Consider the following 144,179-nt stretch of genomic DNA (forward strand, 5'->3'; position numbering starts at 1 on the left):
GCACAAATGAGTGAACAGAATAATAATTCATGCTATATAACATGTTTAATGAACTGGCAACAGAGAAAGTTGGTCAAGGGAAGGTGGAAGAACTTAGTCTTGTAAGAATTGGAACTGAGTGGGGCTCCATAATCATTAGGCATCATTCCATGTGCCTAGGTTTAGAAATATACAAGATACTCCAAGTATCTTTCAGTCCTGATCAACCATGGCCATGATACAATGCCGCAGCCCGGCTGGCTGGGCAAAATAACCGGGGGGTGACGAATGACTTGTGTACGTTGATATAGCAGGAGTGGAAGCCGTTTATTGTAGGACAGGAGTGGTATTTATACATTTTACATAGCTTATCTAATTAGCATAAAATAGATACAGCAGTCAATAAGGAATCTCCACACTTAATGGCTTGCTTTTGTTACTTCATAAATCACTCCCTCTGGCATTTTGTTAGGCACCATGCAGACTTGTTTACAGACTCTAACATTTCTCTGGCAAAATGCCAGGTGCCATCTTGACTTGTTTACAGACCTTAACAATACAACACGTATGCTGAGTTACTCTCTGCACTAAGCAGTCATCTGCACAGGTTCCTGTGTGTGCATGGGAATCATTCCAATCTCGGATCCTTGTTGATCTTCAGATTCTTCCCCAATTTCTCAACTTTGGGCATTACCCAATCAGTTACACAGGGATACACTTAGCATACAGACAGTCCATCATTGACTAAGTCCAGTTTGGCTTGAACAGAAAAGTTGATTAAGTTAGTGTCAACCAGGAAGTGATAAGGTGGACCCGGTTGTGCATGATATTGGAAGAATAAGCAGGAAGGGTGTTGGGACACTTCTCTTTCCTTTAGCATGCTGGGCTTTCTTTTCTTGTAGGTTTTAATCTACCTTTCTCTTTAAGCCTCTGTTCTCTAAGACAAAGCAGTCCTTGCAAGGTCACATGTGTCCTTGCTTTCTTTTGTTTCTCCATATTCACATCACACACTTGTTTCTTTTGGCAGTGTTGGGGATTTTTATTTTTGTTTCTTTGGAGCTCTACCATGGAGTTACACCCTAGTATTAGGGAATTTAAAAAAGTTCTGAGGCCTGTGTCTCTCCCCCAAAAATTCTGATATAGTTGGCCTGGAGTGTGGTCTGTGTGAGAAGATTTTAAATATGTTAGGTTGCTGATTCCAGTGTGCAACTAAAAGTAGCAAAACTCCTTAATTTCCTTTCTGTGAATGAGGAAGCTGACTTCTAGAGAGCTCACCTTTCCTATTGCTATGCATGGGGTGGAAGAAATGACCAAAGACCTCAAGGTACCACCCCTCTCTCTTGGGCACTGAGGAGCAGCCCCTAGTTCATAGGTGTGGGGCAAGTGCATGGAGTACTGCATACATGGCATATATTAAGGGCATCTGAGTGGCAGACCACTCCCCTCGGTCTAGGTGCAGGATCAGCAGGCTTACCCCTTAGGCACAGCCCTGGGCCTGAGGCCATGTGTTGCAGTCCCTGCGCTTGCTCCATGGCCCACTCCTGGATTGGTCTCTGCAGGGACAATTAGTAGACATTGCATTGGTGGCTGCCTGTAATCTGCTTAGCTACTTCCTAAGTATATGCATGGTAACTGCACAATAAAATCAAACCTGCTTCCTGCTTGGTCTCCAGAGGTCTAGCGACTCTGCAGCCACACTCTCCTCTACCCTGTTCTGTGAGAGAGATCATGCACATAAGCACTGTGAAACCTTCTCACCTTCCAATTTTAGTACAAAATATTAAAAAATAGCCATTATAATTCTGTATATAAAATATCACCAAATTGCGTGTGTGAGTGTAAAAATAATATCATATTCTTCTTTGTCATTTTATTAAAGGAAATAATCTTACTTTTTATAATATTATATTTTCCCCTTTGGGACTTAATATAAATTATATATATATATACATATATATATATTTTTTTTCTTCTTTTGGTACCGGGGATCGAACTCAGGGGCACTTGACCACTGAGCCACATCACAAGCCCATTTTTATTTTTTATTTAGAAACAGGGTCTCACTGAGTTGCTTAGCACCTCACCATTGTTGAGGCTGGCTTTGAACTTGCAATCCTCCTGTCTCAGCCTCCCAAGCCAGTGGGATTACAGGTATGTACCATTGCACCTGGCTAATAATTTCATTTTTAATGAAAACAAAGTACCATCTGCAAACATTTTTGATTTAAGAATGAATTGACCTTTATTTGTCCAGAATATTTACTAGCAACCTAGAATACCAGCAGTTTGTTTTGTCCTAGGTGAGGGGGTCTTGTGTCATACACTATCCAAATATTTCTCTAGCCTAATTGAGCATGCCTAATGCTTACCACTCTTCTAGATACTTAATAACCATCAGGTTGACCCATTTGCAGAAAGTAGAAGGAGCATGATTATCTATTGCTGTATGATGATTATTCCAAAACCTAGCAGCTCAAAACAGCAAGTATTTTAATATCTCTTATGATTTTGAGGGGCAAATTGGGCTTACATAGGTGATTCCTCAGTGCCAAGAGACATCACTTGAAGTGACTCAGCAGTAATCAGATGGAAGTTTGGCTTTTTCTTAGAGAGCCTAATACAGCTTCATTCACATCTGGCCCCTGTACAGGCCAAGATTAGTAGCAACTGCAAACAGACATGTTACCAACATGTAATCTTTCTGGCATGCTGGCCTTAGGGTTTTAGGATGTTTTTCTTCTTCTTTAAAAAAATATGATATAGTTTGTCAATTTCTTCTTGTTTTTTTTTAATTGTATGGTAAAATATACATTTCATAAAATTTACTATTTCAGCCACTTTTATGTTTCAGTTCAGTGTCAATAATTACATCACACAATCATCTATTTCAAAACCTTTTCATTATTTAACCAGAAATTCTGTAACCATTAAGGAATTACTCCCCATTTTTGCCCTCCCCAGCTCTTGTTACCTCTAATCTCCTTTACACCTCCATGAATTCCCTATTGCAGGTACCTCATATAAGTGGAACTATAAAGTCTTCATCCTTTTGTGTCTGGCTTATCCCATCTAGCATAATGTCATCAAGGTTTATCCATGTTGTAGCATGTATCAGGACTTAATTCCTTTTTGTGGTTGAATAATATTCCATTATATGTATCTGTTATATTTTGTTTATTCACTCATCTGTTGATGAACACTTTGGTGTTTCCACTTTTTGGCTATTGGAGATAATGTTGCCCTGCTGTCATTACTCTGAGTGTATATTCCTAGGAGTAGAATTGTTGGTAATTCTAGGTTTAGCTTTTTTAAGAAACCCAAAAATGTTTTTCATAATGCCTGTATGATTTTACATTCCCACCAGCAATATGTGTTTCCCTACTGATTTGTAATGTTAAGTACCTTTTCATGTGCTTATTAGTATGATGCCTTCTTTAGAATTTAGAACCCGTTTCCTATTTCTTATTTGGATTTTGTTGTTGTTGCTATTGTTGTTGCAGTTGTATACATATTAAGCTGTATATTCAAATTTCCTACATGACAGTCCAGGGTTTTCAGAGAAAGGATTTCAGAAATTCAAGTGGAAATTGTAAGACCTCTTATGACTTTGCTTCTGAAGTCCCAGGACTTCACTATGCCATATTCTATATAGGTAATGTAGCTCATAAGGTCAACCTAGATTCTAGGGAAGGAGTAATAAAAAATTTGTGGCCATTTTTAATCTATCAAAGTATTAATATTAAAATTAACTGTTAGAGTCTGTAAACAAGTCTGGATGGCGCCTGGCAAAATGCCAGAGGGAGTGGTTTGTGAAGTAACGCCAGTGAGCCATTAAGTGTGGAGATTCCTTATTGGTTGACTGCTGTATCTAGTTTATGCTAATTAAGATAAGCTGTGTGGAATGTATAAATATCGCTCCTGTCCTACAATAAAGGGCTCCCTCGCCTGCTTTATCAATCTACACAAGTTTTTCGTCACCCCCCAGCTTATTTTGCCCAGCCAGCCAGGCTGCGGCAATTAACAAAAACAATTCAGTTGCTTGAATAGCAATAACAATAATAAGAAATACTGCTATAATTCTGGATTAACACAGCTTCTTTTAAGACTTTGCTGGCACATGCCTGTGATCCCAGTGACCCAGCAGGCTAAGGCAGGAGGAGGATTGCAAGTTCAAAGCTAGTGCCAGAAACTTACTGAGGCCCTAAGCAACTCAGCAAGACCCTGTCTCTAAATAAAAAAATAAAAAAGGCTGGAGATGTGACTCAGTGGTTAAATGCCCCTGGATTCAAACCCTGGTACCAAATAAATAAATAAATAAAAATAAAAAAGGCTTCACTATAACATTTGTACACATTTTAGAGCTTTTTAATTATGATGTAGAGATAAGCACAATTACATAATTTTTAAGAATCACCCAAGCAATCTACTTTATAATAATGGGGTGAGGAAGAAGGACTAGTTTTTAATCTTGGATCTATCATTAACTGCCTGAATGCCCTTGCTTGGGGATAAGCTATGTGTCATCTAATTTCTCTCTGATACAATATTAAGAAGAATGAGAGTGGGGGGATAGGGAAGAATGAAGGAACTTTGGTTTGTGTTGAGGGGAGTAAGGGGAGGGGTGGGGTTGTGGGGATGGGAAGGACAGTAAAAAGAGACAGACATTATTTCCCTATATGCATGTATGATTACACTATGGAGTGATCCTAAACCATGTACAACCAGAGGAATGAGAAGTTGTGTTCCATTTGTGTGCTGTATGTCAAAATGCATTCTATAGTAAAATAAATAAATTAATTTAAAAAATAATGATAATTGATCATTAAGGTAGGTAAGAAGAAAAGAGCTAAACTTTTAATCAAATTCTTAAGGACTGAATATGGGCTAGAGTGTCTGTTTACAATAAATGGGACCCGCAGACTTTTCCAAGGAATTTCAAGCTCTTATCCACCAGGTGATCACCAGATAGATCTAGGAAAAAGTAGAAGACATTTGAGAGCCTTCTTTGGGGATTCAGGCCTACAGGCAACGACCCTCCTGTGCTGTGCTAAAGGTAAAAAATTCACACATTCCCATTTTTCCTTGAGTTGGTTTGTTACTCTTGGAATTAACTCATTTAGTTGACTTCTGTCTCAGATTTCTGATGGTTTCAAGAAAAATAGTGATTTTTGTAGATAACCTGACTTTCAGAAAGTGTGCAGATTATGAGTAGATCTCAAGGAGATTTACTGAGTGATAAAAGCTGATCCTGTATGATTATATGTATATACAGTCTCAGAATAGTTGTAAAGATAAGAACAAGTTGTTAGGATTGGAGTGATGTTCTCTTGAAGTTTTCCAGATTAAAGCAGAAGTAGAACTCTATATAGTATTTTGTATGCCCTCTTCAGATGAAAATTTTGAAATATTCAAAAAAGTGTGTATATATATACACACAAAACTCAGGGCCTTGCACATGTTAGGCAAGCCCTCTACCACTGAGCTGTCTCTGGTCTGGCATCAAACATATTTTGTACATATTTTTTTGTTCTCTAATGTGAGTTTTTATTTGGAAAGTATTTCTACATGTGGACTTAATACATCAAAGCTTACACATAGTTTATATTTTGATAATATCAAGTTGTTTTTCAAACAGTTTGTACCAGTTAAATTCTTACTAACATTGTATAAGTGGCACCAAAAACCTTAGCCTAACTAAAAAAGCTGAGACTACTAACTCTACAGAAAAATATAAAGTAGTTCTATATCCAGTTGGATGCATTGAAAGACATTTTCTACACAAGAGTCTATTTGCCATTTCAAAAGAGCATTTCATAGGGAAGTAAACACTGGTCTTCAGTGGTTCTTTCAGTCTAGTATTTACAGCTAAAGTTGTTTGTTTTCAAATGCAATTCACCAAAATTAATGCTTAACAACAGGAACAGCATTTCTGGTTTCCATTAGCTTGTACATTAGTGACTGATGATTGGCTCTGATGACTGATTCTTGGGCAAAGAATGTGCTTAACTTTTGGCATTAAAGGAAAAGTGATTAAATGACATTCTATAGCTTCTTGGTTAAAAAATGAAAAACATCAGACAACATTTGCTTTGATTCACATCCTGGTTATTTTAAATTCTTGCATCTCATGCACAATTTTTTTTCATTCAATGAATTCATATATAAGTTTCTACAACATGTATGTATGTCCTGCTTGGTAGTAAGAGGATTTAAAAAAATTAGATGTCTATAAATATCTATAAATATTTATAAATATCAACTTCTATCTATCTATCTATCTATCTATCTATCTATCTATCTACCTACCTAACTATCTATTGCCACCTGATCATCTATTTATCATCCATTCACCTATTCAACCAAACACTTATTCATTTAATAAATATTTGTCTTTAACATTCACTCTGTTATAGGCATGCTGTGGACACTTGAAGTTGAATATAAGATGGTCCCTGTTCTCAATTCAATACATTCTAGTGGGACACAAACATGCTCAGATCCTACTGGGGAATTAGTAGACTTTCCAGGGGAGGTGGTGTTATAGATGTTTGAATGTATATAGGATGTTGACCATGCTTGGTCAAAATTTAGGTAGGCTTCTGAAGTTTCTCCTAGGCCCATGTGTGCACCTCCTTGTAAAATTCAGTTTTAGGAAAAGAACCCTGCTAAGGCAGTTTAGCCAGAATTCCCTATCCTCAATATCTGACCATCCTTGACATCTGCTCAGATTTCTCATCCTCTATCATCTCCCAGGTGATGTCCCATCATTCTGGTGGGTTCTCAGCAAGAATCCTGTTAGGTTGCCCTTACCCCTGAGATTTCCTATTAGTAATTTTATACTCACTGACCCCCTACATTGTTCCTTAATTATAAATTTTCTCATGTTTATGATGTATTCAGGGTTGAGCCCAATCTCTCTCCCATTGCAAGGTCCTGTTGCAGTGGTTCCTGCTGCAGTCCGGCTGCAGCAAAATAACCTGGGGGTGACGAACAACTTGTGTACATTGATACAGCAGGAGTGGGAGCCATTTATTGTAGGACAGGAGGGGTATATATACATTCCACACAGCTTATCTAATTAACATAAACTAGATACAGCAGCCAACCAATAAGGAATCTCCACACTTAATGGCTCGCTGGAGTTACTTCACAAACCACTCCCTCTCGCAAAATGCCAGGCGCCATCTTGACTTGTTTACAGACTCTAACAGGTTCCTGCACATAAAATGATGGACATAAATAAAGTCTTTCTTACCATGCTTTAACAAGTATCATTTAAAAATTGTTTCTTTTAATAGTCAATGGATGATCTAGGTTCTAAGAAGTTCATTCCAGACTGAGGGAGTATGCTTGGAAAAGGCACATGGGTGCAAAAGTGCACTGGAGAACAGGTTAGGGGATGGTGAATGATAATAGCAGATGCTGAAATAGAACTTATTTTTAAAAATGACTGCAGTTAATAATGAGAAGGGGGGCATCCTTATGGTAAGGGTTGTTGCAGAAGGCTTGTGGAAAAGGCAGAAGTACTTAAGTAAGACTTTGAAGACTGGGTAGTTGACAAGCAGACTGCTGATAGAAAAAATACCAAAGACAGAGAGAACAGCATGCACACAATTCTGGAGTTGGCCAGGAGCCCAGTATTGTTAGGAGGCCAAAGGAATGCAACTGTGTGAGGGACAAGTAGTATCCAGAATTCTATCACATTTTTTTATCACATTTTTCTACTTAAAGACTTTTCACACAGGCTAGTTTCCTTACCTAGAAATCCCTTTGCCAATAACAGAATGCTTTGGTGGCCATTAACAGAAAACTGAAGTTGAAAAAAACAGAGGGCAGCTCAGGTTTTGGTTCATAATGCCATCAGGGTTCTGTTTCACTGTGATTTTTCTGATTCTATCTTCTCCAGCAAGCTGGTTTTTCTCTTTGGTAGCAAGTTGGATGCTGCTGGCTTCCATGATGCAAGTCTTTATTTACATTCAAGAAGGAAAAAGTAACTCCTTCTCTATGTTTCAACAGAATCCCTGAGTTTCACTCTGGTTGACCCAGCTTGGGTCACATGCCCATTCATGAACCAGTTACTATAACTTGTAAAATTGTCATGTGCTGAATGGCTGAGGTCATTCTGTCTTTGAACCAGTTGCCACAGCAAGGACACTTACTTGGACTAATCAGGGCCAAATTTATGAGGTGAGGGCAGGCTGTATACCAGACAAACCTGTGGATATACTATGTATGTAAGGAATATCTGGGCAAAGAGGAGCAGAGGGAGACAAAGGCAAATGCTATTGCATTGTTCCACTTTGTGCCAAGTTAACATATTTTCTTTAATCCTCATCTTAGATGTCAGGTCTGCAGAGAGACTTTCCCAGATCTCCCAATTTAGATTTAAAAAGTCCCGTTTTAGCTCATGGCACTGTATAGTTTTCCTTCATAATGCTTATCACCTTTATACACTTAATTTTAGGATTATTTGTTAAATGTCTGGTTCCTGCACTAGACACTAAACTATGTGAGAGCAGAGTCCATCACATTTCCTTGCTGGCACATCATATGCATGCTATAAACATGTGGGAACGAATGAGTGGATTTGTCTTGAATCCACTCATTCGATAATAAGAATTCTAGGCTTGGGATGTAGCTTAGTGGTACAAACTACATCAAACACAAGGGTTTGATTCTTCAGTACCCCCTCCCCACCCCCCACACAAAACAATAAATTAGCCAGTTGCAGTGCTACATGCCTGCAATCGCTGGTGATTAAGAGTCTGAGGCAAGAGGATTGCAAGTTTGAGGACAGCCTGGGCAACTGAGGGAGATGTTGTCTCAAAATAAAAAGGGCTGTACTTGACTTTAAGGTAAAATGTGCTTAGGTTCAATATCCAGTACACCCCTCCCCACAAAAAATGAGAGAATTCTTAACTTTGACTAGCTTCAAAACTGATGTGGTACTGGGGAGGCAGGAGATTAAAAAAAAAAAAAAAAAAAGGAATACTAAGCTTGAGGCTATGTTATAATGTGACCCCAAACTGGTAAATCCAACAGAAAGATACTCCAGGAATTACATGGATTAAGAGATTCACCATTTTTGTAAATGATACTGTCAAATGCCAGTTCTGTGTAAAAAATCATGTCATTTGTAATGATATTCATCCCTGCTCTCCTATTTCAAGGTTATATCTTAGAGCAGAGCAAATTTTAAATGCACTTCACAGACCAGGACTATATTGCTCTTCTTCTAATAAATTACATGTACCAGAAATGCAACATCATGGAACCGAGGCAATAAAGAGGTTTTAATCTGGGCTAAAGAAATTATCATCAACTGACGGAACTCATGTCATTCAAAATTCACATTTTGACTCCTGATTATTTGAAATTTTATTTTCATATTGATTTTGGTTCAGTTTTCAAATAAATGAGTTCAGGAAAAATCAGGTTTCAGCATTTTAAAATATTCATGCCACTAAAATGTAGGTCTACTCCATCTCATCAAACCTCAGTATTCTAGTTAAAGGTGCTTGGAGAATCCATTTATAGAACATCAATTAAAATAGTTGAATTATTTTGTCAGCTTTAATATAATTTCTTTTTTTTTTCCCAGTGAGAAAAACTCTCATTATTTCATTGGTCCCAGATAGACAAAGAAGTTTTTTCTGAGCACTATTTATTTATTATCACTTTTTAACATAGACATATTTTTGTGCTATTGTACAAGACAAATCATTTTTTCAATTTTTATTAGAATATGTAAAATATTTTTATTTACTTTGATCTCATATTAGAGACTTTTATCTGTTATATCATTTTGTATTTACAGAGATTGAAAACTTTAATTCAGTAGTAGTGCTATAGAAATTCAAGATTTGAGTGATATTTGCTTTATCGGGAGTCTGTTATCAGCATTTGATAGGGAGGATGTGGGCTAATCTATTAAATGCAATAATTTCACCCTGTTAGGCAATCTTTGGCCATAACTACTTATTTGAGAAAATAATGAATCCAAAGGGCTCCTTTCTCCTTTTGCCCTTAATCATTATTTGTCCTTAGTCTTGGTTAAAATTTATAAGGTTCCCATTATTTGAAAAAATAAAGACAATATGTGCATTTAAAAAAATAAAAATCCTAGAACCTTACTTTATGAAAGGCTTCCCCTCCCCCCCCCCGCCGCCCCCAAGACATAGGTAAAGCAAGGAGGTAAATTTTTGTGTATTTTAAGAATTTTTTGGCTTTCTGTGTGGTGGTAGCCATCACATTTACACCTCAATTTTATTTTTTTTCCATAAAAAACTACAGATATATTTGAAATCATATCCTTCAGAAAACCAAAGAAAGAAATTCATGTTTCCTGAAAATGTTTTATTTTTAAGATGCTTTTGGCTGTTTCCCAATGCAAGTTGAGTTCTTTTTTTTTTTTTAAATTGTAGTGGTGTTTTTTTTTTTTCAATATCTTTATTTTATTTTAATGTGGTGCTGAGACTCGAACCCAGTGCCTCATGCATGCTAGGCGAGCACGCTACCACTTGAGCCACTTCCCAGCCCCAAGTTGGGTTCTTAATATCTTTAAGAAAACCAACTTAGCCTGGAGAGATAAAAGTTAACTTCACTTTAGGACTGTGAACCAGTCCTATGTTAGTGGTGACTTTGTGAAAATATGGGAATAACAAATTTGGTTTCTTCTATATTTTCACAACACAAAAATACTTCTGTGACTTTATATGTGTGTGGTGTTTCCCACAACACCACCTAAGATCACCCATCTAAAAATCCTTCAGTGGTAAAGACCAACTGGGTGTGTTCTAGTTCAGTTCAGTTCTGATGCTGTCCTCCTGGACACAGCATCAGTTCCCACAAGTTGAGGCCCCCAAGACTGCCCCCATCCCAATTTTAGATGCCAATCACAAGCTCAAGGTTGTAGGTTATTTTAGCTGTGCTTCTGACAGACTCTAAACTGAGATTCCCACAACCCCCTTCTTGCACCTAATTAATATGCTAGAGTGTCTCATTGAACTCCGGAAAATATATTTCCCAGCTTATTATAAAACATATTACAAATGATCAAATAAAGAGATGAATAAGGGAAGATGTAGGAAAAGGGGCACCAAGCTTGACTATGTAGGCATTATTGTTTAAATCATTGGCTGTTGGTGATTGACTTAACCTCACTCCCTTTCTAGGCTTCAGAGATTTGGGATTGGAGCTAAAAGTCCCAATTCTCTAAATTCTGCCTTAGTATTTCTGGTGACCACACCCTGAAGTCATGTGTCAACCATTAGTATACAGAAAGATATTTGTCAGTTTGAAGGTTCCAAGGATTTGGGGAGTTGTATTCCAGGAAGTGGGAACAGGACCAAACACATATTTCACAATATTACTTCATATAACTGCCTAATATCCATCCATCCCTTCTTTCCTTCCTTCCTTTCTTTTTTTTTTTTTTTTTGTTATGGTACTGAGGATTGAACCCGGGGTACTCTACTACTGAGGTACATCCCTAGCACCCCCACCCTTTTTTTGAGACAGGGTCTACTAAGTTGCCCAGGCTGGCCAAGAACTTGTGACTTCTTGCCTTTGCCTCTGGAGTAGCTGGGTTTATAGGAGTGCACCACCATACCTGGATTACTGCCCAATATTTTTGTGCCTCTGTTTTTCCATCCATAAAATGTGTTTTAGTAGGTGCTCAATGTTTGTTGAATGAGTGAGGGAATGGATGAATGAATAATAACCAATACTTACTGAGTGCTAACCATGTACTCAACATTGAAGTTCATTTTCTCATTTAAGCCCTATGAAGCAGATGTTATTATTAACTGTAATTTAAAGAGGAGAAACTTAAGTTTAATTAACTTGCCCCACATCATCAGCTAGCAGTGTGTGACATTTTAATCCAGGCTTTCTAACCTGTGCCATGTCTAAGTTCCCCCTGGCTTCCAGAAGAGAAAGTCAGCTAAAGGCAATTGGCAATATTCCAGCAGTCTTTTGCCTGGTGAACTTGAGTCTGTGCCTTGTGTAGTCATATCACGTGGAAAAGGAACTCAACAGGGCTGGAATCTCTCACCATGTGATCTCTAATCTTGGATGACAAAACTCTTATCTTTTGTGTATTGAAGAGTACATAACTAAGGTCCTTCTAAACCAAAGAGACAGAGTAATTGACCTCAAAGTATGTACTACCCTTTGACCCCTTTGGGGGTAAACGAGGGGCATGGAGCTAAGAATTACTGCTCTTGTTCAGAAATCTAACATTCTCAAAGAGAAATTTGAGTCCTGTGAAACAAATGGCCAATGGATGCTGCAGAGTGAGATGTCCATGCTCCACTGCTGTTAACTGAAGCCACAGATGGTATTATTATTAATATTTAGAATGTATATGCATGGACATTGAGATTGAGTTTATGTAACTCTGAAAAACTTTATTTCATTTAGCAAACAGGCAGTGCCACATAGTGACCTGGCTATGCGGCATTTGAAATGAGATTTTGGGTTTTTTTCTATGGTTTAGAAATGTTCCATATTTTGGAATAATACTTATTATATAGGGAACACATTCTAAGACATAAACGGAACATTTTTATAAAGCTGCAGAGTGACTCCAGTAACTCTGTGTCAAGGGTCAATTGTACGTCTCCAAAATGGAGCTGTGGCTATATGTGTGAAAAGCCAAGGGAAACTCCCAACCTATGGGTCCCATGTAAGAAGCAGTACAACTGAGTCAGAGTGTATCTTCACTAATCTACTTTCAAAATGCCTCTTTATTTTTATTTATTTATTTATTTTTTTAAAGAGAGAGGGAGAGAGAGCGAGAAAGAGAGAATTTTCTTAACATTTATTTTTTAGATTTCGGCAGACACAACATCTTTGTTTGTATATGGTGCTGAGGATCGAACCCGGGCCGCATGCATGCCAGGCGAGCTCGCCACCGCTTCAGCCACATCCCCAGCCCTAAAATGCCTCTTTAAAAACGCAGATTGGGCAAGAGGAGTAGAACAGAGAAGCTATCCCAAATGAGCAAAGAGGTTGAGATAGTTAGGGAGTAGAGAACTGGAAAGAAAATGGAGAAATTGCAATTTCTGAGTGTTTTCTTACCTAAGATCACCCATCTAAAAGTATTTAATGCATCATGAACTCTCACAAGTACTTATTGAAATACATAAGGTATTTTATGTCCTTTTGCCCCCTGCCCTTCAAAACAACAACAACAGCAACACAAATTGTATTAAGACTGGTGCAAGCCAGTAGGCAGCAAAAATATTCTTGTTAATTTTGGAAGCCAACAATATGTCATCTTACACAACAGAGTGCTGATTTACTGGTTCTCTGAACATATCCTGTGATGTCTGAGTATTGGATAATATAGTACCTTTCTGGCTTAACTGTGCATTTTCTTGCTTCCTTTGGTGTCTGTCAAAATAAATATTCTAATGTTGATGTATATAAATATTAAAAAACTTAATGGTTAATAATGGAAAAATTGAAGATGCATTAAATATTTTTAGAACTCCAAGCAAAGCATACATATAAGTTTTAAAAAATTTTCAATAGGGACCTCTAAAGTTTTTAGATTAGAGAGAAGTTTTTTTGTTTGTTTGTTTCCAATAGTGGGGATTGAACCCAGAGGCACTCTATTAAATGACCTACATCCCTAACCCTTTATTTATTTATTTTTTTATCTTGAGACAGAGTCTTGCTTAAGTTGCCCAGACTGGCCTTAAACCTGCAATTTTTCTGCTGTGGCCCCCCAAATAGGGATTATAGGCGTGTGCCACCATACCTGGCTGAGAGATGTTTTAAGATGGATTATAGGCATGTGCCAACATGCCTGGCTGAGAGATATGAAAAAATAGAGAGGATTAGCTCTGAAGAAATTTGTAAAACTGTTAAAAAACAATTAATGGCATTAAATTGTTAACTCATTAAATGGAGTGCCATAAACGTGTACCAATGAATGTTTATGGTGTCTTGGCAAATTACTTGTATTTACTGAGGAGTATTTTTCCTTGTGTAAAATATCTAAACTGTACTTTAACAATTTAAAATACATTTATAACATACATATTGAAAATACTATGTTCATGGAATCAAAATTTAAGACAATGTCTAAATGCTTAGTTATATGATGTTTATTAGGAAAAGTTGAAAAGATGATAATAAAATTGTGTGGTACACTTTAAGCCAATATTAATATTAATACACTCAAGAATGAGAACAAACAGAATTCTTCCTTATAATACCAGATAGGCAAAGATCATCTTTCTTCCTCTCTACTGGCTATCTTATTTCCTTGTTAAACTTAAAAGAAACTTTTTAAAGAATTTCAGGATATTGAAACATCTAGATTAATTGAATATTCTGAGTAACAACAAAAGAAATTGCCACACATATGAAACTTTTATTTCTGAGTTACATTTCAAAGAAATAGAATTATGATGATCTTAATATTAAGACTAAATCAAGTGCTTGCTTCGGCAACATATATACTAAAATTGGAATGATTCAGAGATTACCATAGCCCCCACACAAGGATGACATGCAAATTCATAAAGCATTCCATATTTAAAAAAAGAATAGCCTAAATGAAACATGATTTTACTGTTCTGTCATTCAGAAGGCACCTTCTTTGTACAGATTCTTAGGGCCTTCCACAGGAACCTAAGTTATCATTATCTATGACTACTAACAGTTCTAGTTATTTAGGTCTTATTAAAGAGAAGCTTATGGTATTGGCTTTGATTCTACTTTTGACTTCATATGCCTTCAGTGAAATAATTCAGAAATTCTCAAGGTCTTATTATAGTACCTAGTAGTTCCTTCTTTTGCCAAATATTTTCTCCAAAACTAAAAGTCACAATAACTTATGTCCTGTTTACTAATTTAATTCTGATTTAATACACTATATTAACTAAAATTATATTCATTTTAATATATAATAATACTACACATATTAAATGAGAACTAAAAGTTTCTACCTGATCTATCTGTATGTTTTGTTATCAGGTAAATCAATGTGAAATCACATTCATAATGCATATATTATATTTTGCTTTGAAGTTAAGAGTCAAATTTAATTGGAAGATGAGTGATGTGAGCACATCATTTTGAACTTTTCAGTTTTTGAAAATATGTATCATATATTACTGTTTTGAAAGAAAACAAATGATTAGCATTTTTTTAGGTTAGGGTAGAGGCAATATTATTCTATTAGTTTTACCACAGGTAAGATGGCTTATTTTAAAAAGTATCTTGCAGAGTTGAATTATAATTTTATTTAATTCTCTTTTATAGCTTTTTCCTGGTAACATAATTTGACTTTAAGTTATACTAAAATTTTATCTAAAAGAGATTAAAGTTGTAATCATCCATTTTATGAGAACATTATGACTAATATTACAGAACCCTGAAAAAAAATCATGTAATGTTTTGGAAAAGTACAAACATGTAAGAAATAAAAAACCAAAAACTTATGTTTAGGAAAATGCACTTAGAGACCAGTTTCACAGTGGTCCTATTAAGAGAGTTGACATTTCCCATATTGGAATACGTAGAAAACAGGTGCATGGCTGTAGGGAAGTTTATTTTCCAAGCTGACATAATAAAACCACAATGTATCCATTTATATTTTATTCATGAGAAGATACAGGACATGTATATTATTGTTAAGTTTAGGACAAAAGGAAAAACCAACAATTCAGTGGAATTATAAAGGCTAAATAATTTTAGATACTTGATTTTTGTACTAGGAGTTGCGATTTGGAAAATGATGACATTTTATTTTATTTATTTAAATTTTGCTGTTCGGGGGAATGAATCTAGGGCCTTGTACATGCTAAGCAAGTACTCTACTACCAAGCTATATGCCCAATCCTTTTTTGTTATTTTTATTTATTTATTTTTTGTGGTGCTGGGGATTGAACCCAGGGCCTTGTGCATGCAAGGCAACCAGTCTACTAACTGGGCTATGTCCCCAGCCCATGCCCAGTCCTTTCTACTTTTAATTTTGAGGTAGGGTCTCACTGAGTTGCCCAGCCTGGCTTCAGACTTGTCATTCTCCTGCCTCAGCTTTCTGAGCAGCTGATATTATAGGTGAGTGCCACAGTACTCAGCAACATCAATTGTTTGTATGGGTGGCTGGGCAGCCTAAGTAAGGGCAGTCCTGTAATTCTTACTTAGTTAGGTCTCTAAATTTATTAAAGATTTTTTGATAAAAATATTATACTGACTTCATCAATGAGATGACTTTGTAAGAAAACTTCCCGTATCTTCCTAGTAAGTCTGGCTTGCTTCTTAATGTTTAGTACATATATATCATTGAAGCAGTGTACTTTTTTATTGAGGTTTACCATGAGCAAACATGAAAAATTTTATAAAAACATCTTTATTTTTTAATTGATTTTTAAAAATAAATGACAGTGGAATGCATTACAATTCTTATTACACATATACAGCACAATTTTTCATATATCTGGTTTATAAAAACATCTTTAAATGCTCTGACATACTGTTCTTAATTCATTGTATTAAATAGTAGGCCACATATTTTTTGAGGGTTAGTTTTTCCTGTACATTGTTAATTCAGCTTTATTTTCTATACTTTATATTTTTGCAGACTGGATTCTAATATGTACAATGATGCTCCAGAATTTTAAAAATAACTTACATAATAAAGCATTTCCCACTTGTAGCTTCTTGCTGAGTTTTGTAGTAGCCATTGTCCTTACTTCACATAAGATCCCAATAAAGATCCTGATTTCATTCTTAAGCCTTTTTTGTGGAAAAGAACAGAATGCCAAGAATGCTGCTAATATGCCACTCATTTAAAAATAATTAAAATCAGAGTTTGTTCTCATAATAAAACCATCAGCAACATGGAAAAACTGCTTCTGATGAAGGCAGTACATGAAGTAGGGAAAACATCAGCTAAGGTCTAAGATATGTATTACCCTGATTTAAACATTACACAAGATAGACATATCAAAATACCATATGGTACTTCATAAATGTTTATAATTCTTATAATTTTATGTATCAGTTAAAACATAAATTTGAATTTAAAAAGTAAAAAGAAAAAAAATCATCTATAAAGGTGAAGTCTCAGACTGTGGGGGTAGTGTTTATTTCCTAGGCCTCTGATGTGGAGTTTTAAAAGTGAAAATAGAGCACAAACACCTTATTGTCATGTCTTATGGCCCAGAGTGTCAAATTGGCTTCCTAGGAAGTCATCAGAGTGTTTATTTGTGGGTTATGTTAGTTGTTATTCAGGCTATTAGTCCTTAATCAGCACCCTAAGAAGAATGGTTTTACTACATAGTTTGTCTTTATGTATTAGACTTATCTATGATTATTTTCAAACTATTGTAGATTCATTTTTTGAATCTAGAAAATATAGACTAAACCTTTTTACACTACAGGTAACCAGGGCATAGAAAGAGTGATAGGCTCTCTGCAGCTGTGGAACTGTGAGTGGGACTCTATCAGATACAAATGTTATCTTTTTTATTCTTTGTCTTATTTATAGGTATTATGCTTGTAAAATAGCAAAGTTGTTTTCTGTGATATTAATTTTTGGTGACTTACAACTAGTGAAGTAGGAAGAAATTTAGCAATAGTCCCACATGGAAACAATTCAGAATAGAATTTCTACATGGCAGACAGATTTTTAAAATATCAACAATTGGATAAAATAATATTAAACAATATGTAATTACTACTCAATACTTCCCTAGGTATAGCAATAGCCTACTCGGATTTAACAAGGATGCTTCTAGAAGAAAGTGATGTTAGTTTCTCTATGGGAACAATAAGATTCTGAAAAGTGTGGTATCTACTCTTCTTGCTGAAGAAAGAAGTCAAAGTAACCTGGTTGTTGGAATTTCATTCGCTCACTGAAAATACAGACACAATAATGTCAGTAAGACCATCATGGGCATCCTTGGTCTTTTTTCCCCTAGAAGAGAAAACAACTCCTTTTCCTTGTCAATTTCTCTGGAACTTCCAGTAGCTTTTTATTCTCTGCTTAAATATCTATCTTTTCTCTTAAGATAACCACCAGATTCAGCTAGCAATAAAACATGCCTCTCAAGACTCACAGAAAAGATGTATGGGTTCTATGGGTGGGTGTTTGATTTATAATTCAGATAGAATCTCTGGTGTGGACAATGATTGAAATAAGGTCTTCTGATAATGGCCCAGGATAGTTTTGACAGTCCCCTATCCCATACTTCACCAAAGAACTTGCTGAATTTCCTGAAGCTGGGACAGCAATTAGGTCCATAAAAATGAAGTTCATTAATGAAAACTAATTGAAAATTAATTCACCATGACTCCAGGGAAGTGCTTGCATTTAAAATGTTGTGTTGTTAGCAAGCGAGTCTCTAATCATCAGAGCATGGCAAAATACTTCAGAATGACACACAGGTTAATGAGGTGGTAAGGCATCGGAAAAACAAAGTCTTGTAACATTAAAATACCCACCATGCTTAAAATGCTGCCATGCCCCTCCTTTCTGGCTTCCCTTTCTGCCTCACTCTACCTTCTTATTTTATTATCATGAGTCAGAGCAGATGCCACATTATTATCCCATCCCTCAATAAATCTTTCCCAGAGAAGATTTTTTTTGCAATAATTCTCCAAGTTTTGATTACTAAATATGAACTTTGCAAATGCCAGTATATAAACATACACCTTAAGGATTTCTCTCTGTTTTTTTAAACATTTTATTGTAGAAAATTTCAAACACCCAAAGAGCTAATTCTATAGTGAAAGCTCTCCTACCCCCAAATTCAACAGCTATCTACTAGGAACTATTTAAATCACATTTCAGTAAAGTTGAAGGAACAAATATGTACTTAAGATACTTCCTTTCTCACATGATATTGCATCATGATCTTTCTCACCTAGCTAAAAAGTATTTACTAAAGTATCATACGTACAAGAGTGAACATAAAGAGATAGGATATTTATCCTTTGAAAAATCTTTCTGCAGCTCTTCTGAGAGCTCAGTTGGGTTCTTTTGAAGACTATATACATGCCAGTTTCTAGCTTTATGTTTATATTTGTGGATTTTAAATATTTTTTAGAGTTTCAAAGAATTTTTAAATTTTATGTTTTAAGATATACATTACAATAGAATGAATGTATTTTGGCATTTTATACATACATACATATTCTGATTAGAATCCTATTCCCGTGGTTGTACATGATGCAGGGTAACCCTGCTCTTGTATTCAAATATGAGTCTAGGAAAGTTATGTCTGAATAACTCTACAGTCCTTCCTATTCCCCTCCCCCTCTCTTCCTTTTATTCCTTTCTAATCCAATAGACTTCTATTCTTCCCCTCTTCACCCTCCCTGGATTTAAAAATTTTATCATTAAAATTTTACTGTGTTTTTGGTCACTTCAAGTGTGATTGTTCTCCAGGGAAACATTTGTTTTCATTTTCCTCTTAATACAATTCATAGTTATGCCTGATATTAAAGATGCTGGTAGGTTGATCTACAAAAAAAATCTGATGAATTACTATATTTACTCCCTATTTTATTATTTTTGAAAATGAGAAATTAAGAGAAGAATTTTGATGACATTTCTTTTTCTCTGAGTCAAGTTGCATTTGCTTAATCAATCGTTTTTACAAATTTCATCTCTTGACGTTTCCAAAGTTTATTATTCAAGTATTTTAACTTCAATCTCAACTAAAGAAAGAATAAATGCATTCTCTTTGCTATATTTTAAGGAAGGTTTAAAACATTTCTAAAAATCTTTTGTACTTTTGCCGCAGTCTGGCTGGGCACAAATCACGAGCCACTCACAGCTTTGTAGATTCAAACAGCAATTCTTTATTCCCGATCTCACACCGGCCTTCTACAAACACGCTCTGGGGAAATCCACCACTCCACTGGGCTTCTGTCTCCCAAATATATTCTGAATCCTGTGAGAACTCAAGGGGAACTCAGGCAGCAGGATATGCCCTATTCTAAACGGGGAACGCCCTAAACTCAGATTATCCTAAACCGGGAACACCCCAAACACGGATCCGCCCTGGTCCTAGAGCAAGGTCACCTTACATGCAATGTTGCTGCAAAATGTCCTATTTCCACGAGTCCTTCCACTAAAGAAACATGGGGGTATGCTGGCAAGGAAATTGTCATACCTACTTGGCTGATGGCTCCCAGCATACTTTCGTTTAAGGTATAGAGTTTGTTTATTTTGTGTTTCTAGGGATTGAATCTATAAGGATAGAGTTTAGATTTAACTTCATGGTAGAGCAAGGCTGTATTATAACCTCTTCTTTCTTCACATACTCCTTATATATATGAATTTAATCCTTTACTTCCTACAAGTCATTTAAGAAGAATTCTGGAGGTTTTGGTATCTTATTTTTTAAATTTCTTGTTTTTATGGAGTTCCATATTACATTATTCTGAATTTTTAACAAAATGATTAGGCAAATATCTATTAAGGATATTGTTATAGTATTTTGAAATAAGACATATAAAACACAAAAAAGAAAATCCTGCAGAGAGAAGAGTTAAACAGCTGATGAAAATACCTAGCACTGTCCCAGGTGTGTAGGAGATTGGTATTGGTTCTAAATTGTGCATTTTTGTTTATTACTAGGGATTGAACCTAGTGGTGCTTTACTGCTAAGTTCCCAGTTCTTTGACATAGGTCTCATTAAGTTGCGGAGCCTGACCTTGAATTTGGAACCTTCTGCCTCAGCCTTCTGAGTAGATGGGATTACAGGCATGCACCACTGCACTTGGCTGAGACTTTTCTTTTTTAATTTAGTTGTCATGGAAAGTTCTTGTGTAAAATGAATCAAAATGCATTCTACTGTCATATATACCTAATTAAAATTTTTAGAAAGTTTTTGGACACCCCCCCAAAATCTTGCTAATTTCTCATCACAATTCCTGTTGAGAAAGAGTATTATATTTTTATGATATATGTTGTATTTATATACTTTAAATGATATAACATGGAGTCATCTATATGAGAACAGTTTGTAAACTTATTGGCTTAAATTTTATTGATAAAGTGAAAAAATAATGCTATAATTTTCCAATTTTGTCATTTTCCTCTTAAATAAAATCATATTTTTCAACTTGTAATCAGATTTCAGAACTTATTCTAAATGATAACTCCAATCCTGAGATATTAGAAAATTGTATTAGTAATCCCACTTAAAAAAAAAAAAAAGTGCTTGTGTACTTCAACTTTTTCTTCTTTTGGTTGTGCTAGGGCTTGAATCCAAGGCCCCACCATGCTAGGCAAATACTCTACTGCCGAGCTACATCCCCCAGATCTGTATACTTTAATATTTAAAAGATTTGATATAATATTAATATCCATGATCTTGCAAATGTTAGAGACAATTCCCAAGAGTGAAATAGAGACATTAAAAAAAGACACCCAAGGAGGCTGCAGTTGTGGCTCCGTGGTAAAGTGCTTGTCTAGCATGGGTGTGGTGCTGGGTTCTATCCTCAGCACCACATAAAAATAAATAAAGTTTAAAAAAAATTTAAAAAGACACTCAAATTACTTCAATTTGTATTATGTGTATGAGAGTTACATGATTTGTTTGGTCATATATTTTCTTTCCTTGACTGAATTTATTCTATGTTAACAGTTATTTTATTTATTTATTATCAATTAATTTATATATATATATATATATATATATATATATATATATATATATATTATATATACTAATTAATTTTTAAACAGGAGTGTCGGGGGAGAGTACTGGGGCTTGAACCCAGGACTCTAACCACTGAGCCACATCCCAGCAACAGTTATTGATTTTAAGGAATATTGTGTGGTCTATTTTGTACTCCTTCCTTGTCCTGTTCTGGAATGTGCACATGTGCCATACTTAATAAAAAGCACAAAGTGATGAGTTAGCAGGAAGCAGGAACAGGAAAGGAAGTAGACGGCTGAACTGTAGAGATCCACTATAAGAGAGGAGACCAAGACTGAAGGCTAGCAGCACATAAAGTTGTCTTCTCCTTTACAGAAACACGAGCATGTATACAGCATGTGTGGCATCTGAGCTTTTGCCAAATGAAATACATGTACACAGCATTTTTTGAATTTCTGCATGAATCTTTATGTTGTAAAAGTCATACCCATTTTTGCATATCAAAGTCCTTGGCAGTTGCTCCTATAGGGAATTTTAGGATATGAGCAAAGCATTTGAATGACAGTATTAAAGAAAATATGGCTTTTCCTTTATTATTATTAATAAGTAGTCAATTAAATATCTCTAATTTTCCTTAGATAACTGACAATGGAACTTATAGTTGAGACTTGATCTCGTAAATTTTTTTTTTTACTAGTTAAAAATATGAAAAAAAATCCCTAGCTTAATTTGAGTTTGAGCATTTCAAAGCTGGTATTTGCAAACTCTGAAAAAAAGAGCTTTTCATTAATCCATGATTTTGGAAACAGTTACTCTTAACCCACAACCACATACAAATACAAAAATCCTAATGGGACTATTTTCTTACTAAGCCCGTAACAGTTTACATTCACCTAATGGCCTCGGGTTATGAGCAAACTACTCAATTAGAGAATTTAGGCTGGTTGCCCACATATTTTAGAGCAAATTATCCCTTCACAAATGCAGAACCCTCTATATAAAACGCCTAACCAGTATTTCCTGTAAAAAAATACTATTCCCTAAATTCCCACCTTGAACCCACTAAGAATTTCTCTTTTTGCTAGGGCAAAGATTTTATGGAAATATTTGTTTTTATATCACATACCTTACTGTTGGTCTTCCTGCTGGCTTGTGTTTTGACCTTAAAGTGGCTAAGAAAATATACTCAAAACACTTCTATATAAGACATTTCTTTTCTAAGTACTTTTGCTAAGTACTTCAGCTGTGAATCTTAAATTGGAAGGTGTAGAATCCTGCCAAATCTTTGATAACAGATCTTCTGCTTGGGGGGTTAAATGAATTTCATGGTTATCTTTAACACATACTATTTCTTCTTAGGCTTCTTTCATTTAAAAGGAGGCCAGTGCTTCCAATCTATAAACACCCATTAAAAGTTCTCCACCCTTTTATACTTGACTGCTGTTCTTAATTGTCTGCAGATGGGTGGATCACTGTATTTTTTTTTTTTATTTCAAAGGTAGAGATTTGCAAAATTTTAAATGGGCCTATTAAAAGTTCTAAATCAAGACTCAACATACATTAAAGAGATCCATGTGTAAATGGGAATAGAACTCAATGGGAAAGTGTCTTTTGCTAACATTTTCACCCTCATCTAGGAAAAAGTGTGTCTCGCTGCCAGTGTGTTAAACTTGGAGTCAACACATACATACATGCTTTACGAGAGGGCTATTTAAAAAATTAATGCAAAGCTTGGAATTAAGCAAAATAAGTGTTTGTAAAGCATTATTATATTTCTTTTCTAATAGTGGATAGGTAAGAGATGATATGTAAGTTATCCTACATTATAATTTTTCACTGGCCATCATATTTTATTGTATAAAAATGAAATCTTAAAATCTATTTTAATTCACCTCTGGATTATTATTTTCTATCCTGGTAAAATTTTTTTTTTCAAAGAATTAACCTCAATTCCCTCAATTCATCATATTGCCTGTGACGGAGAATAGAACCGAAGCTTGCTGTTAGTGGCCCTATGGTATTCTGGTTTATCTTGCCTGAGGGACTGACAGTTCATCTCAGATTCTACAGTTTCTTCCGTTCTTTTTTTTTTTTCACTAGCTTTCCCCCACAGTCATCCTTTTCATTAGCCCACCCTGATGGTTGACCATTTCCAATCCATAAATTAAGAAGATGGAAAACACAAAGGCGTGTTTCTTTTATCTCTGAAAATCAAACCCATCACAAGCTTAATTTAGTTTGATTTTCTTGGGTCTAAAATAAAACATTGCAAGTACCACAGAATAGTGCTAGAATTCCTGCCCTTAAAAAACACAGCCTTATGTATTCACCTTACAGTAGAGGATGGAATGGAATTGCTTTGGACTATTTTATTCACTTTGGCTTTGAGCCCCATAATCTGTACCCAGTAGTCAAATCAGGGTTTGAACATCTGACAAGTACATTTTCCTTATCCTTTCTCTAAACACAATGAACAATTTATTTTATTTTGTGGGAATGGTGCTTCCCTCTTAAATCCAATCTTAACATACAGATTAAGATCACATCTTTTATCTTTTAATTTATTTTTGTGTGACAAACAGGGAAGCAGAAATCAGGGGTATCTAAATAGAAAGCAAGCAAACAAAACAAAACAATTTGAGTTACTTTCCTTCAGCTTGCAAAAATACATTACAAGCTCTCAACAAAATTCTACTTTAAAATCCATTTTAATATTTGTTATCTTTTTCAGAATAAAATATGCTGATGCTTTTACATGTGGATCTTATTATGTGAATAGCTGTCTAGGCTTGCTATTGAACATAATCATATGAATTACGAACTGTGACTTTATTCCTTTTATAATCTTTGTAGTTCTTGCCATTACTTTTACATGTCTATGTCTGGCATTATGTAGCTTTGAAACTATGCCAAAAATATTTATTGTCTTATATCTGGCATTCTCATACTATGTGCTTGAGTTTGATTTCCAAGCTGCGCAAAACTTATTAGCAGATATAGTTCTTGGCATTTGTGTGAAAAAAGAATTCTAAATAATTTTAGTAACTATAACCTTTGCACTCCTTGAAACATGTAGGGAATTGAAATTTTAGTACTTGAGTTATCTATTTTTCTAGCTTTAAGTAATTCTACTTCAGAGATAAAGTACGAAAAGTGAAACAGATTAACAAACAACACCAAAAAAAGGAAACAGAAAAATGAAAGAATGAATTTAACTGCAAACTGATATATTCTGAAATCTTCGCATGGGTGGTTTGGATGAAATATTTCCCTTATATGCAAATCCTAGAGAGCTGAGGCAGGATCCCGCTGGCACTGCATAGTGCCAATACTTTGTGGTTGCATGAACTAACCATAATGGTAAAAAGCAAAATACACATGAATAATCTCTTTACTAATGTCTTTGCGCTTGACTAATAAAATTCTTTGTAGAAGTGTTATGAAGATATCCAGTTTTCACCCTTGGGTTTCATATTCCAGACTCCATCAACAAGTTGTTGTTCACTATGTTCAGGCAGAGCACAATACTCTTCATATAGTACTCTATTTAGGTATTTTGGGGCACTACAACCAGCATGATTTAATGTGTTATGAAGGGATTGTTAAGCTGTGGAAGGTTATTTTCTAAAAGAGAAAAATAAGACCCTCATATAAGCATAAACACATACCAAATATTTTAAGGAATAATTAACTAGTGAACCAGTAAAATGTTACAACTAATTCAAAGAACCACATACATGTAGGCAATAAGGAATACTGAAAATAGATGCAAATACATTTATAAATAGATGCAGAATTGATCTATGCATATAGCAATAATCAATTGCATTTTACTGGATACAATTTACTTGTATTTCTAGAGACAAGAGCAATTTGTATTATCAATTTTCTATAATTTATAGAATACAAAGTAATAATACTTGTACCAAATAGTGAAAAATTAGTATAAAATTTTCTGTATTTATATATTTATTACCTTTTTTCAGTCAACAGAGCATTTTTTTGAATGCCTATTTTGTGTCAGACAGTGTATTTAGTGCTGGGGATTTACAATGATGATCAAGAACAGTATTCATAGATTTATAGTTTAGAAAGGGAGACAGATATTAATCAAATGATCACAAAAATAAATGTATAATTATAACTATGATCGGAGTCATTAAGATATCTTCAGATCTCTGAAATGAAAGTGTGCTGTAATTTCAATGCAAGTTAATTTTACTTTAAGTAGCATCTGTGTTTCTGATTTTTGTATTTATTAAAGGTGATATTTTAAATTAGAAACCTATTTTTATGGTTTGGATCTGGAATGTCTTCCAAAGTCTTCTTTTGAAAGCATGGTCCTTGATACATCAAGGTCCAGATGTGGGGCTTTTAGGCAATAATTGGATCCTGAGGGCTATGACATCACTTACAGCTTAATAGAGAACTAGGAAGTGGGACCTACTTGGAGGAAGTGGGTCATTGGGGACATGCCCTAGAAGGATTTGTCTTCTCTCTAGCCCATATCCCTCCTCTGCTCTTTGCCTTGAATGGAGAAGTTTTCCTCTGCTACCATGATGTTCTGCCTCTCATCAGTCCGAAAGCAAGGGAAACAGTCCACATGAACCGAAACCTCTAACACCAGTAGTCAAAATAAATTTTTTCTCCTCTAAGTTGTTCTTATCAGATACTTTTTCACAGCAAAGAAAACATACCTATCTTTAAAATTCTATCTTACTGAGTTAATTACTCATATAAAAACTTGTAATTCTGCAACATACAAATGAATCTAGTATTTACATATTTTAATATTACTATAAAAATACTGTGAAACAACTAGGTGTGATGGCATACGCCTATAGTCCCAGCTACTGGTGAGCCTAAGGCAGGAGGATCAAGTTTGAGGCCAGCCAAGGCATGTGGTGAGAACCTGTCTCAAACAAATAGACTGTGAAAAATCTAAGTTTCTGGCTAATTTAGTTAGGATCATTGAAGAGAATCATAGGAAATTCAAAATTTAATTGACTAATTTTGCCAATTGCTCCTTCCACAGTTTTACCCTCCCTTTTCCATCTCCTGCCCCCAGATTTTATTATGTTTCTGAAGACAGCACCCGATGTGTGTGATATATTGACACAAATATATGTACAAAACCAATGTGTGTGATATATTGATGCTGAGAGCCATTAGCCAAGTAGGTATGACAATTTCCTTGCCAGTGTACCCCATGTTGCTTATAGGAAGGACTCGTGGAAATGGACTTGCCTTGGAAATTTGCAGTGACATTGCATGTAAGGTGACCTTGCTCAAGGACCAGGGCGGATCCGGGTTTAGGGCGGATGATCAGGGTTTAGGTCTCTCCTTGGGTTTAGGGCGGTTCCAGGTTTAAGGTGTACCCTGCTGGGAATAGGGCATATCCTGCTGCCTCAGGCGTGCCCGCTCCTGCAGTTCCCGTTGAGTTCTCCCGGGATTCAGAGAGTATTTGGGCAGAGAACGTGTTTGCCTCAGAACGTGTTTGTAGAGGGCCGGTGTGAGTTCGGGAATAAAGAATTGCTGTTTAAATCTACAAAGCTGTGAGTGGCTCATGATTTTGTGCCCAGCCAGACTGCGGCATTTTGACCCTCAGGAGGATGCACTGTGCAGGGTCTTCATTACTTCAGAATCCATACTGTACTGTATCTAGAGTGTTCTGTCTGTTGGGCTCTATGTGGTGCAGAGTATGACTAAGCACTTTTGTTGCCCATTCACTGCATTCATTTAACTCCTTTATCTTAAAAGATTCAGTTAGAAGACATACTTTTATGAGAACTTAATTTGATAATATAAAATATGATAGCAATTGTAATGTACAGTAGCCTCATCCATACTGTCTTTCTCCTCCTTGATGGCTGGAACTCAGGTTGACTCAGCTTATCTTAGAGAGATAATGAAAATGAACTTAGGATAGTGATGCAACACCATAGAAGGACTGGAGACTCCAAATGGTTTCATGGAGGAGAGCTTCATGATGATCCAGGACATTCACCTCGGACAATTAGATAAAGTAGACAAATTTTTTTTTTGTAAGCACTGAATTATTTTTGCGTCTCATTATCATAGCAGCCTAATTCTTTTCTAGTTAATACAAGATGCTTTATTTTTATCATAACATTATTTGATATCATAAATCCATTTTTATACTTCCTTTTTATTTCTTCTACTAGAATATATACATGAGAGTAGGAGATTTTTGTTGTTGTTGGCATCAAATATGAAATTATTTAGTTAATAAATGAAAGTGTAGGCGGGGGTATATTTCAGTGGTAGAATATTTGCCTTGGTATGCTTGAAGTCATGGTTCAATCCCTGCACTGAAAAAAAAAAAAAAAATTCTACATTGCAAACTTGCTCTACAATAATGAAAATAAAATACATTACAATTAAAAAACTTACTATACTTCCATGTTAGGAGTGATATAAAGATGGAAAAACTTACATGAAAAGTAATCCAAATATAATGAGATAAAATATTGATATATTAAAAATGGAGAGAAAATAAATTATGTACTCTGAAAAAATAAGGCTGAAAGATACTGTGGTAACTGTCTTTGTGTATCGGAAAGGTGATTATAAAGATAGGTTGCTGAACAACTCTTTTCCATGTCTGCAGAGGAAAAACTAGCAGGAAAGAGTTTAAACTGACCTGACAGTAATAGTGATTAAACATTAGAAAAGGCTCCAGAGTAATATTGTAGAATCACTGTCCCTGGTGAATTTTAAGGACAAACCATCTGTCTTAGACATTTTAGGCAGAGTCTTGCAGGAAGAGAGAAGTCTGGATTAAATGACTCCTTGAGCTAGCTCTCTTTCAATTCTAGGAGTCTGTGTCACTATACAGAACATTCAGGCATCTGGTGAGCACATCTTTCACTGCATTGACCAGTGTGACTGATTAATTGGCATGTCTTATCTGTTACTTGAGAAAGTCATTTCTCTGGGTAAGGCTGCTGAGTTGGGGAGTGGGAAGAAAAAAGACTAACCATCCAAAATAATGATGTTAAAAAGTCTATTTTTTACCTCTAAGGTACCTCTAAATAATTTCCACACAATCAATAAAACTGGAAAATTCCTAAGACTTTTGGTATATACTTTTGCTATGTTTTATTTAGAAGGTTAACTTCTATATCAATGGAAAAATAGTGACCATATTGACAGTGAAATTTCACAGAACAACAACAACAAAAATCCTATAAAACAAACAAATTGCTTCAGCAATTTAACAAGACCTTGTCTCATAATAAAAAACAGAAATGACTGGGGATGTAGCTCAGTAGTAAAGAGCCCCTGGGTTCAATCCCCAGTACCAAAAAAAAAAAAAGAAAAAGAAAGTCTTATTTACATTGGTGTTGCAATGCTAGCAACAATATAATAATGTTATTTATGGATATTGCATTACTTTTTATATTGTTTTTACATTACTCACTAATAATCATGTTAGAAGGTCCCTAAAGACAAAACTTCATTTTAAGAATGAATTCCCAAGTCTTAACTTTTTTGAACCTAGGGATGCTTATACACTGAGCCATGTTCCCAGTCCTTTTTTTTTTTGTGACGGGGTCTTGCTAAATCACTGAAGCTGACTTTGAACTTGGAATCTTCTTGCTTCAGCCTTCCCAGCCACTGGGATTACAGGTTTGTACCACTGTGCTAGAAGGTAAACATTTTCTTAATTAGTATTGAGCCAAACAAATATGAGGATTTATATATTTTGGAGATTTCCAACTTTATTAATAAAAATTAATTTAGTGAAACTTTTAATGTTTGTTATAAATTAAAGATGAAATTTTGAATTCTTCCAGAATTGGTGGAAAAAAACATCTTTTGCATTTTAAGATGACCTACCATTTTATTTATTTGTTATAAAAACAAGTTCTATAAAGTTACAACTCAGTAGGAAGCTTTTATATATTGAGGGGGAAAAATCTAGCTAAATTTAGAAGGAAATCATTGACTATTCTTGAAGGAATGAAGCTTGAAACTAAATATTGCTCTTTTAAACACACAAAGTGATGTTCAATCTCATTTATAATTTTAAAAACACAAATTAAAATGATGCATCCTTTTTTAAAAAAAAAACTATCATCTTATTAAAAAAAACAAAAACACAATTCATCAGACACTGTGTTATCCAGGGTGGGGAAAGAGACACCTTTCTGATGGGTATGTAATTTAGTACTAATTCTGTGGAGGGCAATTTGCCAATACCCACTAAAATTATAATTGCATATATCATTTAACCCAGCAATTTTACTTCTAGCAATTCTTTGGTACAAATGTATACTGACACACAAAGAAATGGCATTCTTTGCACAAGGTCACAGACTGCTGTGTGGTTTGTAATAGTAAAAGACCAGAAATAACCTAATGTCCATCAACAGGAGACTAGTTTAAAAAAAGGCTATGTACTTTCAATCAAATGTAATACATTCACTAAAAAGAATGTGTAAAAATTCTTAACATGTGCAGAATAGTGCACAAATTCAACTTTTTTTTGTCTTAAAAAATAAAAGGGATGGGATGTAGCTTAGTAGTAGAGTGCTTACTTGAGTATGTGAGAGGCCCTGGGTTTGATCCTTAGTACCACAGGATTGGGAGAGATAAAAAGCTCTCTCTCTCTCTCTCTCTCTCTCTCTCTCTCTCTCTCTCTCTCGTGCTTTTTATATATATCTTATGTATGTAATGTATATTTTATATCTTATCTGTTTTTACTATTAATTAATTTTAATTAGGTATATGTGACAGCAAAATGCATTTTGATTCACTGTACATAATTGCAGCACAACTTTCCATTTCCATTTCTCTGGTTGTACACAATGTAGCATCGCACCATATGTGCAGTCATACAAGTATCCAGGGTAATGATATCCATCTTATTCCACCATCTTTCCTGCCCCCATGCCCTCCCACTCCCTTTTGCTCAACCAAAGTTCTTCCATTTGATCCATTAATCCCCCACTCCCCATTATGGATCAGCATCCACTTATCAGAGAAAATGTTCGGCCTTTGGTTTTTTGGGATTGACTTACTTCGCTTAGCATGATATTCTCCAATTCCATTTACCTACAAATGCCATAATTTTATTCTCTTTTAATACTGTATAATATTCCAGTGTGTGTGTATCTATCTATCTATCTATCTATCTATCTATCTATCTATCTATATGTATGTATATATATCACAGTTTCTTTATTCATCTGTTGAAGAGCATCTAGGTTGCTTCCACAGTTTAGATATTGTGAATTGAGCTGCTATAAACATTGATGTGGCTGTTTTACTATAGTATGCTGATTTTAAGTCCTTTGGGTATAGGAGTGAGATAGCTGGGTCAAAGCATGTTTGCATTTCAAGTTTTCTAAGGAATCTCCATACTGCTTTTTAGAGTAGTTGCCCCAATTTGTAGTCTTACCAGCAATGTATTAGTGTCCCTTTTCCCCCACATCCTCCTCAACACTTATTGTTGTTTGTATTCTTGACAACTGCCATTCTTACTGGCATGAGATGAAATCTTAGAGTAATTTTGATTTGCATTTTTCTACTTACTAGAGATGTTGAACATTTTTTCAAATATTTGTTGATCAAATGTATATCTTCTTCTGAGAAGTGTCTGTTGAGTAAGGGGTTAGAGGGATTTAATTTTCATTGTGCATGTAGTTTTGGACTTTTAAATTTGTATCATATGCATGTATTACCCACTCATAAAATAAACCACAAAATTTAAAAAGGAATATGATGGGCAACACCAACTTTTATTCTTTGAGGATTTATTTACATTTAATGTAAAACTATCTTCAATTTTAGAGTGTAAAATTAAGAATTCCAAAGTAGACTCAGCTAACATTTTCTGTATGGGTTATAATTGATATTTAAAATATGAAAACACATCTAAAAACATTAATCCTTATCTTTCATTTTAAAGTTGAGGTCTTTGAAGCTAGGAATACTATACTCTTTTATCCAGGAGGACAGAACTGGAAAAAACAAATTCTTAAAAAATTTAAGAATTTGTTATTTCAATTACTAAAATAGTATGTGTTATACATGTTTAAATCTGGTATACACATTTACATATGATATACATTATAGATAAATTTTATATATATGTATATTTTGTTCTTTTTAGTTATACATGACAGTAGAGTATAATTTGACTTATTTACACAAACATTAAGTACATCTTATTCTAATTAGGATCACAGTCTTGTGGTTATACATGAAATAGAGATTCACTGTGATATATATATATATATATATATATATATATATATATATATATATATATATATATATGAAAGTTACATCAGAATCATTCCACTCTCCTTTCTATTCCTGTCTCCCCTCCCTTGCCTTCATTCCCCTTTGTCTAATCTACTGAACTTCTATTTTTCTTCTATCCCCCTGGTTGCATGTTAGCATCCACATATCAGAGAGAACATTCAACCTTTTTTTTTTTTTTAATTGGCTTATTTTGCTTAGCATAATAGTCTCTATATCCATTCATTTTCTGGAAAATAAAGTCATTCCTTTTTGTGGCTGGGGAATATTCCATTATGCTATATATCACATATTATTTATCCATTCATATGTTGAAGTGCACCTAGGCTGGTTCCATAGTGTAGCTACTGTGAATTGACCTGCTATAAACATTGATGTGGCTGCACAGGTGATTCTTGTGTCCCACCAAGGAATGAGATAACTAGGTCAAATGGTGGTTCGATTCCAAGTTTTCTGAGGAATCTCCAAACTGTTTTCCATAGTGATTGCACCAATTTGCAGTCTCACCAGCAATGTATGAGTGTGCTCTTTTCCCACATCCTCCCCAACATTTATTGTTACTTGTATTCTTCTGTTACCATTCTGACAGGAGTGAGATGGAAGCTCAGTGTAGTTTAAATTTGCATTTCTCTAATTGCTAGAGATGTTGAATTTTTCTTCATATATTTGTTGATCAACTGTATTTCTTTTTATGTGAAGTGTCTGTTCAGTTCCTTTGCCCATTTATTGATTGGGTTTAAAAAAAATTGTTTTGTGTTAAGTTTTTGGAGTTCTTTGTATATCCTGGAGATTAATGCTCTATCTGAGGTGAGGTGGCAAAGATTTTTCTCCCACATTCTATAGGCTCTCTCTTTGCACTCTTGATTGTTTCCTTTGCAGTGAAGAAGCTTTTTAGTTGAATCCATCCCATTTATTGATTCTTCATTGTACATTTGAGCTTCAGGAGTCCTGTTGAGGAAGTTGGTTCCTAAGCCAATATGATGAAGTGTTGGGCCTACGTTTTCCTCTAGTAGGTGCAGAGTTTCTGGTTTAATGAAGTGGGTCAAAATGATCCTACTTAAGTTGAGTCTTGGGCAGGGTGAGAAATCAAGGTTAAATTTCATTCTGCTATATCTGAATTTCCAGTTTTTCCAGCACCACTGGTTGAAGAGTCTATCTTTTCTCCCATGTATGTTTATGGTGCCTTTGTCTAGTGTGAGATAACCATATTTATGTGGGTTTTTCTCTGTGTCTTCTATTCTGTTCCACTAGTTTTCATGTCTGTTTTGGTGCCAATACCATGCTGTGTTTGTTACTATAGCTTTGTAGTATAATTTAATGTCTGTTATTGTGATGCCTTCTGCGTCACATTTTCTCACTAAGTATTGCTTTGGCTATTCTGGGCCTCTTATATTTTCAAAAGAATTTTATGATTGCTTTTTCCATTTCTAGAATTGGAATTGCATTAAATATGTATAGCACTTTTGGTAGTATGGCTAGTATGGCTATTTTGACAATATTAATTCTGCCTTTCGAAGAATATTGAAGATATTCTAAGGCTTCTTTTTTTTTTTTTTTTCCTTTTTCTATGACCAGGTCCGAGACGGCTCCCCTCTCTGGTTCCCTCCTCTAACCGCCCGGCAGGGCAGCAAGGATTACTCAGGGCTAGCAGGAGAGAGAGAGAGCGAGCACGCCAGGGAGTAGCCTTTTATTGGGGAGCAAGAAATTCAGGGGAGAATTCCATCCAATGAAGGTTGAAGGGGGGGCCGCACTCCAAGGTCAGGGTCAGTGATTGGGCCTCCGGGGTCAGTGGTCAGTTACACCCCGACACGGACAGGTTCTCTCATCAGGAGAGGGCCGGGAAAGCTCCGACACAGCCAGAGCGCCTCAGACCCTAACCGGGAGTCACCCAGTCACATGTGAGAATGGCTTCCGACATATTCCCCCTTTCTTTTCACAAAAATGAGGCGGCGGTTCACTCTCTGGAGTTTCTGCATTCTTGTTCTGAAGACTCGCCATCCTACAATTACAACACAATAAAGAATTAGCAGCAAAGAGAATAATCCAATAATGTACCAGGCCGAGTGTTTGAGAATATTTCCAGGGTTGAATCCATTTAACTCCTTCAATATTTGGTTAGCCAAAGAAGAAGGATCTGAAAAATCAGCTCTATTATTTTGAATGTCTTGGATATGGTGATGAAGTTCCAGAATATCCAAGCTATTATTACTATTTTGCCAAATACCTAACAAATGGTTTTTAACCTTCTCCCAATCCCAGAGAGAAGCATTGTACTTGGCAGCTGTAACACACACATACTTATAATTAGCATGGCATTTAAGCCTTTCTTTAAATTTTAAGGCTGAAAGTTCATTACCTATGTCAATAACAGTTGCCTCTAAGGCATTTAATTTAGTTTCAATCTTTTCATCAATATTTACTTGATTACGCAGAGCCTTGGAAGTATTTTGAGCTAAATTATTAAGAAATTTTGCATGCTGAATATTCTGAGACAATGTCAGAGACGCAGAGACATTTGATGCAATAAAAGAGACTAGCGCCAAAACACCAACAATTATAACTCCAATAGCACGTTTAGGTCTTGCCAGCTGGGCATGAATTTGCTGTAAGACTTGTAAACCAGCATCAGCATACCATGGCTCTGAAATATTAGCAGGTAATAAAACGAAAGAGGGCTGATGAAGTATCAGCACTCCTTTTCCTCCATTATACCTAGTAATACAATTGGTTAGGTTACATTTATTACAAGTAACAATATATCTGTCATCTATCCATTTAACTTTTACATTTCCAATAATTAAAACATAAGGAGATTGGACACAAGCTCGTAAGCCATAGCAAGATCCCTCTTTACAGTTCTTGCCAATAAATCTTGGTAAGGGTCTGTCTGTAAAATGTAAGAATTCTGAGGCAGCAATTAAACGCCAAATATCTTTTTGAACACCACATTTACTATAAGTCAAAATATTACTAACAAATCCTGCAGGTGTCATAGCAGAATTTCTTCGTAATTGTCTCTTATCAATTTTTGGAGACCAGTCTAAAATATACCCACTATCTTTAGACACCTTATGTTGTACAGGAAAGGGATTTATACAATCCATCCATTTAGGAAAGGTGCCAATCTCAATTATAGAACTATTTGGACAGTGGTGTGTCCGTGGAGGTTTGGCAGAAATGACTGGCTTATTATGGGAAAGTCCCATCTTAATTACTGATCTAGTATTAGGTTTTAAATCTCCATAAATAGAATTATTTGTCAGTCTAGGTCTACCAATCGCTGTCTTTTCTTCGAATGATACTTTCAGACAGCCAGCATGTTTATCGTGGGACCAACACAAGGGTAATTGGGCACTATAGCCAGAATAATTAAATCTAGTCACATGATTGGGAGTAATATGAGTATCTGTAAATCCTCCCATCATGAACGAGTCATTAGTAAATACTGGAATAGATTCTCCAGTCCACACAGCTGGGTGTACCAGGGGTGGATCTGGGAAATATGTCCAGTAAGTGTCTACTTGATCCCCCTTTACCTGACAGCCCAGTAGGGCAATTACTGTTGCTACCATCATCATTGGGGTCCTGTTTTCTCCTAGGTCTCGAAGTATTCGGGAAGCCTGGGTTGTTAGCTTCTTCACGTCTTCCCATGAAATCAGCTTTTTGGCTGGGTCAATCTGGTCTTTCTTCATCCTTTTCCGATATCTCCTCCTTCTGGATGGGGGCTCCTCTGGGTCGATCCTCAGTCGCTTCAATCTGGGTTCTATCTCTTCCATGTCTGATAGCACGTTCAGGCACCCAAATAGGACGAGAAGAATTTTCTGGGAAAATACAAGCATGCCCTCTGCCCCATATAATCACCGGGTCTGGGCCCTTCCACTGACCGGTCTGTAAATCTTTCCACAAAACTCTGCCTAAAGGGCCTGTTACTGAGGGAGACATTTGTCTCTCAGCAGCAATGTGACCTTCTGCGTCACAGTTTAAAAAATTTAAAACAAACAAGGCATGATTAAGGCTATTTTGGGAAGTCATAAGCCTATCCCCCTTTTTAATTTTTGTAATTGAAGTTTAATAGATAAATGAGCTCGTTCCACAATGGCTTGACCTTGGGGGTTATAAGGAATTCCTGTTTTATGATTAATTTTAAACTCTTGACAAAATTGTTGAAAAGAAGAGCTCACATAAGCTGGAGCATTATCTGTTTTAATCTGCATAGGGCATCCTAAAACAGAAAAAGCTGCTAGGCAATGAGAAATTACATTTTGAGAATTTTCCTTAGTACGTGCTATGGCAAAAATAAATCTAGAATAAGTATCCACTATGACATGTACATAACACTGCTTACCAAATTGAGGAATATGAGTTACGTCCATTTGCCAGATTTTATTTGGTTTTAATCCACGGGGATTTACCCCTGATGGCAGAGATGGAGTGTGAATAACACACTTAGGGCACTGGCTTACAATCTGACGAGCTTGTTCTCTAGTAATATTAAATTTTTTACGTAAGCTAGAAGCATTTTGATGATGTAAGGAATGGGAAGCTAGTGCACAGTCATATGAAGACATCTGTTGACAAAAAGCTACGAGTCTGTCAATTTTGTTATTACCTGAAGCTAAAGGTCCTGGAAGATTAGTATGAGCTCGTATATGTCCTATGAAACATGGATATTTCCGCATTAGCACTGCCTTTTGTAAATTATGAAATAATTTAAATAACTCTTGTGATGAAGTATACGCAATAACTGAAATTTTAATATTTTTAGTAACTTTGACTGTATATAAGCTGTCAGAATAAATATTAATAGGCTCATTTGCAAAGTAAGTTAAGGCACAAATCAGAGCTTGAAGCTCTGCTCTTTGGGCAGAAGTATAGGAAGTTTGTATTACCTCTGTGTGAACACGACTATAAAAACCTGCTTTACCAGAAATTGATCCATCAGTGAACACTGATAAGGCTTCATCTATAGGATGGGCACGTACAATCTTTGGAAAAATAAGTGACGTTAATGATGCAAATTGTATAATCTTATCACGAGGATAGTGACTATCTATCTGGCCAGGAAAATCAGCAAAAGCTATTTGCCATGGGCTAGAAGTTTGAAAAAGCCAATTAATCTGTTGAACAGAAAATGGAATAATTATGATATCAGGTTCAGATCCAATTAATTATAAAATCCTAGTTCTACCCTTAATTACTAATTGAGCTATAGAATCATGAAAAGGAATTAATGTTTTTTGAGGGGAGTGGGATAAATAAATCCACTCAATAACTCCTAATTTTTGCCATATGGCTCCTGTTGGTGTATGTTCAGTTGGAAATATTAATAAATACACCATTTCCTTAGGATCAACTCTAGTAAGCTGTGCATTTTTAATTGCATTTTCAACTTTCCTTAAAGCTGTTTTAGCCTCTAAAGTTAGCTGACGTGGAGAGGTTGGAGAGGGATTTCCTTGTAATATCTGAAATAAAGGACTTAACTCAGAAGTAGTTAGTTTTAAGGATGGCCTCAGCCAATTAATATCTCCTAATAGCTTTTGAAAATCATTAAGGGTATGTAACTCCTTAATACTTATCTGAAGATTTTGAGGACGGATTGTACGTCCTTGAATTATCTGACCTAGATATTGAAAAGGAGACACTTTTTGAATTTTTTGAGGAGCTATGCATAAACCCATTGCTGTAAGCGAAGTCTCTAACTGAGTAAAGATTTTTGAAAGTACCTTGGGATTAGCATGAGCCAATAATATATCATCCATAAAATGAATAATATATGCATCAGGAAAGCTACTTCTTATGGGATCTATCGCCTGGTCTACGTATTTTTGGCACAGAGTAGGACTATTACGCATTCCCTGTGGGAGTACTTTCCAGCAATATCTTTTAACAGGTTCCTTAAAATTAATTGTTGGGACAGTGAAAGCAAATCTCTCACAATCTCCAGGATGTAACCTTATAGAGAAAAAACAGTCTTTTAAATCTATTACCATCAAGCTATAATCTAAAGGAATGGCTGTGGGAGAGGGAAGTCATGGCTGTGGGAGAGGGAAGTCCTGGCTGTAAGGATCCCATAGGCTGAATTGCATGATTTATTGCCCTTAAATCCTGTAGCAATCTCCAATTTCCTGACTTTTTTTTTTAATAACAAAAATAGGTGTGTTCCAAGGACTAAGGGTTGGTTCTATATGACCAGCCTGAAGTTGTTCCTCAACTAGCCTGTGAATTATTTTAAGCTTTTCCCCTGAGATGGGCCACTGAGAAATCCATATAGGCTCCTCTGTGAGCCAGGTGATTTTTTCAGCTGTCTTAGGGATCAGGGAAGTACTCAGGGCCCCTAATAAAAATTTTGGCTTGGAGCATTTACTAATCTTTGTCGTGGAGACTGGTTTGTAAACAGGTACTCTTCCTGAAGGGTCTCCTTATCATCTCCAGGAAAATACCTCTGACTAACTTCCTCAACTGATCTCATAGAGTTAGGAGTAACTAATAATAATCTAATTTTAGCTAAAATATCTCTCCCCCATAGATTAGCTGGTAAAGGTTCTGTGCTGTCGCCATTTTGAAATTGGGCTTTTAAGTCACGTGGCTGAGAAGAACTCTGAGCCCCTCTAGGAATCTCTTCCGGATTTTCCTCTCCAGGAAGATCGTTTACCTCCTCTGGAAGACTCTCTAGGACCTCGGATGTATCTCCTTTCTGATATTGCTCTCCATAATCTCCCTGCGGAGTAGCCTGATTTTGCAAGTTTAAATTTACACTTTTAACTTTGGGCCTGGCCCTTAGCGCCTTCGTTTTTAAGCGGCTTCAGGGAAAAGGAATTAACTTAGCCTCAGGCGGATTTTCCATTTGAATAGACTTGATAGCCCGTTGAATGCCTTTTAGCAGGTCTTCAGGGGGCCACGAATTCTGGCCCATATATTCAAAAAGACAAACTTCCAAAGCCGTCCAGGTTCTCTGAATATTATCTATGCCTCCCGGTAATTCATTTGAAAGACAGACCTTTTGTAACTTTCTTCCTAATTTCTCCCAAGTAAGTAAATTTGGAGACTCTTGTTCACAAAACCAAGGACAATATTCACCTACAATCTCTAAGAATTGTAATAACTGAGCTTTCTTTATCTGTTTTCCTTTCTGATTAACTATACTGTCTAAAATAGTCAGATACATTTCCTTATAGGTACAAGTTGAATTTTTTATTTTAATTAATTTAATGTCTCTTTCCTTTAATATCTTAAGGTACTTTCGTGACCCAAATTGTCACCACTTCCTTTCGTGACCCAAATTGTCACCACTTCCTTTATCTTTTACTTTTTTCTTTATCTTTATAGCGCGCGCTCCCACTCAATCTAGCTAATCTAGAATGCCCCCCTCGTGGGCGCCAATTCTACCATGCGGCCAGCGCAATGGTTTCATTAATGAGGTTCTTGGCATAAAAGTTAGCTAGCGAGATCGAAATAAACACACAGACTCAGTTACCTTTTTCTATGACCAGGTCCGAGACGGCTCCCCTCTCTGGTTCCCTCCTCTAACCGCCCGGCAGGGCAGCAAGGATTACTCAGGGCTAGCAGGAGAGAGAGAGCATTCTAAGGCTTCTTCAGTTTCTTTTTTTAGTGTTCTTTAGTTTTCATTGTAGAAGTCTTTCACCTCTTTTGTTAGATTGATTCCCAGTTTGTTTGTTTGTTTGTTTTTAGGCTATTGTGAATAGGATAGTTTTCCTAATTTCTCTTTTGGCTGATTCATCATTGGTGTATAGGAATGTAATTGATTTATGGGTGTTAATTTTATATCCTGTTACTTTGCTCAATTCATTTATGAGGGCTAGAAATTTTTCTTTTTCCTTAGTGCTGGGGATCAAACCCAGGGTCTCCTGTATAGTAGGCAAGTACTACAGCTATACTCCCAGTCCTGGTGTTCTTTTCTTCTTTCTATTTTTCTTTCTTCTTCTCCTCTTCCTTCTTGTTTGGTGGCTCTGGGAATTGAACCTAAGGGCACTATACCACTAAGTTACACCCCTAGTCATTTTATTTATTTATTTATTTATTTATTTTGAGACAGTTTACCTTAGTTGCTGAGGCTGGATTTAAATTGCCTCAGCCTCCCAAGTAGTGAGATTAAAAGTGTGTACTATCATGCCAAGCTGGTATTTGACATAGCTGCAAGCAAGCAGGGGTACAGACACTGAACTGAGCAATTAGTGAAAAAAATGCAATGGGTACATTGGTATTTCCCATGGGACTTTCCAGGTTGACATAGCAGCAAGCAGGGGAAGGGAAGTGGGTCAAAATGACCCTAGTTGAGTACAAGTTAAAGAATGGTTACTAACATCTAGACAATCTCTGGCAGGGTACATTGCCTAAGAAAAATGGGAACCAAAGAGAGAACAATTTTACATTGTATAAAAATTGCCATTTTGTGTTGCCAAACATGCTATGCTAAGCAACTATTGATAGGTACAGAGATGGAGTGTTCCCATGGGAGAAGCTTTTCTTTTTTATTTATTTATTTATTTTAAATTTTATTTTTTAATGTGGTGCTGAAAATCAAACCCAGGCCTTGTGTGTAAGCGCTCTACCTCTGAGCCATAATCCCAGCCCTGGGAGAAGCATTTCTTATATGACATGGAGTCTCAGGGTAAAATGGAGTCTGTTTGGTCATTGCCCATATAGCCTGGCCCATAACACAAAAGAAGAAGCTATTTTTAATATTACAAAATTTGCTTCTATCAATTAAATACAATTTGCTTATATTAATTAAATAAAATTTGCTTATTATGTAGAACCAACCTCTATGCTAGGAAAATTAGTATTGGAGGTGTTGAAGATGGAATTTGTAAGAACAGATTAAAATAATAATTTATGTTTTTTCCAAAATAATTATAGAGAAAAATTATTCCAAATTCTCCCAGCAAGTTTTGATCACCAGTACCAAGCTGAACCATATTGAATTCTGAGGCAAAAGGAAAAATCAGTAATACTGATTCTGTTTTTATTTAAAACTTCGACATTCTGTTTCATAGATTTTTTTAGCATTGATTAAAAATATTGAATTCAAATGTGATTCATGTTGATTACTCATTTTTAAAATACCCCCTTATATTTTGTGCCTGAGACAAACACCTTACCCATTTAATCCTATTGCATTTCAATCCTGTTTATCACTCAAATAATAAAATCATGTTAGAAATAAATGATTAAGATAAACCTCTCTTGAGTAATCTTTTGTCAATATTTTCAGTATATTATTGGGAGAAATTAAAATGACAAAATATTTGAATGAAATACTAAATTTAAAAATTCTGTTAACTCAGCAAGGTACAATTCTTATATTTTATAGATCAAGAAATTGAGACTCAGAGAAATTAGTAATTTGCTTATGATACAAACAACACTTCAACAGTGAAACCCAGACCTATCTTTTATCAGAGCCCCAAATACACTAGATCTTCTCTAAAGGAACTATTGGCATTTGAGTCAAGCTCTGAAAGAAGTGTCTGAATTTGCCAGGAAGAGAAAAAGGAACAGGACATTCTAGGCAGCGAAGGAAATTATGAATTAAGCGTGGAATGGAAGTAATGTTCAGAGGCAGGTTTACATGAAACTAAAATGAAGTTGCACTTATGAAGTGGGGACTCTAATGGGTTTACAACATCACATAATTTTGCAAAATTCGCCCACGTAGGATATTTTAACTCAAATTAGCTGAGGGTTGCTGACCGTTTCCATTCTGGCTTTCCCTTTCCTTGTATTGGTTTGCTTCGGAACAGCTCAGGTGTTTTAGGGATCCAGTTAAGAGGTAGTTGAGGACTAGGAATGTAGCTCAGTGGCAGGGTACTTGCCTAGCATGAGCTAATGCTCTTAGTTCAATCCCCAGTATGGGGGAAACGGTAGTTGAGTTGGAGATTTGCTATTTTGGTCCCTCTGGGACACATTTACATGTTTTACAATCACTTTTGTGGTTATCTAGGCTTCTCAAGGTAAGAACAACTTCTAGGGATACTCGTTATTATGTCAACTTCCCTGGCATTGTGATATGTTATGATTGGTAGTTGGATAGTGGGAATAGCTTGGTAGTAGAGTAGAAACAAAGTGTGAGATTTATGGAGCCAGAAGCTAATCTGTGGAAAATACTTTAAAAAATCACCTGAGTGAAATTGTAAGTGGTGGATTGAGTTTGTGTTAGTGTCTAGTAAAATTAAAAGTTCATTTCTATTAAGAATATACTTGATATGTAGTATATGTGTTTATATGTCTCATATATTTTTCTTTTTTGATAGGAACTATGTAAAATAGAATTTATCAGATTCCTGTTAGAAGGGCAAATACTTTTAGAAATACTTAAAAAAAAGAACATTTTGTAAAGGTAGATACATGGTTTATGTATCTTAATGTATTATAAGATATCTTAGCTTGATATATCTTATTGTGGAAAAGTTTGGTGGTTCACGGGGCAAGGCATATAAAATTGCCACCATCACAATGTACAGGTAGAGAAGAATGCCAGTATCAAAATTTCTGCACAGATTTATCAATAAACCAATGCATATGATATGGGTGATTTGATGACACAATTTTCCAGTTCATCACAAAATTGCAGCAAGTTTAAAAAAGGCATCTGAATCCAGGTGTGGTGGTGCATACTTGTACTCTTAGTGGCTCAGGAGGCTGAAGCAGGAGGATTGAGAGTTCAAAGCCAGCCTTAGCAATTTAGTGAGGACCTAAGCAACTCAACAAGACCCTGTCTCTAAATAAAATATTAAAAATTTTTCATTGTGTATATATACCACATTTTCTTTATCCATTCATCTATTGAGGGGCACCTTGGTTGGTTCCATAGTTTAGCTATTGTGAATTGAGCTGCTATAAACATTGATGTGGCTGCATCACTATAGTATGTTGATTTTAAGTCTCCCAAGGAGAGAGATAGCTGGTCAAATGATGGTTTCATTCCCAATTTTCCAAGGAATCTCCATACTGCTTTCCATATTGGTTGCACCAATTTGTAGTCCCAACAGCAGTGGATGAGTGTACCTTTCCCCCCACATCCTTCACATCAGATTTCCTTCATATCGCCAACACTTATTGTTGTTTGTCTTCATAATAGCTGCCATTCTGACTGGAATGAGATAAAATCTTAAGAGTAGTTTTGATTTGCATTTCTCTAATTGCTAGAGATGATGAACATTTTTTCATATATTTGTTGATTGATTGTATATCATCTTCTGAGAAGTGTCAAATACATCATTTCAACTGCAATTCAAAAAGACATTTTGGAACACTTCAGTAAAAAAATTATAGTCATCTTCTTTGAATTATATGAAGGGGATTTTTTTTGTCATTAAAAATATATTTAGAAAGAACTGATAAAATTAGACTAAAAATTAATGGAATATGAAACAAAAAAAGAAAAGATGAACATTGACATCAGTAGAAATTATTGACATAAAGATGTAAATTTTAACTAAAAATAGATTTCAAATCATACCTAATGCAGGACATTACTAGAAGGGACACATTTCACATAAAAGCAATGAAGAGGCTCTTAGATATTTTGGTAATTCAATCAATGAGAGGATATAATCCTATGAATACATTGAAAAAGGAATGGAATTTCTTCTTGATTTGACATAAAATAGTTACAGTGAAAAAAGTAATATAAAATATGTTATTATGACAAGAACATCAAGGATGGGTAATAATTATCATTGATTTAAAAACTATTTCAGATTAATTGCTGCACACAAATCTTAAAGCCCTGAAGTCTTATAGTACATTTTAAAAACACCTATTTTCACTCCCACATTCAATAGCTATCCTAAAAATTTCCTATTACTAACACATAGCTGACATATTTTCCTAAACTGTCAGTAATGCAAAAAAAAAATTTAATAAACCAAATAATTGCATTATATTTCTACTATTTATAGAAAATGATATTACAAAATCATTGTCAGATGAAGAGGTGATCAAAAAGTGTACAGGCTGGGGGCAGGGGGTGTAGCCCAGTGGCAGAGCACATGCTTAACATGTGTGGAGCCCTAGGTTCTATCCCTAGCACCCCACTCCTCAATAAAATAAATATGTTGGATGAATTCTGAAGAGGCAAAGAAGGAGTAAACTCACTCCTTGACTATATATGAATGAATATATATATGACTATAACTAAAATCTCTAGACAAAATAGATAAAGCAATTATCTGAAAAGTAAACAGAAGTGGATAGATTACGGAGATGAGTGAGAACTAAGCAAATTGGGTGAGATTCCCATTATTTCCCTCATTTTGATCATGGTTTAAAGCCAAAGGTTGGCCCCTGGTATAAGTGGGGCCTCCATACTAGATGGCTACAACTCTGAGAGAAATACTAAGTTTCTGTTTAGAAGGTCAGGAAAAGGGATCCCTGTGGGCCAGTGTAGGGGTAATACTTTGTTTTGTTTTGTTTTTTGGTCTTTTTTTGGCTTATTGAGGGCAGGCTGATAGTGGAGCAGTATGCTCACTGGTGTCTAGAAGAGTTGAGAAAAGGCAACTTAATTGGCTAGGGAGTTTCTGTTTTTAAACCCTCTTTTTTTTTCCCCTCTGCCTTTTTGTTTTTTCCACCTGCAGGTGGTACCAATTGTGGGAACTGCAACTTGGGCAGCTAGGAGTTGAAAAGATATCTAACTTTTCTGGCCAGAAAATTAATTTCTGTTGACTAGAGAGTGTGGGAGGAAATCTTAGAAGGTATTCTATTGATAAACAGCATAATGCCAGGTCTACCTGAGTTGCTTATGTTTGAAACAAGCCCCAAACTGCATAAAAAGTCTTTGAGAAATGAATTAGAAAGCTCTAAGCTCAGACAAACAGTACATGAGTACTCAAGACAAACACAACATCTAGCAAAACAAAACAAAACAAAACAAAACACCCTGAACTCATTGGACTATCCCCTAGAGGAGGAAAAATGAAACTTATTTTCTGAACTTAAATAGGTTGATGCATGCTAATCAAATTGTGAGGTTTGGAGAAAGAATTCAACCATACAGTCAATATGAGTTCATAGTCCTTGAGAATGTCAACTTCACCCAAAACTTCTGACATCAATTTCAAGTTCAGGAAATTCCCCAAACTAGACTCAGTTTTGGTAAGTCACAAGAAGGACTCACAGAACCCATACTGAAGGCTGTAATGCTCATGGTTATGAGCATATAGGGAAAGAATATAAATTATTACCAGTCAAACATAAAGATGTATAAGGCAGAGTCTGGGAGGGTTCCAAACATGAAGCTTCCATTGTTCTCAGGTTGTATTATCTTTCTTGCATCAATGTGTGACAATATGCACGAAGTGTTACAAAACTGGGAAGCTCCCTGGAGCTTTTGTGTCTAGAGGTGTCTTTTTTTTTTTGGGGGGGGGAGTGCTTTATTATGTAGGCATGGTTGATTGACTGTCTACATGATTGAACTCCATCTCCAGCCCTCCCCTTCCCTAGAGGTTGGGCTAATATTACTTGGAAAGTGGTGGGCTCACTATGATTCACTCATTAGCATAAATTATTCTTATATCCCCAGCACTGATAGTGGGTGGGGACACAAAAAGGCCAATAAATAAATTAAAACAGAATACTTTAAAAAAATTCAAATAACTTAAGTGAGGCAGTAAAATGGTGAATAGGTAAACACAAAAAGGAAGGACAAACATAAAATAATAAAATGGTAAACTTAAATCCAACATGCAAATCACAATCTCAAATGGAAATGGTATAAACCAGGGGTTATTACACTTTTTTCTATAAAGGATTAAATAATAAATATCATAGATTTTGCAGGCAACATAAGTATTTGCCCTCTTCTTCTTCCTCATCCTTCTTTAAAAATTTAAAGCCACTCAGCTCATAGTGCATACATGAAGATACCATAAGATGAATTTTGTCAACCCTCTTCAACGGATCAGTTAATAGGTAGACATTGTATAGTATATCACCTCAGACTTATTAGGATGGCTATTCTTATTGTTAAAAAAATAACCACCACCACCACCAAAAGATAATGAGTACTGGTGAGGTTGCAGGGGAATTGGAAACATACATTGTTGGTAGAAAAGTAAAGTGGTGCAACTGATATGGAAAGCAGTTTGGAGATGTCTGAAAAAATTAAAATAGAACTATTATATATTTCCAGCAATCCCACTTCTGTGTGTATACTCAAAATAATTGAAATTAGGATCATAAAAAAGTGGTATCTGAATTCATATGTTTATTGTAGTCTTGTTTTCCCAACAGCCAAGCTATGCAAACAATCCCAAATGTCTATTGACAAATGAATGGGTAAACTAAAAAATACACACACACACACACACACACACACACGAAAACCTAAAGAGAGGAGGAAATTCTATAATTTTTGACAACATAGATAGACTTAGAATATATTAGGTCAAGATAAATAAGTCACAGAAAGAAAACTACTACCTGATTCCACTCAGATACCTAAAATAGTCAAATTTATAAGAATGGTAGTTGACTAGAGATGGAGGCTGAGAAATAATGAGTTGATGAAGCTACAGTTACATAAGATGTATAAAGTCTAGAGATTTGCTGTACAATATAGAGCCAATAATTAATGATATGGTATTATGCCCTTAAAATCTTAAGAGAGTACATATGTGGAAGCTAGACCAAAATAAGGGGAAAAGGGTGGGAACCCCATGAAAATAGAAGACAGAGCAATAGAGAAGAGAAGGGAGTTGAGAGGGAGGGGTGAGGGATGGGAAAAGAGAGGAACTGTGGAATGAAATTGATCAAAATATGCTATATACATACATGATTATACTACAGTGAATTTCACCCTAAGTACATCCATAAAGTGTTAATTAAAAATATATATAAGTAAATAGAAGAAAAAACCAATTGAGTAGAGAGGAGGGAACAGGAGGAGGGAGAAGGCAAGGGAAAGGGAAAATGCTAGGGACTTAAGTGGAGTAAATTATGTTCCATGCTTGTGATTATGTCAAAATGAACCCCAATATTATGTATAGCTATAATGTACAAATAAATTTAAGAGAGTAGATTGGAAGTTTTCTACAATATAGGTAGGTATAAAGAAAACTAATGCTTTTGAACATGTTATCACATAAAATTAAGTTCTTTTCCATAATAGAGCTCAAAATTTTTGTTATTCACAATTCAGCTGCATATAGGTCTGTATGGAATTTAAGTTATAGATACATATGTTATTAATGGAATAATATAGGTTGAACAAGAGATTTGGTGTCTATTATCCGGTAAAATCATTTCTTGAGTTTTATAGGAAATGAATTGTATATGGCACAGGTCTGTAATTCCAAAAATGACTTGGAAGGTTGAAAAGGAAGATCACAAGTTAGAGGTCAGGCTGGACTGTGAGACCCAGTATCAAAATAAAAAAAAAAAAAAATTGTCCGGGGATGTAGCTTAGTGGTAAAATGACCCTGGGTTCAATCTCCAGTACCAGGAGAAGGGACAGGAAGGGGAGGGTGGGGGGAGAAGAAGAAAAGGAGGAGGAGGAGAGGAAGAAGAAGAAAAGGAGAAGGGGATACAGGAGGAGAGGAAGAGAAGGAGAAGGAGGAGGAGTAGGAGAATAAGAAATTAATTGTAAGAATTTCCAGGTGTCTAATTTCAAAGTTTATCAAGCAAATCAATTTTACATTCTGTAATTCATGTATTGGTTCAACAATCTTTTCTCTATTTTTCCCATCAGTCTTTCCTTTTCCATTATTTCTTAGAAATTTGTTCTTTTCTTTTCTCCTTTTTCATTTTTCCTTCAAATTTTTGCAATAAGAATCTTCAAATCTCAAGCATTTTCCAATACATTTTTTTCTCATGGTACTGGGAATGGAACCTAGGAACTTGTACAAGTCAGGCAAGCACATGGCTATATTCTCAGCCCTTTAATTCTATTCTGAGACAGGGTGTCACTAAGTTGCCCAGGCTGGCCTCAAACTTGCAATCCTCCTGCCCCAGCCTCCCAAATCCCTGAGACTATAGAAGTAAGTCACTCTGCCTTCTTCTTATTCTCTCCTTTTATTAACATATCTTTCTTTTTTATTTATTTTTTATTTATTTATTTATTTATTTTAGTTTTAGGTGGACACAGTATCTTCATTTTATTTGTATGTGGTGCTGAGGATCGAACCCAGTGCCTCACGCATGCTAGGCGAGCGCCCTACCACTGAGCCACAACCACAGCCCCAACATATCTTTCTTGTAACCAGTCTATCATTGGTGTCCACTTGGTAAATCACTATGTCTCAGTATTTTTCCTGTTAGCTACTGCCTGCACATGTTTTACTAAGCTAAGGAGGGCAGGAAACCTGTCTTCCATATAATATGCTTTGTAAAACTCCATGCACTCTTGTTAACAACAAATCTCATTTAAATTAGCTAACACTACATCTTTCTTGTTTTATGTAAGCTTTACATACATACTAGACAAAACTCAAGTTTTACCAACCATCTGATTTTCCATGTTTATAATAATTTTTAAAGTAGCAATTCAATGTTACATTTTGGAATTATTGGGCACCAAGCCAAGTATATATTTGGGAAACTTGCCTCACTTACATATATGTATATTTTCTTGGAATGATAGTTTTTTTTTTTTAATTGTAAGAAGGACATTCCTCTTTTTCAGTAACATGGAGTTTTGAAACAGATCTGCATGCCAGAATACCTTGTGTTAATTTAATTTTTCCATTTTTTAAATTGATACATTATAACTATACAAAATAATAGAATTTGTTACATATTCATATGTGCAAACAATATATCAATATAATTTGGTCAATATTCCCCAGTACTTCCCTTTTGTTATTATTTTAAATTATACCTTTCAGACATAATGGTCTCTGGAATTATGCACTATTTATGATAACAGAAATTTTTAATGTTAGACTTTACATATGTCAAAATAAAAATGCCCTGAATATTTTCAGAGTTATTTCTCTAAAGTCTAGTCTTTCATTTTTTTGCTTTCTAAATATTGGAAAATGGGAAACACATTTACCACATATTTATTTCATAAAGTGTGATGGATGAGTCCAAATCTAAAGTGAGCAAACAGACTGAGGAGCTACACTGTTGGTTCTGCTGCACAGGATGTTCGCAATGTTATTTTCCTGATATCATTCCTGATGAGCTACCAAGCAGTAATTGAACCCAGGAGTACTCTACCATCAAGCTACATCTCCATCCCTTTTTAATATATATATTTTTTGAAACAGGGTCTTGCTAAGTGCCCAGGTTGACTTCAAACTTGTGGTCCTCCTGCCTCAGCCTCCTAAGTCACTGGGATTATAGGCATGAGACAGCAAATTAGTGTATTACTGACTAGCCTATTCTGGGGGATATCTTTAGAACTCTATCTATGATAAATCATGAGACGTATATAGTGAAAATGAGAAAAATTTTGGAGAACATATAAGGACACTTGAACAAATGTAGACATATCATATTTCAGAAAAGTAAGGTTCATGCGGAATGATATTAATCTTCCTGAAATTAACATACAAGAAGAAAATTTAATAAAAATACAAATGGGTTTTTTGGGAGGAGGTTCTTGAAAATTGATTCCAAAGGCAAGAAAAATAAATGGGTAAGAATAATGACAACTGACCAGAAAAAAGAAAGCACATTTCAAAAGCTAGTTTATGATATTAACTAGCATAATTAAACTTTATTGTTTAAGGCAGAATAATTAGGTAGTAATACTATAAAGAAAAGTAAGCAAGCAAATATGATAATCATGATAGTGGCTATCTCTAGAAATTTGAGGGTTGTAAGGGAGGAGGCACACTGGAGTTTTGGCGTGTTGATAATGTTCTACTTATTGACTCAGTTGGGTTATTATAGTGTCCAATAGTACACTTCTGTCTTATGAACTTTTCTGTTTGTCAACACAAAAAATAATTCTAATCTTCTTTCTTCATACTTCTCATTCTTCCCCTAGTCAGATGAATCTACAATGCCTCACACAGACATACAGTCATTACAAGACTATGAAGATCAACTGAAGGGGTCCAGAGTAAGTCACTCTGGCATAAAATATTGTGTTGACAGTGTTTGAGTTCCTGAAATCCCTTATCTGCCTAAAAGCAAAGCCTCCTAAAAGAACTCAATTGTCATAAATCCCCTCCTGGAAGCAGCTCTAATATTCTCAGAGAGAAATTGGTATCATGCCCAGACATTGTTACAAAACTATCATATCTTCCATCTTTTCTCCTAATGGCCCATTTATCATTCCAAAAAGCCATTTGTTTTTCCATATGTGCCCTTTCTCTTCCTCCCCTCTTTTGAAGAAGTTATTTTCCTAGAAGTGCCTCCTCTGCCTGTCTCCATTCCTTATTAAAGTGGTGCACAAGCCCAAATTCTAATTACCTCTTTTGTGTCACATTTCTTTGTGAATTCCTATGTGTGTACATACCTAATTAGGTTTGTTTTGCTAGTCTTTTGTCAGTTTAATTTTGCAGATCCCTAAAGAAAGAACCTAAGAGAATATAGGAAAAAAAATTCTCCCTGACAGAGCTCAGTCTCTAAAAAGGCGGTTCTTAAGAATAAAAAAGCCTTGTCAAGATGAAACAGCATTTGATCCCATTTCCCTTCCAGCCCTTGCCAGTGAGAAGGGTTGAAAAACACTTGAATTAAGGACAGTGGAAATATAAGGTGTTGGAGCATAATACTGAATAAAATTCTGGAGCAAAGGTGGGAACGATGGGCCCTATTCTAAAGGGGGAACACCCTAATCTCCTATTATGCTAAACCGGGGACACCCTAAACAGGATCCGCCCTGGTCCTTGAGCAAGGTCACCTTTCAGGAGTCCTTCCACTAGACAGCATGGGAGTACCGTGGCAAGGAAATTGTCATACCTACTTGGCTGATGGCTCCCAGCAGAATTTAGGGCCTTGTGTATCCTAGGCAAGTGCTCTAACCACTGATATATACATTCTTAGCCCAAATTCTTATCTGTTGATATAGAGGAGGCATGGTTTAGTGTTACCTTTAACAATGTACATAAACTTTCTACTTTTCAGTTTTCTTATTTGAAAAATGATACTTAAGAGGTGATTGGGAAGATCAAGAAAGCCAATATTTCTCTCTTATCCCTGGACAGGCTAAATTTCTTCTCTCCTGAGAGCAGTTCCTTAGGGAATTTTGCCTCAGGATTAGATTTTTGCATCCAACTAGCTCTTCTCTACCTCCTCATTCTATCCCTCCATTCCCTTTAGACATTAATGGCTCAATTAAAACTAGAGGACAAGAACACTACCAAGTGTAAAAACTATCCTTCACAGTTCTCAGGAGAGGAGACAGTCCTATGGTGAGAGATAACTACAGGGCAGTGCAGGGTTTTAACCTTTGAAATCACAAAACAAAATGGTTAAATTTCCACATCAAAACAGGTGAAATGTCCGTAAGTTATTTTCTGCATTTCTAAAGTGATTGACCTGGTCTAAACACTAAATTTTTGTTCTCTTAATCCTTCCAAATTTAGAGCAACGACTAAAGATCTTAGTGTTGAGGGAAACAACTCCTGTGAATCACCTGGTAGCTTCCAGTATAATTATTACAAACTAGATACACTGTTAAGTTTTTCTTATTAACCCTTTTGTGTTGTCAGAGTTTAAGTGCAGACTATTTAAATATATAGAGTATATTTAAAAATATAAAGTATGCTGTTTGAAAATCATAGAAAATTTATTTTATAATATATATAACTAAATTAGGGAAAAACATGAAAAATGCTTGCACACAGGGTAAAATGTCATAGGGGTGAAACATGGTAATAGCTTTCGCTTAAGATTCCTTCTCCACATTACCATATGCACATCTCTGGATCCTCCCCCTCTCCTCCCCCATTCAAGTATCATTTGTTATCAAGACTTGTCTTTCCCAGTTAGCAGGAAGCACGACACTTTTCATGCATCAATGTTTAAAATCTCAAATATAGTTTTAAGATGAAAAACTCAGCTTTGTTGTTACCCACAGGTTTGAAATTGCCACCTCACACCTGTGAGGTCAGCATCATCAAATAACCCTTTTTGACGACCATGAGTGACAAAAGCCTCAAGCAGTCCTGGGATCTAAGGTGCAATTTCTCCACTTGCTCGTTTGGGAACTGGCTTCTTTAAAGCCGCGCAGGGTTAACTTGCTCTGCTGCCGGTTGGAAGGCAGCTGATCCGGGATTCTTTAGGGCCAGACTTTCCCAGACGCACCCATCTCCACTCCTCTTTGTCCTCCCCATTCTTGTCTTACGCAGATGTCTGGACCACAAATACCACTTTCATGATTTTGTTTCGCCAGCGAGATTCGGCAGAACATGCTATAAAAAAAAAAAAGAGGCAGAGGAAACGTAGAAAATAACTGAATTGGTAAGAGTCATAATAAATGGCAGTACATCCCTAAGAAGTGATGACGAGCAGCCCAGCGGCCGCGGAGGCCACAGGGCGCGGTGTCGCAAGGCCAAACGCCCAGCCCCTCCGCCCCAACCGCCCGCCCCGGCCTCGTCACGTGACGGGGAGCGGCGCGCGGCGGCTGTGGCGCCGATTGGCTGTCGGCTGGAGCGCGGGGTTTGATGGGAAGGAATTGGCCGGGCCCAGTGCTCTGTCAGTGGCGGCTGCCTGCTCCGGAGGCTGTGTGCGCGGTGGCGGCCAAGGCTGGCAGGGGTGGACCCCGAGGCCGGGCTGTGCTCGCTTCACGCAGGTAGAGCCTCAGGATAAGGGCAGTTGGGAGGGCTCCGCAATAGGGAAGCGCGCTGGTAGTTTCCCCGGGAAAAAGCTCAGGATTCTCCGGCTTGCTTTCCCAGGTGTCCCCGCCCCATGCCCAGTGGCCTAAGAGCTCTGCGGCTGTGGCTCTTCTCCCCCTATGGTTCGCACCTACCCAGTGTAGTCGCCTCACCCCCTTTGATTCTCCCAGCACAGTGGCAGGGGTACCCCGGGAGTCCTCGAGACCCGGTTCTGATCAGGGTGGTTTCTCCAGCTCTATTTTCGGAGATCCCAGATAGTGACCGACTTGAGCCGCAGCTTTTGGCCCACCTGTATTGAGAAGAGCCCAAAGCTCCTCAAACTAGCTCATCCTACGCTAAACTATCTACTTTGAGTGTTCTAAACCACCTTTTCTTTCCCTTGAATTGTACAGAGGCCCCACGAGTTGGAAAGATCGGAAGGGATTGAAAACTGTCAGTGTCATGCTGCTTAGCTCGCATGTGGGCGTGGATTATGTGCTACTTAAGAGAAGTGGCTCTACAAACCTTTGTCATTGTTTGAGGGACCGCAGCCGGGTCGAGGGGTGGAGGGGAAGGACGAAGAAGCGTAGGTGTCTTAGGTGTAGTAGAAGGAGAAATCAAATTTAAACCACATCAATGGGTTAAAATCTTCAACGCTGTGTTTGCAAATTGAGGGAGGCGGTGTGTGTGTGTGTGTGTGTGTGTGTGTGTGTGTGTGTATAGGTTTGGTGAACTCAGGGAGAAGGGAGGGAGGCTTGATGAGCTCATGGTGTTCTTACAGTACTAAGTAAGACCTGTGACTCATTGAGTTTTCCATGTTCTGCTTTACTCTATTGACTTCTGGTTTGTGGTGCTTAGAGTCTGTTTTCTCCTTTCTCTGTGGCCTGGGGCTCACCCTTGACAAAACTGACTCTGTTAAAACAGCGGTGTGGTGGATGAGAGTAGGCTTAGTATCAGGCATATATTCAAACTGGCAGGGAACCCTAATCCCTTGTCCTTAGCCGTCCCCATAGTGCCTTCTTAGGAGAACCAAATTGAATTCGAATACATTTTGTTAAACAAGATTGATGCATTGAAAGTTAGAATTTTAAAGTTTTCTGTCATCTATTGAGATCAGTTCAGTAATGCTATTCATCAACTTAAGTGTTTATTATTAATTTAAAGGACTGTAAGGAAAGGGAGAAGTTATATGGCTATCAAGAAGGTATGTTTTCATATATAAATATCTCTAATAGAATTTTTTGGTAGTATTTAGTTCACAATGAAATTTACTTACCATAAAAGCAAACACTTAATAATCATATATTAAAAGTGCTTTCAGAGGTATGCTTCTTTTTATAAATTTTTTTTTGGGGGATGATAAATGTGGTGTTTTGGAATATTTCAGAATTATGTTTTCTGTTAGGACATTTGAAAGTTAGAGTTTTAGAACAAATCACCATTAACCTTTTTTTCTGTGTGTGTGTTTTTTTGGTCTTTTTAAAATTTGTTCTTTTTAGATACACATGACAGTAGAGTGTATTTTGACATATTATACATACAAACCACTAATCTTAAATTGTATGTAAGATGTTATGAAAATGCTTTTGAGAGTGTCTATATAGTTTATATTGAAGTCTGGAACTTGCTTAATCAAACATAAAACTAGATTTTCCTTGAAATTTCCTCCAAAGTTCTTCAAGATTATTTTAATGAAAGTGTTTGTGGAATATTTTGCTTGAGTTTTTCATATTAGATTAATGAGAAACATACAATGTCAGTAAACATACAAATTAATTTTATTTTTCAATTATTAAATAGGTGCTTTTTAAAATAAAAAGTTAGAAGGAAATGTGTTCCATTTCAGTATCACATGTATTTTCTGGTGATAGCAATAATAACTAAAATTTATTATGTACTTACTAAATGTTAGACACTGTGCCAAGTGATAAGTAATTTCATGTAATCTATATATTAATTCTATGAAGTGTTGATATTTTCACCATTTTACAAACTGAGAGTTAAAGAGTTTAAGTAATTTGCCCCAGATCAATTAGCTAGTATATAGGTGAGCTGAATTTTGAGTCTAGATTTATTTTACTGTATTGTTTTACTGTGATTGGAAGTGTACTGAAAATTGAAGAAAAATGTTTTTTAAGATTTTAAATAATGACACCCAAACCTGAGTTCGAATAGCAGTTAATTAAAAACATTCAATTAATGTTGTGGACATTGTTGTTCATTAAAAAAACACATTTAGATGCATCTAGCTTTGTGGTCATGTCAGGTTCTGAATGGAAAGAAACTCTGTACATGTTCATCAAGAGTTCTTGGGGATAAGCCACTTGAGGTTGAGCCATTTGTCCACTTGAGAGCAAGGATATTGATTTATGTTTCAGAAGGAAAAGCTAGGTCTTATTTGGTTTCCATGTATTTTCCAGGTATTTGAAAGAAAGCAGAGACAGATCAGGAAATAGCAATAACCACAGCAGTAAAAACAATTTATACTGAGTTATGACTATGTGCCAGGCACTATTGTAAATAGTTTAGGATATATTATGTTATTTAAACCTTTCACTGTTTAAGAGGATTATTTTTAACTATCCCTCTTTTGCAGATGAGAAAATTGAGTAACAGAGAAGTTAAATAATTTATTTGCCTATTGTTTCATAGTAAAGATGGGCCATTGGAGTTAGAATTAAGATGTGTGGAATGGAGAGAACCAGTAGATGAAAATAGAAGGATGAAATTAGAGCTAGATAAAATATTTAATTATTTAATGTTGATACACCTTTATGTGTGTTAGAAAGTACCACCACATGTACATTCTAGTAAATCAACTTTTTTAACTAATACCAATATTTGATAGAAACATTGCTGGAACAATGAGGGCTGACTGTTTTTTGATTATGATTGTGAAAGCATGGAAATGACATTTAATCACTCACCCTAATGTTGTTTTAATGTTCAAATTTAAAAGCACAATCCCTTGCTTCAGGAATCTTTGGAGCTAAGCCATAGTTTGTTTTATTAACACCAAAACAATTCTCCTTGCAAATAACTGATATCAAAATTGGAATTAATTATTATGCATACACTTCAAATTATAGTCATTTAAAAAGTGATATGCAGTGCAGTGAAAGCTATATTTTCAGACTTTATAGTACCAGTTCTGTTTGTAGCTGGAGCTATGTGACTTTGGTAAGTTATTTAGCTTCTCTTTAGTGCAGATAGATTTGCAGTAAAGCATTCAAATTTAATCAAATAAAGGAATTGGACTGCACGAACAGTGTTCTAACAGGATCTCTTGTGTTTATAAGTTACTTTTCACATCAGTAGTTCTCTTTACCAACCATTTGAGAATGTTAGAGGTGCTCTCATATTTTATATATAAATTAATCTATATAAAGTTGCCTTGGTTTCTGAGTTTGTGTTGTTGGGAATAACTGATGACTTTTTTAAAAATTCAAACTATAATACTATGTCTGACCCTGCTACTTAATGTCTTTAAGATGCTACTGTATTCACTTTTTTCTTGGGCTCTTCATTTATAAATGAAGGGATAGTAACAACTAAATGATAGAATTTATAATAAAGCATATTACATGTGGTTTGTGTATTAAAAATGCTAGAGACAAAATTCCGATGAAGTAATATTGATGTTGTTATTAATTTCAAATATTAAAAATTTGTCTCAGGGTATGATGGCTATAAACTTGAACTGGAGGAATACAATTCTCTTAGAAACCAAAATATGTAGATCAAGTGTATACAAAATACTGTGCTAGATACCATATATAGTTCTAAAATAGTGGGATGATATATACTTTGAAAATATCTAGTTAAGTGGTTTGTCTGAATCTCCATTCTTTTATCTTTCTTAGTGATTATTTTTAACATCTTAAGGTTGTGAGATTTATTTAATGTTTTGACTCAGAAAGTAAAACTTTTCTTTTAAGTTTCTGGATTTTCCATGAGCACATTTTAGAAATTTGAATATTGAGCTAATATTGAAGAATTAATAATAACTTGCATGTTTATTGTGGATTGTAATAGTCATTATAATCTTCAGAGTTTTTCAAGATATATTATAGTTTTTTGTGTTTTTTTTTTTTTTGGTTTACCAGGGATTGAACCCAGGGGTGCTTAGCCACTGAGCCACATACCCAATTCTTTTTTTTATTTTGATACAAGAGTCTTGCTAAATTGCTAAATGGCTGAGGCTGGTTTAGCCTTCCAAACTTTTCTGGGATTTCCAGTATTCACCACCTTGCCCAGCAGATGACAGGTATTTTGTACTTAAAAATCAGTTCATAAATGAGCATATTTTATATTTGGGCTCTTTGTTACTTTTCTGAGAAACTCTTAAGATAGGTATGTCCTAGGCTAGTTCCAATATATAAACAGTGCTGTAATTCTTACTTGATATTGATATTATTTTGTGATTTTTTTTTATGGTTAAGAAGTATATTTTCAGTAATTGTGTGTGTTTGTATGTGTGTGTGTGTGTGTGTGTGTAAATATATTAGTTTCACATATTGGCAAGAATATACCTCTAACCTGGTAACAATTTGTCAGTTAGAAAGTAGATTTACCATTTATACTTAAAAGAATAAAAATTTATGTAATTATGCAATGGTAAATTGACTTAGAATATAATATAGCTGAATTCTTCCAAAACATTTGAGAGTCATGGAAAAGTAAAAGGGGATATACAGCTAGCTGACAGGAAGGTCAACTAGATTGAGGAACTTACTTAAATTTCAGACAGAAATGTTTATTTGTGGTGTTGAACAGTAGTGTTTAGTAGTAGGGACCAAAATTTGAAGATAGAGGGACTTTAGGCCATGTTTCTTCTGTTGTTGGGCGAATCACTAAACCTATAAGGTGATACTACTAAAGGTTATCATGTGAGAAAATGTTGATATTATGAACTACAGTTTACAGAAAAAAATTACTCAACATCATTAAATGATCTGCTTAAGGTCACAGGTAGCATTGTAACCCTTAGTTTCTTATTCAAAATCCAGTTAACTTGAGCTGGCATGGTGGTGCAGGCCTCAGTGACTTGGGAGGATGAGGCAAGACCATGGCAAGTTTGAGGCTGTGAGATTCTGTCTCAAGATAAGAACATAAATAAATAAAATAAGTAAAAAGCATGGAGGATGTAGCTTAGTGGTAGAGTGCCCCTGGGTTAGGTTCCTAGTACTGAAATGAAACAAAACAAACACAAAAACCCCCACTACTTGGCTTTCTGTAATTATTTGTAAAGTGATATCATTCCGAACATTATAAAACTCCTGGAATTCCAAATATGTACCTTAGTTGATTGATTGATAGAAATGGTTTTACTTAAGTATAGAGAATGCAAGTAATATAGTAAAACTTTCATTGCAAGAACAACAGAAGGAACCTGCTTTAAAGAAGAGAAAATCACAAAAGACATATGAATATACTCCTAACATCTTTTGTCATTTAAAAAGCCTTTCTAGTTCTATTTTTTTGGGGGGGAAGGGAACTGGGGGTGGAACTCATGCTCCACCACTGAGCCATTTTCGCAGCTCTATTTGAGTTTTATTTAGAGACAGGGTCTCACTGAGTTGCTTAGCACCTTGCTTTTTGTTGTGGCTGGCTTTGAACTTGCAATCCTCCTGTCTCAGCCTCTTGGACTGCTGGGATTATAGGCATGTGTGCCTTCCTCTATCTCTATATTTACCTTTAAATATGTCCTCACTTTTGAAGGATTTTAAAAAGGTGAACTTTATCCCAATGACTATCTGAATTCAAGTTCCATGTAAGTGGAAGCCAAAAAAATTATTTTATAGTATTTTTAGGTAGTATTTCAATATCTATATTTTATAGTGGGTATGCTGTTTAACTTAAAATTTTAAAATACATGCTTTATTTGTAGTTGTGACTTCCTTTGGACAACTGATGATATTTATCATTGTGCCAAGTTTCTACAAATAAAAGATGGGTGGATTATTTTCTAGATGGAGGGTAAGTTGCTTTTCTTTACTGCTAGTTCTTAAGTCTAACATAAATGTTACATAAAACTACTTTAAAAGTCTTCTTTGTGATATAGCCTTCAGTTTGAGATTATCTATTCAATTTTCATTTTAACTCTTGTTTTTTATTTTCTGAATTACTTTTTAATTTGCATTTATAGTTCTATAGGTGTTTAATGTCTCTAACAGAGGATTATTTCACTTTGACTTATGAATTTATTTCTGTATTGTATGCAGATGTTTTTCTTTTCTTGTTTATTTTCTCTACTGCCAAAATTTACAATTTATTTCAAAGGTAGTTGAAATGAAGTATTCTATACCACACTTACTTTTTTTTATAGACCATATCTTTTTACTTAAAGCTTGTTACAAATATTTATTGAAATCACACTTTTAGGAATTATAGGTTAAACAAAATTAGAAATGCAGTTTGATTTTATTGGGTAAGCTTTTAGAAGGATGTATTTCAATTTTAGAGCTAGAAAATATAAGTTATTGAAAAATGCTCTTTAACTGAAAAGAATTAACTACTTACTTCTTGACTTATAATATGCAATACTTGGTACATAATTTAATTTTTGACTATTGGTGGAACAATACATGTTTTAGATTGGTGTTAGCTGATCTTCCTTTTTTTGCCTTTATTTTTTCAACTGACAGATGTTTTGAAGTAGATACATATTGTGGAATGGTTAAATATAGCTAATTAACATATGCATTGTCTCACACACTGTTATCTTTTTTTTTTTTTTTGTGATGAGAACACTTAATCTTCATCCTCTTAGCATTTTTTTCTAGATTATCTCATCATTAGATACAGTCACTATCTGATCTCCTGAACTTATCCTTCTCAGCTCTTAATTTTTTTGTAATTTTATATTCTTTCACTCCCACAACCAAATTCTCCAAACCTCCCCACCAATTTCTCTAGCCTCTGGAAACTATCATTCTGCTCTCTACTTCTATGAAGTCAACTTTTTTGATTTCAAATATGAATGAGATGACCCCCTTCTTTAAAATCTTATGACAGTTCTGCCTGAAGATCAAATTTATTCTTTGTTTTTCTTATTAGGTTGAACCATATGAAATTGCTAATCTTCTACTACTTTGGCTTATACAAAATGGCTATTTCATTTGATTCAACCTAATGTTAACAAATCTGATAGGGACTACAATGAGTTTGATACACTGTGTTCTCTTCAATTGTCTGGTATGTAATTGGTAAATATTTTCTCAACTATTGTATGAACCATTGTGTCTTGCTTTTATTCTATGTATTATAAACATATCTTTGTTAAATAAGCTCTGCCGTAATGAAGTTATTCTTATATGTCCTTCAAAAATTTGATCTTTCAAGAAAAGTATATACTTAGGAAACAGAAGGAAGGTAACCTATTGATTTTCACCTCCAGAGTACTAAGTGAACTTTTAGCAATAGAGAATCAGACTGTCCTTAATTATATATATATTTTTGGTGGTGGTACTGGATTGACACAGGTTCTCTCTCAGGCTAGGCAAGTTCTCTATTGCTGAGCTGCAACCCCAACTCAGTCTGTAACTTTTTAGATATGTGAATGCTTTTAAATAATCATTATGTAAGAAAATTTTTCTCAGATGCAAATATGTTTCCCTGTAAAAGTATGTTTTGTTGAGTTAAGAATGGTAAAATTTGAGCTATCAGAGTTGAAAGTCCTGGACTGAAAAGAAGTAAAAAAATGCTGTGTTTGAAATCTTAAAGTTCTATTTGTAATTATAATTTTCATTTAAATAAATCTCTGGAGTAAATAGAAATACATATAGCTTGACAAGATTTGAGAAAACCTCATTTTGAATTAGAATATGTCTTTGTTTGTTTGTTTCTTTCTTTTTTTGTGGTATTGTGAATGATTGAGCCTAGCACCTTGAGCTAGGCATATGCTCCACCACTGAACTATGTCTACTATTGAACAATCCTGAGCCCCTAAATTTTATTTCAAGACAGTCTTGCTAAGTTGCTTGGGCTAGCCTTGAACTCTTGATCTTCCTGCCTTGGTCTCGCGTGGGTTGCTGGGATTATTGGCATGTACCAACACAGCCAGCTAATATGGTCTTTTATGATTATATAAATTGAAGTGTTTCTAAGTTTGCACTAATGTGTTTTATTATTTTCAGTAATAAGTTTTAATGCTGTCTCATTTCTATTTTTCTGTAACAGACAAAACCTTCAACTGTAGAAGTTCTAGAAAGTATAGATAAGGTATGTTCTTGGCTTTGAGGTATTTTAATTCATTTTAGATGTTAAGTATATGTTATTTTGGAGTCCAGATCTAGTATGAAATTTTAGAGATCATGTTGAGTAAGCCTGAAAACTTAAATGTTCTTGCAAAAAAAATCCAAAATCTCTCAGTGACTTATGAAGTCTGTATCAAGTGGTAGAGACTGTTAGAACGAAATTAAATCTACAGATGGTATAAACCATTTTTTTGGTAAGATGAAATAGGTCTGCAACAATTTTAATCAGTCTGTAAAATTTTTATAGCTTTTTATATTTTCTGTCATTACAAAAATAAGTTTATTCCCTTAGAATATTAGGAGTGATAAATATAAATAATCTAGAATGGGTTTCTCTTTTAATTTTTATCAATTCTTTTTTAATTGCTAGATTATTTTAAGGGCCTATAGATGAAGAGTTAATACTTTTTTGACTTAACAAATATTTAATGATGTCAATTTCATTCTTCTAATCTTTACCAATTAGGGTTAAAATAGTATTTAATTTTTCATTTTAAAAAGTTATTTATCAGAATAGGCATTATAAATTTTAAACTTCACATTTATTTTTTAATATTCTGTTTTAAAATATTAGGGTATTATAATTCATTGGCTTCTAATAGTTCATTCTAAAAAATTTTAATACTTTTTTTTGAAGTTTGAGATTTAGTAACTTGGAATTTTAATTTTCTTTTAACAGGAAATTCAAGCATTGGAAGAATTTAGGGAAAAAAATCAGAGATTACAAAAATTATGGGTTGGAAGATTAATTCTCTATTCTTCAATTCTTTATCTGTTTACATGCTTAATTGTATACTTGTGGTATCTTCCTGATGAATTTACAGCAAGACTTGCCATGACACTCCCATTTTTTGCTTTTCCATTGATGTAAGTAAATTGTTCTTTTTTGTTGACCTTTCTGTTTTATGATGAGATAGTTTTAATATATTTAGTCTTTATTATGAAATAGTAATATCTCTAAATTTAGATTATTTTGCAATTGGAAAAATATTTCTTTAAAATAGTAGAACAATTGTCTTAAAGCTTTATTGAGGGATATCATCTGTTTTTACTGGTAATAATAGCTCAATGTCAATGTTTTATGATTCTCTAATAGATAGCCATGTTTGATCCCCTAGAGGCATTGGGCATGGAGTCAGGAATAGTGATGAGTAGGAGAGGGTTTGGAAAACCAAAATAGCAACTGCCCGTATGAATCTGATTATATTCCATTCTTCCTAGCTCTTCTCCTCTCTTTTTAGTCACTTCTTTATGGTAGTTGCCTCTTAAGTATTTTATAGTATAGCAATTTACAAGAGGTGTATTGTGATTGAGACTTTTGAGAGAGAATTTGATAAAAAGTACATTAAAAGTGTACTTTTTAAAATGTAGAACATTCTTTAATGTACTTTTTATTAAATCAACAAACTTTATGAGTATCAATTGTGTAGACATTGGATTATAATAGTGTTTGGTGCACAAAATACAATCTTTTGACTAGATTTTAGATTCAGTATATTAAATAAAAAGTTTGACAAATGCTTTGAAAGAGAAATTATGCTATGGGAGCCCCTAGGCCAGTCTGGGGTGGGAATAAAGATCAAAGAGTCTTGGTATTAGTTTTCCATTGCTGCCACAAGTTGAGTAGCTTAAAACAACACCCATTTATTATATTAGACTTCTGAAGGTTAGAAACCCAGGCAGTTTGACTGGGTCTCTGCTTATAGTCAGTATATCAGCTGGCTGGGTCTCATTTGGAGTCTTTCCGGGAAGAATCTGCTTTCAGGCTCAATCAGGTTGTTGGCCAACTGTGCTGCATCTCTCTGAGTTCCTGTTTTTCCCTGAGCTATGAGAAAACTCTCTGCTTTTAATAGTTTAAGTGATTATATTAGACCCACCTGGATAATCCAGGATAATCCCCCTATTTTAAAGTCAACCAAGTAATGACCTTACATTTGCAAAGACTTTACATTTGCAAAGTCTCTTCACAGCAGTTTCTACATTACTGTGTGACTGTAGGACTAGAGGTTGGAAATTGTTGGTATATGGGGAAGGATATGTATAGAATTCTGCTATAGATCCTCTGAGGAAATTACCCCCCCACATACTAAAGATTGAACACAGTTCTTTATGCTTGCTTTTCTACCACTGAGTTGCATCCCCAGCTCTAGGAAGTGATGTTTGAGATGAAGATCTGAAGGATGAGTATGTGTATTTAGGGTGATATAACATGATAGGTAGAGTGTTTTAGGCCAAAGAAACAACATTCTTGAAGGCTCCGAGGTTAGCCAGAATATATTAGGTTTAAAGAACTGAAAGAAGACCAAAGACTGGATTATAGAGAAAAGGCTGGGTAGTTAGGCAAATAGCATTTCATGGGCTTCTTATGGTTCATGATAAGAATTTAAGGTTGTATTCTAAAACTAATGGAAGGTATTATAGCCACTATGAGTACAATATGGAGAATAAATTAGAGGGGAATAAGAATGATCTGGAGTGGTTATTATAGTTGATAAGGAAAGAAATAATAGATGATAACTGTACTTGAGTGGTATGGTTGAAGAGAAGCAGATAGATTGAAACAGATGGATTGAAGAGATTTAGGAGGTTGAATTGATATAATATGGAGAGGCTTTTGGTGACTGGTGGGATATGGGATGGATTATATCAAGGATAAAACTCGAGTTTATGGCTTGAGAAATTTGGTTGATGTATGTTACTCATCTAAATAGGAAACAACATGAGAAGGAACATGTTTGGTGATCCACTGAGACTAAAATACTACATATTTTCCATATGGAGTTGACAAGTTTTAAATGAGTATGAAGTTTAGGAGGTAAATTTGAATGGGAGATATAAATTTATTATTTGATAGCTTATAAATATTAATCAAAGCCATCATCTCTTTATTCCTTAAATATTAGATATCCGCAATGTGTAAGGTATTGGACTAGATCCTGATGATGGAGAAAGTAGTAATAAGAATTTTGCTTTTGCTGGGTGGGTGTGGTTTTGCAAACTTGTAATCCTAGGATCTTGGAAGGCTGAGGCTGGAGGATTGAAATTTTGAGGTCAGCCTCAGCAATTTAGTGAGTAAGACCTTGTCTCCTAAATAAATAAATAAATAAAGGACTGGGGGTATAGCTCAGTGGTAAGGCACTTATCGGTACCTCTATCCCTAAAAGGATTTTTGCTTTCATGCAGCTTGCATTCTGTTGGGGTGGAAAAGACAAAAATGAAGAAAAACAAACAAAGAGGCAAGCATAGAGAGATAAATGCAATGAAGCAAATAAACAGGGTGATGTGATAAAAATAGGCTACTTTGATGGTCCTGGAAGACCTCTTTTAAGAAAGTGGTATTTGAGTTGAGAACTAAAGCAAAAGAATAACCAAGAGAAAGTTGTAGTTCATGAGGATTATTTATATATTATTCCATATAATGACACATACAACCATAGATATAGAAAAGACTTATCTCCAAAATATTAGTGGCAATACTCTCTAGCTGGTAGAATTTTAAGTAGTTATTTCTTTCTCTATAATTTTTGGTAATGTTTGAATTTTTATATCATTGTGTTCCTCATTTCCTAAAAACAAAAGTCTAGGAGATCAGGGAAAATATTTTCAAACAGAGAATGGAAAATGCAAAGGTGTGAATCTGAAGCAAATATGACTTATTTGAGGGGCAAAAAGATAGACATATTTAGAATGTATGATGGAAAGGAAAAATAGTTGGAACTGAGCTTGTTTAAATCAGGCAGGATCCAGATTATAGAAGGTTAAGGTTAGGAGTTTGAATTTCATTTTAGGTGAAACATGAAGCTTGTATAGTGGAAGAATAGCATGATGAAATTTCAGTAAAGAGAATCATGCATACTGCCATGTGGAGATTGGGTAAGGGGAGGACAAGAGTAGAAATACCTATGAAGCTATTATAGAAGTTTAGAGATGACAATAGATTAGACTGCCATAATATTGAAAGTCAGCAGATCATCTGAAAATATTTTGGAGGTAAAACTAATAGAATTTTTTTCTTTTTTGGGGGGATACCAGGATTTAACCCAGGGGTGTTTTCTACTGAGTTGCACCTCCAGCCTATTGAGGTTTACTGATTGATTGAGATAGGGTTGCTAAATTGCTGAGATTGGCCTTGAATTTATGATCCTCCTTCCTTAGCCTCCTAAGTCACTGGGATTACAGTGTGCCACCACACTTAGGAAAATTGATAGAATTTGATGGGAGTAAATGGGAGGTAAAGGAAAAAGAGATACTCATATGTTTGGTTTGAGATTTAGTGGAGGTAGGAGCTTTTCTTTGGGATGGCTATAGTGAAAAAAATTCATCTTGAGTGCTTGGCATATTTTAAAATTGGAGCTCCTGCTCTGCATACAAAGTTGAAAATAGATTTGTCTGCTCAAACAGGAGAGCTAAAAGTAAGTGCCTGCATAATATTGCAGAATAATTGTCTCTGCTAGTTTATTTTCCCTTCTTTTCTTTTGTTTAGATGCTGGCCTTGTACATTTTAGGCAAGTTCTCTATCATTGAACTACACCACCAGCCCCTCTGCTATTTTCTTTATTTTTAGAATCTTTTTTAATCCCAGGCATACTAGTGCATTTTACAATGCTGAACCCCTTTTCTTTGTTTCCTTTCTATTTTTTTTTTCATAAAAAGAGATTAAAAATAAATTTAAAAAGGGAGTAAGTGTGAAATGTTTAGTTGATTTAAACATTTTTAAATATTTTGAAAAAATTTTAGTTGACATCCATTTCCATATAGAAATTGATTTTCTATTTCTAAAGGATTTGTATCAGTTGCAGAAGAATACCTGCTAGGAACTCTGTTCTGCTAGTTCTAATGACTGTCTTCAAGTTGTGATCCATTGGATCTGGTATTGAATTCTTTTTTTTTTTTTTTTTGGTTAAGAATTTTTTTTTGTTTTGACAAATAAATCACTAATTTATTTATTTGTTTCTTTTTGAATGGTGCTGGGATTTAACTCATGGTGTCATACATATTAAGCACTACTGAGCTACATCCTTAAATCTAATTGTTTTTTAAAAGCAGAAAAATTTTATTTCTTTAAAAACATAACTTTTAAAGTTTGATCTATTTTGAGTGTGAAGCTTTTTAAAAATTTTACTTTGTTCCTTTGACTTGTGAGTCACCTGCATTTATAATTTCTTGACTTGTTAAGCTTCAGGGCCATTTCTTACTTTGTCTCATTCACATTTGTGACCTTGTTTTCAACTGTTGCAGCTTCGATTTCAGTAGGCTCTTGACTTTTGGAAGCACAGAGTAGTTATCGAACAAAGAATAGACTTGTCCTCCTGACTGATGATAATCAAGAAAGCAAGAAAATAGAATATAATAAAGTGGATGTTGTAATAAATAGACTTACTACAAGACTTTTTCTGTTGTGTGTTATGTAAGCTATTTACCAATCTTATCCCTGGATTTTTTTTTTTCCTTTGGAAGTGGTTTTGAGAGCTGGACTAGAATTTACTTAAAGTATTGGAGGCAGAAGAAGCAATGAAATGGATTGCTTTACTCTTCACATTTTACAGCTTAGAAATCTGATTATCTCCAAAATGGGACAGTTGTCTCTGCTTTTCTGCTTTCCCAAATGTCTTCCTTGAGAGGTCATGGACTGAGCTATTCCAAAATTGTCATTTATGGTACAATATTTATACTCTATATATTTTGAAATTTTACTATATCTTCTTTTCAGAATGTGATATGGAAGAACTTATTGTGATTCTATAATTCTTTTTCTACCTTTCAGATTGAATAGTATATTTATATTTTTCTGATCTTTTCAACTTTTACTGAAATTTAAATCAAAATCTAAATGCCAGATTTATTTCAGATAAATCATAGTGGGGGAAGGATTGAGTTACATTTAGTTTTGTATTTATCCATTATGTTGGCAGATGTGCATTTCTTTAGGAGTTGATTGATTTTAAAATCTAAGTGAATAACCATTAAGTTTTATCTCTATCATTACCTTTTTTTTTTTTTTTTTTTTGGTGGTGCTGGGGATTGGACCCAGGTCTTTGTCCATATTAGGCAAGAGCTCTGCTACTGAGCTATAATTAAACTTATAAACTTTTACTCTTGGATACCTCATTTTAGTAAATATAATATTTTTAGGCATTTCATTCACTATAATTTCAGAGATTAATTTTCATAAAATGATGACCTTCCCAGAGGACTTAATGTATTTTTCCTTAAAATGGGGCCTTGAGGGAGAAAATTTGAGCAAGGGGATTAAGGTGGAATTAAATACTTCAATAGAAGCACTAGTATCTTTAGTTAAACTGAAAAACCTTAAGGATAGGGCTTTGATCTTACACGGTTTTAGACTTCCCAGGCCCCAGAACCATGAGAAATAAAATCCTGTTGTTTATAAATTATCCTGTCTTAGCTATTCTGTTATAGCAACACAAAACAGACCGAGACAAAAAATTGGTACCAGGATTGAGGTTGTTGCTATTGTAAATACTGGAATTTATGGAAGCAGCTTTGGAACTATTAATAGGTAGAAAGAAGCCAGAATAGTTTTGAAGTAAATGATGGAAAAAGCCCATATTGCCATGAATGGAGTGTTAAGGGCTATTCTAGGGAGGGCTCAAAAGAAGAGAATATCTGTGGAGAAAGTCCAAAACTTGACAGAGATTATTTAAGTGGTTGTGAACAGAATGTTGGTAGAAATGTGGTTGGTAAAGGAATTCTGATGAGGTTGCAAATGGAAATGAGGAAGAAGATATAGAAAACTGGAATAAAGACCAGTTACAGTGCCAAAGAACTTGACAGAATTATGTCCATGTACTGGGACTCTATGGCAGGCAGAACTTAAGAGTGATAAACTTACAAATTAGAATAATTAAGTAATTTAATAAAAAATAAAAAAATTCAAAGAACAAATAATAAAAGAAGTAAAATGTTCACTTTCTTTTTATTTTTTTTTAAGAGAGAGAGAGAGAGAGAGAGAGAGAGAGAGAGAGAGAGAGAGAATTTTCTTTTTAATACTTATTTTACTTTAGTTATCGGCAGACACAACATCTTTGTTTGTATGTGGTGCTGAGGATCGAACCCAGGCCGCACGCATGCCAGGCGAGCGCCCTACCGCTTGAGCCACATCCCCAGCCCCAAATGTTCACTTTCAATAAGCTATCATAGTAAAATGATTAATAAAAGTATAAACTATGGAAACAAACAAACAAAAAAGAGTGATAAATTTGAATATCCAGTAGAAGTTAAATAGATTACATTAAATATTAAGTCATTCTTGAATTCCAGGAAAAATTTCTACTTTCAATATTGTGATCATTTTAACAAGCACCTGAAAACCTTTCTTTATTCTTTAATGCTCTGAAACAATTTAATATTGATATGATCTCTTCTAAAGGTTTGGTAGATACTATGTTTATTTGTTTGGTTTTTTTAGAGAGGGGTTATAATCTAAAAGTTATTTCCAAATGGTAAATATGTGTTTTTATATTTATTTTTTGTCTTAATTACTATTTTTGTTTTATTGTATCACTTTCAGAGAATGTTGAGTAATATATCTATTTTCAACTTATTAGTTTTTGATGGCATGCTTTTGGTAATTTTTGTGAGTGCTTCATAAACACTTGATGTATTCTCTTTATTCAGGTACAAAGTATTATTGATGAGAAGTACCTTATGTTATAAATTTCCTATATCCTAATAATAATGTACTTCTACTTTTCCATTTATTTCTTTTAGTTTTATTTTATAAAGTTTATTCTTTGTTATTTGATGTTTAGATATTTCTGTTAATATATTTATTGAAAACACATCCTTTTAAAAGAATTTTATTTCATTTTTACAGTGCTGGGGACAAAATCCAGGGCTGTACACATGCTGTGCAAGTGCTTTACCATTGAGCTGCACCCCCAGCCTTGAAATAATTTTTAATCTTAAAATAATTGTAGATTTTACAGCAAGTTGAAAAAAAATACAAGCAAATGTGAATCATCTTTTTTGTCCATGTTGTATATACTACCTGCTCATTAGTCATTTTGCAGTCCTCTTGGTTATCAGAGCAGTTGTCAAGGCATTTATAGTCCTTGTGTCAAGTAACCTATATTTTTACTTAATAATGTCTCTACAATGCAGGAGTGGTGTTGAAAAGGAGGGGCACCATAGCATAAAACATGGAAGATTAACACTGGTACTATGTGGCAACACTATAGAAGATATAGGAAAAAATATGGTGTGTGTATATAGAGTTTGGTACATATGTGGCTTCATACATCCACTAAGGTTCCTGGAACATATCCTCTGTGAATAAGAGTATAGTACTTTATGGGACATTTCTGTTTTAGGCACCTTGAGGATTATGCTTAACCTTTCTGTCTTTAAATGTTTTTCCCTTGGTAAGGGGAATGCTTAGTGTCCTTTTTTTTTTTCTTATTGTTTAGGTAGTTTTCCAAGTTATGTAGGAATTAGCTACTTACTTGATGTTTTCATATCATAAAAGTAAATCATCAGAATATATCTTATCTATTGCTGTGTAACAAATTCTCTCAGAATTTAGCTTAAAACAACAGACATTTATTATGTCTCAGTTCCTGAAGGGCAGGAATGTTGGGAGTAGCATAGTTGGGTTGTTCTGGCTCATAGTCATTTGTTTTTATAAAATTGGAGTTAAGATGTTGACTGGGGCTGCAGTAATCTCAAGGTTTAACTAATCTGCACAGTCACAGCAGATGAAGTCATTGAAGAACACATTTTTCTTCTGGGGGTATCCAATCTCCAGTTATATTGCTAGATACTTTGTTTCTTTTTGCCAGCATCAGCATTGGCTTTTGCCTGATTTTTTTTTAATTTTTAATTTTTAATTTGTTTTAATTAGTTATATATGACAGTAGAATGCATTTATGCACTTTGATATGTCATACACAAATGGGATATAATTTCTAATTTTTCTGAGTGTACGTGTTGTAGAATCATATTGGTCATGTAGTCATATATATATACATAAAGTAATAATGTCTGTTTCATTCTACTATCCTTTCTAACCCTACATCCCCTCTCCTCCCTTTCCCTCCTTTACTTCCCTCTACTTAATCTAAGGTAACTCTATTTTTCTCTAGTATACTGCCACCCCCCACCTTCCCATAGTGAATTACCACTGCCTGACTTTCTTTATTCTGTCTTTTGACTATTTCTTTGAGATCTTTTTTTTTTTTTTTTTTTTCATCAGGTCATGTCTTGTAAGTCTGTGTTGGGGTTCATTTTTCTTTGTAATATCCAAAGAATCCTAAATCATGCCAAAGTCATTTGTTTTGCCATCTCCAAAATGGGTTCTGAGTCCAAATACAAAGATAATATCGGTGTAGTCTTATATATTTTGGCTAATTTTTTCTGTGTTTGCTTCTAACTCTCACATATACACAGTTGTTAGCAGGCTTAGTTTCTTTGCTGGATGTTTACCACACTTTTGTTCTTCACCATACAGGCTTTTCCATAGACTTCCTTGATTCTGCCCCCATCCCACCCCCTTTTTGTGGTACTAGGGATTGAATCCAAGGTGCTCTCTATTGAGCTACATCCCTGGTCTTTTTATTTTTAATTTTGAGACAGGATCTCGCTAAATTGCTGAGATTGGCCTCCATCTTGGGATCCTCCTGCCTCAGCCTCCTGAGTACCTGGGATTACGGGTATATGCCACTGTATCCAGCTTTCCTGACTATTCTCATGTCATGGTAACTGACTTTTATTACAGCAAGTAATCCAAGAAAGAGCTAGACAAATGAAAGAGGAAGCTTCATATGGAAGTTACAGACTTTTACAAATTTATCTTGAAGTGGCATACTATTTCCTCTGTCATATACTATTGGTCACACAGACCAGGTTTGGTGGGAGAAGACTACACTAAGATCTGGACACAAGGAGAACAGAGATCAGTGGTGGCTGCCTTGCAGGCTGACTCCCTGTTTTAGCCATTTTTTTCACTGCTATGACCCAGAGACCTCATGAGAACAACTTTAATGGAGGAAACACTTATTTTGGGGCTTACAGTTTCAGAGGTCTCAGTCAATAGAAGGCCAGCCCCATTCCTTGGGGCTTAAGGTGAGGCAGAACATCATGGCAGAAGGGTGTGGCAGAGGAAAGCAGCTGGGAAGAGGAGAGAGAGAGTGAGAGAGCTTAGTGTGTGTACACTCAAGCGCTCCACTCAACAGGAATAAAGTATATACCCCAAAGGCAAAACCCCAGGGATCCACCTCCTCCAGTCATACCCTGCTTGCTTAGGGTTACCAGTTAATCCTTATCAGAAGATCATAAATCCAATGATTAGGTTAAGGCTCTCATAACTTAATCCGTTCACATCTAAACTTTCTTGCATTGTCTCACACAATGGGTTTTAGCAGGGACATCTCATATCTAAACCATAATACTCCCCAAAATAACAATGCTGTATTTTAGAATGGATAATATAATTATATAATAATATAATTTTCATACTTATATTCTGAATTTATATACAGATGTAATAATGTATTTTTATTTAAAACAAGTAATGTTTGTATATTTCTGCCACATTCTATAGAGAACAATGTATTTTTTGCTGTATTTATGTTGAATTTAATAGAGGACCTTGACTAGTTTATGATTAGGATTATTTTTTGAGTTTCTTTTAATTCTTTTAATATCACTTGATGTCTTAACACTAATGCAAGGTCTAAAGAATTATTCTTACAACATCTTTAGAAGGAGGTATTTAGCAAGATTTCTTAGCAAGTATTTATTTGAAGGTAAGGTTTTTTGTTTTGTGTGTGTTTCTTTCCCCAGATAACTTACTCTATTGAATAGAGAAGATTTGTTCAGTGTTAAATAGTAGGAAAGGAATAGCAACTTACAATAATATAATGCTGTTAAATTTGTAAAAGCAAAACATTCTTGCCCTAGTACATGATAAAAAGAAAAATATTTTGGAATTGATACTTGGTAAGAAAAGATTTTATAATATTGTTCTTATTCTTTTAGGGGGTTCATGGACCCCTTTTAAATTGATGAAAGCAATGATTTCTCTAGAGAAGTGTATTCAGGCACACCAATGAAATTTTGCAATTCAGGGGCCCTTTTAAAAGTCCATTGGTTTCAGGCTGAGACCCCCTCCTTTTAAAGTAAAGATATGCTTCTGATGTTATATGACAGAAAACAGTACTTCTGATTTTCAATTTATAAAGGGAAATAATATACGTAACTGTGGAAATAGTTGTTTTTATTTTATATGGTTTATAATTCACCTACCCTAATGATTTTTGTTTCTGAATTTTGCTTCCCCTTTAGCATCTGGAGCATAAGAACAGTGCTTATTTTCTTCTTTTCCAAGAGAACAGAAAGAAATAGTAAGTTTAAATTCCAAGTTTTTATTACCAAAAAAACCCTGTTATGTAGTTACCTATGGTTTTTAAGGCAGGTTGTGAAATGATATATTGAAATGTTGATGTGGTAAATATTGAAGAATTTTTGCTATAAAACATGAACAAGGTTATGAATGATCTGGATGGTTCTATTATTAATTTGTGTTTTTTCTTTTTTGTGTGCAAACATAATATTGAAAGTTGAAAACAGAATTCAAAATACACTTTAAAATTCATATGCATTTATTTAAGTCACATTATGTTTGGGTTTAAAGGTATGGAAAGGGTAATATAAAATTTTGTACTGAGCTAGGGTTAGGGTTAGATAACTAAGATTAACATGGGGAAATATGAATATTCATAAGAAAGTACTTTTGAAAACAAATATACAAAATATGAAACAGGTAAGATTAAAATGTGAATCATATTAATACATATTTTGTAAATATGGGGACACATGAATGAATCTTATATATGATATATTGTGTTATGTATGCAGATTTAACGGTGACCATATAAAACAGAATTCAAAATACACTAAAATTCCTACTCAGGTACATGAATTTAATTCACATTAGGTTTTGATGTAGAGATATGGAAAAGTTAATCAAATTTTGTACTGAGCTAGGATTATGGTTCAATAGTTAAGATTAATATGGGAAAATATGAATATACATAAGAATGTGCTTGTGAAAATATGTGTAAAAACATGTAAATATATAGGATCTAACAAAGGAGAGATTAGAGTGAATATTATGAATATTTATTTTGTAAGTATAAGGATGCTAGGATGAATACTATATATGATATATTGTGATATAATTTATATTATTTCTTTTTAAAAAATATTTATTTTTTACTTGTAGTTGGACACAATACCTTTATTTTATTTATTTTTATGTGATGCTGAGGATCGAACCCAGGGCCTCGCATGTGCTAGGCGAGCATGCTACTGCTGAGACATAAAAACCCAGCCCTGTATTATTTCTTATTCAGAAATTTTAATAAATGAAACATTTATTTAAATTGAGACATATTTACTAAATTCATCTTTATAGGAAACATTGGTATAGAGTAAATTATACTCTATATCTTTTGACTTGTCATTATACCTCTCTCTTTGACCTCACAGCCCCTTGACTTTTGTTTTAATTGAAATATACAAAGAGTGATAAAATCTGCTTCTGAAAAGTTCTATATACATGTTAAGTTTTAAAGATTTTTCAGTCTCAAATGTATGAATTGTAAGTAACTAGAGATATACGTTTCATTTTAAGTTATGTGCTTTTTGTCTTTTTTATTTTAACTTTTCACTATATAAAAATGCACTGAATAATATCGTGAACCCTTGTATACCTATAACTCATCCTAAACAGTTATCAACACATGGTTTATCTTGTTTCTTTTTTATCTTTACCAACTTCTTCTCCTGTACTATTATTACTTTTTTGGTGCTTGGGGATTTGAACCAGGGACTCATGCATGCCAGGCAAGCGCTTTACCACTGAGTCATATCCCCATTCCCAAACCACCTGTATTATTTTGAAGTATATTCCTGATATATCTGTCTACAATGGACTCATAAAAAATATTAAACTCAATGCATTATCATACTTAATTCTTAATATCATAAAATGTCAAATATAAAAATATTAAATTTCTGATTGTTTCTTGAATGGTATTTGCTGTGAAAAATATTTTGTCGGTTTGACCTATGATCCAAGTAAGGTTTGTACAAATATAAGACTTTCAAACTGCCTTCCTTGCTCATGATCTCTCTTCTCAGTTTAGGGCCTGTGTATAACCCAAATGACCTTTTTTTTTCTTTCCCAGACACACTTGACTCTTTTGCCCCTTTCCTCATCCTATTTGTCTGGCAAACCACATTCTGTTTAAATAAATTATATGTTTAATCAATGATTGGTAAACACTGTTTAAATACATTTATGTACTTTATCATATCAGAACAGCTAAATTTGTTAGAGGAAAGTCACACAACATACTGACCAGACTATTTTAAAATGATTGTAGATATCAAATACACAACCCACATTGGTTCTATTTTAGTTCCTTAGTAAATTCACTTTTTTTCTTTTGGATCATTCCTACTGACAAATAATCCTGCCTCAGTACACCTGTAGGAAATAGGGGAACTGTCCTGACCCCGTATTCCTTATACACTACCACCTATTTCTCTCTTTCAAAATAAACTTTCTTAAACAGTTGTCTATTTTTGGTAGCTCTTTTTCCCCACACGTATTCCTTCTCAACCTATTTTGTTTAGGTTTTGCTTCCACCACTTTTTACTGTAGTGGCTTATTTCAAGGTCGCTAATGATCTGTTTCTTGTCAAAGCTAGTTGTTAGTTCTCTTTTCTCATTCAACTTGATATCTTAATAGCATTTGAATTAATTCAGTTATCTTCTTTATTCTTAAAGCATTTGTATCTTTAAGTGCTGCAGTCGGGCTGCAGCAAACTGGGGGTGGGGAGGTGGAGAGGGGAGGGGGGAGGGGGGTGTGAGGAACTACTTGTGTAGACTGATACAGCAGGAGTAGGAGCCCTTTATTGTAGGACAACAGAGGTATTTATACACTCCACATAGCTTATCTTAATTAGCATAAACTAGATACAGCAGTCAACCAATAAGAAATCTCCACACTTAATGACTCTCTGGCGCCACCTCACAAACCACTCCCCCTGGCAGAATACCAGGCGCCATCCTGACTTGTTTACAGACCTTAACATTTCCCTGGCAAAATGCCAGGCGCCATCCTGACTTGTTTACAGACTCTAACATTTAAGCTTCTTTGACACTTCACTGATGATTTCCTTCTCAGTATTATTTGCTTGTATGTGTCTCCTCTACTAAAATTGTATCTTTGGCTTTTTTCTTTTGGTAATTTGTTTAGATACATGCTGTCCAATAGAACATTCTATAATATAAAAGTAATCTGTTTTTACTGTTCAATATGGTATCTGCTAGTTATTTTTCTTGAATTGTGGCTAATGCAACCGTAGAATTTGATAGAAGTTTTAGTTTCAATCAGTTTAAATAGCCCCATGTGGCTAGTGGGTATTATATTGGACAGTGCATCTCTAGGTGATTTTATCCACTCCCATAGATTTAAATCTAAGTCTGTGGTTCAGTCTGAAGGCTTATGTACCTAGCTGTTTAATTGACATTTTTACTTGGGAGTCTAGTAGGCGTCTCATACTTAACATAGCCCAAACAGAATTATTATAGCTTCTCCCCTTTACTCCCACTCTCCCATATGTGCTCCTTCCTGTCCCCATCTCAGTAAATAATTATACTATACAATTATTTGTTAATATCCATTAATTAGGTTCTCCACACTAACAGAATCAATAGAGTCTGTCTGTCTCTCTGCCTGCCTGCCTGCCTACCTACCTACCTACTAAAATAAGGAATAGCCTCATGTGATTATGGTGGCTGAAGTTCTTAGATTTTTAGTTAGCAAGCTGGATATCCAGGAAAACAAATGGTTTAGTTCCATTCTAAGTCTGAGAATCAAGAGTACAATGATGTAAGTTATAGGCTGAAAGCTGGCAGGTTTGAGACCAGGAAGAGCCAAAGTTTCAGTTTAAGTCTGAAGGCAGGAAGAGATAGATTTCCCAATTCAAGGTAACTAAGCATATGGAGTTCCTTTTTACTTAGGGAGGATCATCCTTTTTGTTTTATTTAAGCCTTCAACTGACTGAATGAACAACATCTCATTTTAAGGAAGACAATTTGCTTTACAAAGTCTCCCAAATGTTAATCTTGCTTCAGAACACTCTCACAGATATCTAGAATTGTGTTTGACCAAACATCTGTACACCCTATAGCTCAGCCAATAAACACATAAAATTATCATAAGATCAAAAATATGGGAGTCACCCTCTTTATTTTTCTTTCACATTCATTTATTTACTAGCAGGTTACATCATCTTTACCTCCCAAATTATCTTGAATCTGACCAATTCTCATCTTTTCTACTACTACAGTTCTACTTTAAGCCATTGTCATCGCTTCCTTCTACTACTGCAGTGGCATCTTTACTATTTTTTTTTCCAATTGGGATTGAATACAGGGCCTTGCACATGCCTGGCCTGTGCTCTGCTACTGAGTTACATGCCCAGCCGCTTTTAAAGTTCTTTCTTTTTTCAAAAAATCATTTATTTATTTAAATTTGTTATACATGATAGCAGAATGGATTTCAATTCATAGTATACAAATGGAGCACAATTTTTCATTTCTCTGGTTGTACACAAAGTAGAGTCACACCATTAGTTTCTTCATACATTTTTCCTAGGGTAATGATGTCCATCTCATTCCACAATCTTTTCTACTTCCATGCCCCTTTTAAAATTTATTTTTGAAACAGGATCTAGCTAAGTTGCCCAAACTGGCTTTGAACTTGTGATCCTCCTGCCTCATCTTCCTGAGTATCTAGGATTACAGGTGTACAGTACTGTGCCTGGCCCTTAGTCTATTTTTAAGGTATAAAGCAAATCTTGTCTTTCTTTTGCTTAAAGGTCTCTGTGGCTTTTTGGTTGTAACTGGAATAAAACCTGAATTCTTCCCCTGACTTTATGATTTATATTCTTTTTTCTGACTTTATGTTCTTTCACTTTCCTTTTTTTCCACTTTTGCTTTGTTTATACTGGTCACCTTCTGCTCTGCAAACATATTTCTGAACCTCAGTTTCCTAATTTATAAAATGGGAACAGAAATATTGATTTTGGCAAGACTGTTACTAGTATAAAATATAACTATGTGAAAGCATATAAAAATTGCAAGGTGTTATACAGATGTGAGCTGATTCTTATTTTTCAATCTTTATTCTTTTAATTTTTTGTACTAAGTAAGTTAGGACCCAATACAATATTAATTTGAAATGGAAATAGCAGCTGTCTTTATCTTGTTCCCGGATTTCAGTGGAAATGCCTTTAACATTTTATCATTAATTATGATATTTATTCTGGTGTTTTAAAATACTGATAACTTTATCAGATTAAGGAAATTAATCTTATAATACTGCTTTCAGTGATATTTAGTGTTGTAGTAGATGGTGAGAGGGTAGGAAGAAGCTTAAAACAAATATTCTCTGACTTCCAGGAATAACAAAATAGTAAATGATATAAAAACCTTATTTCTAAAGAATCCTCAAGAATACTTCTTTAAAGAAATTACATGTTTGAATATTTTAACTTATAAACAGGGAAATCTGGACATGGTTATTATATGAAAGGATCACACATACATATATTTTTTTGCTTCAAAATTTATCTCAGAGGTCCTTTTTATTTTTTGAAACCTTACTAAGTTGTTGGAATAGGCATTGCATGTACACTTAAAACAGATTTATGAAAGATTTTCTTACATTCTTACGTTTTTTAAAAGCATAGTCAGGTACATGGTATATTTTTAAAATTCTGAAGTTATTAGTTGTATCCTTGTTTATTGTTCTCTATTAGATTTAGTTAGTTGAACCCGTTATAGATTAAAACAGGGGTTGGCAAAATTACAGCCTGTGAGTCAAGTCCTGTCCACCACTGTGTATAGCTTGTGATCTAAGAATGATTTTTATATTTTAAAATCTTCAGAATAATTAAAAAGAACCATAATATTTTGTGATAGTGATATAATTTTATGAAATTCAAATTTTTGTTTTTATTGGAACATAACCATGTCATTCATGTATGTGTTGTTTATATAACTGCATTCATTCTATAGTGGCAGAATTGAATAATTGTGTTAGGCTGTTCATGTAGTTCTTATCACATTATAGAACTGTTGTAGGACAAGTCACATCTTATTTCAGGTTATTCCATGACAGATCACAGTGGTGCATTTATAACTTGACAGTATGTTAAGTGCAACATGTATTTGGTGTACTATAACAATTTTACTTATTTTTTGCCGCAGTCTCTGGCTGGGCACAAATCATGAGCTTGTAGATTCAAACAGCAATTCTTTATTCCCGAACTCACACCGGCCATCTACAAACACGTTCTGGGGAAATCCAAGTTCTCTGCCCAAATCCACTCCTGCCCAAATCCTCTCTCTGCCCAAATCCACTACTCCTGGGCTTCTGTCTCCCAAAATATACTGTCTGACCCTAAGAACTCAAGAGGAACTCAGCAGCAAGATACACCCTATTCTAAAGGGGGAACACCCTAATCTCCTATTATGGTAAACGGGGGAACACCCTAATCTCCTATTATGCTAAACCGCCCTATTCTAAAGGGGGAACACCCTAAACACGGATCCTGCCCTGGTCCTTGAGCAAGGTCACCTTACATGCAATGTCCTGCAAAATGTCCTATTTCCATGAGTCCTTCCACTAAAGAAACATGGGGGTACGCTGGCAAGGAAATTGTCATACCTACTTGGCTGATGGCTCCCAGCAATTTTTATTACTCATACATATTCACCATATACTTTTAGGACACAATGGAATATGGCCTGTTATCAAAATACAAAGGCATTATAGTTGTGCTAAAAGAATGCAGCATGTATTGGTGAAACCGCTATTGACCGGTGACGAGTTCTTGCTTCCCCAGTGTTGAAGAATAACACCAGAAAGCACACGCCGAGGCAAGGTCAGAGTAGAAATTAGAAATTTATTAAAGGACAGCAGAAAAGACTTCTCCCGGAGGAAGAAGGGGACCCAAGAGGTGGAATCCGTGGAAGGGCTGTTCTTTCCCCTTTTTATAGTTCTTTCAGTGATGGAATGTAGGTTGGAGGCCTACAGGTGGGCTTAATTATCACCTTTTGGGATGGGCTATCTCCAAGTCTGTTGGGGCTGTTTTCCCGGGCTCCATTAACATTTCTTTGAGGTGGACTTTGGCCTAGGGCCTTTTCAGGACTTCATTAACATTCCATGAGTTGTCCTGAGTTTTCCCTGAGTCATTCCCAGCATGGCCTCCATTTTCGATTTCACTCGATATTAGACCCGATTTACCTAACTACACTGACTACCTAACTTTAAATCTGGCTTCATTGGTACTACCATACTAAGTACCCATCATGATATTCTCAACTCACAGAAAAGCAATGGTCATAAATGTTTGAAAATTAAAAATGGAGTATCTCATTATAGCAGAATTTCTTCATAAAAAAGTGAAACTACGGTCTTAGCCAAAGTAAGTTTCTAAGTGGCTTGTTTCTGAAGCATGGAAAGCCATTTACTGATGGTGAGTTAATTATATTGGTTTGATTGCAGCAGCAGAAGAAATGTGTTCTGAGGAAATCTACCTAAGACTAGTAGCCTTTCTGCAAGAACAGTTGTTGGGAGAATTTGAGAAAATTGGGAACCATGTGAATAGTTGATTAAAAAATGAGGCAAATGATTTCAAGTGATCTTCCTTGGCTCTTTATGAGTTGACAGATATTACTGATACTGCTCAATTATAACTTATTTGAGGAGTCAACTCTGAGTTTGAAGTGGCTTCTAAAAAAATTCTGTGTGGACCAACTTCAAGTGAGAATATTTTCAAAGAAATTAAGAAGACAATAATTTAATTCAATCTAAAGTGGAATCTGCCAAGATGTGTTACAACTATTGGTGGTAAAAATATGTATGAAGAAGAAAAAAGCTTAGGTGGACAAATTTGCAAGACTCACAAAACTGTAAGGTGTTTAAATTCTGTGTGTTTTCATTGTATTACTTTGTAGAACCTATTAGAATCAGTCATTGTGTTACAGTAATTTATTTGTTAAATAATTCCTTGGGGCTCTAGGTGAGGCTGAACATAATGGCAGAACAGTGTGGCAGAGGGAAGCAGCTCACATCATGATCATGAATCAGAGAGCTCCACTGGCCAGATACCAACATATACCCCAAAGCCTCCTCCAGCCACACCTTACTACTTTCTGTTACCACTCAGTTAATCCCTATTAGGGGATTAATTCACTGATTGGGTTAAGATTCTTACAACCTAATTATTTCTCCTCTGAACCTTCTTGCATTGTCTCACACATGAGCTTTTGGGGGACACCTCACTTCCAAACCATAGTAACATGTTAAGCAAGCATTCTACTGCTGAGCTACAACCCCAGCCCTTTTTATTCTGTTTTGAGACAGAGTCTTCCAAGTTGCACAGACTGGCCTTGAACTTGAATCCGGCTTCAGCTTCCCTAGTAGTTGGGACTGCAGGCATGTCCCATCATGCTCAGGTTGATAATGGTTCTTAATGAATTCATCCTAAGATTGCAAGGCAAGACAATGCATACATGCAAAACGTGTGCTGAGCTAAGTCACTTAGAAAGTAATAACATTGTAATGACAAAAAGTAACTTTAAAAAAATGCTATGAAAAGGTAAAAACAGAAGCAAGTTCTATATTTCCATACATATTTATAGCAGATGTATTATCTAAGCTCAAACTACAGTTCAAATGGTGTTTTTCAGATCTCAATGAAAGTGTAAAGGAAATTTCCGTATTTATAAATCCATTTAATTGTATAGTTGAGCTTCTGCTAGTCTTTGATTGGAAGTCATTAATTTGTAGTATGATGATGTGCTAAAAGACAAATATTGAGTGTAATAAACTTTTATAAATGCATTCTATATGATGAATATGCTCAATTAAGATCATATGTTCATGGATTGATATCAATATTTGGCAATATGTAGCTATGTGAAAAACCATTTTTAAAAATTAAGTTTATAAAATCTCATTACAGATCAGCAGTAAGGGGTCAACATATGTAATCAATTATGATGACAGAGAACATTGACTTTGAACCTCAATTCAGTGAAAGGTTGTCATCCCACATTTCAAAATTCTGCTCATTACATTAGTCCTGTATTACAAAAAAAAAAAAATTAATCTCAAATAGACTAGGAAAATATTTGAGTGTTGTTGTTAAAATATTTGTGGATTTTTTTTCTTGTCTTTTTTGCTTTAAAAGTACAGACATAATTTTGCCTTTTGGTGCATACAGGCTAAAATATGTACTCTCAGGACTTTTAAGGAAAACGTTTGCTGACCCCTAGATTAAAGGATTGATACTTGGGTTGCTCTTATCTAACTAAAAATTGATATTCTATTTAAAGATATCAGCAGATTTTTTCCCCCTTTAGTAACGTCTGTTACTGTAATAAAACCATCTTTTTATATGTTTGTGTTTCTTTGAATTTTTACATACTTTGAGTTATTTAGGTGTTTGCTACCCAAAATTTTAGTGAAGAGATAATAATTATATTTATACATTTAATTAGAAATTAGAAACAATTACTTAGGTCCAATTTGATAAAATGTTTAAATCCTGACATAACTTTTCTTTCCATATGGGGTAGTATTCCTATTTATACATGTTAAATATTTCTAGAGGAAAAACTGGAAAATAATTTGTTTTAAAAACTTTTTTATTCTTGTTAGATATACATGACAATAGCGTGTATTTTGACATATTATACATACATGGAGTATAACTTATTCTAATTAGGATCCCATTCTTGCGGTTGTATATGATATGGAGTTTCACTGGTCATTTATTCATATGTGAACATAAGAAAGTTATGTCCAATTCATTCTACTGTTTTTCTTATTTCCATCCCCCTCCCTTCCCTTCATTCCTTTTGTCTAATCCAGTGAACTTTTATTCTTCCCTCTCCCTACCTTGTTATATGTTAGCATCCACATATCAGAGAGAACATTTAGCCTTTGGATTTTTGGGATTGGCTTATTTCACTTAACATGATATTCTCTAGTTTCATTCATATAATGACAAATGCCATAATTTTATTCTTCTTTATGGCTTGAGTAATATTCTGTTGTGTGTGTGTGTGTGTGTGTGTGTGTGTGTATAGACATATGTATGTGTGTATATACGGGTGTATATATATATATATATATATATTGTGTATGTATATATGTATATTAATATACACACACATATCACATTTTCTTTATTCACTCATTTGTTGAAGGGCACCTAGGTTGGTTCCATAGGTGTAGTTAAGGTGAATTGAGCTGCTATAAGCAGTGACTGCATCGATGTAGTATGATGATTTTTAGTCTTTTGCGTATAGATCAAGGAGTGGGATAGCTGGGTCAAATGGTGGTTCCATTCCAAGTTTCCTGAGGAATCTCTATACTGCTTTCAAAAGTGATTACATCAATTTACAGTCCCACCAGCAATGTATGAGTGAGCCTTTCCCCCCCCATATACTTGCCAACATTTACTGTTACTTATATTCTTGATAATTACCATTATGATTGGAGTGACATAGAATCTAAGTGTAGTTTTAATTTGCATTTCTCTAATTGGTAGAGATGTTGAACTTTTCTTCATATATTTGTTGACCATTTGTATTTCTTCTGTGAAGTGTCTCTTCAGTTCCTTTGCCTATTTATTTATTGATGGGTACTGGGAATTGAACTCAGGGGCATTCAACCACTGAGTCACATCCTCAGCACTATTTTTGTATTTTATTTAGAGACAGGGTCTCACTGAGTTGCTAAGCACCTTGCCATTGCTGAGGCTGTCTTTGAACTCGCGATCCTCCTGCCTCAGTCTCCAGAGCTGCTGGGATTCCAGATGTGCGCCACCTCTCTCAGCTCTGCCCATTTATCAGTTGGGTTATTTGATTTGTTGTTGTTGTTAAGTTTTTGAAGTTCTTTGTATATCCTGGAGATTAATGTGTATTTGAGGCATAGGTGGCAAAGATTTTCTCCCATTCTATAGGCTATCTGTTCACTTTCTTGATTGTTTTCTTTACTGTGAAGAGTCTTTTTAGTTTGAATCCATCCCATTTATTGATTCTTGATTTTACTTCTTGCGTTTTAGAAGTCTTGTTGAGGAAGTTGGTTCCTAGGCTAAAACATGAGGGAGAGTTGGGCCTACTTTCTCTTCTAGTAGGTGCAGATTCTAATGCCTAGATTCTTGATCCACTTTGAGTTGAATTTTGTGCAGGTGAGAGACAGGGGTTAAATTTCATTCTGCTACATATTTTCAGTTTTCCCAGCACCATTTGTTAAAGAGGCTATCTTCAATGTATGTGTATGGTGCCTTTGTCTAGTATAAGATAATTGTAGTTATGTTTCTGTGTCTTCTGTTCCATTGGTCTTCTTGGTGCCAATGCCATGCTGTTTTTGTTACTGTAGTTCTGTAGTATAAATTAATGTCTGGTATTGTGATGCCTCTGCATCATGTTGGAAAATTAATTTGTTAAACAGACATAAGTATCTTTGAAATGATTCTTATGTTCCATCATGCCAATCTAAATAAGTAGGCATATCTTAAAATGTTTAATTTTGAGAAGTTATTAGTATTCCTTTCAGTCCCTCCTCAAGCATAGTAATAAAAATTTACAAAGCAGGGCTTGGTATCACATGCCTGTAATCCTAGCTACTCAGGAGGATACAACTGAAGGATTCAAATTCAAGGCCAGCCTGTGTAACTTATTAAAAGCCTGCCTCAAAAAGAAAAAAAAAAAAAAAAAAGGTGGGGGTAGGAGGGGGGGCTGGGGAGGTATCTCAGTTGTAGACATTTGCCTAGCACATGTTAGGCTCTAGGTTTAGTTCCCTTACCAGGAAAAAAAAATTTTTTTTATTGAAGATTTTCTTTATTAATGCCCAGCATCTTGAAGATTGACTAACTTTAAAAAAAAATTATTATACACATTTCCTCATGAACAAAGTATTTTTATTATCAATGTTTGAAAAATATTTGGTATTTTATAAATTAATATGGATAGAATATTGAAAGAGAAATGATGGAGAGAGTATTTCAGAAAACATTTAAATATATATTTGTACATCATTTTAAATTTGAAAAGGTGTTTCTTGCTACATAAAGTCCATTGATTTTTTTTTTTTCCCCTAAGTGGCTTGTAATTTATAATGTAGGCAAAAATATGAAATATGTATGGGTAAAGGCTGAGGTAATTTTTGTCTCTACACATTAGGTAGATAATGTTATTACTTAATATATTATTTGACATGATTTTTTTCCCTCATATCTAAGTATCTTAATATCTAATTTAACTTTGATATAAATCTTGTTTTCTAGATGAAGCACTGGATGATTTAAAATCCCAGAAGAAAAAAATAGTAAGTTAATTTTTATTTAAAGTTAATTTATATAAACTAATAAGTTAGAACTGGATAATTAATGTTTATATGTTATAACTTAATGACTCTCCAAGGAACAAGTATGCTTTTAGATAGCATTTTAATGATGAAGTTAAATTACAAATATTTTCTATAGTTGGATGGACTTTTGAGATTCTGAGAATCTGTCACTTGGAAGCTAAGATGTAAGTAAATAAATCATATTGAAGAACTAAATGAGACAGAGAAGGTAAAGAGGTAGCTGTCCAGATAGTTTATTATAGCCTAAAATGGACTAAGTAGCTACATATGTCACTTCTTCAATTTTCTTAACACCATAAGGTCAAGAGACAGAATCAAGATTGGTTGTAAGAGACAAATTCAACATGAAATGTCTAAATTAAGGGGGGAAGAGAAAAAGAAAGAAAAAAAATTTTTTTAAGCATTTTCTACTTTCTAATAGTGCTGATCACATGGACATCTATTGTAGTCAGTTAAATACCTCCTTTGTGATTTAAGAAAGAGGGCCCAGAGTAAGAGGAAGGGCTGTTGGTATTTAGAAGGTGATTTAGAATAGTCTCTAATAATGAATTGTTTTTGGTATTTGGCTTGGTGATTTCACCTACCATTTTTAAATGTTATTTTTCAATTATGTGATAATTACGATAGTATCATGTTACATGGAAGCTGATTTAATCAGGTATAAATGATCGGTTCAGTGTATTTTTGTATACTATGTAACAAGTTGTGTTAACTAGGTTTCCATCATTATGGCAAAATACTGAAATAACCAACTTAGAAGGAGGAAAGTTTTATGGTGTCAGAAGTTTCAATCCATGTGAATAGGTAATAAAAGACACTAGTTGAGTATTTTAAGTAATTTAAATATTAAGTAATTTTAACACTGAAGGGATTAAATACTGAAGGGATTGATACTGAAGGGATTCCTTATCTATTTGTTTGATTCTTTTTAATGTTTTATAAGCTGCTTATCAATTGTATTGATAGTTTTGATAGTCCTACAGTAAATTATAGAAGTATGTATTAACAAATTAATTAACTTTATCATAGTTATATATGTATAGGTATATATGTATGTATAGGGCACAGGTAGAGTACAATATTCTTTGAAATTTCAGACATTCACTAGGAGTCTTAGAACATATCCTTTGTGGGTAAGGGAAAACTACTCTAGGAAAAGAGAAAGAGAGAGAGAAAGAGAGAGAAAGAGAGAGAGAAAATGTCTTAGTAATGAGAAACAGTCCAATGTCAGTAGTATCACATGATCAGAAAACACAATTTTGAAGAACATGTGATTGGCAGAAATCTCTTTAAGAGTAACAGAGCTGACATACAGGAGTCTGTGAAAGGGCAAGCCAAGCTATGTTCTACTTTTTTAATAGCCCTTGAAGGAATCATGGCATAAAAGATACAGTCTGACAACAGTTGGGAAATTCAGGGTTCAGTAGCTCTGTATATTTAAATGATTCTAGAAACTTTAACATTACAGAATACTTCAGTATGGCATTTCTTTTGCAGTATGACTAAAAAATAGATTGAATCTAACTCACTGTATTAATAAGAGAGCATAATTTGCATTGACTTACTTGACTATTGGTTATAATACTGCTCTATTGGGAGCTAATGCCCCGTCATTACTGCTCAAGCCTGGAACAGAGATGCTTTGTTGGTGTAGCTTTCTTTACACTTTGGAACAATAGGTGTTAAGATTAAATTAGCAAACCAGTGATCAAGCTAGCAGTGAGAGGCAAAAGAAGGACATTGTTTTTGAGCAAAAGCTAAACATAATCAAAACTGATTTTTGCTTATGGATATTTAGTTTAAATGCTATACTTATGGTTTTAAATATACTTCTATTGTTGAAATACCTGCAGGAAAAATAACTTATTGGGGCTGGGGCTGGGGGTCAGTGGTAGAGCACTTGCCTCACATGTGTGAAACACTGGGTTTGATCCTTAGCACCACATAAAAATAAATAAAGATATTCAAAAATATATATTAAAAAATAACGGTCTAAAATTATCAAAGTCCCAATCCTTCTCTTTCATTAATAAAATTAATGAGTTTACATTGTTACTTGATACTTTATTAAAGGCAATTTTCTAAGGGATGAATTTTTTAAAATCTGAGTAGATTTGTTAATGATATTTGAAATTTATGAAAGTATAATTTGTAATGTTGAATATGAATGGTCAGTTGATTAAAAAGTTAAATTACTTAGAAAAATGAGTAATATTTCTATGTCTTAAAGTTTAAGAACTTAATGTTAGTATTTATTACTAATGAAAATAAGGCTAGAAATTAATCTTTAGTTATCTAAAAAGTTCCCAATTCTGGGTCTGTACATTTTGCTGCTCACATGTTTGGTGGTTCTTTAAAAATTTTTGTTTTTTCCTTTTTAATCACTAAGTAATCTATGCAATATATAATCCTTCTGTATCCATGATTATTCCTACAAAACAGTTCAAAGTCAAGATCCATCAATGCATAACTCAGAATTAACCTCTTTAAGTGATTTCATGAATGTTCTATGCTTTTTCCAAAATAATGTTTCTATGTGGTAATTCCTCTCTGGCATTTGTCAGGAAATTTATGTTGTGAATTTTGAGAAAAATCATTTAAGAAATTGGGAATGTGGGGAAAATGTTATAATTTTTTATATTAAAATTTTATCAGTTAAATATAGATATTACTTGTTCAAAGGAGTCCACAAATGTCATTTAAAAGCAAGAGCAAGAAATGCTGCAGGTTAATGTTAGATTTTTGGGGTGTAGAACAGAAGCATGTCAAGGAGAAGTAGCACAATTTAGTGGTTAGTCTGGCTTTTATGGCCCTGTCTCTTCCTAATAGAGAGTCATTTTCTTGCAAGTAACTATTTATAAGTTTATATTCATGATAAAATTTAAGTAAATCCTATGAATGATATTTCATGAAAGAAATTTGGAAGCAAAAAGAAGTTTATAAATTGGTGATTTCAGCATATGATTCTGTGTAGGTCTGTTAACTTTACTAGTCCTAGTTTCAAATGTTAAAGTTTTATATTACTCAATAATATTTGCTGGTGTTTGAATATTCAGTAGGCTACAGATTAATAGAAGAGACTACAAAGAGAAAAGATGTGGAATACTCCTATATGACACTAGAAAGTGATTTAAAATCTGAATTAGTAAAAACATTATCAATTTCAACAGCAAACTAAAATCAGAGTAAGCAGGTACTATTTTCATCATTATAATACGTTTATATGATTTAACATGTTCCTTAATACTCTGAGTTGAAGATTCTTTTGGATGCACTCTTAATTTGACCAGTCAATGTGAAGTGTAAGATAACTGGCATATTTGTCATGAATCAAAGATGAAGAATATTGGATAGGACAATTAACACTTAGTGTGTTTTAAGATTTTATTTCAAGAATTCTTGAACTAAAGCTCAACTTTTTCTGATGTTGGGCCATACTTTACCAGTGATTACTTTTAAATGATACTAGTGATTACTTTTAAAATTAAACCTATGCATTAATTAAGATATTAAAGAATTGGAGTACATTGTAAATAACATTTTATAACAATGAAGTTATTTTAATTATAGTTTATATTGTGAACATAGAATTCAATATAATTTTTACTTAAATTGTGTTCAGTTTTTTCTTCTAAAGTTGTTTGAATCTAAAAAAAGAAAAAATAGGGGGATGGGGAAGGTTTTAGCTTTTAAAGTCATTTGAGTAAATTCCATGGCTGTTCTCCCAGTTAGTAAGTTTTCACTGCATTTGCAGCAAGTTAATTGCTTCTGCTAATAAATAATCTAAAATCGATGCTGACAGCAGTTAATTGGCACAGAGATTTTATTTTGTAAAGCTCTTGGCTAACGACCTTCTTTAAATTAATAGCATTAAGTGCTTTGAGGAAATAAATCTGAGGAATTGCCTGTCATTTGCTTGTCATGTCTAATAACTTCCAATAATGATGGCTGATAGATTTTTGCACATTCCATTATTGAAGTTGGTGCATGTAATTATTCTCCTCATTATATGTAAACAATTAGCAATATCTGGTATTTCCTTGCAGTAAAGCTGTTAAATACAAGTAACATATTAGAGATTAGAAGCCATTTTAAAATCTAGATTTTAATTATTTTCAGGAAGTCTTTCATTCTATCTGGATATTTTATGTGCTAGATCTAAGTAAAAATAGGGTGGGGGTTTAGCTCCCTTCGTTTTAAGACTAGCACTTGAATTTTTTTGAATAGAACTTCTAAAAATTGTAGTGTGGGTGTTTTAAAATGTGACAACTTATGGAAATTTTTGTTTGTAGCTTGAAGAAGTCATGGAAAAAGAAACTTACAAGACAGCTAAATTAATTCTTGAAAGGTTTGATCCAGACTCAAAGAAAGCAAAGGTAAGACTGTGATATCATTAATATTTTATGATAAGATGCACATTATGATAGATCACTATAATAACATTATTGTAATTGATAGGAGTTTGAGCCGCCATCTGCTGGAGCAGCTGTAACTGCAAGACCTGGACAAGGTAAATAGCTTTGTAGAAACTGCTGCTGCTGTTGGAAAGATCCATATTTACCCAAGTGAGTTCATAAGTGTGTTGGTGGTGTGTAAAAACTCATGTAGAATGCTTTTATGTTAATTTATACTTGGTAATTTGAGATATAACTTAGGTAGATGGCAATCATTGTAATTCAGTTTGATTTTTGTGGAACTATATTGGTCAGTTAAGATTTCGAATATCTGTTGAGGTTAAAATATATAATTGATTTTAACCTTTTGAAATTTAATGAGTAATTAATTTCACCAATATTTTATAAGATTTCTCCTTCAGATAATAATCTCTTGAAATGTGTTATGAAAAACTTAACATTTTAATTCTTTAATTAAATTAAATTGATTAATTAAATTGATTGATTAATTAATTTATTTTTGTGGTACTGGGGAGTGAACCCAGGACCTGGCACATTGTTGGCAAATCTTCCACCACTGATCTACACCCCCAGCACTATTATTTATTTTTGAAGAATATAATGAATATTTTGTCAAATTTGGAATTTCTTCTAAAATGGCACTTTTATATAGTAAAAAAAAAAATTAGAAATGGGAAAAATAAAAAAGAAAAATTCCACATAATGCAGCTCTTCCTTTTTGAGGTTTTAGTACCATGATATTAGTCATCACTATTACCCTAGTAAATGTTTTATAATATTTTAGAAGTAATTTTAAATGGCTACATAAAATAGTTCTAGGACTGATATGTGAAAAGGTATTTTTGAGTTTGTTGGTTTTTATCTTTGTTCTTTTCTTAAGAATATAGAAGTAGAATTTGTAAGGCTTTTGTTGCAATGTGAGGGTATATTACTTTAAAAATTTAACTGCCATTCTTATAGTAATTAATTACAATTCTTTAGAATTGTGCTCATTTGTAATGTTATAAAGCATGTAGAACTTTGAAAAGTAAATCCCCTAATAAAATCCACAAAATCCATGGTTATTAAATAAGTCTTAGTTTTAGGTTTTCAAATTGACATGGATATGTAGAAAGAATTCTACCTTCACCTTCTATCTTCCATAGTAGGATTTTGTTTTATAGAAATATTAGCCTGTTTTCTTTTAGAGTCTCTTTTGAAAAAAGTTTACATTATAATTAAAACAAATTATGTGGATATACTTGCAGTGAAAATCCTATTTTTATAGTTTAATTTTTTTCTACAATTTATATTTCTTTCATGAAACCATCAAAAAAGATTTTTGGCCTACAGACCAGATTTCTATAACTCTAAAGAATTTTTCTATATCTACTCTTAATTTTTCAAAAATATTTTTTGATTGAATTCCTGGAAGTAGAGAACAGAATAGTTATTTCCCAGGGTGGGAAAGAGAAGGGGGATAAAGGATTAAAGGGTAGAAAATTTCATTATATAGGTGAATATAATATCTAGGGCTTTAGTGTACAACACGGTGACTGTAATTAGCAATACTATATTGTATACTTGGAATTTGCAAACAGCATATCTTAAGTGTTCTCATTTCATATAGGGGAAAAGATAACTGTGATATAATGAACATTTTGATTAACATTTTAATTAACATTTTGATTTCACAATATGTAGTAAGAGTTTGAATAAATAAAAGTAACCTTGATGAATGTATTTTAGAAATGTGATATTTGCAAAAAATTATTGTTGATACTTTTTTAAAAAGTGATTTCCTTTACTAACATCCTTAAGTATTTATTAGTATTTAGGCACACAAGTTACTTCAAGAATCTAAACTCACCTTTCCTTAGAAACTTTTGAAACCCAAATATGTGTTTTTCTTCTGATGTCACATTATAATTATGGGAAATCATTGTTGGTCTCACTGGTTTGGATTCCTTTGGTACTGTTTGCTTTCAGATATTATTTTAGGGAGAATTAATACTTAGTTATAATATGAATGAATCATTTATTAAAAAATTTGCATAACTCATGTTCAGAAACCCAGGGGAATATAGTGATGAATGTAACATGTTTCTTGATCGTAAGAAGGTTATAATCTATTGTTATTTTCTTTTAAAAAAATATATCTTCTGTGGTGTATTATTCTAGTGTGCCTCACTCTTCCAGGGTTATAGTAATAAATTACTGTTTTGAATTTTTTCTTAGCTTTTAAAAAATTCTAAATTATGGGGCTGGGTTGTGGCTCAGTGGTAAAATGCTGGCCTAGCATGTGTGAGCACTGGGTTTGATCGTCAGCACCACATTAAAAAAAAAAAAACAACAAAAACAAACCAATAAAAAAATTCTAAGTTTTATCACAATTCCATTCTACTTTTAAAGAATTATACCTAAGTTTTATTGTTTTATCATTTTTTTTGCATAACATATTTATTTATTATTTATATGACAGGGGAATGCATTACAATTCTTATTACACATATAGAGTGCAATTTTTCATACCTCTGGTTGTATACACAGTATATTCACAATTCGTGTCTTCATACCTATACTTTGGATAATAAAGATCATCACATTCCCCCATCATTAATAACCCTATGCCCCTCCCTTACCCTCCAACCCCTCTGCCTTATCTAGAATTCATCTATTCCTCCCATGGTCCCTCTCCCTATCTCACTATGAATCAGCCTCCTTATATCAAAGAAAACATTTGGCATTTGGTTTTTTGGGATTGGCTAACTTAACTTAGCATTATCTTCTCTAACTCCATCCATTTACCTGCAAATGCCATGATTTTATTCTCTTATTGCTGAGTAATATTCCATTGTGTATATATGCCAAAATTTTTTTTTATCCATTCATCTAATGAAGGGGATCTAGGTTGGCTCCACAGTTTAGCTATTGTGAATTGTGCTGCTATAAACATTGATGTGGCTGTGTCCCTGCAGTATGCTGTTTTTAAGTCCTTTGGGTATAGACCCATGAGAGGGATAGCTGGGTCAAATGGTGGTTCCATTCCCAATTTTCCAAGAAATCTCCATATTGCTTTCCATATTGGATGCACCAATTTGCAATTCTACTCCAATCAGAATGGCAGCTATTATGCATACAAACAACAATAAGTGTTGGCAAGGATTTGGGGAAAAAGGTACTTTTATTTATCTTTATGTGGCCCTGAAGATCAAACCCAGAGCTCCACACGCGAGGCATGTGCTCTACCACTGAACCACAACCCCAGCCCCTCAGGAAATATTTTGAGCTCGACTTTCCACATATATATAAAATCTGATGTATTAATCTACTTTAGACTGGTTAGGGGGATTATATTAAGTTTTAAAATAAGAAAAATTAATTTCTTAAAAGAAAATACCTTCAATGTTACTAACCATGGTCCAAGCTATCTTTGGTGCTTTCTATTACTGACTCCATCTTTGCTCTCTTTGGAGCTTCTTCTTAAACATTAAGCTTCCTTTAAGATATAATATTGGGTCATGTCAGTCCTCTGCTCAGAATACTTCCAAAATCAACACTTTTGGTAATGTAGAGATCCTTGGTGACTTTACAATAAACAGTTTTAGTGTAATGATAGGAGCAAGAACCTGATTAGAAAGGATGGGAGTAGAAGAGTTCAAGACAATGAAAGACATGAATCTTTTGAGTGAAAGGGAATGAAGAAATGGATGACTGGAGGGGGAAGCATTTTGTGTGCCTGGGTAAGCATAATGTGTGAAAGAAATAATACCATATTTATGTGCTACTAGGAATGGCCCAGAGCACATGAAATAATTGATGACATAAGAGGGAATGGGGACAGTTTATTGAGAGCTGTCCATGAGAAGGTGAAAGAAGGTGTGATATAGTTTACAAATATACAAGTTAGCTTTTGATAAGAGTGTGGCAGTTCTTCTTGAGTAATAAGGGCAGACTGAGAACATGAACAGATATAGTTAGGTGGAGGGAATTGTTTTCTGAGTGTATCTGATTCTTTAGTGAAGGTAAATAAAGTTGGGGGAGATATAGTTGGGAGCTTGAAGAAACTGTATGAAATAATTCTCTAGGACAGTGAGAGAATAATTAAGAGATGTAGAGTGCCAGAGTGCCCTAAAAACTGCTTAAAATCAGTGGTCATGAATTTAAAGCATGACTGTGTTTTTTTATGTTCACCTTTATGGGTGCAGGAATGAGTAGGCAGATGGTTGGTTTTAACCAGGGTTGAGATGTTGACTAATGAATTAGGCAGTGATAAAGGGGCAGGGCAGGGAGGTGAAGTTACATGCAAGGGAATGATTTTAACAGTGGATTATGGAATTTGAGAAAATCATGAGGGAAATAAGGACATGAGGGGGGATGATGGACAATAAAAAGCTGTTTATAAGAACCAGAAAACTATATCTTGCAAATGTGGGCCAAAGTTGTGGGTTTTTAAAAAATGGCTCTTCAGCTTAAAGGTTTTACATTTTTAAACATTCTTAAAAATAGCAAAGAAGAATATGCAATAGTTAGATCTTGTGTGGTCTGGAAAGCCTAAAATCTTCATCCTTAGGCCTTTTTATAATAAGTTTGTTGACCCCTTCATAATGAATAACTAATGAAAACAGATCCTTTGGGGGTTGTAGAAAGTAAGCTGAAAAGACAAGTTTAATTTGAGAGTGGGATGCTTAATTTTAAGAGGTGAATAGTTATTGTAGGTGCCCAAGGTTCTAGGACTAAATTATAAACAGAGGAGTGAATAAAATAGGAGGATGCTCAGATTATTAGAGGATGCCATCACAAGCTAAAAATGAATACTTAACAGACCATCTTGTTTTTTTTTTTAAAGGAAGTCATACCCTTCTCTTTATGTATAACTTGGACCTTTACTAAATTAAATTAGCAAAAGTCAGTTGTATTCTGCCACAGCTGTATCTAAACTGTAGTATTGCAGAAAAATCTAATGGTTTTGGCAAACGGATTACAACTTCTTATATAAATAGGTTTTTAGAGTTTACTCATCCCTATTCTGTAGCATATGTGAAAAGTTAGTAAAAATCATAAAACTTTTTTGTTCTTTATGGCAAATGGAAGGATGCTTAATATCTTGCTGTTTTTCTGGGGTTTATGTTTAAAAAGAGATTCTGGAAAACACCTTATCATAAAATAAATTCAAGTTTATACTATTATACTTATCTGTTGTGTAGCAAACTATCCCAAAACATAATGTCTTAAAACATTGTTCATTTATTTTACTCCTAAATTTGCAGTTTGTTTAGGGTTGGGTGGAGGCAGCTCATCTTGGTAAGTTGAGGCTATTTTATTGGAAAATTTATCATCCTGATGCTTTATTCACATGGCTGGAAAGTTGGTGCTAGATGTTGTTTCTCCACATGTACCTCTCTGTGGGATCACTTGGGCTTCTTCACATAGTAGCCAGATTCTCAGACTGAGCAGCTTAATAGACATTAAGTAATTCCGGAAATTGGCAGTTTTATTTTCTTAGTCAAGCAGTTCCAGAGCACAGATTTAAAGGAAAGGCACATAGACACTCTTCATCCCAATTTGTTTGGAGTCTTATTTAAAAACTGCAACATGCATCTTAATACAAGTAACAAAGGTATTTCTTTTTTAAAAAAATTCTTTAAAAAAATTTGTTCTAATTAGTTATACATAACAATAGAATGCATTTTGACATAACTTCTCATTCTTCTGGTTGTCCATGATGTAAGATCACATGGGTCGTGTAGTCAGTAATATGTGCACATAGGATATTAATGTCCCTTCCATTCTACTATCCTTCCTATTCCCATACTTCCTCCCCTCCCTTCACTCCCTTTTGCCTAATCCAAAGTATTTCTGTTCTCCTTATAGTGGATTAGCATCTACATATCAGAGAAAACATTTGGCCTTTTGGGGATTGACTTTTTTCACTTAGCATGATATTCTCCAACTCCATTCATATACTGGCAAATGCCGTAATTTCATTCTTCTTAAAGGTTGAGTAGTATTCCATTATGTATATATATACACCACATTTTGTTTATCCATTCATCTGTTGAAGGACATCTAGGTTGGTTTCATAGTTTAACTGTTGTGAGTTGAGCTACTATAAATATTGATGTGGCTATGTCACTGTAGTGTGCTGATTTTAAGTCTTGGTATAAAGCGAGAAGTGGCATAGCTGGGTCAAGTGGTGGTTCCATTCCAGGTTTTCTCAGGAATCTCCATACTGCTTTCCATAATGGTTGCACCAATTTACAGTCCCACCAGCAATGTATGAGTGTACATTTCCCCCCACATTCTCACCAACATTTATTATTGCTTGTATTCTTGATAATTGCCATTCTGTAATAAAGGCATTTCTATTCACATTTTTCAGTTTTTGTCTCAAGTGACATTATCACCATGAATGCTTTCTTTGTCTCATCGTTGGGTTTAATCTTCCTCTTCTTGGATTCTCTATAGTATTTTGTTGGCTCCCTTTTTTGACATTTACCTTGTATTAAAGTTTTTAGTGACTTTGTTTTGTCTTTGCTTACTGTCTCTATGTGCAACTCTGTATTCCTTTTCAGTGCTTATCATAGTGTTTTAGTCATAGTGGTTGCTTAATGTGTTGAGTTGAAGGAAATAAAAAGTAAAGAATTTTTTAGCATTTCCAAAGTTTGTTTAAATGTTGTGAATAGAACCTTGATGAACTGAAAGGTACAGGTTGTTTAAAGTTGATAGCTAAGAAGACAACCCAGACCAGAAATATCATGATGTGACAAAAAAAGGAAACATTGAGATGAGGAACTATAAAGCAAAAATATGTTATTCTTTTTTGAAATACAGATCAACAACAAAAAGGTAAACTCAACTAAAGTCTTGCAAGTGGCATGTATTAGCAAAAAATTTTCTTTCCTTCTCTCTCTCTCTCTCTCTCTCTCTCTCTCTCTCTCTCTTGTTGTTGCTACTAGTGGTTAAATCAGGGCCTTGAGCATGGTAGGCAAATGTTTTACCACTAAACTATATTCCCAGTACTTTATTTGAGACAGGGTCTTTCCAAATTATTGAGGTTGGCCTCTAACTACCTGCTTCAACCTTCTGAATAACTGTGATCACAGGTCACTGTTCCCTAATATTAGCAGATTATCTGCTTGAAATTAGCCTTTTAAAATAAAGTTAGGATGAGATTCTCAATGCAGCAGGCAATACAGATTCAGCTAATTCACAGTTTCAATTTCATTTGCAATGTTAATTCCTCTTGAATATAACATAGCATATTTACAAGTTTTGGGGATAAGGATGTAGATGTCTTTGGGAGACCATTATGCTGCTTTTCATACCATGTATGTAGGGTAACATGCAGTTAGAAATTTAAAACTGAAAAGCAGGAGAAAAGTAGATTCATTTCATAGACTTTTTAAAATTCCATACTCTTGTCAGTTACTTTGCAGCTGCTATAAAGATGCAGTTCCTGCCTATTAGTTTTTGGTTAAAAGGGGGTATAAATAAATAAATAAATAAATAGTATATATAAGTAAATAAATAGTCTTAGTGTTCTAAGGACTATACTAAGGTAGAAGGTAGGCAATAAATCACTATAATTTTCTATGAGAACAGGGTTGGGAAAATACTCTTTAGGTAAAGGTACCACTTCATGGGCAATGACAGAAAAACAGCTCAGTACCTTGAGGAACTGCAAATAGATCCTGGTCCTTGAAAAAGGGAGGTAGAGTTCATGTGAAGAAGGGATCAAAAAAACACTTTGTGTACAATATTATGTGGTGAGACTTTATTTATATGCAGCATGGAAAGCCACTGGAGACTTTAATTTATTTTTGTTGTTGGTTCTAGGGATCAAACTTGGCACATGCTAAGCAAGTGCTGTGCCACTGAACTGCACGTCCAGCTCTAGGCTTTGAGTTTTAGATTAAGAACACTTTTTCTTGGTATCATGGAGAATGGATTGAAGAGAGAACAAAGCTGAGACATGGATGCAAGTTAGGATATCATTTAATATAGACAAGAGAGAAAGGCCTGCACTAAAATTACAGCATTCTAATTGACTGGGGAAAATGAGTTAAGAGAGAACTCAGGAGTAGATTGACAGGACTTGATGGCAGTTTTAGATTTGGAAAGTGGTGGGTAGAAGGAGAAGTCAGGATATCACCTAGATGCCTAATAGGACTTTGAGACTTACTACAAGAAAAATGCTTTGTGAGATTGTTTCCAGGTGAGAATCCACAAGTGACTCATTGACTTGCTCCTTCTGAAATTATTAAGCAGATTATTTCTATAAGTGTTGAGCCAGGAATTGATATTGAAGTCACTGTTGCAGATGCCTAGATCAGCATTAAAAAAAAAAAAAAGGAATAATTATACTGTCTAACATTCATCTCAAGAATTATTTAATAGCAAACTAGAGTTATTTGCACTTCAATTTAAAATAAGTCATTATTTTACACTTTTAACAAGGTCACAAATAACTTGGAAAACATTTAGTGTCTAAATTAATGTCTCTATATAGATTTTTATTTTTTATTTTTTGTGGTACTGGGGACAGAGCCTAGGGGCACACTACCACTGAGGTACATCCCCAGCCCTTTATTTTGAGACAGAGTCTTGCTAAGTTGCTGAGCTTGGCCTCCAACTTGCAATCCTCCTGCCTCAACCTTCTGAATAGTCAAGATTGCAGGTGTGTGCCAGTGTGCCTGGCTATATGTATTTTTAAATAATTGCTTTAGAAATTTTAGATTGCTTAGCTTTTGATCTGTTGTAATCTCTGGAACCTTTAGATTTGCACTACTAATATTAATAGTACTACTTATTAAGTACTTTTTGTGTGCTGTATCTAAGCTCTTATGTGTTGATTTTCTCATTGCAACAATCATAATAGGTAAGTATTCTCATTATGAGAAAACTAAACTGAGAGATGTCATTAATTTGGAAAAGCCTGCATGCTCAAGAACTACAAAAGAGTAGAGCTAAAATGAAGAAAGTTTGAACAAGTTTGCTTTCCATAACTATGCTATTTATCATAATTTTAAACTTTGTTGTCTTTCTTTTTTTAATATAACGTAGATTTTTAAAATCTCATTTTTATTTTTTTGCTTAATATTTATTTAAAGCCATTGTAGACATGTCCTCATACTTAGCAAATATGATTTTTGTTGAATTGTTGATTGATCATTGAGAATGTTCAGACATTCTCTAGTAAAGAATTAACCTTATAGAATACACGTTATGATATTTTGCCCCATTGATGTAGATTGCTTGGTAATTTTCTTTTGGAGGATTGTATTTTACATATGAATGTAGGAAATACTGAATATAAACAATATGTCTGCTTTGTTAGGAACTTTTGTTTTTAATATAAAAACATTTGTGAATGACAAGTAGCTAAAAGTAGATAATAACTACTTATTCTTTTCATAATTCCATAATTCATAATTGTTTCATAATATTTTGTCAAGTATAGATTTGGCACTGTATTTCTAGCTATTTAAAACTATTGATAATTGTAAACCTTTGTTACTTGCTTTTTCTTTGTAAATGATAAAACTATTTTCCCTTTCTTGATTCTTCTATAACATTTTTTTTTTCTCTTTGCCTAAATTTAGATTTAGAAACATTAAGCTAAGTCTCTTTTATGGATCACTAGATATGATGTTATTTTTTAATTAGTTATAGATCTTACCTTTTAGTAGCATACAATTGATATTAAAAGAGTGTCTATGCTAATTTTCACAGAGTAAATGCTCATTCAGAGCAAAGTCTTAAGTCTTTATTCAAGAAGTGAAAGGAGGGCTGGGGATGTGGCTCAAGCGGTAGCGCACTCGCCTGGCATGCATGCTGTCCGGGTTCGATCCTCAGCACCACATACAAACAAAGATGTTGTGTCCACTGAAAAACTAAAAAATAAATATCAAAAAATTCTCTCCTTTTTTTTTTTAAAAAAAAAGAAGTGAAAGGATAACAGCTACTTTCAGTATAGTCTCTGATTATATGTTGAATTTTTATTTGTCTAAATAAAAATGTCGGTTTTTGAGGTATGCTTTACCTGAAAATTAACTAAAAATTATTTATAGTATTCGATGGCTTATTTTCTTAATTAACAATTTAAATTATTAAATATTAATATGATTTCAGTAACTTGTGCACATTTAATGGCTTTCTTAATGTGCAACTGCAAATGGCTTGATTAGAAACTGAATTATGAACCAATAGAAAATTTGTTGGTTCTACTAATTATCACTGAAATAATTTGAAAATAACTTAGTAAGGGCTGGAGGTATAGTGCTAGTTTTGTACGGGCAAGGCCCAGGGTTGAATCCCCAGCTCTGCAAAAAACTAAAAAGAAAAAGAAAATTCCTAGTTGTGTGAAAACACTATTCAGTAAATGTCAGCTATTAGTGAATGGACATTATCTTATTTAATCCTCAAAATAATTTTATGGGTTAAGAATCTTATCATAATTTTATAAAGAAATAGGTTTATCAAAGCAATCCATCTGAGGTCATGTAGCTAGAGCCAGATTTCAACCAAACCTTAACTATTAAGGTCCTTAACTAGTTAATAGACTAGTTTGATGTGGACTTAAAGCTGACACTGGAGCTATACTTTCAGTGAACCTTTCACAAAAGTCTTTAATTATCTGAATCCAACTCTTAAGTGTTTATCTTCTTGAAGTATACATGTTTATTCTTCATGCCAATTAAAACATAACTTTTTTAGTTTCGGCCCACTAATTCAGAATTTGTAAAAATTTAATGTGATACATAGTATTTAAAAGTTATAAAGGGCTTTTTGAGATCTTACTGCCGACATTCAAGTAGCATATTAGATGGAATGGGGAATGTTAGAATTTAGTTTTATGTTATTGAGTCATGAAATATTTTCTGTAAAAGACCAGGTAGTAAATGGCTTTGAGAATCATATGGTCTCTTTTGTAACTACTCAACTCTTTGAAAGCAGTTGGAGACAGTATGTAAACAAGAGAGTGGAACCGTGTTCCAATAAAACTACAAAAGCAGGCGGCAGCCTGGAATTGGCACATTTGCTGACCTGTACAAAGAATCTTATAATTTTTACAATTAAAAGTTAAGATTTATTTATGATGAAACTTCATATGGAATACAACTTTTCGTATATTAAAATATTGGCAAAAAGTTAGAAATGTATAAATTAGAATAGGCATGGTACCTAAAGAATACTTTTTAAAAAACCATTTCTGTGACTACTTATTCTTTTCATAATTCCATAATATATGCAGTCACTTATTTCTTAAAATTATTCTTATTTTTGAATCTTAACAAACAAGTCTGCTATTGGAATTTCTACTAATTTTGATAAACTTTCTTTTATTATAGTTAGGAAGGTTTACTGTAAACAAACATGACATAATTAGGTGATGATGAGTAGATATATCAAGGTTTGATGTGTAAATATGTCCATTTGTAGGTTCAGAATGGATTTCTCATTCCAAGTAGTTTTGATCCTAGAATACCTTTTGGTACCATAGAATTTTAATAAGTGTCATTTGTGATGTTGGCAAATATGGTATGTTGAATATTCAATCTTGTATATACTTACACTTCTCAGAGATTCGTCAGCGAACTGCAGTACAAAGAAACCTTTCTCCAACACCAGCAACCTCTAATCAGGGACCTCCTCCACAAATTCCGGTATCTCCTGGACCACCAAAGGACACTTCAGCCCCTGGTGGACCACCAGAAAGAACTGCTACTCCAGCCCTATCATCAAATGTGTTACCGAGACGTCTTGGATCCCCTGCTACTTCAGTGCCTGGAATGGGTAAACAGAGCACTTAATGTTATTTACAGTTTATATTGTTTTCTCTGGTTACCAATAAAACAGGCCATTTTCAGACGGTATGGAAATGGCATTTCATTTGGAAATAGCAGAGCAGTTATCTGATTAAGCAGGAGTTCCATATTCAATTAGCCATAACTCTTTACAGCTGGCACCTTGTGATACTGAAACCTATTTCTTGAGCTCATTTAACTGTTATGGCTTCTTTGTTTAAATGGCAATAAAACTTTGTAGTATTCTGTAGTCAATAGTTTAGCATATCTTTTTATATTCAACTTTAGAAGGTTCATATTTATATGTAATAGGGATAGAAGAGAATACTTTTGGAAAGTATTCATGTTCTTTGCTAGTTCTGGCAATACATTCTTAAATATGACAACCTATTTCAGGAAGCATAGTCCTGCATTTTGGTTTCCAATGTTACTGTTGTTAATATGGACTAGTAGATCACCCTTCCCCCCTTTTAAAGTCATGGAACCTTATTATTTTCTGGTATATACTCTATAGAGTTCTATTAACATTTGCCTTTACTATTTTATTGCATAGATTCTTTTTTTTTTCAGTCTGGTAGACCTATAGGAGAAGATTCCATTCTACAGCATAGCATATATTACTCTGTGGTTATTTTTGGAGTGTGGTTGGGACACGGAAGTCCATTGCTTTATTCAGCACTTCACATTATTTTATACAGAGTACCATGTTAGATTTTTTTTTCAATGAAAATAAATTATTTTATTTTAGGATATTCAGTTCTAATTTGGGTTACTTTGATATTCATGATTAATTACTAACATAATTTATGATGATGACAGGCATAGCATTAGTTGGTATCAGATAATTGGCATTTATGTAATAAAATCAATAAAAAATCAGTTGCTTGTTATAATAGATTTTTTTGCCTTTTTTCCTTTAAAAACTACAGCATAAGGGATGGGGTTCTAGCTCAGTGGTAGAGCACTTGCCTAGCATGTATAAGGCACTGGGTTCAATTCTCAGTACTGCATATAAATAAAGGTCCATTAACAACTAAAAAATTATTTAAAAAAATTACAGCATAAGATTTTAGAATAGGAAACATTTATGATATTTATATTTATAAACATTTTTATATGTACATGTATTAATATATGTACATTTATAAATATGAACAGTACAATATTTTATATTAATATGTCAACATAGATATATTTATAAGATTACAATGTATTTATAATTTATATATTTATGTTACATATTTTATATTTTAAATATAATATATAATACTTATGGTTATTTTTATCAATTATATATTTATAATAAATTTGTAAAAATAATTATGATTTATTTTATTTTTTTTCAGTATTCCTATTGGTTTTTAGTAATGCATGACAGTAGACTTTATTTTGACGTAATTATAAAAGCATGGAATATAATTTGCTCTAATTCACGCCTCAGTGCTTCTCCTTCCCCATCTTTCTCTCACCCCAATTCCCATCCGTGTACTTTAGTGATTGTTCTGCTATTATAGTTTTTTCCCCCTTTAATTAATGTCTTGTGGATGTATATAATGGTGAAATTCACTGTGGTATATTTTTATATATATATATATGTGTGTGTGTGTGTGTGTGTGTGTGCACACACAGAGGAATATTAGGTTAGATTCATTCTACTGTCTTTATACCATTTCTCCTTCTTTAATTCTCCTTTGTCTACTTAACTAGTCTTTCTTCTATTCTTCTATTTTATTAATTCCCCCCACCTTATTTTGGATTAGCTTTATGTGTTTATTTATAACAACTATATATTTGTATTTAGAAATAATTTATAAATAAATTTGTTTCTTAATTTATAAACAAGATGACTACAAATGAAATGTATACAAATCATAGCTTCTAAAGAATTTAAAATAAAACTTAAATTTGACATGACATCACTATGAGGCAGACATAGTTTTGTGAAATTGAGAAAAGTTAAATTGATTGAAATTGATTGAAAATCACTCATCTTTCCAGTTGTTACTTTTTAGTTTGGATACCCATGATTTATAAATTAAAGTTCTGGTTGATTAATGAACTTTTTTTGGCATGAGTACATGAATTATATCCATCTGGGTATCTAGTTTTTTTTTGATACCTTTATTTTGTTTAGTTTTTTTTTTTTTTTTTTTAATGCAGTGCTGGGGATCAAACCCAGTGTCCCACACATGCTGGGCAAGCATTTTACCACTGAGTCACAACCCCAGCCTGTATATCTAGTTTTAAATAAATAAAAATTTAGCTATTTATATAATTGTAAGAGCCGTATTTTATATGTAAGGATAGGGCTACAGAAGGAACGATGACCTAAATTTCACATGAATGTAAATAAAACATGTTTCCTAAAGTTTCCAATTAGTTTCTTTGCGAAAGACTGTTTACATTGTACATTGCCAAAAATATGAATGAGTTAAATGATTTATTATAGAGAAGATTAATAATTCATTTTTTCATTATACCATATTTGTGAAAGAGAATCAATTTGATGTGTATTACCACAGGGCTCCCATATGTTTGAAAATTAATAACCAGCAGGTACTTGATAATTTGCCAAGCTGTGTAAAAATGACCAGTATGTTTACAATGATGGTTTTTGATATTTGTATTAATTACTCTTGTCTATAATAGCTTGAGTATGAAGATGCATTATTTTAAAAGTATGTAAGGACTTTAAGATATTTTTATGTATCTGTTGGCTTATATATCCAGATTGCTTTGTGGACATATTCACTGAAATATTCTAGCAAGTTGAATTGGTTAAATGTTTTCAAAATCTAATCTGGGGGCTTGGGTTATACTACATTGGTAGAGTGCTCACCTAGCCTTTGTAAAAGACCCTTGGTTTAACCCCCAGCACTGAGGGAAAAAATCTAATTTGGTATGCTTATTCAGGTTGAAATTTTGTCCACATTCAAGTTTGTTTTTCAATGACAATCTTGTTCCTTTAAGATATTAATATAGTATCACTACTCTAAAGCCAGTCTTGAATACATTATAGTTTTTTGTCACAGCCATTTTGAAAGCCTTGTATTCTTGTATCACAAGACTTGTTCCAAGAAGGTCCCATTTTATTTTAGTCTCCTTTGAGGTCTCTGCGTAAACCTTCATTGCTATCCACCTTACTTTTATGTTCATTATGTCTTGTTTTATAAAGACAAACATCACATTTTATTCTCTCATTTTCTTTTCAGTACCTTCTGTGTTGTCTGTCAATTCAGAATATCTCCTATAAATAATTGTTTTCAGAGGTCATAGAGTCACAATTTATGAAGTTTGAATGGTTGAATGTTTTTGAAAAAACAAACTTTTGTTTGTTATTTAAATAGAAAAAAGCCAAACTTTTTTTTTTTTTTTGGTCCACAGACTTGGGAGCCACATAGAAAATATAAGATTCCTATTACTTTTATCTAATATAAATTATTACATAAACTGTTAGTCTTCTACTCTCCACTCCCCATTAGTCTCTTGATATTATCTTATTTATTAAATATAGTATATCTCTCCATTTATTTAGGTCTTTAATTTTTCTTACCAATATTTTATAGTTTTGTGTATAGGTTTTATCCATTTTGGGGCCAAATTTATATCTAATCATTTTATATTTTTGGTGCCTTTGCAATTAATTATTTCTAATTGTTCATTGTTAGTATATAAATACTTGATTTTTGTATGTTGATCTAATATCCTATAACCTTCCTAAACTCACTATTAGTTCTAGTAGATTTTGTATAGATAACAGTGTTTTCTACTTAGACACATTGTCAGTGAATAAAGAAAGTCCTACTTTCCCTTTCCAATCTGGCCTTCCTTTTCCTTTATTTATTTCTCTTACCCTATTACTCTAGCTAGAACCTTCAATACAATCTTGAATAGAAGTGAGGAAGAGTAGACATCCTTATCTTAGTGTTGATCTTAGGGAAAGGCAATTTCTCTTCACCATTCCCATTATTTTAGCTCTGTGTGTTTGCTTTTTTTTTTTTTTAATTTTTAATATTTATTTTTTAGTTTTCAGCGAACACAACATCTTTGCTTGTATGTGGTGCTGAGGATCGAACCCGGGCCTCACGCATGCCAGGCGAGCGTGCTACCGCTTGAGCCACATCCCCAGCCCCTGTGTGTTTGCTTTTAAATAAATAACTATCAGGTTGAGGAAGTGCCAGTTCAGTTGTTAAGTGATGGGTTTTTAAAATCCTTTTTTTTTTGCATTTATTGAGATGTTCATATTGTGTTTGTTTTGTTTTAGCATCTGTTCATGTAGTGAATTATATTGAACATTAAATGTTCAACCACATTGCTTTCCTAGGATAGATCTCATTGGTCCTTATGTTTTCAGTTTGCTAACATTTAGTTAAAAATGTTTATGTCAAGGTATATTGGTCTGTAATATTACAGATCAATTAATAATATTATATATAATTTCATATATAATTTTAAATATCTTTGTCTGGTATTGGCATCAGAATAATACTAGCCTCATAGCTCTTCTTTAGTTTTCTGGATAAGTTTGTATGGAATTGGTATTGCCTCTTCCTTAAATGTTTGGTAGAATTTACCAATTGAAGCATCGGGCTTAGTGTTTCCTTTGTGGAAAAGGATCTTCTTTTCTTTCTTTTTTTATCCCACTGAAAATTCAATTTTTAAAAGAAAAACTGTAGAATAATATCACATGTGAACATAAGATGCAGCAATTCTTTTTAAAAAATATTTTTAGTTGTAGGCAGACATAATACCTTCATTTTATTTATTTTTATGTGGTGCTAAGGATCGAATCCAGTGCCTCACACATGCTAGGCAAGTGCTCTACCACTGAGCTATTACGCCAGCCCAAGATGTAACAGATTTTTTTCCTTTTTTATTTATTCATTTTTTAAAATTAATTTTTAAAAATGTTCATACGACAGTGTAATGCATTACACATATAGAGCATGATTTTTCATATCCCTGGTTGTACACAAAGTATATTCACACCAATTCTTGTCTTCGTACATATACTTTAGATAATGATGATCATCACATTCCAACATTATTTTTAACCCCAGGCCCCTCCTTTACCCTCTCACCCCTCTGTCCTATCTAGAGTTCATCTATTCCTCCCTTGCTACACCTCCCTACCCCACTATGAATCAGTCTCCTTATATCAGAGAAAACATTCATCATTTGTTTTTTTGGGATTGGCTAACTTCACTTTGCATTATCTTCTCCAACTCCATCCATTTGCCTGCAAATGCCATCATTTTATTCTCTTTTATTGTTGAGTAATATTCCATTGTGTATATATGCCACATTTTTTTAATCCATTCATGTTTTGAAGGGCATCTAAGTTGGTTCCACAGTTTAGCTATTGTGAATTGTGCTGCTGTAAACATTGATGTGGCTGTGTTCCTGTAGAATGCTGTTTTTAAGTCCTTTGGGTATAGACCCATGAGAGGGATAGCTGGGTCATATGGCGGTTCCATTCCCAATTTTCCAAGTCTCCATATTGCTTTCCATATTGGCTGCACCAATTTGCAGTCCCACCAGCAGTATATGAGTGTACCTTTTTCCCCACATCCTCACCAACACTTATTTTTGTTTGTCTTCATAATAGCTGCCATTCTGACTGGAGTGAGATGAAATCTTAGAGTAGTTTTGATTTGCATTTCTCTAATTGCTAGCGATGATGAATATTTTTTCATATATTTGCCGATTGATTGTATATCATCTTCTGAGAAATGTCTGTTCAGGTCCTTGGCCCATTTATTGATTGGGTTATTTGGGTTTTTTTGGTGTTTAGCTTTTTGAGTTCTTTATATAACCTAGAGATTAGTGCTCTGTGTGAGGGGTAAAGATTTGCTCCCAAAATATAGGCTCTCTATTCACCTCACAGATTATTTCTTTTGCTGAGAAGAAACTTCTTAGTTTGAATCCATCCCATTTATTGATTCTTGGTTTTAATTTTTGTGCTATAGGAGTTCTTATTAAGGAAGTTGGGCCTAGACTCACATGATGGAGATTAGGGCCTGCTTTTTCTTCTATTAGATGCAGGGTCTCTGGTTTTATTCCTAGGTCCTTGATCCATTTTGAGTTGAGTTTTGTGCAAAATGTAACAATTCTTGACAAAATTTTCGCAAACCAAATAGTTTGTGTCTTTTTGAGTGAGATCTGGTAGTTTGGTAGTCTTTCAAGGAATGTTACATCTAACTTTAGAATTTATTGCCATAACATTGTTCATAATATTTCTTTTAATATTTTTACAATCTGGAGTTATGCTGTTTCTGTCACTTCTTTTTTTAAATTTCTTTTTTTGTAGTTATAGATTGACAGAATGGCTTTATTTTATTTATTTTTATGTGGTGCTAAGGATCAAATCTAGTGCCTTACACGTACTAGGCAAGTGCTCTACCACTGACCTACAACCACAGTACTGTTTCTCTCACTTCTGATACAAGTGTTTTGGAATGTTTTCTCTTTCCCTCTGATTAGTCTGGCTACAAGTTTGTCAATTTATTCATCTTTTTTAAAGGAACCAGCTTTTATCTATTATTTTTTATATATTTTATTTTATTAATATTCTATTCTGTTTCCTTTGGGTTTCATTTGCTCTTCCTTTTTAGTTTTGTTCTTTTTTTTTTTTTTTTTTGGTACCGGGGATTGAGCCCAGGGTGCTTTAACACTGAGCCACATCCCCAAGTCCTTTTTTATTTTGAGACAGGGTCTTTTTTGTTTGCTTGTTGTTTGAGACAGGGTCTTGCTAAGTTGCTTAGGGCCTCTCACTAAGTTGCTGAGGCTGGCTTGCGATCTTCCTGCCTCATTCTCCTGAGTCACTGGGATTACAGGCATGTGCTACCATGCCTGGCTCTTCTTTTTTAGTTTTTTAAGGTAGAAACTGAAGTTGTGAATGAAGCCGAAATCATGGATTTTGAACGTATCTTCTTAAAAACAGGTTTTAGTGTTATAAATTTTCCTCTAAGTACTACTTTAACTGTATATCAAAAAAAAATTTTTTTTTGGTTAAAATACTTTATTATATAAAATACTTTATAATACTTTTGATTTTTTTGCTTTGACTCCTGGGTTACTTTAGATGTATGTTATTTAGCCTCCAAATATTTAGTGATTTTTCAAATGTTTTTCTGTTGCTGAGTCCTAATTTCTGTTGTGACCAGAAGACATATTTTGTATGCTTTGAATCTTCTTAAATATACTGTGACTTGTTTTATGTCCAGAATGTCATATATGGGTAAATGTTTTCTGTTTTCTTGAAAAGAATATACAGTGTGTCCCTTTTAGGTAGAGCAGTAGGTATAAATGTCAGTTAGGTGAAGTTAGTAGTTGTTCAAGTGTTCTGTATTATTCCTGATTTTTTTTTTCTGTCTGCTTATTTTATCAATTATTGAGAAAAATATTAATCTTCAAGTAAAATTGTGTATTTATCTATTTCTTTTTGGTTTTTATCCATTCTTATAATCTGTTTCTTCATTAAGATGATATTCAGGTCACATAAATTTAATATAATGATTTATATGTTTACATGTTTGGGTTTGAGTTCAAATGTTCCATCTGAGTTTTTTTGTTTTTCCCTTCTGTTTTCTGTTACCCTTTTCTCTTTTTCTGCCTTTTTTTGGGTTAGCTTTTATAATTTCATTTAATCTTATTGGCTGTCTTATTGGTTATAATACTTTTTTGTGTTCTTTTAATGGTTGTTTTGGGGTTTGTAGTGTATATCTTTAATTTATCACAAACCCTTTCAAATGATATGATACCATTTCACATATAGTTTTGAGAATCTAACAACAACTTGCTTGTGCTTTGCTTCTCTTCTGGTCTTTGTGCTTTTATTGATACACATTTTACTTTTATGTATATTATAATCCCATAATAAAAAGTGTCCTTGTTTACCCACATGGTAACCTTTGCAGATGCATCTTATTCCTTCACATAGCAGCTTTTTGTCTGTTGTCACTTTCCATCTGCCTGATTTTTGTTGTTTCTTATAAAGTAGTTCTACTAGTGATAAATTCTTTCAGTTTTGAGTGTATATTTTATATCTATATCTGCTTGAGGTTGTCCCACAACTTGCTGATGTTTTTTTCCCTTAAAATTCTTTATGGTTTCTATTGCTACATCTTCAAGTTGACCAATTTTTTTTATGCAATACCTAAATTGCTGTTCACCTCTTTCCTGTAAAATGTTCATCCTAGACATTGTAGTTTTCATTTGAAGAAGTTGAGTTTAGATGTTTTTATTTTTTTCCAGTCTCTACTTAACATATTGAATCTTTCTTTTAGATTCTCAAACGTGGAAGATAAGACAAAATAAGTTTTTTATGTTTTTGCTGACCAATCAGCTGTCAATTTCTGGGCCAGTTTTGGTTAATTTTTCTTATTAATGGGTGTTATTTTCTTGTTTATTTGCATGGCTAGTAATTTTTGATTTGGTGCCAAAGTAAAATTTTTTTATTCCTCTACAAAACTCTTCTGAATACTTTGCCCATTGACCTGTGTGTTACATTTTCCACTGTAGCTATTTTAATAGGCAGTAATTTTTGTCCTTGTGAGTACTAATTTCTTTCATCTTTTTGGTTGGCTCTTCTAGTCTGAGGTAGTTTCCTCACATGCATGCACTGGTCATTAATCTGCCTAGTACTCTGGGAGACCCTCTTGAAGATCTTTAAGTATTCTATCTTTGTTCCATCTCTCTTCTTTGGTACTCTTTCACATGAACCCGAGCTGCCCTGGCTTCCCCAGAGTTCCAGTACTCTCTTCTCAATTCTGGGAACTGCTGTAACTGCTGTACTTTCTCTGGTTTTACTTTCCTTGCCGTACTTCCTGGAAACCCTGTAGGCAGTAAACTGAGGCAATTGTTGGGCATATTTTGTTTTAGTCACTAAAGAAACATTAACTTACATAGCCTGTTATCTTGTGTTTTTAATAGTCTGTTAGTTCCTATATTTTGCATAGTGTTTTAGATGGGGTGGTAACTCTTACCCTTGTTACTCTTTTAGAATATAAAATGGAAGTCTTCTAATTTATTTTTACAGGGCTTTAAGAGTTTGGGTGTGTTAAAAATTAGTTTGTATAGAATCTTACATGGTTTTATCTCCTAATTATGTTGCTGATATAGCATATATTTAAATAGTTATTTTTGTAGTATAGTATTTTTAATGAAAATTTAAGTGTTTTATAGAGATTTATAAGAATTAATATTGTACTGTTTTGTTAAAATCTTCCAAAAGAGTTCTAGCAAGCATACGTAGTTCTTGGTAATTGAATTAAATTTTATTTGTATCTTATTCATATAAATTTTATTTGTGCATATTTATTTATTTAATAGGCCTTCATCCTCCAGGTCCACCTTTGGCAAGACCCATTCTTCCCCGAGAACGAGGTGCTCTGGATAGGATTGTTGAATATTTAGTTGGTGATGGTCCACAGAACAGGTAATGTTTGCTTGGGTGGTAGATAAAGGAAGATGAAAATATTGGTATGGATGTGTGTGTACACACACGAGCTGTTATACTTTTGTGACTCCCATTTCCTGATTTTTAGAACATAATAGAGTTTTGTATAAAATAATGTGTTCAGTTGTGTTTTACTAGGAATTTGGACAAAGTAGTGTAAATAAGATCCATTTGTAAAAAACTGAAATTAACTCTCCCAAAAGATTAATTTTATAGAACTGGAATTCTTTCTTTGAAATGTTTAAACTTGAATCACAAAAATAATGAAAACCTGGTAGGTTGTAAAAATGGATTTTTGTAGGTGTCATTACTGGACATGGTGATGGTAATGGTTTTAATGATAATGAAAATCATTTACATGTACTTAGCACTTAAAGTTATCAAAATATTTTTCCAATTATTATCTTAATTATAACTCTAGGAAGATAGATGTGATATGAGCAGAGCAGTTGTCTTAGCATAAACTTAAAGTATTCATTGGATAGTAGAGTAGATACAACTTTATGAGTTAATATTATCATTTTAATAGAAGACACCAGAGTTTAATGTTAACAAATAAATTATATATTATTTAGAACAGAATTACTTTGGATTGAACCAACTATTTGTTGAGTAGATGTTCAGAGAACAGACAATATATATAGTAGATTTATAAGTGTAACAGAAAAGTATAGGAATGATGTTGTCTAGAAGTTAACTTTGGACTAAATTACATAAAATTAAATGTATTTTTTATTGCAAGATTTCTCAGAGGTTTTAATTATATTCATTGTGAATCTTCAAGAGGGTTCCATCTTTTCCAAACATATTTGACTACAAATTTGGAAACTATGACCCCCAAGAATATACATTGGGAAACACTGGAATTTAAGTGTACTGTTATCAGATATGTTTCTGCTGACTTAATAAGGATTTCTTCACTTTATTTTTAATTTGATATATGAATTATCTTTTAAAAAGGTTGAGACTTTGGCTTAGATTAACTTAGGCTTTTAAGGAGTATTGTTTATGATATTCTAAGTAGTATCTAATCTATTATAGCATGTTTAGTTGTTTTAAAATATAAATTAGCCATGATGGCTCAAATAGCCTTTCCCGTGACTTTGCCTGTTTTTGTGACTGTTATGTTTATTTTTCCTTTTGGTGTAGGTATGCACTTATATGTCAGCAGTGTTTTTCTCATAATGGCATGGCTTTGAAGGAAGAATTTGAATACATTGGTAAGAATTATTGGGCAGTGAGACATAATATTTTACTCAAGTATTTTACTCTATGCCACTTCCTATGCAATGCCATTTTATTTTAGATTTTGTCTTTGTATACATTGGCTGGGCATATTGTCTTTATTTAATACCCAGAGCAAAGCAGGGAAGACAACTAACGTTTCTTCTTCATATAATATACAGTGACTAAGCGAGTTTTTCTCAAACTAAATGTGCTTCAGAATCATCCAAAAGTTTTAAAAAAATTATGATACCTCGGACCCACCAACAAAGAATCCAATTTAATTGGGGTCTAAGCATCAGCATTTTCTTTCAAGTTCCCAGATGATTCTCTTGTGCAGACATGTATCAAATATTTGTTATAAATTTTGATTCTGAAATATGACATACTGCATTTTCTTGGGCAAATAAACAGGGTTCTAGATTTTAGAATATCTAATGTTCTGTTGACTAGAAATACAAATTCAGTAATATATTTAAATCATTAGTAGCATAGTCTTTTCTGCTTTGGAATCAATATTCTCATTCTAATAATAATAGGAGGTATGCTTTAAAATAACTTTGTTTAGAAAACTTACCATGATGTGATTAAAATAACATGAATCTTCTGGACGTGGTGGCACACACCTGTAATCCCAGCAGCTCAGGAGGCTGAGACAGGAGGATCACAGGTTCAGAGCCAGCCTCAGCAACTTAGTAAGGCCTTAAGCAACTTTGTGAGACCTTGTCTCAAAAAATAAGAACTGTTAGCCATATGGCTCAGTAGTTTATCACCCTGGGTTCAATCCCCAGTGCCCATAAAAAATAAAAATAATAACAACATGAATTTCAAATGGTATAAATAACTTTTGAAAGGTTCTTTGTTTACAAAAGTAATCTTGTGAATTATCTGATTAGTCTTTGAACTTTCTTTGGTTTATGATTTTGCTTATTTAAAAAAAAATTTTTTTGCAGCTTTTCGATGTGCCTACTGTTTTTTCCTGAATCCTGCAAGAAAAACCAGACCCCAGGCTCCAAGGCTTCCAGAGTTTAGTTTTGAGAAGAGGCAGGGAGTGGAAGGTTCAAGTTCAGTTGGTCCCTTACCATCAGGAAGTATGCTTTCATCAGAGAACCAGCTCAGTGAAGGTATGGATATGTGAATTAAATTTTTTTTGTCTCTTACTGCTGCAGTCTGGCTGAGCACAAATCACGAGGCATCTTACTAATAATGTATGCTGTTTAACCATAATAAAAACATAATGCTTAGAGATAACAGTGGATTAATTTACCAGATTTTGCAGCATGCACATGTCAGTTTTGCTCTAATGTCCTCCTATGTAAGTGGTATGATGTGTTTCAGTTTTAAAATCCAGGTTATATTGTGATATGCAGCATATAGCACCAATTAGATAAATATTGTTTGTGGAGTAAACTTTTCTAAAACTAATTTGACTGGTAATGTGTTCATGGGATCATTGAAAAATTTATCTGAGTAAATTAGATTACTAGAATTATGAAACAATTATTTATAATTATGAAATACTTTGAAAATTTGGGATTACAGTGGTAAAGTAGATAGGTGTCTACCACTTGAATTGGTAGAAATTACTGGAAAGCAGGAAACTTTGGAATTGAAAAGTTGTGTTTGTATTTTTTGAATGACTATGTCAACAGGACTGTTTCATTGAAACAATTTATAGAGGTCTATGAGATTAACAGTCTTTGATATAAATTCAACCTTATTTTACAGAGACAGACTTTATCAGAACTTGTATTTTAGAATTCATCTTGCAATTCTGCTTTAGGAATTCTTGAGGAAGTTTTGTGAACATTTATATTGATCGAAGATCTGACAGTTTTATGTAAGATTTGAGAATATTTTTAGACTTTGAAGAATGAATCTAAAATATGCGTGTTGAATTAGGCTTGGCTTTTGGCTTACTAACAAATATCTAAACAAATTTCAATACAGATAGTTATGACAGAGACCTGTATACTTCCAACATCGAATCAATTCATTCATCTTCTCCAAGTCTACAGCATCAACTCCAAACACACGGTCAATTTTTTTTTTCCCCCGCTTAAAAGTCACGCTCTGAGCTGCATGCTGTTACAAGCAAATCATCAGCCTTGCCATTGCAATCTCTTGGAACTGAAAATTAAAGGATTTCATACTGAAGATGCCTAAAGGAAAAAAATGAAGTCTTTTCCATGAGTAAACTTGCTTATGAAAGCTAAAGTGAATATTCAAAAGCCAGTAGTTGGGATTAAGAAAAGGAAGAAAAGATAAGAAAAAGCAGCACGTGAAATAAAAATCTTGATAATGGGTCCCATGCTTTATCTTCTCTGCTAAGGTCAATATAGATAGTTAGCAAACATCCAGCTATACCTTTCCTTCTCATCTAATCTAGGAGGAACAATATCCCAGATGTCTCATTTTCTGTCTGAAATCTCCGGAATGAAGTCTAACTGGCTCAAATTCAACCCCAGTAAGGTAATGTTAATAGTTGAAGATCAAATTTGAGGCAGGGTCTGAGTAGTAGTACTTCTCTTCGGATTCATCAAAGTGGCTACAAGCACCTTTTTCTTCTTTGGCTATCCAGAAGATTGAAAGTTTTTTCCAAGACTCTTATTGCCATACTATGATACAGTTATGAGTTCCAAGCTGGATTTCTTAAGTAATTTCTGGAAGTATTTTTGGTGAACAAGTGAAGCTGCATTTGTTTTGAATGCCTGTGGTGTACCCTTACAATTAAATTGAACTATTAAATAAGACTATGTCATCTCAATGATTTGCTCTGTGTAGCAGCAGCTAATGTTAGCTGGGAGCTTAGATTTTTGATTTCTAAATTTTTCAATGATGTATAAAGTTGAGGACTGAAAAAAACTTCCTTGCTTTAATTTTTGTAATTGTAAAATATTGAAATAGATTCTTGATGGTAGCAGGAACTGTAGAGGTTAAATTATCATATTTACAGGTGAACTCAAAAAGTAACTTTCTTCTGTCTGAACTCTTCTTTCAACAAATATCAGTAACCGTTTATATGAATGATCTAAAATTAGTAGAAGAACCTTTAAAAAATTTTTTTTTTCCCAATCTGTGACACAAGAGTTCGAAATTGAGTTTTGTTTGGATTCTGATATTAGAAGATTTTATTTAGGATGAGTCACGAGGCTCTTACAATCTTTGTATCACTCTTTAGAACAACATATGGAATTTTGGAGAGTTTTCATCAAAGAGACTTAGAAGAAATTTTTTGCATTAATTGCTCATTTAAATTACTAGATAGAAGTAATTTCTAAAAGTAATCCCCCCTGCCCCGCCAGAACTTATGTATCCAGATGCTTTGGTGACAGATAAGAAAAAAACAAGAAATTAGGGATACGGATTATCTTTTTTGTCTGGGAGCATACTAGATATGGTATGCCGAAAAATGAACTGCTTTTAGATTCCTCAATTTCTTTTATGATTAAATGATAATACAGTAATATTGAAATCTTTGCTAGGTAATATTAATGTTGTTTATTCTAAAGTTTTGACTTTGTTAAAAAAATGTGCTTTCTAAGATATCTGATATGTAGCATTCTTTTTGTTAGATATGGTAATCATTAGAATACTATGTTTTTCTACATTGTTAGTATGCAAGTATGGTGACTTTTTTTTTTTGCCAACATGTTTAAAAATTTTTAATATTGTGTTTTCATTGCTCAGTTGTGTTTGTATAGGTCTCATATAATTATTTTAGAAGTTTTCATGTAATTACTTTAGTGGAAGACAATTTTTATTCAACTGGAATAACTTACTAATAAAACTTATGGCATCTAATCAACACTATTAAAAATAGTAAAATTTATGCAAAATTAAATTCATCTTGATAATCTGGTTTCTATTTCTTTTATGCAAATACTGTTACTGTTAGGTTATGTTGAATAAGGGAAAGTTCTGGTTTTAGTAGTTTTGTTATTATGCTACAGGAAATAGAACTATTTGATAATGAACATTTTTATCAGGTCCTAAAAGCTTAAGCTTTTGTTTATATTTAATTATGTTCAGTTTTCTCAAAATGTAAACTTGCCTATAGTATATTCTCGTATGTTTGTTTAAGACATAAAGATCTTTGGGCTGTCTTACTTTTTTTTTTCTTTTTTCTAAAACCCCTTCACATAATCGTTTAAATTGAGATCACTTCTTAATAATAAAACTTTTTAAGTTGAATACTAGCTATTTTCTCATAAGTGGTTATAATTTAATTAAATTTTATTCACTGAGTCATTGGGTTGGGCTGGGTTCTTCCTTAAATATAAAGTTGATGGTTTTCCTGAAGGCAGGAAAATCTTATAAAAACTGTCTTGTTCAAAGACAATTGTCAATTTTAATTTAATGACATTCTTTGAGTAAGTTTGTAGTTTATACATATACACTAATATGTTAGCAAGGCAAAAATAAATGAAGGTTGTTATAATAAGATATAAAATAATCTTACTATAAATCTTCAAAGTTTAATAAATTGATATGTAATTTTAATGTGTTAGGCAAAAATAAATTAGTATTTTTAAATTTTCTTACAAAATTATTAAGAACTAGGATAAAAACCTAAAGGCATTATGAAATTCTTACATGTTTTTTGCATGGTTTATAGATAAGGCAGTGGTATTTGTTGTACAATTTTTCATTCAGTTTTATAAATTTGAGTTATCTAGCTGAGTTGAGATTTTGCCCAAATAATTGGTTGCCAATTGTTACCATTTGGTAGAAAAAACTTCTCTCTCAAGAATATTGGGGGTGGGGGTGGAGGACAAGAGTGGAGAAGGAAATTCTGTAGATCATATTTGTTTTTATACTGTGGTATAATGTTTTTTTGGCATTATAGGTGTTGATGTTTATTTGAACATTTCTTACAGATAGAATTAGGTTGATAAGGTAGTTGTTACCAGCTCTTAGTCTTAAATTGGGCCATACAAGGAAGAATAGGCCTGTTTTTTTAGTATGAACACAAAGACTGGTTTCTCTTTTACTATTTTACTGCCAAATAGTAACATCTTTTATAATATATATTTACACTAGTAAGCTATTTTTAACTACAACTTCATGAAAAAAAATACTGATTTTATTAGACTAAGTGAATGATGCCCTCCTATAGAAAATAAGTAGTTTGAGACATAAAATAGTCCTACTATTATGTCTGAGATTAATTATTAAATTAATATGAATTTTTTTGTTAATATTTTATATCTAATGCATTTAGATATTGTTTGTATGATTTCTTACAAAATGGAATTGGCTTCTAAACATCAAATACCTATCTCATTTAGAATAACTGAAGTCTGCATTATAAGGCATGTCACATACCAACTTTTTGTAACTTTACTGTTTTAATACTGTTTTCCTGCAAATCAACCTCTATTAACTTTTTGTTGCTGTGACCAAAACAACTTAGAGGAGGAAAGATTTATTTTGGCTCACTATTTCAGAGAGTTGAATCCATAGTCAGCCAGCTATATTTCTGAGGTGAAGCAGATCATCATGGTGGAAGGGCATGGCAAAGGAAAGCTGCTCAGCTCATGGCAGCTGGGAAGCAGACAGATAAGGAAGAAGGGTCTAGGAGAAGATAAATCCTTCAAGATATGCACCCAGTGACCCATTTTCTTCCCACTTCCTAGTAGTCCATTCAGCTATCAGTCTTCATGATCCAGTCACTTCCTAAAAGCCTAGCTCTGAACCTTGCTTCATTGGAGACCATGATTTCAACATATGAGCTTTTGGGGGACATTTCAGTTCCAAACTATAATACAACCCCAGGGAACAAAAGTAATCATTAATGGACACTTGGATCATTCTCAAACCCCTCTCATTATTTCACCAATTTTTTAGTGTTCTATATGTTCTTTGAAATACACTATTGCCTGGAAACTTTGTGTGTCATGTTTTCTAATTGTGCCAGCTCATTGTATTTCTTTGAATTCATGTATTATAGACACTTAACAATTTCAGTATTATAATTCTCCTTTTGGTATTAACTGCTTTTTAATGAACCTAGAATTTTTAAATTGGCTTTGACTAGTAGAGCATGTTTTTGAAAAAAATAATATCAACACTTTAATATAATAAACCATGAACTTTGATACCTCTCCCATTTTAGTACAGTATTGAGGCAGTCTGTCAGAATATGATTTTGTGTGTCCTATATTTACTTATTTACTATTGCATCCTAGATTCTGTCTTTTCCTTGTTTCACTTTGAGTGATTTTATTAGTTTATTTCAGAAGGCTTACTAAACATTTACTAAACACACTGGAAAGTTCTTGCCAAGTAGGTATTGCTCTACAGCCAGAGAGTTGTGGCAAACTATGACTCTTAAAATTCTACACTGGATTATTTTTGTGAGGGTAGATGGTTGGCAGTTCCTAAGGTTTTCTGCAGAAGAACTTGCTTGTCTTTGTAGCAAAAATGATTTGTACATGTCTATAGAGTTTCATTTGCTGTTTCTCCCTGTTTCTTTTGTGCCTTAGAGCACTCAAAAAACAAAATTTGAATAACTTGCTGCTTTTCTACATTGGAGTTTTGTTAAGATTCCCAGTGGTGCAGTGATACTATTTTAAGTTTTGTATTAAGATACAAGTAGGATTTTTATGATATTTGTCACAAGTATGATTTATGAATATGCCCCACTACTTTTTGTGATCACATGAAATTATTGTACAGTAAGATCTCATTAAGTTGAATGTCATTATCTCTGGAATTTAGGCCTTTTATTCCATATATAAAGAGGAAGAAGTTAGTTATAATTAATTCTGTAAACCAGAGTCCAGGGTCCATATGTTTAAGAAAATAATACTTTAAAAATATTTTTAAAGTCTTGGCATAGAGCATGTGAGAAAGGAATAATTGGTCTTTATTGAAACTGTTATGGTGAAACCATGAATTTCTAAGACTTCCATGTTAAAGTGAGTGTATATAACATAATTCTTTGTAGAACTATTTTATTTATTTAGTTTGCAAACTTTGGTTTATACCATGCAAGGAATTTAACTAGAACTTTTTGCCAATAGACTGGCCTTCCCTCCAGATTTTTTTGAATCAGTATTATTTACAATATATCATAAGGAATCTTCAATGAAGTAGAAAATTTGCTTTTTTGTTTAGATTATGTGGTTTTAAGTGTATTTCTCTTAGCAAGAATATTAATTACTGTTTATTTCAAAAACAAAAAGAAATACCTCAAAACTAGATTTTTCTCTTTGACTTGGAAACTGGGAAGCCCAAAGCTTGTCTGCTCCTGTCATTCCTTTCCTCCAGCCTGTTTTTTAAACCTTAAAGAATTAGTCAGTTTAATTAATAAAATTGTTATTATTAAATTATTATTAAGAGGTTTAAATTTAATAAAACTCAAAAAGAAATTTAAAGGGAATACATTTTTTAGGTAGAGACCAAGACAGTTTTTAAGACAAGATTGAAAAAACAAAACAAAGAAAAACATCTGTTTTCTCTCTCCAGCATGCTAGAGAGAAATTTCAATACTAAAGACTTACCTTGCTGAGGAGAAGGGGAGACTTGGCATGCTTTTGGAGAAAAACATTGCCATACATACATATGTATGCACAATGCAAATACAGAAGTACTTATTTGAACATTGCTTACAGAGTTTCTTGGGTACAGGGGAAATAGTTTCTTCAGAAAACATAACCCACAACCTGAGAACGCATACATTTGCTTGTTGGACACTTGTCCTATACCACATAATTCTGTTGGAACTTTGAATTTTGGACATTTAACTTAAAAATGTATCTTCAGGAGTTTATTTTGTATAAAAATATGTGATGTGTGATTAGGGGCTATTCTTCAGTCATACTAACTCAAATGGTATCCTATAGAGATTTAAGTACCTCTTTTAAAAGATTGTAAGAGTAATATTAGACCATTCTACTGTTTTCCATGTGTATGTGTACCTTTTAGTTAATTAGAGGTTTTAACATTTAGGAATTCTGAAGTCTTGAATCTTTATCTTTTCAGAACCTTTAGAAGAACAAGAAGTTCTAGATAATAATACAGAGCAAACAGATGGCAAAATATCAGCTATAGAGCAGACGGACCAAGTGATTGAAAATGCATCTGGCTTAGAGGAACCAGAGAAGAAAGAAGAGACTGAGAATGAAGAAACCTCAATAAATGAAGCCAAATCAACAGTTCCCAGAGCTGATTCTATTTCTGATCTTGAACTAAGTGGAGAATCTTTGATGACAAAGTAGTAAATGCTTCCACGTGCCTTCAACTGGATGTTTGTAGTCTTATTGATGTCATTTATTGCTTTTTTGTGGTACTTCTTAAAAATTGTTTTGCCCCTTTAAGTATATGCTTGATATCATTTGAATTCAGATTGCCTAGCAATTTCAGTGTGTAAGAGTTATATCTACTGGGTATGAAGAGCAACTGGTATCAGTTAATTAAGAACCTTTTGAATACGTAAAGATCCACACTCTTTAGACAGTTTTTAGATTTTTTTTTTTTTTTTTGTCTATTCTAAAAGTAAAAAAAAAAAAAAAATGCATTCTTGTTTTCTATATGTGTAACCTAAAAATAATATCTATTTTGACATAGGAAGAACTTTGATTAGGAATAAGTTCTCTAATAGTGTTTGTTTTAAGGAATGAAACACAAGATTTTGAGTACTTTATCATTAAGAACGGAAATAATTTTAACTTTTGAGATATTTGCCATTGGGGAGAAAATGTCTATTTGGGTGTTTACATTAAGTGATATGAAAGTTACAACTGTAACTACATAGGCATTGGTACGAATTCTCAAGAATGCAATAGAACAGTCAAGTGCAGTGTTTCTTTTGATGTCTTTTATTTTGCAGCTGGGCCAAAGGCACATGATGTATATAATTAGTTTATGTTTACATATTAACATATAGGAAATATATCTGCACTTGACTGTACTTGAATTCTTAGTATTATTTATACTTGTAAAATAATGATGATATATAAGTGAATTTTGTGCTCTTGTGTGTATTTTGTTAAGGAAAATAAAGATGATCTGGCAGCAGTTTCTTTTTGTTAAATATCTGGACTTCAAATAGTATTTTGGTGGATGACTTGGCTAACTGAAAAATCCTGGATGGAAGAGTTCACAGTATGATGTATATAGTCTGCTTAGAACAAATTATTAAGCATTTCTTCAGACTTGTTGCCTTTCAGGTTCAGAGAAATAATGACATTTATAGTTTCTAATCAGAGGTTAGGTTTTTCTGATTCAGGAACACATTAGGCCATTCGTAGGTTTTAACTTTGAGAGACAAGAATGTTTTGCGTGAATAGCAATTAACTAATTGCTGATAATTCATTCAATTAAATATGTGCACTAAGCATCAAGTGGGAAAAAACTTTGACCCAGAATGAAAATACTTGGGCCTTAAATACAGTGTGATTATCTGTTACAGCTTCCTTTTAACCTTTCTTCTCTAGTATACAAAAAAAATTGAAATCAAATTATTATGCCAAAGGGAGGAATATAAGAATATGTGTGTATGGCTAATGTCTTGGTTGTACATGGTATTAAAATTGAATAAAACTTTTTGTATTATTTAAAATTTATTTTTATGATTTAATATCTCATATCTGACAGGTATTTCTAATGAACCAAATCTGTTAATAATGGTCTGAGGCATTTTAGTATAGTAGACACAGTTTTCATACACATGGAACTGGGCTTAAATTCCAGCACTGTAATCTTGGGCAAGTCATCTAAACTCTGTGCAACTGTTTTCTCACCTTTAAAATGGGAAGAATAATGCCTATTTTTCAGATATTGGGTTGATAAAAATAATTTATATAATATGGTTAGCTCAGTGTCTGATAACTAATTGGTATTTCTTCCTCTGTGATACTGGGGATTGAAAGAACCCAGGTACTCTACCACTGAACTATATCCCCACCCCACCCCCACCCCTTTTTTTTTTTTTTAATTTTTATTTTGAGAAAGGGTCTTGCTAAGTCGCCAAGGCTGGCCTTGAATTTGTAATCCTCTTGCCTTGGCCTACTGAGTATCTGAGATTACAGATGAGCACCACCTTGCCCAGCTAATTAACAGGTATTAAGTAAATGGTAGTATTCATTATTATTGATATCCTCATGAAATATGAAAGGAAGGGCCATAAATTCTTTCTCTGGCAGATAAGGAAATTAGAAAGTAATATGCATACAATTTAATAGCTCAGGATGAAGCCTGAGTTTCTGCATTAACTTTTCTTCATTGTGTGTGTATATGTGTATAAATACAGATTCAAGAAATAGGAAACCGGAACTATGGAATATAATCTTTTAACAATGAATTTCACCGGTTTTTTGGTGTGCTATTGGCTCATGTGCACTTTATTAGCACCTTGCAGAGTCTTGTTATAAAATATTCAAATTCTGATGTACATTGCTTGAAAATGAGTAACGCAGAGAAATGTAGGTAATGATAGAATCAAGCAGATAGTATGAGAAATATTTTTTAAAATGTAGGTTAATGATAGAACCAAGCAGATAGTATGAGAAATATTTTTAAAAAGAAATATGGAAGAAGATTAAAAAGGACATTAGAAAAACATGCAGCATATGATTGTGTAGTATCTTTTAAAATAGAAAAGTTTATTCTGATATTGCAACAGACAATGTTTGAAAGAGTATAACATCTCATTTCTGATTGTTAAGACTGTATACATATAGAGGAAAACCAAGCCATTAAGTTCTGTCAGCCAGAATGATCTTAATCTTATTTATAAATGTTCAACAGGTCATTATCTAAACTCTTCTCACCATGTGCTTAGTGTGATCTACAAACGAGGTCTGGCTTTTTTCTTCTTTCTACCCCCATTCATGCACTATAGCCACATTGCCACTTCCTTTGAATTTTCTGGCCATGCTAAAACCGTCCCTGCTCTAAGTCTCAGCTTAGTTTTCCCTCCTCAGAAAGCCTCCTAAACTTCTTATCTGAAAACTCCCTTTACTGACATACCATATTATTCTGTCTTTACCCACTGTCCCTGTTACAATTTCTAACTATTTTATTTGCTGGTCATTTACTCTCATCTTTACATCATAAGGTCAGTATATGCAGGGGTCTTTTCTTACTCATATCTGTATCTTCAGAGCCTGGCATAATGCTTGACACATTTATTATATGAAATTAATAACTTTGCTGTTAAATCCAATGAAAACTTTCGTTCTTAACTAATTTCACTGTTGGGCAGATATATTGTAGAGCACTTCCTCTTTTTTGAAACACTTTTATCCCCCCTTTGGCTTTTGACATATCCTACTACTGTTTTTTAATCTTTGACCTCTAGCTCTCAATGTCTCCTTGCTGTTCCCTAGGATCAACTTTTCGTCGTTTCTTCACTGCATATTCTTTCTGTAAGCGCTTTCATCAGTGCCCATTACCGTCTGTCTCTTTGAATGTCAGAGCTTTGCCTGGTCTATTTTCTTCACTTCATAGTATGCATTCACTCACCTACTGGCATGCCTCTAACAATTTATTAAAAAATGAACACGGTCTTCTTCAATACTTCTGTGTTTCTCTCATCAACACCATTATCTTAGCCAGAAACTAGAGTAGGTAGGTACACTCATCCCTTTTTCCTATGTTCAAACTGTTCTTATTGCCTGAACATCAGACATCTATACCATAAACATCATTTCTCCATACCATTCACATTGCATTAATAATTATAATAAACATTTGCATTCTCATTCAGCCTGGCAACATGATAACTACTTTGTATTATTTTATTCTTTGGCAACTATCCTATGAAGATTTTTATCTCTGGATTATAGAAAATGGGTGTAGAGAGAGTAAGCAACTTGCTCAAAATTATCCGCCTGATAAGTGGACAATCCAGGATTTCAATGTAGGCAAATGACCTCAGAGGTACTTTATTTTTTATTTGATATTGGGAACCAAACCCAGGGTGTTTCACAGGCCAAGCACATGCTCTGCCACTGAACCACCTCCTAGCCCTTGGAGGCCTTTCTCTTAATGACCATTGTACTACCTTCTAATTCATGCCCCTCCTCATCTCAGGTTACCAAAGCTGCCTCTTAACTGGTTTCCCTAACTCCAATCTTGCCCACTTGCTGTTTGTTCTCTGCATGGTAGCCTAAAGTGTTTTGGTTTTGGTTTTTGGTTTTGGTACTGGGAATTGAACTCAGGGGCACTCAACCACTGAGCCACATCCTCATAACTCATAACACATAACTCAGTGAGACAAGGTCTCACTGAGTTGCTTAGCATCTTGCTTTTGCTAAGGCTTGCTTTGACCTCGCAATTCTCCTGCCTTAGCCTCCCGAGGGGCTGGGATTACAGGCATACACCACCTGGCCCAGCTGAATGAGTTTTCAAAAATGGAAATGAATTATGCTACACAATTGCTTAGACACTTTGATTCCTCATGTTCTTGGGATGAAGTCCAAACTTACTAATATAGCCTACAAAGCCACTAATATAGCCTACAAAGCCCTGGGTAATTTTGCTCCTAGTTACCTCTACAACCACTGCCATCATTACCTCCCCTCCACCACACACATACACTTTGTATTTAACTATAATAATGTTTTTTTGTGCTTTGCTTTTGCAACGTTTTCCTATCTTGTAGCCTCCATACATCCCTTTCTTGGTCTGAGATACATATTCCTACCCATGTAGATACTGGCAGCATTCAATAAACAGTTGTTAACTTTGAATAGCTCCAGTTAGAAATCAAATTTGGATGGTGCTGGGGTTGTGGTTCAGTAGTAGAGCAATTGCCTGGCACATATGAGACACTGGGTTTGATCCTCAGTACCACATAAAAGGAAAAAAAATAGAGGTATTGTACCTATCTACAACTTAAAAATATATATTAAAAAGAAATCAAGTTTGGAAATTTTGTGACTGCTTAAGCTATGCTTTTTATTCTTGAAATTGGTATTTCTCATCACGCATTTATTATATGCATTAGACATATTCGCTATTATTATGGAGAACGTAATTGAATCAGGATGGGCAACTTTCAGCCGGTGCACGTGTGTGAGAGACAGAATTATGGTTTTTATAAAATATTGTTTTATAAATGCTAAATGACGTATACAGTGGCCACCTCAACCAAGCCAGAACTCAGATCTCAATGCAGGATGTTTTATATTGATTCACTATTTTATTTTTTGTTGTACTGGGGTTTGGATCCAGGGCCTCATACATGCTAGGCAAGAGCTCTAGCACTGAGCTATGCCTTCACCCCTTTTTATTTTATTTTAAGAGAGGGTCTCACTAAATTGCCCAGGCTGGCCTCAAACTTGAGATTCTCCTGCCTAACACTCTCCAAAGTAGCTGGGATTATAGTTGTGCACCATCACACCCAACTTGAAACACTAATTTTATACTGCCTTTCAATACTAGTGTTAGAATTTAAAATTGCTTTAATATATAACCAGTTTACTTCTATTTCCAGCTGATGGTAACTGCTTAACTAAGTTAAAACTTTTTTTCTTATAATGGTAATTTACAGTATTACATTATCAGTTGGATTTATGTGAAGATCAGTTGAAGGGTCAAAGAATGGGGATAATTCATGAATTATGGATAGTGATTTTGAAATGTTCACAAATAGAGCTGCTTTTGAAAATTGGGAGAAAATAGAATAGTTACCATCTGGCATAACTAATTCATTGTAAAAATTTGATGAGATCTACTTTATAAATTTCTAAGATAATAAAAATAATTAACAGTTTTGTAATTTGCATTGTTTCAAATTTATTAAATCCTAAAATACATGAATTTTACTGGTTATTAAGAAAATATATTCAGGCTCTGAATTTAGACAGACAAACATAAAAATATAGAAAAGTATATTTGTTAGAAAACAAAAATTAAAGTGAATACAGAATTAAATTGTGTCAATCCATAAATTATTAGTTTGTCTCAGTCTAATTTCTTTCCTCTTCAGAAATTAATGTACATTTTCTTTAATACTGTTTAAAGATAGTTTTTTAAATTACTGACTTGATTGGATAAAAGGTGTTTCCCCTCAATTGCTCTGTCAGTTTGCCTTTGTGTGAAATTTTGATTCCATTTCATTTTCCATTCTTTCCCTTCCAGTGTTCCTGTTATATATGATTTAACCTATACGAATGCTGAACTTTAATACTATCTACTTATATAGTTCTGTATTATTTGATGCTTTTTAAAGCAAATTTTCTGCTTTATGCATTTTAAAAGTATTCATACCTTCCTTTTTTTCTTTGGCATCAAAATTGATAGAAGTTGGAAGTACTCTGGGAAGATTAAAAAGCATTTTCAAAGATCTCCCTCATGAATTAAATTTTTAAATTCTTAGACCAGGATTCTGTGAGAATAGGCCAAAATTTCAGCTGCCAAAGACTTTTACCAGATCCCTGGCACTTGATTTGGGAAAAATCATTTATTTTCATGAAAATATTTCTATCTTAATCTGATTTTGAAGGGTAAAGAAAGTGGGAAATGGAAATTTTTTGAAAATCAATTCTTAGTCAGGTACTGTGCTCTAGAACTATTACACATTCTCTTACAGTTTTCCCAATGACTCTGTGAGAGAGAATTTGATCAAACAGAGGTTAACTTCATTTCCCAAGACTGGCTTGTGGATGTTGAAAATAGAATTAGAGCCTAGAATCTTTTAAGTTTTTGCTCTTTTCACTACCAGTGAGCAGTTTCTTCTTTGGTAACTGAAAGAAATAGATAATAATGCTCTTTTTAGTTTCTCTGATTTCTGTGATAACTCAAATATTATTTCTTTGGGGGAGTCTTTCTTAATCTCAGACTTGTCAGACCTTCAATTCTCACACCCTCACCTTGAAATTCCCTGGTACTGTTATCTCCTAAACCGGACTGAATTTCTTGGAGGCAGGGCTGTATCTGTGGATGCGGGTATATAAAAGATACTATCTGCTGAATAGGTAGCATGTACATACCCATACCACACAGAACAGGAAATATTAATGTAAATGCAGATTTTATAGTGTGGAGAATTTTGAAAATCTCATTCAAAAAAAATATTGAGTAGAGAAAGTCCCAAATAACCTGTTCCTCACCATTTAGGCAAATTTCAATTTCTCTTCTTTGGGGATTCATTGACCAACCACATTGATGTTGGAGCTTCTCTAAAGCACAAATCTTTAAAAATATTGATTTGTGTATAGTAGACTCCTTATGTGGTTTGGAAGAATGTCTTTCAGAATTTTAATCACTTTTCCAGCCTGTTTTCCACTATTCTCCCTTGAACTCTGGCCACAGACAAGTATTTCATACTTCTGAAAGAGGTCATCCGCTGTTCTTTGTTATGCTATTCTGGTTTCGCTCTCATTTCTTTAAGACTCAACTCTGTACCTTCTAAGTGGCTATTTCCTCAGCCTTCCTAATCAGTGACTTGCTTTTTTGTTCCATTAAAAATACTTTACATGTAACTCACTGTCTCCTAACCTCCTATTACTTGTGTCTGCCTCTGTAATTTCACTGTGAGATTGAAGATAGGCCATCTTTCTCAATTTACATTTTCTTTCTCTTGATCTCTTCAAACAAAACAACACAAGCCAAACTAAATAAAAGCCTGGTATGGTGCCTGCTACAATATCATATATAAACAAATGATGGACTTGACTTTGTCAATACTAGTGGTGCGCTACTTGTGAGACTCCTACGACTAAATGGAATTGGGATTAGTAAGGGAGAAGAAAAATAGCTCCAAATACAAGAATGTGGAAATACGAGCACTTTGTGGAGGATTCATGTGTTTCGAATGCCTGACAGATGCTCAATCACATGAATAAACTGAGCTGGAGATGACCTAAGCACATGTGTTTGGGTGGGATTTCAGTTCAAGAGCTTGCCCCATCTTCACGTAAGACGATTACTTGAGTAGGGTTTCTAAATTGCACATAAAATAATTTGACTTACCAAACTCTCTTTTTTGAAGATTCCTACATGCCCTTTTGCTGCTTCCATATTTTGGTTACCATGATATGAGTGTTTAAAAATAAATATATTTTTATACTAATTTTTATTCATTCTTTCTTTTTTTTTTTTTTTAGAAGTTGATGGATAATTATTTTATTCATTTATTTATATGTGGTGCTGGGACTTGAACCCAGTGCCTCACACGTGCTAGGCAAGCGCTCTACCACTGAGCCATAACCCCAGCCCCCTATTCATTATTTCTAACCTATATGATGTTATGACCAACATTAACTGGAATTTTCTGGATTAAGATGCTACCTTTTTCACATCTGGATCTACTGGGGCTTGCATACACATATACAAAAGCATGCAATTTATGAATATTTTGTTTTTCAGCAGATAGGCCATAAAAACTCAGATTTTAAAGTTGGTTAACTTGCCTCAGAAAGACAAAAGGAAATGTATATTGTATATGACAAGTATAATTAAAACTTACACTAATGTGGTATATTTTATGAACCATAAGTTATTTATTTTTTTTCCTAAATGAAACTGACTACTTATGTCTTATGGTCTATAACAAAAATTCTAAAGGCTTTGCCTACCTACCAGAAGTTGACACATTTGAAAAAAATTACAAAGTTTTGTAAAAAATCTTTTCCCTAGAATCAAAAAAGAATCAAGTATATTTGGAATGAACTAATATTCTTGATTATATGTTCATGTTGCTAAATAATACATGAGTCTTCAGAACTAAATGTTATGGATTTTATAAAGTAAACAATAAAGACTGAAATAAAATTGATATGCTTGAGACCTGTTTTGTGTGAGTTATGGGTTCACCTGTTCCTTTCTGTACATCTTTTAGTTTTGTGTTTTGTAGACCTATTTTTTTTTTCATGTTTGTATGTCCTTTCTTCTCTTCAACAAGGCAATATCCTGTAGTTTGGCTTGATGAAGTTAAGTCATATTTACTTCAAAATCAACCATAGTTGATTATAGGGGTGCACCACACTGGTGTGGTAGTTGCACACCTATAATCCCAGCTAGTTTAAGGCCAGGAGGCAGAGGGATTGCAAGTTTAAGGCCAATTTGGGCAATTCAGCCAGATGGTCTCAATCTAAAATTTAAAAACAAATAGCAAAAACCCAACCATGATTCTACTAAAAAAGAATGGAAAATTTCTTTTTCCTACTGTCTTCCCATCCTCCTCCCCTCCCCCATAAGCACCCAAGGAGAGAGCAGCAGCTGTTCAGTTTTAGTGGATTCTGATAAGACCAATTTATCCCCCAGCAAAAAATTGTAAGCATTAGTTTGAATCTAGCATGACTGCCCACCACTCCTTTTAGGCCAGGATGACACAAGACTACCAGATTGTGTGTCAGCACAGTAGTGCTGTGTATTTGGAGTGGGAAGAGGAGAGTAGAAAGCAGATGACTTGGCTTCTAATGAAGAAGCTGAATTTCAAGTCACTCATTCCAGATGAGTAGCAGGAGGTATGGAGGCTGACACTTCTGTTTTTAAGAGTTCATTCAATGGACATGTAAACAATTTGTGCATTATAGGTTTTATTGTCTTTAAGGAGTGATTTATGCCCTTATTTCTGCATTATTGTCCACCAGGTACTGCCCTCTGTCAGAGGGCCTGCGCTATTTAATTTTTTAGACCTTTGTCTTCATTAGTACAGCAATTTTCGCTTGTAATCATTGTACTAGACTTCATTGATAAGCTAGGACAGTACGAGATTCATAGTGCTGACATCTAACCTTGCCACTGGCTTCTTGACCCTTCTGCTTCCGAAACAAGGGTTCATTTTTTTTTTTTTTTTTAAACCCAAGGTAAAACTCCATCTATTTTTCACACACATTGTGGGCAGTTTAAAGGTTGGTCGGAATCAAATATTGTGCTTTCAAATTTGATAATGTATGAGTACAGAAGGATGACCTTTGATGCATAGTCATACATCAACATGACATGAGCAGTAAATGCAGCAATTACCTTTACTACGTTGAAATGGAGCTTTAGTTTTCATCTTCAATACAATTAATGCAAAACCAAAAGTGAAAAAAAGATGCATTTAAGTTCTAGTTATGAAATGTGTAATGGTAATAATATCTGGAAATAGCCCTAGTTTATACTTTTATTTTCAACACAAGTTTGGTTTAAAGAAGATTCAGTTGTTCACTAACAAATAATGTTCATTGTTGCTGTGATAACAATAGGCAGATTGATGTAAAGCTATTGTGGGGTTTTATGAATAGGTTACTTTTAAAGAGAATTAAACATTGTTTCAGTATGAAAGAGTTTTATCATTTAAAAATCTATTAACATCTTTGCATAGTGTCATCTAAAGAACCACTAGTGATTATAAGGACCTTTATGTTGTGGCAACACACAACTACATATAGCTTCTGCCATGGTCTATAGGACTATTGTCCTGGTGTGTTCCTTTAGCTATTCATGTCTCCTTCCATGAGTGCCTTTCACATGCAGGTGCTGAAGTTACATACAACATAAAGGAGACATGGAGCCCACTCTCAGGGAGTTCATAGTGACATACTTAGTCTAATGGGTCAGTTCAATCTTGTAAAGTCCCAAGATGAAAATGCAGTAACTCCACTTAGTAAGTGCTAAGTGAAATGTGCTTTGAACTTAAAACCCAGAAGACAGATTTGCATTTTGGCTCTGTACTTTCCAGCAGTACGACCTTGTGAGGAAGTTAGACAACCTCACTGATGGTTCTTTTTCCTGACTTTAAAAAAAATATGTAGTGCACAGAACTGCTTTGCAAAGTAAGAGGGAGCATCTAGACCAAATGTGGCACAGAATGATAAAGTTCCTTTTCGGCTTCCTATCCTTGTTTTATCTTTCTGCAACTCAGTTTGCCAGTTTACTCTTTTCTCCGTAATTTCCTCTTTTTCTGGTATAGAGGTTGTTAAAGGGATTCAAGGAGCCCAGGGGTCTCTGGAAATTTTCTGCAGAATTTTGTGTGTGAATGTACACTTCTCCAGGAAGAAAATATATTGCTCTCATCTAATTTTCCATGAGGCCTATGAGTCAGTAGAGGAGGAATATTGTAGCATTCTTCCAGGAGAATAGCTAACCATGAAAGATTACTTAGCATTACTATAATGTTTGGGTTGATGATGTAAAAAAACATTAATTGAATCTCAAGAATCCTGTTTTTAGGCTTTAAAGAATCCTTTGAAGTATAGACAGAAACCATACTGCCAGGTACAAAAGAAGCAATGCCACACTAGTGGTAAAACTAGCATAAAAATGTGTTTAGTGTGGGTCTTCAATGCTTTTAGACTTTTGATAGCTTTGCCAATGATCACTTTCAGATATGAGAATAGGTCAAAACCTGTCATTTGTGAAAGTGAATTTTGAAAATATGGGAGGATTTGGAAGGAATCAAAAAGTATCATACTGGATCTGATATTATAAATATTATATTTCTACCTCCAACTTGTTCTTTAATTGTACCCAAGTCTCCTTCTCCCAGGAAGTTCTTACTTATGCAATGATGTCATAAAATTTGTTTTTCTCATCAGTATCTGTTATTCTTTGTCCTGGTTTTTAATAGTAGTTGAAACACATTTTTTCCTTTTAGTTTTTATGGTTTTTTTTTTTTTTTTTTTTTTTTTGGTACCAGGGATTGAACTCAGGGGCACTCAACCACTGAGCCACATCCCCAGCCCTATTTTGTACTTTTTTTAGAGACAGGGTCTCACTGAGTTGCTTAGGCTGGCTTTGAACTTGCGTTCCTCCTGTCTCAGCCTCCCAAGCTGCTGGATTGTATGCATATGGTTTCTTCTTCAACCCAAACTATTTGAGTGAGACACTCTATGTGGAATCATTCTTGCTTCCAGCAACTCCTCTCTCATGTTACCAAACTTGAGAGCCAATCACAGATACTTGGTATCATTTGAAGCCATGTTGACATCTGCCATTGGAAAGAGATTAGAACCCTTTAACTTACTTTTTACAGGTACTGAGTAGCTGTCAACTGAGCTTTCTCCTCAGACTCAGGCTGAGAGCTTGGATACCTAGTCTCACTCCTTTCCCTAATATCATTAATTTCTTCCTCAGAATATATTTGAGATAGAGTTTTATGTTTACATTGTAGGTCGAAGTCCATTGCCTTGTAAAATGAAGTTCATAGAGTTATAGTGAAAAAAGTAGGTGATCAAATGTTCAGAAATGGATGGGGAGGGTGTTTAATGGATTTAAAATATTTTTGAAGTTTAAAAAAAATAATGTAAGAACACTTATGATTAAGAGAAAAGTGCATACAAGGTTATACAGCCCATCAGTCTAGTTTTATATGTGAGAATACAGTGTGTGCATATGTGTGTGTATATTTGTACATACATGTAATGAACTAGAAAGAAATATTGTGTTTTAATTGCTTATATTTCTGTTGTAGATGTGTATTACTTTTATTCTTACCTTTTTCTCTTGTGTTTTCTAATTGACTATCAGAATTTACTATTTATTATTTATCAATTTATTTTGAATTGACTCTAAATTTACTATTTTAAAATAAAAATATAAAACTAGAATAATAATCTACAAGAAATCACTGTGTTACAGAAAGATTTATAAAGTCCAGTTAATAGTTCAGTTAGTTCTAAATTTAGAACATCTGCACATGTGTAAAGTCATTTGCAAAAGAGATGATTTAAGTTTAGCTTTAAAAAGGATAGAAAATGATACTGAGCATGGTGGCGCATGCCTGTAATCCCAGCAGCTTGGGAGGCTGAGGCAGGAGGATCACAAGTTCAAAGTCAGCCTCATCAACTTAGTGAGGTCCTAAGCAGCTTAGCAAGACCCTGCCTCAAAATAAAAAATGAGAAAGGCTGGAGATGTGGCTCAGTCTTTAAGTGACCCTGGGTTTAATTCCTAGTAGCAAAGGGGTGAGTGGAAGGAGAGAGAATGAGTCTGAGCAGTAAAAACATAGAGACCATGGATACCTTGGAAATAAAGAGGAGTGAATGCTTTATGAATGATATGCAGATCAGATCATTTTTTTCTTCTAACAGTTCAAATAAAGCACTCAGCTTGTAGAGTAGGATGAAACCTGCCCAACACATTTACATATTTTCTCCACCTCCCTTTATATGCACATATATAGACATGCACAGGTCATTAATTCCTTTAATTAAGAGAAATGAATCAAACCTCATGTCGTCTAATAAGTACTTGCTTTGTTATACTCAATATGGCACCATAATCTTTGATCTTCCCGTAATATATTTCTTTGAAAATTTCACTGCTGAGTTCATATTGAGATGGCTTCTTAGGGATGTTCGAATAATTTCCTGATCTTAAAGTTTCTGATACAAATTTAGAAAGGATCACAATACAGAATGCATCATGGATGTAAATGCAGTTTGGCCTAGATTTGTAATAAACAGCAATTACAGCAAAGTCTGATTCAAACTTTATAAACAAAATTTGTGATGAAAATTCAGGTAGATTTTTAGTATATGTAAGATTTTATAGAAATATTTACTTAAGAGGTAGATACTTTAAATGTCTAATTACATGTAGCAGTGTAAGTGGAGACACTCTGTTATGCTGGTTTCCTGTGGGGGGAACCATAATTGACTGAACACTTAATAAATACCCAGCTGGACATATGACCTTTTATATGCGCAGTGTCATCTGATTGTAGAAGGATTCTGTGAAATGCATAATTTCATCTCCATCTTGTTGTTAAGAAAACTTAAGTTCAAAGTTCAGTAGCTCATCTAAGTTTACTCCCTAAGTGGCAAAGGCAGGATTTGAATTTAGGTAGATCTGATTATCAAGCCCATAAATGGTTCACTATATCACACACTTTCTGTTCTTATTCATTCGTTAAAGTTGGCTTTTACCAAGTGACACTTCCTTTACCTTATGTACTTTTACGTGATCAAAATGCCCTGTAAGAATGACTTATAGTAATATTTTTGTTCAGTATTTTGAAACAGCAAAGCATATCCTGAAGAATCAATCCCTTTAGTAAGACAATTATTTCTTAGGTTGACGTGATTTTGTGAAGCACCATTGGGGATATTACTATTATTTAAGAATATGTGAAAGAATATCAGACTGCTTGCTAGCTTCCCATTCATTTAGGGGTGCTGTGCATTTTTCTACTTTTACCATTGACTGTGATTTTCTTGTGATAATCATACAGACTGGAGTTATATGTAAGAACAGTGGAAAAGATGATTATAAGTTGCTCTGTGAATAAGTTACATATCTATTCTTGGTACCAAGTGAATTTCTAAAACCTATATCTAAGTTCTTGATTCTGTGTCATGTAAAAAAATTGTCTTTCCAATAAGATGTTCCCTAAAATCCCTTAAAAAAATCGAATGTTTATTTTTTTATCTAAATGTTTGTTCTTAGTGCCTATTTGGTGGGGGGTACTGAGGATTAAACCTAGGGGTGCTCTAACACTGAGTTACATTCCTTGACTTTTTTTTTTTTTTGTGTGTGTGTGTGTGTGGTTGTTTATTTTGGGACAGAGTCTCCATAAGTTACCCAGGCTGGCCTTGAACTTCCAATCCTCCTGCCTCAGTCTCCTGAGTGGCTGGAATTATAGGCGTGTGCCACTGTGCCTACCTGAGTTCACATTAAAGGCTGGTTTGGTTTATACAAAGGATGCAGACATCTTCCTTGACGGGATGTTCACTGAGGGACTAATTATTTCTTAGGTGCCTTCACCTTAGGATAGTGCTTGGAAATAATATATGCATGTACCAAGATGCCACAATGAAACTCACCATTCTATACGATTAATACGTACCAATTAAAAAAAAAAAAGATGAAGAGTGCCTGGCAAACAGCCAAGCATGTTTGTTGAATTGAATTGTTTTTTAACAGGACACTGTGTCCTAATATCAGATGTTTACCTCCTGTGAGATTTGAGGTTCTTGACTGAAATGAATAAATCTTAATTTTGGATTTTCTTGGGATTCTAGATCTTTATTAGGGCACAGTGGAAGCCAGAGAGGGAAGGGTAGAAACTGCTGTTACCCACGGTTCCCATCCTCTTGAGTTTGACTTAGAGGTACAGACACTGATGACAGCTGCCTTTCTTCACTTAATCTTTGGGTAGAAGTACTGGTCCCACAAAGGACCCATAAAAGTGTCCTTTTCTGGCCCCTTTCCCAATCCTTCCTCACATATTGTTCCTGAACCATCATCTTGTGCTCACTTGGAATCTTAGTACCTTATATGTCCTTCTGTTGAACTTGGGGTGACTATCAATACCCCCCTTAGTTCTTTGGGGCTTTTCCTTAGGGTTTTCCTGATTCCTGCTCATTATATGTAAACCCTGCTTTACGATGGATGGTTTTATTCACAAAGAACACGCTTTCTACAAACTTCTGTAAGCACATCTCACTGTCCAACAGTATTGCCAGATGTTAGATAAGATAGATAAGGAAAGAATTCAGCACTGTGGGAATCAGGCCCTGACAGGAACACCCAGAGGAGAGGGATGAGGATGTGGGCTGGGCAACTGCAGCCACTTCAACAGCCCCACCTCTGCTGACACCTCTCAGAAGCTATCTGGGGCCATCTTTGTCAGTCTTTGCAGGGTTTGGCATCTTTCCTAGTAGGATAGGAACTCTAGTTTTCATGGGCATGTTATTTCTCAAACATTGGACTCAATTTCTAGGTGGATATGCAGTAACCCTAAATGATGCACACACAAATACATTTTATAACAAATCTGAACACCTGAAGGCCACTAGTTTACATTCTCACTGATGGATACATTTCACAATACACATTGTTATGAATTCAAGTGTGCAAAATAAATTTCTTTGCCTCCTAGTGTTTGCTATCTCTATCGGCAAGCTCTATTCTCATTCCATTTTGTCCAGACATGGGCTCAGTTTTTCTTTCAGATTCCAGCCCCTCTCTGTCATCTGGATTATAGCCGCAGGCACTTGTCTGCTTTCCTCACAGTACATTCTCAAAGCAGCCAGAGTGATCCTGCTCACAGGATCTGAGCATGTCCTCCTTCTACTCAAAATCCCTCCTGTTGTTCCCATCTTATTTAGAATAAAAGTCTGTCACTGCAATGGCCTACAAGATCCCGCACGTCTCATCCTCACCCCTGCTTACTGCTCCTGTTCTCATTATCTAATCTCTTTTGGCCTCACTAGCCCCCTTGCTATTCCTTCAACAGGCCAGGCACACAACTGCCTCAGACCTGTTTCTCTTGATGGCTTTTCTGTCTTAAGCATATCTGCTTGGCATGACCCCCTTACGCCCAGGTCTAACTCAGATATCAACTTGCCTTCTCTGACCTGATTGTACCCTCTTTAAACTATAACTCCAATCTTTTCTCCTTCTTTAATACTACTGAACATTTCACTGTTTAACTTTTCAATTATTACCAGCTTGCAGTAGCAGCATTACTGAATCTAATATCCTGCATATTTTACTTGTTTTTTTTATCATTGTTTCCTCTCCTTCTGTCAGTAGAAATTAAAATTCATGTTGCCAAATATTTCTGAATGTTTTACTCCCTGCTAAAGTCCCAGTACCAGGGAGGTAGTAGATTATCAATAAATATTTGAACTTCTTAGAAATAATCCATGAGTTCCTGAGCTTAGGTAGCCTAGATTTTCCTGAGACTTCCGCAGAAGAGATGAACAAGATGGTTTATGTACAGCAGGGAGACAAAGTCTTTTTCCAATTACTCTTTTTTTTCAGAAGTGTAACCAAACTATTTTAACTTAAGAGAGTTGTGCTGAGAGCCATAGCCAAGTCGGAATGACGCTTGGCATTTTTGCCAGAAAGGAGTGGTTGAGAGGTGGCGCCAGCAAGCCATTGAGATGATAATGGTTATGTTAAGCTGTGTATTCAATTGTAATATTAGACCCCTGAGGTCCAACTCAGCCTGCTACTTTGGAGTTCTCCTGGGGATTCCCAGAGAGTTCCCATTGGTTGGGGAAGTGCCAGAGGGTGGATTTTCCGGTTGGTGGTTCCTGGAGGAGCCACATGGCATTTGGGGGAGTTCCCGGGAGCGTGTGTGGAGTGTGCTGGTGGAGTTCAGAAATAAAGTTTGTTCCTGCTTCAGTGGCTCATGATTTGTGCCCAGCCAGACTGCGGCAGAGTTGCTCTTCCAGGACCTTGAATATTACTATAAACAGATCCTTTTTGGGTCAGCACAACATTTAATCAAGCAGACTAAGTGATTGATTATGAGAATCTGAGAGTAAAATGTATAAAAATCAACTGGACTTTAGGGAACAAGAAATTTATAAAAAAAAATTTTAATATTACCTTTAAATGGAATGACTTATATAAACTGGAAAAAATTCCTTATTTTCCCTAGCCTCCAATTGCTAACCATCTATCATCTACCACCATACCATCAATAAATAAAGTCAAACTTATTGTCCAAATCTAAGCTATTGATTTCTTTCTCATCCCTTTTCAGCTTCTAGACTTTGGGACATTTCTCTGTTTGTTATTGTTTCCCACTGGGGTAACCATATAATAAGTTGAAATTAAGGTTGTCAACATTATGACTATTAGTAATAGATTGAGTGGAAAGACATAAACCATTTATTGGCTGAAAAAAGAGAGCCCAAATGGATAGTAACAGTAAACATAATTGATAACAATGCTTAATGCATTAAAATGATTATTATTTAATGCCCAGTTTGCATTATTAGCACACATGTATTTCATTAACATACATAAGCAAGAGCAAGATACATGTAGTAGTGAATGAACTTGCTTTATTAGCCATTTTGTAAAGTTAGTGAGTGGGTGTTTGTAAGGTTGATCTACTAGTATATGTAAATGTAAACACCTCTGTATCCTATGGTGACACCTTTAAGTAATTGAAAGCTCAGTGCAAAAGTTGTGTCCAGTCTTAAGACTACTATCAGTTAAAAGGTTACACCTTTTAATAGCTGAATAGGCTGCCCTCTCAGACATATCTCAGAGCAGAGAATTTATTACATAAGATATAATCTCATTGGGTATGCAAGGTAAATAACCTCATTAAGAATGGAATGTGAAGTAGATACAGTACCATTCAAATAGGGCAAAAAGGGGCCAACAATGTAGAACAAAAGGCAGTTTTGGAAGTCATCCACTGCTTTTATTTTGTGTTTCATAGTTTGTGCTGAATAAAAGAGATTGTAAAGACTAGTTGTTTAAAATAAAAAAGAGCCTAAGAAAGAGTATTGGAGAAATTAATTCTTTTACAATAGAATAGAATGTAGTCTGTTGGCCATGTACTAATTGAACAATCCCAAAATGGTGAAAAATATTGACTACCGTGAATGTATCTTTAGAGGGCTGTAAATGAAAAGGGCCTCTCCTGGATCTATAAATCCCTATAGACCTGGGGTATATATTATTCAAAGTTATGGGTGTCCCCTGATGGGAGACTTGATTAACCCCTGTCTTGTTTGACTGAGCCTCCTTCTTATGCTGGAGTTTCAAAATCATTACCCTCGCTATGGAAGAATTTTTCTTCTATTTGAGGCAATAGGCAATAGTTTCCCACCAGGTAGTACTTTTATTTATTGTTTTCTACTTCAATCACAGCTACCATTTTGGTTTTTTTTTTTTTTTTTTTTTTGGTACCAGGGATAGAACTCAGGGACATCAACCACTGAGCCACATCCCCAGCCCTATTTTGTATTTTATTAGAGACAGGGTCTCACTGAGTTGCTAAGAACCTAGCCGTTGCTTGTGATCCTCCTGCTTCAGCCTCCTAAGCTGCTGGGATTACAGGCATGCACCAATGCGCCCTGCTCTACTTACCATTTTTAAAAATTGCTTTGGAGCCTCCAGAATTAGTATTACTAAAATGGAAGAGCTAGATAGACGTTGGAGGTTTTATTGGTTCAGAATTCTGCCTTTAGATTGTTAATGGAGAAATATGATAGGACACTTAGATATTTTCTGTTTTTTTTTTTTTTTTTTTAAAATACCATATCTACATTTGGGCAATGTCTTTTCTCTCAATTAACTCCCCATGTCATAAGTTCATGTATTTCTAGAGACCTTCCAGAGGTAATATCTTAACCCAAGATGGCAACTAGAACAGAATAATGACTCAAGTATTCCTATAGTGTCCCCTAAGAAAGGGACCAATCCTGATGGTTTACTAGATGACCCATTTTGTATGATGTCAGCAAATATGCTGGGAGCCAAGACTATAAAGGTGGAGACTGGTGGGTGTCCATTCTTCGGAAACTCTCTTGTTTTATAATTTGTTTTATCCATGACGACAGGTTTAAAGACAGGTAGGTGGTAAGTATATGTGTGTACAATTACTCAACACAAGACGATGAAATCTTAAGTGAACTCATCTATGTGTAACATATATTTTTCTATGTCACAAAGCTACAAAGCCAGTCTGGAATAGTGAAATTCCCATGAAATTGAATTGATTCCCAAATTATTGCTTAAATGATAGGACAGTAGAAACGTAAGAGCATATTAATGCTAATGGGAATTGCTCAGCTAATGCTGCACCAGACCAGTTGCAAAGTGCACTAGGCCTGCTACAAAGTAGTCATTATGCTCATCTTTTCATAGATGCATGATTTGTTTTATTCTGAAAACATTTGAGGTTGAAAGTTTTTATACCGTGCTTTATGAATAGAAGCCTAATGAGGCTGAAAACCAAAATAGTGCTCACTATTATGCATAAAAATTGAAAAAAAAGAAGCTTTGGCTGAATGATGCCCTTTTTCTAAAAATCCAATTTAATTTTTTTTTTTATCACTTGTCTCATTAACCCCAAGATTTAGAGAATCAAATGCTACTTGAGTAAAATAGGAGTGACGATGCAAAATATTTTTAAGGGTTTAGTTTTTGCATGGATCTTCTTAAAGGAGTTTAATGTTCTTACATTAGAAAACTATTTTGCAATATGTGTATGATTTATCCCTAAGTTTGAATCCACCTGTCTTAAATGTATACTGAGCTTTTATTTATGCTTTGAAAATATATCAGATAAAAAGCATAAGTGTTTCTGATATAATGTTTTGTCATCTCCAGCTAAGAAGATTGAAATCCTGAGAAACAATTTTCTGAAGAAATGAAATCGTCTGCCCTCCTGAACCCTGTGGGGAAAGTCGCCTCTCTGTTTGCCTGGAATATGAAACAGTGAAACAGTGCACGTGAAAGAGCCAGCCGAGCCGTGCATCTGACATTTCTATTTGCAGTGTTTGAAATGATGTTTTAAAAAGATTTTCTGGGGTTTTATTTATTTATTTAAGGCATAACTGGTAAAAATAATATTTGCACAATCTTGCTGATGTAAGATTTTTCAAATCAGATGTATTTATTTTCAGGGAAACTTAGGAGATTGCTCGGAAGCCTTTCTGTTGTAGAACTTCGCAGAAAATATGTAAAGAGGAGGTTTGGGAAGGGCTCCATAGTGGAAACATTTCGGAAACTATTAGGAATATCCACCAATGTTTTTATTTCCTGAATACTTAGAGGGGTCCTCAGTGGGTTCTTTAGGCTCATAGAATGAGTGAAAGAATATTGTGAAGAAGAAGAAAACTTTTTGAAAGGCAAAAAATGAAAAACATGGTTTATGTTTTATCTGTTACATTTTTCAAAGAGAAAACAATCACATTTCAAGTAAAGAATCCCTGCATCTTGTCACCTCTCATTTCTTGGGTAATAAATGAACCCATTGGGCTAGTTGGTACTCCACATAATTGAGCATTATTGTGGTTAAAAGAGAAGATTCTGTAAAATCAAAACCTGATTTTTTTTCAAGTTGACAAAATATATACAAACACTTTTGGCAGTAAATGTTTGTTCTTATTGTTAAGAACTTGGACTTAAGGAGAAGAGATTCATTTATGAATCTGTTAGATAAATCATACAAATAAGATTTTAGAATTTTACCATTCAGGTAAACTATGTCATAAAATTATAATAGTAGATAACTGAGCAAAACCACCTGTCAAAGGCAGTTTGTAAATAATGAAAGAAAAATCTATCTTCATATTTATATTAAAATATTATTTTTGCTACCAAATGGTTTTCTAAGCTTAATTACTCACCTTAATCAACAACTTTGGCTTCAAATATTTTGGCTCATTCCAAAAGTCTAGACTTGTCTTTAATGATAAAAATTCGGTAATATCAAGAATATTCAGAGGAATAGGTGGTAAGTTGTGGATCCCATGTCCAAATAGAGTTCCAGTGTTGCTCTGAGAAATGTCAGCCTCAGGAGATCAAGTGCACTGTCCTTTACCAATGGTGTTGAAGGCAAAAATCACATTTTGGGTTTTTAGACTCTATTTATTTAAAAATCAGTTGCATTTCTTTGGAGTCATAGTTTGGGTACCATTTTGACTTGGAATTCATCTCTTTCAGATTCTGTAAGAATTCAGGAAACTATTGGGAACTGTCATGGTTTATAACACATAGAATCACCTCACCCTAAAAGTTCTGTGTTCAGGGAAGAAAGACAGTCCCTGAACTGTGGATGAAACTAAACCACACGTCAACATTAATTGAGTTGTCACCTTCAGGGAAGGGTTTCCTGATCTAATTTATGTGTTATATATATTAGAGAGAATTTATGCTTCTCTAAATAATGATACAGCAGCCCTTGTTTACATATTTTACATATGTGAATCTTTTATGTTTGTGCTAGAACCTGTCTGACTCTAAGAGGCAAAATTCCAACTGGCTTAAGCAAGAGGAAAATATCCTAGAAACAGACAGGTTTATCTGATGTGACATAAATCCAGGCAAAGGAGGTACGAGACTATACCTTAGGGAAAACAGGATCTAGGTATCCAAGCACTATTCTCTCCAACTTTCAATGATATTTCTCTCTGTCTATTAGTTTTACCCCCACTTGCTGGAGAACAATGTCCTCTGTGTGGGGGACACACAGCCAAGAATGCCAAGCCTAGGTCACACCATCTGCCACTGGATTCACCATTCATTACCCTTCTCCCCCAGTTCTAGTTCAGTAAGGCCCAGACAGGCACAGCTCTAGATCAATAAACTGTGGCCAAGGAGGACATGAACATGGCAATCCCTACTGGGATCACATGGTTGACAAGGAAGAGGGTTTCTGAGAGAAATTCTCCAGGAAAAAAAAAAAAAAAAAGGTTTGGGCCAGAAAAAAATAATAGCAGTTTACCACAATTTCCAACCAAAAGAGTAAATGTCCCAGGAATAGAGTCAGTGTCTCAGGTACGATGTTCAAATGCTCAATGCCTTCCAGATAACTTTAGGGTTGGAAACTGTTCTCCATACTATAAAATTAATGGGAACAAATCTCTCACATTTCTTCAATCTCATCTGATTGAAGAACTATCTGTGATGAAATTGCAGTTAATGATAAGGGCTGTAGAGTTAGGCTTCCTGAGTTGGAATTTACCCTCTGATTGCATGACCTTGGGTAAGTTGCTTAACCCCTTGTTCCTCCTTTTCTTCATATGTTAGATGGAGACAATACCACCACAGAAATATCTGAGGGTTCATTCAGGATCCAATACCTGTACCTGGCAAAACTTAAGAGGTTAACAAAGGCTAGCTGCTATTGTTATTCTCATAATTATATAGGAAAAAAGCACTCTTTAGAAAAAGTATGTGTCTTTGCTCATGTTGATCCGTGGTGGGATGGCCTTTCTCCAAATCTACCCACGTGCAAAGCTCCAACTACTCTAGACTCAGTTTTGTTCCCCGGATGTTCAAATCATCCTAATGGCAGAAAACCCTGGCATGATATTTGTTAGGTTTTTGATGCCACTTATCCCACATGCTGAGGGCATTAGTAGGGTGAGGACCAGCTTTGATACTGCCCATTTTAGCAGACAAGAGTAGATCAGTTTTTGATGGGATGATTTATAATATGGGCATTTCAATTTTGTCTTCTTGGAATTGCTTCTTCCATTCTTCCTGGGATTCTTTCTTTCTTTTTTTTAAAAAATTTTAATTTGTTGCTCAAAACATTACAATGATTTTATCCTCATTTCACTGAATCTTTACAACCCTTCAAAGCCCAGCCCAGAGGCTTTTTTTTTTTTTAAGAGAGAGAGAGAGAGAGAGAGAGAGAGAGAGAGAGAGAGAGAGAATTTTTTTTTAATATTTATTTTTTAGTTCTCAGCGGACACAACATCTTTGTTTGTATGTGGTGCTGAGGATCGAACCCGGGCCGCACGCATGCCAGGTGAGCGCGCCACCACTTGAGCCACATCCCCAGCCCAGAGAGGCTTTATTTTTGATTGCACATTCCCTGAATGCTCAACCAGGTTTGCAGTCTTAGCACTGCAAGTTGTTCTCAAGTTGCATGACACTCTTACGTATTGTAGATATTGTTTTACCTAAAAATGGAGGTATTGTCCTTCTAGTTGCATCAAGAAACCTCATTTAGTCAGATTAATGTAGATCTTTGCTTACATAGAGGTAGAATATATGTAACTGACACTAGCTTAATTATCAGCTTAATGTATTTTTAAATAGTTCTGTGCCTTAACAGACAGCAGAGTTCTTTTATTTCTTACATTCTAATACTTAATTTTAAAACTTGTACTCTTGATCAAAATATTGGAATTATTATAAGAGAAATTGGAAATTTTGATTTCTGAATGTATTAGATTTTAATTTAATTCAAATAGTTAAACACAGAGAAGCCAAATAATATTAAGGAGCCCAAAGAAAATTTGCCATACAGAAGAAATAAATTTGATTTATACTACCTCCTGGTAGGTGTCAGGGATCAGATTAAAAGATAGTGAGCAGTTTATGGAAAAAGCCAGCTGCCAATTTCGGAAATGTGAATTGTAACTGGTTATAGGTTAGCCAATATCTCAGGTATCCTTAATTATGAAGTGTTATGGATAGAATTTCCAGTATCAAACATTCTTTTTTATCTGCATTTTTTATGGTTCAGTTGATCATTTTTCCAACAGGAGGCATCATATTTGATAGAGTTGGAAAAAACTTGGAATTGGTTCTAGTTCTATCTCCTGAGCCTTTTCTATGGAGACAAAGGAAAATACTCCTGGTCTTGGTGAGGACCCAAAGGCATGAGAACTGGGAGGGTATGCTTGGAGACATAATGTCCTTCAAAAACACCACATTTTATGTTTAGTTGTTTTTCCCATTACATAAGTAGTAAACATTCATTCATTGCATATTTTATCTAAGTATTTTAAAACAATGTGTCTTTAGTAATTCAATGGTTATATCAAAACTTTTAAATTAAGAAAAGTAGGAGGGCAGATCTCATCTAAGCACTGCTGAAGTTTTCCAGGATGATCTACTCAAAAACACAACCAACTATTTTAGAACACTGTTTATTTCTGTTGGCTGACTTCTTAATAGGCCATCATGGCTAGGTCTTCAGAAGTCCAACAGAGTGTCTGCATTTTAAAAAGCAGGCATGCTAAGCCAGGTGCAGTGGTGCATATCTGTAGTCCCTGCAGCTTGGGAGGCTAAGGAAGGAGGATTGCAAGTTCCAAGGCAATCTCAGCAACTTAGTGAAGCCCTAAGTTACTTAGTGAGACTCTATCTCAAAATAAAAAATAAAAATAGCTGGGGATGGGCTCAGTGGTTAAGCGTCCCTGGGTTCAATCCGTGGTACTGGGGGTGGGAGGAAGCAGGCATGCTATGTTTCTTTTTTGGTATTTTCAATATCAAATAATTTACTTACCCAATGATGGATATCTAGAGTTATCTGATTGCATCTCTTAGTTCCCATCCTAAGACTTCATATATATATTTTTCTCTTCCCAATTCTTTCCCCACTCTCTCTTCCCAGTTCCTTCCCCACTCTCTCTTCCCTTCCACCTTCCCCTATTCACTAGCATTGCCCATCAGCCTATAGACTCACGTTTTCAATCTCCCCAGAGAATCTTTCATCTTCTCTGTTTCTTTCTCACTCCCTCACTCCCTCTTCCTCCCAGTCAAGTGTTGGGGGAAAAAAAAAAAGTCCACTCTTGCTTCCTCTACTTTAACTCCAG

General features: G+C 34.3%; 2 protein-coding genes and 1 non-coding gene across 3 annotated transcripts; 2 read left to right on the forward strand and 1 right to left on the reverse strand.

Annotated features, from left to right (window-relative positions):
* The first annotated feature begins 14,429 nt into the window (after positions 1–14,429).
* On the forward strand, positions 14,430–14,533 carry LOC143407687 (U6 spliceosomal RNA). Its single transcript, XR_013092428.1, has one exon. It is a non-coding gene; the product is annotated as a U6 spliceosomal RNA (small nuclear RNA).
* Positions 14,534–33,832: 19,299 nt separating this feature from the next.
* Positions 33,833–35,846, reverse strand: LOC143407290 (uncharacterized). The gene is made up of 2 exons (XM_076866448.2): positions 35,444–35,846; positions 33,833–33,906 (listed from the first exon to the last, which is right to left on the reverse strand). The coding sequence occupies exons 1-2, from the start codon at positions 35,744–35,746 to the stop codon at positions 33,862–33,864; spliced, it is 348 nt and encodes a 115-aa protein (XP_076722563.1). The 5' UTR covers positions 35,747–35,846; the 3' UTR covers positions 33,833–33,861.
* Positions 35,847–52,522: 16,676 nt separating this feature from the next.
* Positions 52,523–120,801, forward strand: Lnpk (lunapark, ER junction formation factor). Its single transcript, XM_076865892.2, has 13 exons — positions 52,523–52,611; positions 58,524–58,612; positions 60,815–60,856; positions 61,571–61,758; positions 72,196–72,254; positions 84,294–84,334; positions 88,669–88,752; positions 88,835–88,886; positions 100,357–100,569; positions 109,914–110,019; positions 111,190–111,260; positions 112,218–112,388; positions 119,254–120,801. The coding sequence occupies exons 2-13, from the start codon at positions 58,586–58,588 to the stop codon at positions 119,487–119,489; spliced, it is 1,290 nt and encodes a 429-aa protein (XP_076722007.1). The 5' UTR covers positions 52,523–52,611; positions 58,524–58,585; the 3' UTR covers positions 119,490–120,801.
* The last annotated feature ends 23,378 nt before the right edge of the window (positions 120,802–144,179 follow it).

The sequence above is a fragment of the Callospermophilus lateralis genome, chromosome 9, assembly GCF_048772815.1.
Source record: "Callospermophilus lateralis isolate mCalLat2 chromosome 9, mCalLat2.hap1, whole genome shotgun sequence".
In the NCBI taxonomy this organism is placed as follows: domain Eukaryota; kingdom Metazoa; phylum Chordata; class Mammalia; order Rodentia; family Sciuridae; genus Callospermophilus; species Callospermophilus lateralis.

Coding starts and splice junctions, on each gene's coding strand:
- LOC143407290 (XM_076866448.2), bottom strand. CDS start 35,746: ATGCTTGTATTTTCCCAGAAAATTCTTCTCGTCCTATTTGGGTGCCTG. Junction 33,907..35,443: donor TTGCCCTACTGGGCTGTCAG/GTAAAGGGGGAT, acceptor TTGTAATTGTAG/GATGGCGAGTCTTCAGAACA.
- Lnpk (XM_076865892.2), top strand. CDS start 58,586: ATGGGTGGATTATTTTCTAGATGGAGG. Junction 88,753..88,834: donor CAGACTCAAAGAAAGCAAAG/GTAAGACTGTGA, acceptor TGTAATTGATAG/GAGTTTGAGCCGCCATCTGC. Junction 112,389..119,253: donor AGAGAACCAGCTCAGTGAAG/GTATGGATATGT, acceptor TTATCTTTTCAG/AACCTTTAGAAGAACAAGAA.